The following is a 144,179-nucleotide window of genomic DNA, read 5'->3' as shown; positions in this document are numbered from 1 at the left end:
TTGAATTAAACAAACAAACTCAGGATCCAGAAAGATGGGAAGTTCTCATGCATATAGGGATGGAATGGGCATTGATGGCCTGAATCTAATGCCATTGTCAGGTTCCACCATGGATGTGGCAACACCCGGTTCCCGGGCTTCTGAGGGGATAGGCTCCGAGATGTCCAGGTTCAGAGCAGGCTACCATACAGTGGAAGGAGGTGAGGGGTATAAATCACCTTTGCACCCTCTCAGCCACTTCTTGGCCCATTTTGCCACTTGCCTCACCTCCCTCCTCTGCTCCTTGCTACATATTCTCCTCCTGCTCTCTCTCTTTCTCTCCCTCTTGCTCACCATCTGCTCCTAAAATCTCCACTCTTTCTTCCTCTTCTCTTGCCCTTTTATGGGGCCTTCAGGGGGGTCCCGCCCTATCCCCCAGGCTTTGCCCTGTCCCTGTAGGAGTCCATTCCCTCGGGCTTGATGGGCAGCCACCTCAGCTCTTGGGCTCCCTCCTAGGGTTGCCTGCCCTTTCTTGCCCCACCCAGGTGCCTAGCATCCCATTGGAGGGTGGGGCTGGCCTGCTTCCACCTGCTCCATCTGGCCTGCTGCAGCTTGGGCATCTCCGCTCCTCCTCTGGATGTTGGGATGGGTGGGGCTCTGGAGTCCAATCCTGCAGCAGGACCCAGCTGCTGGGCGGCCCCATCAGAGGCAGCTCGGGCTGCAAGGTTGCCCTTTTCCACCACCCCTCTGGCTTCCATGGCGGTGGCCTCGCTCCGCCCTGCTCAGCCTTGGCGCTGCCCGCTTCTGCCACCCAGCTGGCTTCCCTGGTGGTGTCGGCGTTACTCCATCCCTTTGCCTGGCGGGCCTCCATGGCATTGGTGGCTGACCCGTTGACTCCCGGCTGCCTCCTGTCCCCTTCTCCAGGTAAGTCTGGGGGCTAGGCCTCTGACCCTGGATAGCCGTTACAAAGAGGTAAGGGCACTCACATTTTTGGAAGAGCAGGTGACCATTTCTGACAGTGTCCTCACCAACTGCAGACCCCCAGTTTTGCCCTGATGGTTCTCTGACCCCCAGGAACAAAATTTCAGGGGATGTATTGGGCTGCAGAGGTGAGGGGGAAATCATGGGAAATTGTCAATGCCAACTCTTCTCCCTAAAACATAAGTGTCCTTAACACAGGCAGGGAGAAAAAGGTAGTTTCATATGGGTAGCCATGTTGGTCTGTAGTAGAAAAGCAGGATCTGAGTCCAGTACCACCTTAAAGACCAACTAGATTTCCAGGATATGAGCTTTCAAGAATTAAAGTTTTCCTTTTCTTCACCATAGTTTCCTTCTTGGTTATTTAAGGGACATGTTTTGCAGTTAAAAAGGCAAGTGAGGTCAAGTAGGACCCCTTGCCCCCATCCTCCTCAATAAAAGTAAATATCAGGACTTTTCCTTCAGAGACATTTTAGAGATTATCTTCCCAAATAATCCTGGGGAAAATAGCCTTTGCCAAAAGAATGAAATACCTGGCCACAACGAGGAGGGGGGAGGGAGGAATGCCCCGCGAGCGCAGAGCCCTAAATCAGAAGACTCCAACAGAATTTAGCCTTGAAACCTATTTGGCGTGGCAGGATTCAGGCCTAAAACCAGCTTAGTAAAGAAAATAGCGTTTTGTCACCTTTGGCTCACCATAAACTAGCTCCTACACTTCTCTGAGCCAGAAGAACAGTTTCATATGTTCCAATGGTTTCTACTTACCAAGGGCAGTCTGACTTTTTGATACATTTCAAAAAGTTTCAGCAGAAGGCCTGTTATTTTTGTAAGATTACCCTGTCAATGGAATCATTCATGAGACTCTCAATCAGACCTCCTTACATGTGACAGACTAGCGTGTTTTATGACAAGTGATTTGAAACATGGTCGGATGGATGTCAGTCAACTGAATCAATATCGTGGTGGGATATACTCAGATATGCCATCAGAACTTGTGAAAAATTCACCCACGACAACTATACAGCCCCCTTTAAAATGTAAAGCAAAGCCAAACGGTCTAATCTTCACTTCTGTGATTGTTAAAAATCATCTACATTTTTTTGATGAGCCTCCACGTCCTGAACACTAAACATCAACCATCAGACCAGCATGGACCAGCTCCCTTGCTCCTGAGCTTGGAAGTGCCACTGGGTTGTGCCCTGACAGTCACCTTAGGAACTATACAGCTCCCTGGAGCCTTAAAAATCTGACTTTAGGTTGGTGTGCTTTTTTAGCACAGCTGTCCCTGAGCTGTGATTGGTATCTAGGACTTGGGTGAATATCAGAGCAACCTTTTTGACTTCCATGGGATTTACTTGACTGTTTGCAAAACAAGCTGATTTTGACATAGAAATGGAGGCTCACAAAAATTCATCTCAGCTTGAATTTTCATGTGTTGATATGATTACACAGAAGCTTTTTAGGGTCACTGCTAAAACAGGAGAAGTTCCAGAATTGCAGTGTACAGCATACATTGCATGATAGTTTGCATCAGACCTTGGCAGGGCAGCCAAACGCAGCAGCTGGCAGTGGAGCCCGAGTATTAAGCACAAATTTAGTGTACACCAGCAACCTGTATACATGGGGAGGGAACACTTACCGAGCTCATTATACAGGCACATCTGGAGCTTATGCACAGCACAAAGAGAAGAAAAATCAGGAGATCTAAATAATAAAGCTTCCTTCCAATAATGACGCTTTAGCAAAAGCCTATACTGATATTGCTGCACATGGCAATCGTTTAACAGAAGCAGTCCCATAAAACTACCTGACTTGTTTCAGGCTACACATTTTCATGTTATTTGTGCTTCATTTGTGTCTTGTTTCCCTTGCAGCTCTAATATTCTCATCACCTCTGTACGCTTTGATCAAAGAGGACATGTCACACTCAGCCCTCAGCCACTTGGCAAGTTACTGCCATGACACCCAGAGAAATTCTGAATAATCCTTCGCCTGGGACTTCTGTGTGTGATCAGTAATATGTAGCTGATTACTTTTCAGATCCAGTAATCAGTCATTTAGAAAAGCATACATATTGCTTCCAAGCAAATTTACGAAGCCTATCGAAATGCATTACGGTATTATCTCCAAAATGGCTGATGGTTCTGAGTCAGCTTCCCACCAACCTTTAGTTAATTTGCAAGCCTGCAGTGAACTAGCTCTCTCTCTCTCTCTCTCTCTGAGCTTTATTTGAATCACCATGACACATTCATCTTACTGACAGTCTGATTTCTCACCTCAGATGTAGATAACATTAGGAAAACAAGCACATCAAGAAGTGGCTATTTTTCCAATTTCAAGTCGTAATTGGGCTTATTTATTTCTTTACTTACTTAAGTTTTACACCCATCATATATTCTCAGAGTCTGGGGGCAAACAACCTTTATATTGTTTCCTCGTGCTGAACGTTTCCTGTAAAATGTACACACCTTCCGACATGATTAGTGTGTCTACTGAATGTACACTGTATATAATTGTGCATATGTAAATATATTATGTAACAAACAAATGTATCTTTAACAACAGCAAGAAAATTGAGAGGAACGAAAGCTGTTCGAAGTGTTGTGATAAAAAAAGAAAAAGCAATGAAAAAGCCAAATCTATCTTTCCCTATAGTATACATTAAGAAAATAGGGTGTATATATATCAAGACAATATGACAGGGGCCCCAAAACTTTTTGAGCCTAAGTGCTTCAGACTCACTTAGGATCAATTTGAAGTTCTTTTTTCCATGTTTGGCATCATTCAAGAGATGAACAATCATATAGGGTCTCCATTGTCATTGTAATATGCTAAAATAATATTTTGGCATGTTGGAGGTATTTTATGTATGCTGGATTCTATGTACTCCCTGTTGCAGGAGTCCCCAAAGTGTTCCAGTGGGCACCATGCCACCTGCCAACATCTTTCCTGGTGCCTACCAAGTGATTTTGCCCTGACCTGGATGGCCCAGGTGAGCCTGATCTCATCAGATCTCAGAAGCTAAGCAGGGTCAGCCTTGGTTAATAATTGGATGGGAGACCTCCAATGGAGACCAGGTTATAGAGACAGGCAATGGTGAACCACCTCTGTTCATCTCTTGCCATGAAAATTCCACCAGGTGTCGCCATAAGTCAACCATGACTTGAGGGCATTCTCCACCACCGGGGAGTCCATCTAGAACATATATTGCTAAATATACTGTAATATTGTAATGTTGCTAAATATTACAACTAGGTGTTTTCAAATGGTTTATTTTTTGAAAATGAAAACAGACCAGTTACTCCTTTTCTGTGTTTATCTTTTAAAAAAATGCTTAAGTCTAAACTTCTGCAAGAGACTTCCTTATGGAGTTAGATTTCCACGGCCAACCACAAAGTGAGCTCATCTGTATTTCTTATGCATCACCAAGTTACAACATCTGTACTGACACAATATATTATGGAAGGAGCTACGTTCAGATTTGTTTATTGGTATCCTGCCTTATCCAATGCTCCAGGCAGGTAGAAACAGCATCACATCAATAAAACTGAACATCAGACACATAAAGTAGAACACTAAGAATATTACCTGGTAGGCACAGAGGATCTAGGATCCACATCTCCAGCATGTGTTTCAGGGTGTGGCTTTGTTCTCTAGACTTTTGAAAGATAATATCCTGCCTTTTGCATTGCTATAGCTGTTGTTTGTTTGTTTTTTAATCTCATGACTCCTTTCCAGATCAACATACATTCATTTACTTATTCATCAATCATATTTGTATTCCACCCTTCCTCCAAAGAACACAGGGCGACAAAGAATTTTTTTCAACTTGTTTCATCTTCGTGACCTCAAATGAAGTGTTCTGGTTTGTCAGTGGCCCACTGCAGTGACCAAACCAGCAGGAACCCCCCCCCCCCCGTAGGATGCTGTTTACTAAGCCCCCCAGATTCAGTGATACAGGGCCATAGTTCAGATATAGCAATATGTACGAAGAAGACTGAAGAACTTTTGAAAAAATGTGCTTTTTAAAATGGAACCTTGGGCTGTTTGTACATTTCTGCAGGGCATCTGCCGTGTCCCGGAGTACTCAAATTATCGTGAAGGGTTGGACAGGGGGACAGAGATGTGCAAATGTTTCCATTTTATTTCTTTTTCAGTTTGTTTATATGTTGACAATGCGGCTCTCCCAGCGCGGCTGAACGCCGCTCAAGCTGGGAGCCGTCCTTTGAAGCCCCGCCCGGAGGAAAGGAGACAGTCTCCCTTCCCGGGCATACGGGGCTTTGCTGGGGGGGCGGAGCCAGGAGCTGTTACTGGCTGCTCCGCCCGTTCCCAGCCTTAGTCTTTTCGAGTGCTCGGCCCACCCACCTCACCCTGTGTTAGTGCGGGACTAGCCGGCTGCTGTGTCCAGAGCCAGGTAGGAATTTTTCCCCTTTTTCCCTGATTGGCTGTTGGGAAGGAGGGTTTTTCGCCTACCTTGCACTAATGGCAGTGGTTGAGTCATTATTGGGTTGTCCTGTTTAGTTAATAGTTGGCAGGAGATTTTGGGAATAGGGTGCGGGCCGGTGAGCCCCTCTGGCATTTCCCCATGCGTGGGGTGCAGGGTCTGCCAGGACGGCAGGATGCTTTTGACGGCTCCTTGCTAGGAGGGCAGGCACCTGAGGGGATCCCCAGGAGCAAGGCCCAACCTCATGCTAGATGGCTGGGGCGTAAAGGGTGCTTGAGGGGGGATCCTAGGCCTGGCTGCTGGGTTCCAGCCATTCATGGGATGGCCTATACCCGGGGCAGGGGGGCTCGCCCAGACAGGCAAGGCGGTGGTCAGTGGTATGACCCCAGGGCTTGACCTGTACCGCTGAGATAGCTCTTGCCGTGCATTACGTTTATGGTCATTTAATAAACGGCCCTTTATTCCAAGCCTGTGTCTGTCTCTTCCTTCCGGCTGGGGTTCAATGGATTCAGCTCTTCCTTTCACTGTTCTTTTTTTAATTTCATTTTTTTGTTTGCGCATTTTGGTAGAATTATATGTAATATATAGATCTCTTTCTCTTTCTATACACACACACATCACACATCCATGAGAATGAGACTGTGAATCTAAATACTAAGGACACTAGAGAAAGGTTGATGGTGAAACCTACCAGGACTGAATGGTTCATTTACTAGTCGAGCTCCTAATCACTTGATGCTTTTGTTCAGAATTGGAATCCAACACATCCTCAAGTAGTCTTGTGCTAGCCCAGTAGTTACTTTACAGGCTTTCCTTCATACATCGCTTTGGATGCTACGTGAGCCCTTGAAGGGAACCAATCAGAGCATGCTATCAGTGAGATGCAGGTTAGAAGTCATGAGGTGGTCTAAGGAACTAACGGTTTCCTGCCCCCCAAATAGCCTCACCTCCCATGAGGTAGTGCAAGAAGGTACACACACAATGCCAGAGTATTTTAATATAAGTTTTTAAATCTGTTTTTAAAGTTGACTATTAATTTATTGTTTTAATGATGATGTGAGCCGCCCTGAGTCCATTCATGGGGAGGGTGGGATAATAATACTAATATAATAACATTTGATTTATATACTGCCCTTCAGGACAACTTAATGCCCACGCAGAGCAGTTTACAAAGTATGTCATTATTATCCCCACAACTAACACCCTGTGAGGTGGGTGGGGCTGAGAGAGCTCCAGAGAGCCATGACTAGCCCAAGGTCACCCAGCTGGCTTCAAGCAGAGGAGCAAGGAATCAAACCAGGCTCTCCAGATTAGAGTCCCGTGCTCTTAACCACTACACCAAACTGGCTCCCAGGGACATAAGTCAAATAAAATAAATAAATAAATATTCTCAACCTGAACAGTTCGCATGCCTTTTCTATTAAAAACAAACCAAAACACGGGGTCATCTGGACATCACAGGCCAAGAACACAATCCCTTCAGCCTTGACTTGCTATTAGTGGAACCAACTGTTGGCGATAAGAATTTGGAAAAATGGGAGGAGAGGAGGATGCTGCGCAGACAGGAATTAATCCACCTCCAGACTTTTCACTTGCCTCTGACATTAGTCAATATTAGTTCAGGCCAGGGCTTTTTTTCTGGGAAAAGAGGTGGTGGAACTCAGTGGGTTGCCCTCGGAGAAAATGGTCACATGGCCGGTGGACCCACCTCCTGATCTCCAGACAGAGGGGAGTTTAGATTGCCCTCCACGCAACAGCATGGAGGGCAATCTAAACTCCCCTCTGTCTGGAGAGCAGGGGGTGGGGCCACCGGCCATGTGACCATTTTCAAGAGGTTCCGGAACTCCGTTCTACCACGTTCCTGATTAAAAAAACCCCTGGTTCAGGCAGACGTAAGGTATAGAGGGACATATGTCTGTTAAGTAACCAATAATGTTTTTTTCAAAAACTTTAGGATTTCTTGTACTCCAAGTGCGGAAGTAGGGGGAGGCAGCTGCAGCAACAACTGGTGTGTGTGTGTGTGTGGGGGGGGTAACCTGCTGGAAATCATTAAGCATGTGTGCATGCACAATAAGCATCCAGCTCAATCAAATACATTTCAACTATCTTGAACACTACGGAACAGTTTGTTAAACACACAACCTGTGAACAGACCACACACCAAATGGACCGGTGATCAAGCATCCCTCCTAAAGTGTACTGCCAATTTATTGATAAACCAATCATGTTGATAATTCGGTCCTCCTGGACGGCAGACCAGGTTGCTAGGGCTGGGGGCCGATTTTGCTCCCCCGGATGAGGAAAAGGCAGCAGTCTCTTCCGGGGCTTCTGGGGATCTGCTTGGGGGATGGAGCCAAAGGCATTTCAGCTGGCTCTGCCTCCCCAGATCACAGTCTCCTCCTTTTACTCAGCCCACCCACCCTCCTTTTGGCGGTGCAGGATTAGTCAGTTGCTGTTTTCCAGGGCCAGGTAGGATTTTTTTCTCCCTTCCCTATTGGCACACAGGGAGAGGAGTTTTTCACCTGCCTTGCACTGCAGGATGGATTAACTGTTACGTTGGCGCTGTAAATAGTTGGTCACTGGCAGGATAGGATGGGAAAATGAGTGGGATGGTGATCCCCTTGGCGTGTCCCCATTGGTGGGAAATTGGGGTCTGTCAGGAGTGGCTGGTAGGCTTCATGGCAGCCAGTTGTGACGGCAGACTGCCTGGTGGAACTCCTGGACAAGTCTGCCCCCCCAACTCTACAGCAGTGGGGGGTTGCAGCTTTAAAGGAGAACCATTTGCCTGGCCGCCGGGTACCAGCCATCCTCTGGAGGGCTCACCGCTAGGGCAGTGGGGGCTCACCCAGGCAGGTCAAAGTTCGTGTGACCCCAGGGCTTGGCTTGTACCACTAGTTAGATCCTTTGCCGTATTCCCAGTTTATGTTGAAATTAATAAAGTGGCCCAAATTTTAAATATTTTTAAATATTTAAGATGTTTTATTGGTTTTAACGATATTGTATTTTATATTATTTTATTAATTGGAATCTGCCCTGAGCCTGCTGGTGAGGGGAGGGCGGAATACAAATTGAATAAAATAAATAAATAAATAAATATATACCCAAGCACTGTGTCTGCATTTTATTTTGACTGGGGGGAGGGGGCAAAAGTAAAATATTTCACATACACACCCCTCAAATCAGTGTCAGGACAATGTCACAAAAACAGAGCATCGCAGGTTTGATTTGCACATAAGAAAAGCAAAGCTGGAACAGGGATTTTTCAGGTCAAAACAGTAAGGAATGAAGAATTACAAAATCATCCTTAGGAACGCTTTTGGGCTGCGCTGGTGGATGGACAGGTCTACTCTCACATGAGGGTGTTGTACACAGTGGTTTTTTGGTGTCCCCTCCAATTCTTTGACTACATTCATATGCACCCATTTCAGAGAAAGCAACTAAGGCTCCAGGCAGTTGTAGTGTGGACTGGAGAGGGAAAGCTGCGGGTGCTTGACCTCCAGGAGCCCTAGAGAAGTTGTTCCAGGTGCCGCTGAAGCATCTGCCGAACCTTTTCAAACATCGTCATTGCTGCAACCAGAGAAGTGGCAGTGAGAGAAGAATGAGGGAGCTGGTTATTTGAGAGGTGGGCCCTGTCAAAGCCTTCCAAGGGAGAGATGTGAGGCAACATCTTCTACTACAGAGAACATGGCTTATGATGAGGTAAGCACTGAGGAACTTCTCGCCTGAAGACCAGGGCTGTGGCCTCTGAGGACTCAGACAGGATTGTGACAGAATTCCGGTCGCCTGTTCCGGGTTCCTTCGAGGAAGGGAAAGATAAATATGTGATAGGTTCACAAAATACAAAAGGTCACTGAACAGATCCTGAGAGGATTATATTATATGAAGAGATGGTACCCAGTGGACCCGTTCTTGCTCCTTCCCCTGCACCAAGTATGGGGGCATTCTTTTGTTCTTTTTTAACTACATGCATTTTGAGTGTTTGTTATGTGTTGTCAATTCATTTCCAAATTATGGTGACCTGATGAATTAACAGCCTCCAGACATCTTTTCATTGGCAGCCTTGCTCCAAACTTGCAAATTGAAGGCCGTGGCTTCCTTTATCGGGTTACTCTGTCTCATGTTGGTTCTTCCTCTTTTCCTACAGCCTTCAACTTTTCCTACCATTACTGTCTTTTCCAGTGGATCTTGTCTCCTCATGATGTGACCAAAGTGCAATAATCTCAGTCTCATCGTTTTAACTTCTAGGGAGAATTCAGGCTTTAGATCTTACCTCACACAAAAGCTAGTGAGCTGAATTCAGAACTGATGCTGACCCAGTCAGCTCTGCAAATTTCTAGGCCCATAAATGTTACAAACCGCTCCCCTGCAGCCATTATCATGCAATTTGAAGATTTTTCATTTACCCCCCCCCAAAAAAAAGTATTACCTCAATAAAGGCACAGACGCTCTTCTGGAGATGTTATCTGCTGTTGCATTCATCCATATTAAAAAGTCAGACGGCAACATCATATTGTTTTACACTTGGATGCATTTTTAAAAGTAGGGGGTTCTTTTTAAAAAACTATAAAAACTGATAATGGTAATCAGCTTATAGCTGCCCATCTGTCTTAGTTTTAATATATGCAGGCCTGTGAACCTCAAAGTGGTTTGCCAGCACAACACTCCCCCCCCTCCAGTTTGTTTCAATGGGGTTTATACTTAAAACAAGCTAGAGCGCACAGTCCCGGTGCTTTGAGGACAGGAGCTGTCAAAGTGTTTTCAGCTAGCAGCAGTGCCTGAGGCAACCTTATATCATCCTGACACAAAGCAACAGGAAATCTTACCTCAGTCAGAGAGACCCTTGGCTTAAAAGCAATGGCATTTTGTTAGAAGCTCCAAGGTGTGATAATTAAAAATATATCAATCGGCTGAATTGTCATTAAAGACAAAACATTATTTGGAGTGATTCTCTGCGCTCTCCTCTGCTTCTCATCTACCCCAGAGGCTTCCTGTTGTTCATGCAGGCTGATCCATTTTTTTTTCAACTTAAGAATTAATATGAGGTTTTCATTCCAGGAACAGCAATTATGTCATTGCTTGATACTGGCTGGGAGGGGGTAGCAGAGCTGCCCAAATTGTATGAATCTTAGCAAACAGTAACTTCCCATATACATTTCAAAAGGAGTCAATTAACATGCAGATTTTTGTCCACAAACTGAATGAGATGAACGCAATCAGACTTTGCTCCCTAGAAATGCTAATTTTACTTTTAATAACAGACTAGAAATTGAAATTTTAATTAAACAATGCTTCTCTCTTTTTTTTCATAGATCCCTTTCTTTTTTTTCCTTTGGAGGGTGTACATATCCAAACATGAAATATAATTAGGACCATTGTAATTAAAGAAATAATTAGACACCGCAGGCTTGTTTCACAGTTGTGGAGGGCAATTCAGGGCTTTTATTGCCATAGTACATTAGCACATTTCCTCCCCCATGCAAACCTGAGTAAACAAAATCACCCACTCTTTTGGCATTCTAAATTAATAAGGTATTTGAAAAGAAAAAGGAACATTTTTTTTATCTTGTAGGGAATTTTTTAAAAAAGATCCCTATACATAAATTAAAGCCCGGGAGTCAGTTCCACTCTTTGAACTCTGTGCAAACACAATGTTTTCATGGGTAGCTTTATTTTAGTTTAATTAAATAAGAGCTTCAGCCCTCTGCAAATAATTGTGTTGTTAATCTCACTACATTACTTCGAATGGAAAGACATGCAAGAGAAAGTGGTCAATGTTAGTCAATTGCCTTGGGGGGAAACACAAACGTACGTAATGGATAATGTGTAAAATAAGACAATTGCAAGGTTTGCCCAGAGGAGGCCAAGTCTATACCTAGAAAACTCCTTTAAAACTTATCTGTATTAAGGATATTATAGATTTTCTCATCCCTGCTACTTAGACCCCCCCAAATCCCCATTTTGCTTTTGTTTCTTTTGGTGTAAATTGAGTGCAGGATTTTTTTTTCATGCCATTGTAAATTTACACTGCATTTCTACCATAAAACATACAGAATTGGGCCCAGGCTAAAATTGTCAATTTCCACTAATGACTCATTCCTGCTGCAGACCTTCCCAATGTCTGTCCTTGGGATTCCCAGTCCCCCAGGAGCAGTGGGGGATGTCCGTGAGCTGTGGTGTGAAGGGAGAGGCAGGAAAGTTCTGTCCCGTCAATAGAAAATTTAATCTGGATCCAGCCCACACATTTTTCAATATCATTTGTGCATCAAAAGATTGATTGATTGATTGATTGATTGATTGATTGATTGATTGGATTTTTAGCCCACCCTCCCTGCAAGCAGGCTCAGGGAGGGTTACAATCATAGAAAAATTACAACAAATAAAACCAGTAAAATACAACTCAGTACTAACATGGATTTCAACATTCCAGGTGGTACACCCTTCCCCCTTTCCCTGCCCACCATACACAAGGGAAGAAAAGGGTGGAGGTGTGGGTTGGTGAACCTCTAACTCCTCCAGCATGGGGAGGCAGATGGACCAGTTGTAGTTTCCACATCAGGCCCAGGGGTAGCCCAGCACAGAGTGAGTTACAGTAATATAGCCTGGAGGTGACCGTTGCATGGATCACTGTAGCCAGGTCCTGGGGCGTCAGGTAGGGGGCAAGTTGCCTGATCTGACGAAGATGGAAAAATGCAGACTTGGCAACCGCCATGACCTGGGCCTCCATCGATAGGGAGGCATCCAGGAGCACACCCAGACTCTTTACCACTGGCGAAGTTGCCAGTGGTGTCCCATCCAGGGCAGGGAGCTGGATCCCAACATCCGGCAGCCCCCGTCCCAGCTTCAGGACCTCCATCTTCACCGGGTTCAATTTCAGCCTGCTCTGTTTCAACCATGCTGTCACAGCCTCCAAAGCTCTGGCCAGATTGTCTGGGGCCATGTCTGGCTGGTCGTCCATCAACAGAAAAAGTTGGGTGTCATCCGCGTATTGATGACAACCCAGCCCAAACCTCCGCACCAACTGGGCGAGGGGGCGCATATAGATGTTAAATAACATTGGGGAGAGTATCGCCCCTTGGGGAACCCCGCATACCAAGGGGTGACGGGGCGATAGATCTCCCCCGAGCGCCACCCTCTGTCCCCGACCCTGGAGAAAGGAGACCAGCCACTGTAAGGCTGTCCCCCTAATCCCCACATCGGCAAGGCAGCTGGCCAACAAATCATAGTCAACCATGTCAAACGCTGCTGTGAGATCGAGTAACACAAGCAGCGCTGACCCGCCTCAATCCAGATGCCTGTGGAGGTCATCTGTGAGGGCAACTAAGGCCGTCTCCGTCCCATGGCTAGGACGGAAGCCAGACTGGAATGGGTCCAGGACTAAAGCATCATTCAGGAATTCCTGCAGTTGAACCGCGACTGCCCGCTCAATCACCTTGCCCAGGAACGGGAAGTTCGACAGTGGGCGGTAACTGGATGGGTCGGTGGGGTCCAGAGATGCTTTTTTCAGGAGAGGCCGCACTACCGCCTCCTTTAACGCTCCTGGAAAGACCCCAGACCTCAGGGAGATGTTAACAATGGCCTCCAAATGGTTCCGTAGCCCCTCCGAGCTGGCCTTCACCAGCCAGGATGGGCAGGGGTCCAGAGGACATGTGGTTGGCCTCATCCCCTGCAGGATCCTGTCAACATCGTCCTGAGAGAGCAGCCTGAAATGGTCTAATACGGACCCAGAAGATGGCCAAGGGGTCTCCAGTTCCCTTACTGTATCAACAGTGGGTGGCAGGCAACGGCGAAGGGACAGGATTTTACCCGCAAAATAGCTCGCAAAAGCCTCGCAGCCAATAGTTGAATTAAGAATTTGGTGGTCTCCCTGAGAGAGGGAGACCAAGAACCGAACTGTTCGAAATAATTGAGCCGGGCGTGAGCTAGCGGACGCAATGGAAGCAGCAAAGAAATCCCTCTTTGCTGCTTTCACTGCCACCTCATAGGCTTTCATAAACGTCCTATAAGATGTTCTTGCCTAATGTTCTAATGTTCTAATTGTACAATATGCATACAGAATACATGAAAAAATGAAATCATGCTCTCAAGTCAGAGTTGACTTATGGCGATCCCTGGTGGGGTTTTCATGGCAAGAGACTAACAGAGGTGGTTTGCCATTGCCTGCCTCTGCAACCCTGGTCTTCGTTGGAGGTCTCCCATCCAATTACTAACCAAGGCCGACCCTGCTTAGCTTCTGAGATCTGATGCTTGTTCATAAAACTGACAATGAAAAACAGAACTAGCATTCTTGACAGAAGTATAAACAGAAATAAAAGAGGGAGCATCCACTCAGCCTTAATTGGCATGAAACTTCTTTCATGGCTCCAGTGCCTCAAATAGGAAATTATTACACTCCGGTGTTGAATTCATGCATAACCTGCTTTTGACTTCCCAAGCCAGTTTGGTGTAGAGGTTAAGCGATACGGGACTTTAATCTGGAGAGCTGGGGTTGATTCCTCCACCTTTTGAAGCCAGCTGGGTGACCTTGGGTCAGTCACAGCTCTCTCAGAGCTCTCTCAGCCCCACCCACCTCACAGGGTGTTAGTTGTGGGGATAATAATAACATACTTTGTAAACTGCTCTGAGTGGGTGATGTTGTCCTGAAGGGCAGTATAAATTGAATATTGTTGTTGTTGTTGGACACCTTGAGTATTTCCACAGTAGAAAGCTAATGCAGATGGCTCCAGAACTGAGAGTAAGACACCCTGGGCTGAGCTTCAAGGCTGAAGGTTTCCTTTGTTGTAGCAAGAATTTTAATTACATCCTAAATAGACCATCACAAGCTGCCCTTAAACAGAGGTAGCTGATTGATACAGCACTAAGCATTTTTGACCTGACTTGTAATAGCTCTCTAGGATCTCAGGCAAAGAGAGGGCTTTCTCAACACCTGTAACCCGAGTTCCTTTAAATAAAAATAACTAGGATTTAATTTGGGACCTTCTATATGCAAAGCTGCAGCTCTGATGTTGCCCCCTCCCCCAGGACTGGCACTAGACAGTTCTTTATCTAAAGGCAAAAGGTTACCCCTGCCTACTACTCAGTTTTAAGACACATAGACAATCTTTCAGGAATCAGCAACATGAAACATCTGCTTCCTCGGCCTTCATGGTATAGTCAGCCCTGAAAATGAGCCTAGAGATATAATGCATAAGGGCAGGGCTTTTTTTCAATGGGAACGAGGTGGAACAGAGTTCCGGCACCTCTTGAAAATGGTCACATGGCTGGTGGCCCCGCCCCCTGACCTCCAGACAGAGGGGAGTTTAGATTGCCCTCCGTGCTGCCGAGCAGCGTGGAGGGCAATCTCAACTCCCCTCTGTCTGGATATCAGGGGGCGGGGCCACCAGCCATGTGACCATTTTCGCCCAGGGAAAAATTCCCCCCTTGTTCCAGCTGACCCAAAGTGACATCATTGTGCGGTCTTGAGTTCCACCACTGAGTTCCACCACCTCTTTTCCCAGAAAAAAAAGCCCTGCATAAGGGAATTTGGAGTATCTTTCAATGCAGCTTTTAAGAGGAAAAAACTTCCAGTTCTATTTCTATGATTCTATAATTCTAATCATTCTGGCAAGGAAGTATAGCAACTCCCTCCCCCTAAGTAATGCAAAAGCAGATTGCTCAGTCACAAAGAGTCATGTGTTAAAATATTCATGCAGTTATGCTGCTCATTTATATTTCACATAGATTGTATAATGTTTGCATACACAGAGAGCTGCAGGAGGGAACTCCAAGGTAGAGGCACTACATCCGCCTCCCCCCTTGAGTTAAGTTGCTTCAGGGAGTGATTTAAATCATTGAAGAGGCCTGGGATAAAACAGTTAAACATCCCTCCCACACAGTCATCCTTTCCCAATTTTCAAAGTTGCTAATTCCCTTCTTTAAATGCGAAAGATCCTATGAATGGAATTTTTATGTCCCAAGTTTCAAGTAAATGTCTGTAGGTATGTTTTCATTTCATTTCTTGATGTGCAGAGCTGGGAAATCTTGAAGTTTTAAAAAAGAAAATTTGCTAGTCCTGCGTAGAGATGGGCACGATCCAAAAAAAATTAACGATCCAGCTGATCGTTGATTGGCGCCGGCGAGGATCCCGAATTAACGATCCACACCGATCATCTCCCGTTCCCGAGCCGTGGATCATGGAGGCCAAAGCAGGCCATGCTGCTATTCCCAGCTATGTGAGAAGGTGGGTGGTGGTGGCCGCCGCCGGGCCTGGCGGGCACGGGGAGGTGGCGACAAGCCACCTCCCCTCAGGTCCCATTCAGCAACACAGGTCTGTGTTTGGCCATCAGAGCTGCCTATCAGGGTTTGCAGGGATGAGATTGGAGTGCCCATGGCTACAGAACACCCCCTTCCCCCTCCCTCCCCTGGGTGTCTTCTCCCAGCTTGTGACTGCTTTGCTGCTCCATGGTTGGAAGGAAGTCCTGCTGATCAAGGAAAGCTGGGCTTCCATTCGGGTTTCCAAGGCGACAGAAGGAGGGAAAACAGAGCTCAGGCTTTCCCCTAGCTCTGTTGCCAGGGGAATAGATTGCTGGTGCCTGAGTGTCTGGATCCCCGATCCGAGCCCGAAAGCAATGATCCAGGCCTCTCCCAATCGCTGGATCATTGGCTGTGGACGATCACGATCCACCGGGTCGCGATCGCCATTATCGTGGGTTTTTGCGAGTGTAATGCGGATCGTGCCCATCTCTAGTCCTGAGCTGTTATAGACGTTTTCCATTAAAGCGGTGTTATCCTGTTTGGTATAGTGGTTAAGAGCGCGGGACTTTAATCTGGAGAACTGGGTTTGATTCATCATCATCGTCATCATCCATGGCTCCAGATGTATCTTATACAGTCATATTTGATGATTTATGTTGTTCTTACTAACTGAGCTTGGAGTGTGATTATTTTGTATATCTGTGTTGATATTTTGTATCTTGGTCATCATAACTCATGTTATTTATTGATCTATTTATTACTGTTTATATATGATATTTATGCTATTTATTTACTGTACTTGTAGCACTTTTGCACAATAGCACCTTTGCAATTTGTGAAATAAGTTTTTTCAAAGTTTGTATTGGTATTCATTATATACCACGGAGGGATTCCCTCTTGGTTTTGAGTTCTAGTTCTGTGGTAGCTTCTTATTGGTTGGATCCTATACTCCTACAAGGCTGGGAAGCAGCGACATAATCACTATGAACCTAACCTGTCAAATGAGGTGAACTTCAAGCTACTAAATGTCCTTCAAGCCCCAAATGATTTGGATGTCACTCATGAAGCAGTCTCTTCTTGCACGATTGTGTGTTTGTAAAGTGCTGTCAAGTTGCAGGTGACTTTTGGTTACCTTATAGGGTTTTCAAGGCACAAGACAGACGTTTGCCTTGCTACTGCTTGCCTCTGCACAGCAGCCCTGGACTTCCTTGGTGGTCTCCTATCCATCTTCCAAGATTGGACGAGATTGGGCTAGCTTGGGCCATCCAGGTCAGGGCTGTTAGGATTGATCAAATGGGTCAAATTTTCTGATAGATTATCAGAACAAAAAGAATCCATTGGATTATGAAACTTCAAACCCATTTTTAAAGAAACCATGAAACTCCTGTGTGCTGAGCTAGACCATAAGTTTATCTAGCTCACCGTTATCTTCTTCGACAGGCAACAGTTCTCCTGCATTCATAAACCTGCCATGGACAGCAGCAGGGCCTGGCTGCTGTGGTTAAATAGTTGAAGGAGAAGGAGAAAAAGCTGCAACTGAATCTTGACAAGGTGGAACTCATGGTGGTTGGGAAGGCTGAGGTCTTGAAGGGATAGGGTTACCAGCCCCCCCCCCCCGTGGGGTTCAACTGGCTGGTGGGGGTGGGGGGCAGGTGTGGAAACATGACAAGAAACCCTGCAGTGCATTCCTGTGCCCTCTGGACCACTTTTATGTTGTGCCAATAATCACGCCATTTCCAGTGCAACGTGTAAGAGATGGGTAACACATGGGGCTGAGTTGGTAAAAATCAGCCCCAAACACTAGAATGAATGTTCCTGTCATGCCCCCCATACCCCCACCCCCTGCTTTCAAGTCCAGGGGACCTGGAACCCTATGGAGAGCACTGTGTTTCCACATTTTATGGGGGTCAACTGACCCTCACTGCCAATTGTTGCCAAGTAGGCCCCCTCCCCTGCTTTGAAGCCTGCTATGAACTGTGCTAAAGTTTCCTGCGTTGCTGTTTTACTGCTACACCAAAGACTGCTTTGCACGTGTGTGTTCTGATACACGTGTCAGTTTCCTGCCTGCGTGTCAATTACCTTGCTGCTGCAATAGACTGTGTAGTTTACTGACTCCATGTTTGGATAACTGCACAAAGGACTCTCTTTCTGGGCAGCCCTGCCCTGACCTGTATCTGGAATTCCCAGTGTGTGTTTGGACTTTCTTACAAATGTGCCCCGTGCCTGCATTGCCATCTGCCACGGACCGTGCCTGTTCCCTGCCTTGGACTGTGTTTTAAAGTGTTGTTCCCCCTGCCTCCATGGAAGCCTGCCTTATATGGGCCCAAGCCACTGCTAGCAGCCGGGCGCCTGCCGGGGAAACCTCCAGCGAGCCTGGCTAGGCGCTCCCTGGTCAGTTCCCGCCTGGAGCCTCCCGCGAGCCGGTCGCCGAGCTTGCCCTCGCTACCGGGCAGCCTGCTATCCAGCCCCAGCTATGCCCAGCCGGCATCCATGTTCTTAGGCAGCCAGAAGACCCTGGGAAGAAGACTGCTTTGAGAAGCCATTTCGGCGAAGTGGGCACACCACGTCCGCAGCGAGAGCCCCTCGCCCCGCTCTGCATATCTTAGGAGCCGCCCCGGAGAAGGAACTAAGTGCCGACTATCCCAAGCACTTAAAGAATGCATCTCAAAGAAACCTCCGCATTCCAAAGCTGATGACATCAGGACAAGCCCTGTCCGCTGGAACATCCTTTCAGCCCACTTGGATTTCCCCCTCCCTCTTTTGTCCCCTCTTCCTGAGGTGTCACTTATCACAATCTGATTACTAAAGTGGCCCATCTAAGCCATTCAGTAGCCCATTAGACCCTTTGTTTTAATCTGTGAGAACCACCAAGTACAGCACCAGCCCCAGGGTATGTTTTGGGGTATTTAAGCTGGTCTCCCAGACCACTCGGGGCCTCGGCCATTCCCTATCCAGACCTCCTTGCTGTCCGTCTGTGGTTCCAGTGCTGGCATTGGGCCACCCTCGCTGCTGCGTCTCTGCTTCGCTCCAGGATTGTGAGTATTTCCCTTATCATCGTTGGGAACCCGCTAATGCGAACGTCTCTGTATTTCCTACGCTATATTTCTTAGACCTTGTATGTTCTTTGTATGATTGTGCAAGCTAGGCTTACGCTACACTCAATACACGTGTTTGGACCTTACTCCTTGTCTGCCTCTTTTTCACTAGAGTGTCTGGGATCGGGACCTCCGTAAACATAGGTTATGATCCTCGCTTAATATTAATAGTTACAGACTGCTACAGCTAATTCCCCATTATAATAAAGAGCAGTTCTGGTAACAGTTTACTGGTGGAGAATGCGGGCATAACCCGGTTCGTGTGAATACACGTGAGTCGACACGCGTGTCTTCAGCGAACTGACTTAGAGGAAAATTTTCCAGACCTCAGTGTAAAGAGCGCAATTTAGCTCAGGGAATTAAAAGTGTGAGTGTGTGTGGCTCTAGCGAGCATTTCTATCTTGTGGGTTGGCTTTTCCCCCATTTCCTCCTTCAGCCAGCTTTGGACTACTTGCCTTTTGTGGTGCACCGCGAGGCCCTCCAGCCGTTATAACCGGTGTACTGTGGGCGAGGACCTCTGAACTGGTGAAGTTCCTGGCCACCTTCCGGGCCGCCTAAACGCGTCTATGTGGGTGGGATCCCAGAAGTAGGCTCTATAGATATATATATCCTGAAGCAGCACATATAAAATTCTCTTCCGCCCTCCCCCGTCTCTCCTAAGTCCGTCCAAACCCCGTTCCTGCCAGCACTTAGGCTTCAATCCCCGCTCCGGAGGAAACGTGAAGGGATCGTTAGTCCGTTTGGTTGTTCAGTCAGTTTAGCTTTGGGAATCTGAAGCCAGGTTCCTGAAGCCCCGCGGCAGCCTGCTGCACCGTGCTTGAGAGTTTTAAGTTAGACTCTTGGGCGCCTTTCCGCTTGCGAGTTTTAAGTCAGACTCGTGGGCACACCTCGCTTGGGAGTCAGTAGGACTCTTGGGCGCACCCCGCTTGAGAGTTAGTAGGACTCTTGAGCGCTTTTTCCGCTTGGGAGTACAGTAAGCTTTACTCCTGGGCACTTTTGCTTGGGGACTTGCAGAGGCAGTCCTTGAGCGCTTTAGTCTTTTGGTCGAGGCTTGGAGACAGTTTAACCGTTTGTCTCTGAGCGCGAGGCCTGGGGACACTTTGAGTTTAGTTCTTGGGCAGAGAGCTTGAGAGCATTTGCAGCTTCTGAGCAGAGGCTTGGGAGCATTTCTGGTTGCCTGAGCAGAGGCTTGGGAGACCCCTTAGTTGCAGTTTCTGAGCAGAGGCTTGGGAACACTTTTTGGTTTTCTGAGCACATAGGCTTGGGAGACCCCTGAGCTTTGGTTTTCCGAGTAGAGGCTTGGGAGACCCCTGAGCTTTAGCTTCTGAGCAGAGGCTTGGAAGCAGCGAGCATTTGTGGTTCTTGGGCTTAGAGAGCTTGAGAACACCCTCTGAGCCAGTAAGCTTTTCCTGGTCCCGTGGCTTGTAGGCAAGCTTAAAACGGGAATAGGAATTTTCCCTTCTCCCCCGGTGGAGAAGAACTGAGTGTAGGACCCTTAAAATACCCTGTTAACCCTAAAAGTAGGACCTTAAAACCCCCTGGTAAAAACCCTTGAGGACCTGAGGGAAGGATAAACCTCCCAAACGGGACATAGAGAGGAAGAAGTTGTTAAAACCCTTGAGCAGCTTTAATCGCCCCACCCCTGGTGTCGCTGATCCACTCTTTAGCCTCCCCCGAGATCAGCCTTAAACTAAAAAGGAAAATGTACCGGGCAAACCCCACCGTGCCCCGCCTGGAGAAGTGGCTAGTTAAGAAGGGAGATTGCCCTTGGGAAGCCGGTTCCTTCAAGGGACCCGACCCGCTCCAGATAGTCAGAAGTGCCTTCCAAGATTTTTGCGAAAAAGAGAAACCTAGGTCCAGTAAGAAGGATAGGTATGGAGCCTGGGCACTTTTCACCGCCCTACAGGACAGCGTGTCCCTAATTAATAAATTACATATAGCGCAGGAAGATAGTGAGCAGGAGGTAGAGAGGCTCAGATTAGCCCAAGACAAAGAAAGGAAGGAGCTAGAGGAGAAAGCCAAACGAGAACAGGACGCCCTGCATCTAGAAATCCAGAGTCTCAGGGCCAAACTAGTCGAACAGGAAAGAGACCATGAGGAAAAAGCAGTTGAGTGGCGCGCTGAACGCGTCAATTTCATATTAGAAAAGCAAGGATTAACTACCGCCCTCCAGGACGCCCAGCACAAGGCTGAGGCGGCCACCGCTCGTGCCGACCTGGCTGAGCATGCAGTAATCGAGGGACAGGAAAGAATTGCTAAGCTAACCCATGCCGCCCAGTTCATGGCAGAGCACAATCACTCCAAGGTAGTTTCTGCAGACCACTCCGCTTGTAAGAGGGAGCTAGAGGCCCTAAAGCAGCACCTGGGAATGCAGCAGGCCGTAATCTCCGCCGTGCATCCCGCAGCCCTCTTGGCCCTCCCCGAAGGTAGTACCGACAACTGGTCACCCCCTTCGCCCCAGTCTGCGGAAGCCCCACAGCCCCTCCACCCAATAGCCACCAAGGAAATTGTATCCATGGACGAGGATGGCAGGAAAACAGACCGGGTCGTTAAGGAAACCCGCAATTGGAGGCCCGATGAGCTCCAAGCCATAGCAGATCGCATGGGACCCCTAAACCGAGACACGGCCATCCAGTGGTTCACCCATGTGACCACCTCCCAGCCCTCCGCTAGTGGTTCCGATGTGGCCCAGCTGGCCCGCCAATGCGCTGCCCCTGAAATAGTCTCGGCCCTGAATGCCTATATCTCTAACCGAAGGTTAGCCACCCGCAGTCAGTACGGAGCAATTAAAGAAATTTGTGCATTCCTGTGGCCCACCAAGAGTTTGAAAGCCCTGTACATCGCAGAGTCTCAAAAACCTGGAGAGGACCCAGAGGCATATTTAGCCAGAAAGCAGCTTCTTGCTGAGCTAGCAGATGAAGTAGATTTAGATGCAAGCGATGTACCCGACTTTGACGAATTAGAATTCAGGAGAGCAGTCTTAGATGGACTCAATAGTACCACCCGCCTAGCCCTGGCAGGAGTGGAGCCCGGGAGCATCTCATGGGGAGACCTGGAAGCTCGCATCAGAAGCATTGCTGGCCTGTTGCGAGAAACCGGCGCCATCCGCCATGTGAAGCCCCCGGCCTCTCGTAGGAAGGAGAGCGAGCCGATAAGTGCAGTCACCTATGCCAATCATGGCCCCCACTCTCAATACCGACCACAGGGACGCAGCCCGTATCCGGAGGCAAGGGGAGGAATCCTGAGGGGAAGGAGCGGCAGCTTTAGCCGGGGAAGGGGACCAAGGGACTACCGTCCGGGAGTCTCCTTTGCGCCCGCCCCGAGTTACAGTTCCTCCTCCTCCCAGCAAGGACCCCACGAGCCCCGACTACAGGATGCACCCATAGCCCCTTCCCACTCGCGAGCATCGCACCCGTACCACCATCAGGTCTACCCGCCTCCAGATCAGTCTAACGCTTGGGGAGCATCGCAGGGCGACCACGAGGGCTACCGGGACCGAGGCAGCACGCCCCAGTCCAGGGACTCCCTCCGTTGGGAACTATGGATGCGCCTCAAAAACATTGGAGCGAACATGGAGCTCTTCGACGGAAAGCCCACGTCCGTTCTAATGAAGGCGATCATGGAGTGGGAAGACCAGCAACAGCCCCCAGTACCTCCGTCGGCGCCCCCTTTGCCGCCAGACCCTCCCTTCTCGAGTCCCCCGATAGCTGCGGTTCGGGAACGCCCGAGCCCCAACAACCCCTTTAGAGGAAGCGCCGCTTCCACCGATCAGGGTGCAGGATCAGAATAGGGTTGCCCCGAGTCCCAGTCTCCCTCCGTGGGCATAGTTGCCAAACTAAAGCCGGACACATGGGGGAGACCGACAGTGAAGGCAGGGATCGGGACTCCCGGGGAAAAGAAGAAGCCTGCCACCCTCCTCATAGATACCGGAGCTTCACTTAATATACTCCGGCCCACCTTAGTCACAAAGGGAACTCAGACCCCCACAACCATGCAGCTCGCCGGTTTTGGAGGCGGCACGCAGGAATCCCCGGTCTGGCAGGATATCCCCCTCTCCGTTGGGAACCTGGCCACCCGGATTTCAGCATGCGCAAACCGGGGAGAAGACGATGGACTTTTGGGCATGCCATTTTTCCGTGCCGAGGGACTGACCATTGACTTAGCAAACGGGCTCCTGTGGCGCATCCCGGGAGGCCCAGACTTTGTTAATGCAGTCCATCGATGCGCAGCCCTCAAGGCCCCCCTTCCTCTCGCCCCCATCACAGGAGACCCCTGGGTTCAGGACTTTCCCGAAGTGTGGGTGACAGACAAGGCCGAGAGTGGGATAGTGAAGGGCGCCTGCGTCCTGATTGAAGGAAAGGACCCCCCTCCCCAAAGACAGTACAAGTACCCAGCAGAAGCTGAGGCAGGGATAGCCAAGACCATAGAAGGACTCCTTGAGTGGGACGTCATACTCCCGATGCAGTCCATCTGCAACGCCCCATTGTGGCCAGTTCTGAAAGCAGATGGAGTGACCTGGAGAATGACGGTCGACTTCCGTGCCCTGAATGCCACCACCCCTCCAGTTGCCCCGGTTGTGGCCAAGTATAATGAGATCCTAACGGCCATTGCCGCTGGGTCCCGGTTCTACTCGGTCATAGACCAGGCCAATGCTTTCCACTCCATCCGGTTGCATGAGTCTTGCTGGTACAAGTTCGCGTTCACTTTCCGCGGCCAGCAATACGCATTCAAGCGGACACCCCAGGGATTCCACTCCAGCCCCAGCATTTGTCATGCCCATGTGGTTCAGATGTGGAAACGCCTCCAACCCTCCTCGAGGCCCCACGTACTGAGCTACATGGATGACATTTTAGTCCACGCCCCCACGGAAGAATTAGCCCGCCAAATCACCAGGGAAGTCCTGGAACTCCTCCACGAGACTGGGTTCAAGGCAAGCAGGGAAAAGGCCCAATTGGTTCAGACCAGCGTCAAGTACCTGGGTCTGACCCTGGGACCCGAGGGTCGCACCCCGGACGCCCAGCGAATGGAGGTCATTTCCAAGCTGCCTGCACCCACCGATGTCCCCTCCCTCAGAGCCCTTCTAGGAACTTTTAACTTTTCCCGAGACTTCATTGAGTCCTTTGCAGACAAAGCTCGCCCCCTTTATGCTCTCCTCAAGAAGAACACTCCCTGGGAGTGGGGACCGGAGCAACAGACAGCCTTAGCCGAGCTAAAGCGTAGCCTGGCCGCGGCCCCGGCCCTAGCCCATCCAGATGTAACTCAGCCATTCTTTATTCAGCTGGCAGTATCAGACAAGAGCATAGGAGCCACGCTCACCCAGCAGCAAGCGGGGACCGCTAGAGTAGTAGCCTATGCCTCTCGCAACCTAACCGCAGTAGAAACTAAGTTCAGCCCATGCGAAAAGACTTGCCTTGCTCTAGTTTGGAGTCTGACCCATTGGGAATTTATCATAGGAGGCTCCCGCACAATAGTTCAAACTACTCACACGCCCCTCAAATATATTCTGTCTGGCAAGATACAAGACGGACAAGTTTCAAACGCCCGCATAGCCCAGTGGACCCTGGCCCTGGTCAACCGCGGAGTAGAATTCAAAAGGGAGACCACTGAGCCACCAGCCCCCTATGGCCTATTGGTAACCGGGACCGAGCACGAGTGCCCCCTGGACCCGCCACCACAGGTTGTCTGGCCAGTCACTTGGGGAGTCCCGCTAGAGGAAGCCCGACAGAACGGCTTCACATGCTGGTTCTGTGACGGCTCCTCCTTTCACGTTGGAGGCTCCCCTCGGACAGGCTACGGCGCCGTGCAAGTGAGCGACGCCCATACTCTCAAAGGTCCAGCCCGCCCCCATTCCAGCCAAGCGGCTGAGGTGCAAGCGCTTCTGGCAGTGCTTGAGTTTGAGCCCCCAGAAAGCCCACTTGCCATTTACACAGACTCGGATTGGACGGCCAAAGCCGCCACGGTCTGGCTCCCGGTGTGGCAGAATCAGGGGTGGAGAGCTAGCGATGGGAAACCCGTAGCCCACCTACAGCTATGGCAGCAGGTAGCAGCACTCCTCCAGTCCCGCTCAGGCCCAACGCAGGTGACCCATGTCAAGGGACACCAGAAGACGAATTCAGAGACCGCTTATTGGAATGACGAGGCAGACCTTGCAGCCAAGGCAGCCGCCACTGAAAATGCTCCCCTGCCGGAATCAGCCACCGATTGTCCCCTCCGCCCTGTCACCACCCGGGCACAAGCCCGCAGCCAAGCTCAGGGAACCGCAGGAACACTAGACCTAGCACAACTGCAGCAATCTGACCCAGAAATAACTGACCTCCTAGCCGCAGGAAGGGATCAGACAGGGAGACTCATGATCAGAGAAGAGGAAGGCATAGTTTGGGCAGTAGATGCAGCCGGCGAACGCCATTGGGTAGTGCCATTGGAAGTTAGGGCTGACTTAATTCAGTTTGTCCACGAGCAGGGACACCGAGGCAAGGATCTGACTCTGGAAAGGGTAAAAGAGGTTGGTTGGTGGCCTGGCATGCGCACCGAAGTAGCGCAATGGGTAGACAACTGTCTGTCCTGCGCTATGGTCAATGCAGACCCCACCGGACCTAGAGCTCCCCTCCAGCATCAGAGAATTGACGGACCCTGGGCCCGCATACAGATTGACTTTATCGGCCCCCTTCCCCCCACTGCTCGCGGCAATCGCTACTGCCTCACTGTCATAGACCCCTTTAGCAAATGGGTCGAAGCGTTTCCGTGCAAGCGCAACAATGCAGCCACCACAGCCAAACTACTGTTCAACAATGTCTTTTCAAGATGGGGCATTGTGCGAGTCATGGACTCCGATTTAGGCTCACACTTTATCGGAGAAGTTACACAGGAGCTTTGTAAAGCACTGGGCATCCAGCAACGGTTCCACATAGCCGGCCACCCTCAGGCTTCAGGCGCCATAGAAAGAACCAACCGGACCCTCAAGGAGGCTCTCCGCAAGATGGTTCGCTCCTCCGGGAGAGACTGGGATGAAAAACTCCCCATAATCCTAATGGCCATTAGAGGCACTACCGCAGTTCACGGGCTCACACCCCATATGGTAATGACAGGGCGAAGAATGCAGCTCCCGGAAGCCTTCTGGCTAGATACGCAGCTCCCTTCCGATATGCAGCCTGTAGTGATTAATGATGCTTGGGTCCAAGACCTGCTCTCATCTATACACGCCGTCCACATGCAAGTAGCCCAGAAGCTGGGCACAGCTCAGAAGGATATGGACCGCAAATTAGGATGGGTCAGGAACCCCAGGCAGTGGGAAGAAGGACAGCTCGTTCTATACAGGAAGTTTTCGCAAAAGGCGCACTCACTAGCAGCCAAATGGCAAGGCCCAGTCCCCATCACAAAAAGAGTCTCCCCAGCTGTCTATCAGGTAGCCATCCAGAGAAAGACAGGAGGAACGTGGCTAAAATACTTTCACGCCTCTCAATTAAAAGAATGGAGAGGGAAGCCGCTGCAAACCGCCCCTCCTGTGTATGACCCTGGGGGAACCGCCACCAGCCCAGCCCCCCTCTGCCCAGTGATTCGCCAGATATCCCTTCACCCTGGGCCAGAGATACCCTGTGTCCCCTTGGATAAGACCTTTGTAGCTTTAGTATAAAAGAAACCGTAGGATATGTAGATGTAAGAGTTTTTCCAATTCTATTCTTTAACTTCACTAGGCGGGCCCCACAGTTGGGACCCTTAGGGAAAGACACGGCAATCAAAGCCAAATAGGACCACCACCGAAAGTGATTCTTAATTGGATTGTAAGCCGCATGTTCGGAAAAAAATTGCACAGGCAAAAGAGATTTGCTGTGTGTGAAAGTGGTTGGAGAGGCTTTAGCCCAGATGTGAATTCATTCTTTCGAACATAGTGGAACCACCAAAAAAGGTGATCCCTGTATTCGAAAATATATCACCCGCCGTGCTGGTGAAGATCCCGCATCTACGTAGATTCGGGGTCTCACCTGCCAGACCCACGCTTTCGCATGATGGTCGGCTTTGGCTTTGAGGGCCGTGCCTCCCCTGGAAAAGGTCCCCCAGATAGCCCAACATCCCTCTTTTATTAATGCTCATATTCGTCATGGTGAGTTGCTATACGGCGCCACCACTTAGTACGCTTTAGTGCAAAAGTAAAAGACCCGCCAGTATTTTGTAAATATGTGACCTCTGGAATATGTTATTGAGGTGCGTTCACTACGCACAAGGGGCAGCGTGCCTCATTTACATAGCCAGGATCCCCCGCGCCAAGATGACCCCCGAATATCCCAGACCCAGTGGCGCCGGCAGATCTCGGCCGCCTCCGCCGCTTTTCGATAAACGCCGCCGAGCGCCCTCGGCTCCACTTCGGCCCTTTCCGCCAGCAGCCGCCCGCCCCACGTAATCTTTTCCCTTGCCCGTACCGTATAAGGGAAAAGAAGGGGGGGAGACATATTGAACTTATAATGAAGCCGTGCCAGGCCTTCCAGGTGAGGGCAACCCGAAAGTACCCCACACCCGTATGCTTCTTGCTCCTTATATTTTTCTTGCTCAGTGTATTTTTCTTTTTGCCCGGTGTACCTTTTTTGAAACCAGAAAATGGGGCCTCCCGAGGGAGTCCCTCCAAAAATTGCTAGTCCTGCAAACATATGACGAAAGCCCATTTTTAGGAAATTAAAACGAGGGCCCCCGTCTGCAGCAACCCTTATAGTTAATGTAAGCCGCTCTCCAGTTTTTTTTCGTTTTAAAACGGCAAGGCCAGGCCGAGCCGGACAGATAGCTCTCAGCCCGCAAAATAAAAGCAGCCCACCGCCGAGCAAGAGGCACCTGAAGGCCACATAGTCTAGGCACCCAGGGACCCCTGGGACAAGTTTGCATAATCCCGCCTAACGCACAGCCGACCCTTGCTCGACGCAAAGACGTCCCCCCTGAAATATGCACGCTTTAGAAAGAAACCTTCGCACAGGAGTTCCCCAGAGCAACAAGCTGGAAGGCTCGCTTAGTGCTCCGGGACTTCTCGTTCGAGCCCCACCTAATAGACAGTGCTGGCAGAAATACGCCCTCCCTTTTCCCTGCTTTACTTCATTTATTTTGCTGCAAGAAACTCAGGGAGCCTGTACTTATATCCGCAGGTCTCCCCAGGATATTTTCGCCTATTTTCACTACAAAAGGAAAAGGAAGGCCAGGAGATGAGGCACCTGGCTACTCTGTGTTTGCTCGTGCTGGCAGGCACCCTAATAGAGGGACGCCCGTCCAAATTAATGCCCTACCCCCACTGGAGATGTATTAATACCCTGGCAGGAAATGAAATGATGGTCTGCAAAGTTGTGCAGCAGAGCAATATGACCACCCCCACGGATCGCACAAACTTCCGCAGTTGTGAAGAACAGTGGATCCGACCCCCAGAGCTTGTTATTTTATGTGTGGGAGTGAAAACCATGTCCCAAGAGCTAGTGTGCTATTCACCTACTGACACAGTGTCACCACTTGCTCCGATTCCATGTATGTTCCTTCCCCGTATCAGGCCTGCCCCCACCGCAGTCCCGGTGGTAGACAAATATACCACCCCTGCCAACTTCGAAACCTCGCCATTTGTCACTGAGGCTTTCGGACCATACTGTGAAGTTATTTTAGTGTCGGCCGCAGTATGGAAGGCAGGAGACCCCTTTAGAATGACCATCCTACTAGGCACTACTACCACTGAATCTGCATCAGTCACTATCACGCCCCCTTCAGGCACAGCTCTCTCCTTTGCTATAGAACGCTGGGAGAACCTGACCTGGATTGTAAAGGAGGAAGACCTAGCCAAACACGGCCCACCCGATTGGATACTGGTTCAGCAGACGCCCGAATGCCAAACCAAGCCCCTAGTAGAGAAATTTCACCGGCTTGGGCTGCTCTTTGTAAATTTGACTCACGAACCAGGCAATTATTCCCTGCTGATCCGGACCCAGGAGACCCACACCATCCAAATTGACCCTTTGATTGCTAGCAATGAACAATTAAGCCAAGGCGGCACGCATATAGTGGGCTCCCATGTTTTGAAGACTGACATTCGAGAGAGAGTTCTAGTCCGCCCGCAAATGTCTTTAAAAGAGATCCGCATAGACTTAGCTGAGCTAAATGTAACCCAGAGGCTGCCGCAGTGCGCTCCCTATCTGGAGGCCGGTAGCAAGGGTTGGAATGCATGGCTACAACTGTGGATCGATCCCTCTCCTTCTCTCTCGCGTGCCAGACGAAGCATTGCCGACTGGACTGCTCCTGCAGCCGGAGGCTTAGCAATCATGGATTCGGTCAACATAGAGACTCTCGCTAATAAGTTTGCCCATGTCACGACTAGCATCTCCGACTTAGGTAAACTGGTGGTGCAGTCCCTAAATTCCATTTCGAATGGGCAACACGAGATCAGCTCAATTTTAGTTAACTGGGAGAGTCAAATTGAAAGAGACTTTTCTCTGCTGCTCAAAGGAACACAGTCTGTGGAACGCAACGTGTCAATAGCCATGGCATGTATGCAAGCCCAACAATTAAATCAGGCTGTGGCCATGGGGCTAATTCGGCAAGCCACGGATGGGCACTTGCCCCTGGAAATTAAAAGATTGATTACGCCCAAATTGTCACCCATAGAACTGGAGCTTGAATCCTGGTGGTCTCTTGTAAATTCCTCATTCTCACCGACCACCCGGGAACTTAAATTATTTTTATTAACGGCCAGTGCGCACGAGTCATTCCATGTGTACCCAGTCGTGCCTCTGGGACTCCAAGTCAGCGACACCGAAGTCCTCTACGCCCGCCACCCCGACCATTGGGCCCGCTTCACCCCGACCGGATGGCAGCTCGTCAGCCTCCAAGGGTGCCAGCATCGAGACCAGACCGGCTTCATCTGCCAGGACCAAGCCTTTGCACCTCATCACCCCTGTGTAGCCCCGCAAGTCGACGCCCTCAATGAGTGCTCTTTTGAGGTCGTCCGGGAGAACAGCTCCGCTGTGGTCTACCTTGGGAAAGGATGTGCCTGCGTGCGAACGGCCTGCGATTTTGTGGTCCTGAACTCGTTCCAGCTGAAGCCCGTGATCCCGGGAGTCAATCGCTGCTTTTGCAACCTGTCTTCGGTGGCAGCCTGCGACTCCACCTACACGGTACCGGTCTGGACCCAAGAAGAGATCCTGGTGGCACCCTCCATCTATCGTTATGTGAAGCCTGTCGCCCTTGGCATCGGTCTGGAACTAATCCACGAGCTCCTGGCCCACCCCCCTCTCCACCGCACCCTCCAGAGCATCCAGAGGGACGGGGACACCACTGCTTTGGTTGTGTCCCACAACGGAAAGGAGATTTTGGATCTTGTCCAGCGGATTAAGACCACCGGCGAGCATTCGTGGTGGGAGACCCTCTTTGGTTGGAGCCCCACTGCCACTGGAATTTACAATTTGGCTTTGCACCCGATCGTTGTGATTTTGGCCTTTCAAGTCTTGTTATGTGCCTCATTACTTTATTTGGGCTGTTGGAGCCGCCGACAGCTCCAGCAACTCCAGCTGTCTTACCGTTTGGATCATTACAACCCCGACCTCCTCTTGCCCTAAAGGTTATTCTTGGCGCCCTCCTTTAACCCTTGTTTGTTTTATTGCTTGTGCTGGTATGAACTATGCTTGTATTTTATTATGTGTACGGATCCTGAACCAGCCCCATGGACGCTCTGCTGCCGGACACCGCTCCGAGGCCCTCTTGTGGACTAGGGGGGGACATATTTCTCTGCCTCCCAGCCCACGGCCTGTCTCCAAACGACCGCCAGCAGCGCCACCTCCATGAGGACTAGAACTGTGTGCCTGGAGCCCTTCTCGCCGCCTGCCGACCCTGCTCTGCGGATTGACGCAGACAGCAAGGGGGGGTGGAAGTGTGTTTTGGAGCACATGAACTAAGCTTGCTTGTTCTTGTAAATATGCAACCCAGTCCAGCAGCTGTACTGCGGACTGAGCCGTCTGTGATCTTTGTTACCCTATGGTTTTATGAATTTCTTTCCATTGCTTTTATGAATTTTAACTCCCATGAATTTAGCCCCGAACTAGTCCCTCCCTCTATCTATTGCAAGTGCGCCCATGAACTTTATCCCGATGAATTTGATTTTAACCTTAGGAATTGCCTTTTTAACCTGACTCCCTCCGCCGAGGTAATTCTAACATATCTATTATTTTATGAATTTGGTTTTAACCGGGACCCCTTCTGAACGGTCCCTTTTAAAGGTTATTTTATTTCTGATTTTAAGCTCGATGAATTTGGTTTTAATCTGACTATATGAGTTGGTCTTTTAATTGCAGAGTGTATTTTTCTGCCCCCATGAGCCCTTCCGCCGCCTACCCCTCATGAATTGTTTCCACGCACTTGCTTTTATTCTTGCTGCTTTTGACTTCATGAACTATTGCTTTTAATCACATATATGTATTTATGATTTTAGCCATTTATGAATTACTCTACCCTTGATGAATTATGCCATGCTTGCACATTTCACTTTACCTTGTATGAATTGCTTTTAATTGTCCCTGCTTTTAATCCTATGTATCTATTTATGATTTTAACTATCCATGAATTGATCCATGTATATTAATTGCTCCTGGTTTTTAATGTTTTTAACCCATCATGAATTCCGTATGAATTACCTTCATCCATGAATTAATCAATGTACACAAATATGAATTATTGCTATTTATATGCATGAATTGATCATTGCTGCCTATTACTATGAATTACTATTGTTATGAATTATTACTATTTATTCTGACGGTTGCACTTAGCACACCCCCTGGTGTGAACCCAGAGACCTGCAGCCCATTGGCTGATCTAAATTGCACTTATTCGGTTAGGTGGTTCTCCAAACTAAATTTTTGAGTGACGCCTCCTCCCCCTTCCCTTCCCACTCCTTCTTCGCTCGAAGCTCGACCACCGGACATTGCCAACCACCTCGCCTTTGAAGTCAAGTTCGGAGACCCGCGCGCCTGACGTCCCGGGGTCTCCGAGGGGGGGAATTGTTGCCAAGTAGGCCCCCTCCCCTGCTTTGAAGCCTGCTATGAACTGTGCTAAAGTTTCCTGCGTTGCTGTTTTACTGCTACACCAAAGACTGCTTTGCACGTGTGTGTTCTGATACACGTGTCAGTTTCCTGCCTGCGTGTCAATTACCTTGCTGCTGCAATAGACTGTGTAGTTTACTGACTCCATGTTTGGATAACTGCACAAAGGACTCTCTTTCTGGGCAGCCCTGCCCTGACCTGTATCTGGAATTCCCAGTGTGTGTTTGGACTTTCTTACAAATGTGCCCCGTGCCTGCATTGCCATCTGCCACGGACCGTGCCTGTTCCCTGCCTTGGACTGTGTTTTAAAGTGTTGTTCCCCCTGCCTCCATGGAAGCCTGCCTTATATGGGCCCAAGCCGCTGCTAGCAGCCGGGCGCCTGCCGGGGAAACCTCCAGCGAGCCTGGCTAGGCGCTCCCTGGTCAGTTCCCGCCTGGAGCCTCCCGCGAGCCGGTCGCCGAGCTTGCCCTCGCTACCGGGCAGCCTGCTATCCAGCCCCAGCTATGCCCAGCCGGCATCCATGTTCTTAGGCAGCCAGAAGACCCTGGGAAGAAGACTGCTTTGAGAAGCCATTTCGGCGAAGTGGGCACACCACGTCCGCAGCGAGAGCCCCTCGCCCCGCTCTGCATATCTTAGGAGCCGCCCCAGAGAAGGAACTAAGTGCCGACCATCCCAAGCACTTAAAGAATGCATCTCAAAGAAACCTCCGCATTCCAAAGCTGATGACATCAGGACAAGCCCTGTCCGCTGGAACATCCTTTCAGCCCACTTGGATTTCCCCCTCCCTCTTTTGTCCCCTCTTCCTGAGGTGTCACTTATCACAATCTGATTACTAAAGTGGCCCATCTAAGCCATTCAGTAGCCCATTAGACCCTTTGTTTTAATCTGTGAGAACCACCAAGTACAGCACCAGCCCCAGGGTATGTTTTGGGGTATTTAAGCTGGTCTCCCAGACCACTCGGGGCCTCGGCCATTCCCTATCCAGACCTCCTTGCTGTCCGTCTGTGGTTCCAGTGCTGGCATTGGGCCACCCTCGCTGCTGCGTCTCTGCTTCGCTCCAGGATTGTGAGTATTTCCCTTATCATCGTTGGGAACCCGCTAATGCGAACGTCTCTGTATTTCCTACGCTATATTTCTTAGACCTTGTATGTTCTTTGTATGATTGTGCAAGCTAGGCTTACGCTACACTCAATACACGTGTTTGGACCTTACTCCTTGTCTGCCTCTTTTTCACTAGAGTGTCTGGGATCGGGACCTCCGTAAACATAGGTTATGATCCTCGCTTAATATTAATAGTTACAGACTGCTACAGCTAATTCCCCATTATAATAAAGAGCAGTTCTGGTAACACTCTGTTAAGAGTCTAGGGGGGGGGGTCTAGGGTGTCATATTGGAGCCAGCATTATTGCTGGAGAAAAGTTAATTCAGTGTCAAAAAATACTTTCTACCATCTTCATTTAGATTGGAAGATGGCTCCCTTCCTTGACCAGGCTGATCTGGCCACATGGATCTATGCCACAGTAACCTTGGATCTAGATTATCATAATGCATTCTAGATGGGTCTGCCCTCAAAGACAATCCAAAAACTTCAGCTGTTACAGAACATTGTGCCTCGATTATAATTGGGAACTAGGTGAAGTATATTATTCCTGTTTTGCACTCACTTCATTGGTTATAAATTATTCCTGGGTTCAGTTCCAGGTGTAACCCCCCGAGTCCCAAGGACCAGGTTCAATATGTTCACCAATTTAAACACAACTATGAAAACATTCCCAAAGTTATTAATACCGGATCAGTAACCAGTGACCCCAGAGTACAGTCCTACTCACAACCCCCTGGTAAAGTGTGAAGACAGTTCTGTAGATTTGGCCAGAGTCTTTGCCTGGAACAGCGTCCCAAATATCTAGCAGACCTTGCCACAACAGCACTCTTCTTGTGAAGATGCTGTCTGAATCCTGGGGCTTGCTTGTTGCCCTAGGAGCAGTTCCCCTTTTCTCCTAGCAAGATGAAGTGGGGCAGCTCTGTGCCAGGGTGCTGGTCTCAAGCAGTCAATGAGTTCAGCTGCCAGCAATTCCTGCTCTTGCTTCTTCAGCTCTTCCCAGCTACTGCAGTTCTTCCAGGGAGAAGAGTTCAGCTCTTCCAGCCAATAGTTTCAGCTCTGTGATGAGCTTAGCTCCAAAGCTTGGAAACAAGCTTTGCCTTCCAAGCAGCAGCAGCAGCTCTTCTTCCTTTTAGTATTTCCAGCTAGCCTAGTCCTGTATAACACCACTCCTCTTAGTCATGGTGACTAGGGGTGTGCAAGCCAAAAATTTTCGGCTATAGCCGAAAGTAGAAAGCCGAAAGAAGATTCTCTATCGTTAAAGCCGAAAGCCGAAACAAGAATCTCTTTCGGCTTTCGGCTTTCGGGATTCTTTCGGCATTATTTCGGCATTCTTTCAGCTTTTTTCTAAGGGAAAATGCCTCCGTCTTCCAGGACGCCTGGAGGAGGCATTTTCCCACCGAATAAGCCCAAAATTGGTGGGAACCTTCCTCTAACCCTTCTCTAACAACCACCCAAGTTTCAGACAGATTGGACTTTGGGGGGCCATGTTATGGCCCCCCAAAGCAGGTCCCCCCATCCTCCCATAAGAAAGCGAAGGAGCAGCATATTGTTAGCATGCTGCTGCTAATCTTTCTTCATTATTTCCTATGGGGAAAAAATGAAGAAGCAGGCTTCCTTTGCCAGGGGTGGCATTTTGCATGCAAAATGCCCCGTCACCCTCAGGGGCCCTTCTCCCACCCCTCCTCCCACCCCCCACCAAGGCTCAGCCTGCTCCCACTTGGGGGGGCCATTTCATGGCCTCCCCAAGTAGGTGCTCTAATCTCTACCGCTGACAGCTGGGGGAGGCTTGTGTTGCCAGGGGTGGCATTTTGCATGCAAAATGCCCCCCAGCCCTCTGGGGCCCTTCTCCCACCCTTCCTCCCACCCCCACCAAGGCTCAGACTGCTCCCACTTGGGGGGGCCATTTCATGGCCTCCCCAAGTAGGTCCTCTCAGCCCCTAAAGTCCACCCCTTACAGCCCCACACAAACCCAATTCCCCCCCAGCTGCCACACACAGACCCAAATCCCCACATTAGCCCCTCACAGACCCAAATCCACCCCCACCTGCCCCACACCCATAACCCCAGGAACAGGCTGGCAAAGGCCAGCCCTCTCCCTTTGTTCCCTATGCTGGGAACTTCTAAACTCTCTTTCCCTGGGCAATTCTGCACAGCCCAGGGGTGCCACAATGGTGGGCACACTTCTGAGTGCCAGCTGGTCCCTGTGAAAGAGCACCTGAACCACAGACACCCTCCCTCAAATTCCCCCACCACCTACAGAGATGGCTGGCCAGCCAGCCCCATTGTTCCCTATGATGGGAACCAACTGCACAACAAAGAATAAAACAAGAACAACACAAAATAAAGTTTTAAAAAAATTATTTTCTCCCTTCCAAAGTACAAGTAGGCAAAGCATTATGACACATTACACCAGCAGTCCCCCACACAGAAAAATTAAAACAAAACTCACTTAACATCAGAGAATCACAAAACACGATTCCTGTCAAAAACACTTTATTTCTTGAACAGCTTTAGGTTACACAGCAGGGGGGAACACCAAAGGGCATGGCAGCACTATCTTACACAAAAATAACACAACTCACTTAACATCAGAGAATCACAAAAGCACAATTCCTGTCAAAAACACTTTATTTCTTGAACAGCTTTAGGCTACACAGCAGGGGGGGAACACCAAAGGGCATGGAAGCAGTATCTTACACAAAAATAACACAACTCACTTCACATTAAAGAATCACCCCAAAAAATTGCTGTCAAAAGCACTTTATTTCTGTAACTGCTTTAGGTTACACAGTAGGAAGGCACCACAGAGCAGGAAAGCAGTGTACTACACAAAAATAACACAACTCACTTCACATCAGAGAATCACACAAACACAATTGCTGTCAAAAACAGTGAAGTGGGTTGTATCATTTTTTGTAGTACATTGCTATCATGCCCTGTTGTGCCCTCCTACTGTGTAACCTAAAGCTGTCCAAGAAATAAAGTGTTTTTGCCAGGAATTGTGTTTTTGTGATTCTCTGATGTTAAGTGAGTTGTGTTATTTTTGTGTAAGATAGTGCTGCCATGCCCTTTGGTGTTCCCCCCTGCTGTGTAACCTAAAGCTGTTCAAGAAATAAAGTGTTTTTGCCAGGAATTGTGTTTTTGTGATTCTCTGATGTTAAGTGAGTTGTGTTATTTTTGTGTAAGATAGTGCTGCCATGCCCTTTGGTGTTCCCCCCTGCTGTGTAACCTAAAGCTGTTCAAGAAATAAAGTGTTTTTGACAGGAATTGTGCTTTGTGATTCTCTGATGTTAAGTGAGTTGTGTTATTTTTCTGTGTGGGAGACTGTTGGTGTAATGTGTCATAATGCTTTGCCTACTTGTACTTTGGAAGGGAGAAAAAAAATTTAAAACTTTATTTTGTGTTGTTCTTGTTTTATTCTTTGTTGTGCAGTTGGTTCCCATCATAGGGAACAATGGGGCTGGCTGGCCAGCCATCTCTGTAGGTGGTGGGGGAATTTGAGGGAGGGTGTCTGTGGTTCAGGTGCTCTTTCACAGGGACCAGCTGGCACTCAGAAGTGTGCCCACCATTGTGGCACCCCTGGGCTGTGCAGAATTGCCCAGGGAAAGAGAGTTTAGAAGTTCCCAGCATAGGGAACAAAGGGAGAGGGCTGGCCTTTGCCAGCCTGTTCCTGGGGTTATGGGTGTGGGGCAGGTGGGGGTGGATTTGGGTCTGTGAGGGGCTAATGTGGGGATTTGGGTCTGTGTGTGGCAGCTGGGGGGCAATTGGGTTTGTGTGGGGCTGTAAGGGGTGGACTTTAGGGGCTGAGAGGACCTACTTGGGGAGGCCATGAAATGCCCCCCCAAGTAGGAGCAGTCTGAGCCTTGGTGGGGGGTGGGAGGAAGGGTGAGAGAAGGGCCCCAGAGGGCTGGGGGGCATTTTGCATGCAAAATGCCACCCCTGGCAAGACAAGCCTTCCCCAGCTGTCAGTGGTAGAGAAAAGAGCACCTACTTGGGGAGGCCATGAAATGGCCCCCCCAAGTGGGAGCAGTCTGAGCCTGGGTGGGGGGTGGGGGGAAGGGTGGGAGAAGGGCCCCTGAGGGCTTGGGGGCATTTTGCATGCAAAATGCCACCCCTGGCAACACAAGCCTCCCCCAGCTGTCAGTGGTAGAGATTAGAGCACCTACTTGGGGAGGCCATGAAATGGCCCCCCCAAGTGGGAGCAGGCTGAGCCTTGGTGGGGGGTGGGAGGAGGGGTGGGAGAAGGGCCCCTGAGGGTGAGGGGGCATTTTGCATGCAAAATGCCACCCCTGGCAAAGGAAGCCTGCCTCTTCATTTTTTCCCCATAGGAAATAATGAAGAAAGATTAGCAGCAGCATGCTAACAATATGCTGTTCCTTCGCTTTCTTATGGGGGGACCTGCTTTGGGGGGCCATAACATGGCCCCCCAAAGTCCAATCTGTCTGAAACTTGGGTGGTTGTTAGAGAAGGGTTAGAGGAAGGTTCCCACCAATTTTGGGCTTATTCGGTGGGAAAATGCCTCCCCCAGACGTCCGGGAAGACGGAGGCATTTTCCCATTGAAAAGCCGAAAGAAAGCCGAAAGAATCCCGAAACGTTTCGGCTTTTTTCTTTCGGCTACCCGAAACGTTTCGGCATTCCCCGAAACGTTTCGGCATTCCCCGAAAGAAGCCGAAACACTTTTATTTCGGCATTCTTTCGGCATTCTGAATGCCGAAACGCACATCCCTAATGGTGACCTTTTTTTTATATACATGCCCCATGGGCCTTTGCTAAACATGCAAATTAAACAACCCTAGGTACAGCTCAGTTATCTGTTAGTCTGGTCTATGTATCTGCAATCTATTACTCAGGCCTAGGTCCTAGGCCCCAAACCCTTTTTCCAGTACAGGCTTACACAGGTATCAACAGTCACCTATACCTACATATCTAAAAGCCTGCCTTGCTGATATGCCTCACTGCCATCCATTTGAGCAATGTCTGCTGAAGGTCCAACCCGGTAAATGAGTAAGACCAGCAGCTGCTGATGTCTAAGCATTATTAGTTGTGGCTCCCACTTTGCGAAATGGCCTGCCTGAAGAAGTCAGAAAGGCTCCCACATTATCTACTGCATTGTTTTTTAATTCTGTAGCTCAGTCTTATTACACTGTTTATTATATGTATTATACAAGGGGTTCCCAACCTTTTTAAGCCTGCAGGCACCTTTGTAATTCTGACACGTGGTGGATACAACCACAAAACAGCTGCCACAGGATATGAAGCCAACCACAAAATGGCTGCCATAGGAGGCAGAAACCAACCCAAAATTATCAAAGAATGAGGTCATGCATGACTCCAACAGAAACTCTTCAACATTTCAGGCAGAAGAATTTAACAGGATGCCTTTGAACATGTACATATTGTTTAAAAATATTTTCTGCATACACAAAGCTTGCCTTCAGACACGCAGTGAAGATCCTTACGCTGTGGTGGCAAACGCTGTTGAAGCAACGTTTTCAAATCCTGCACAGCCAATCAAATCTCCAATGGCAAATCAGAAGCCCTGCTGGGCAAAATTCCCACCTGACACTGCCCATTTTCTCAAAACTGTTGGTGGGTACTAGAAAAGGTATTGCTGGGCACCATGGTACCAGTGGGCAGCACGCTGGAGACTCCTGTAGTATACTCGTCCAATTACATTGCTAAATATTGTAAACCACCTTGAGTCTCAGAGAGGAAGGTAGGGAACAATTTGTGCCATAAAAACCTGCCAAAGGCAGAATACTACTAAGCCACTGTAAATCCCCCATTATGTGAGCCGGCTTTTCATGACTGCTAGTATAACTGGTGTTCAGTAAACTGATACAGTTTCTACTTCTAAAGTATCCTCCACCCCCCAAACACACCCCTCATGAGCCTTCATGATAAGGTAGACTAAAAAGTGAAAGAGTAACTTTGGAACATAGTATTCATGTGCTACCAATAATGCCTTCCCCTGAATAGGCCGGATCAGTGCAAAAATCCTCCGGCGGTCTTTCTTTTTAGAAAGGGTATTATAGCAAAGTCTTTTAAGCAATGAAATAAAAAAAGCAGTGTCAAGCATATTTTTATAGTATTGCTGGAGAGCTCCTTTTCTCAAACATTTTACAATCTAACAGCTGGGATTAGCTGAAAATAAATCTGTGAACAGAGAAGGCCAAGGTGGGTTTTAAAGCAGCCATAAAAAGCTAAATTTAAATGTAAGTGCCAGGATCTAGAATTTTTGTAGAAACTATTCAAAACAGAAGCGCATCCGTTCCATGTGTGCCATTTCCCATAACTAGTCCTTTGAAAAGTACACGGAATATGCACATGTGCCTCTATGAATCATGGCTTGAATGACTTAAAATCTACCTCTACAAGAAATGTTTTCTTGTCCCCACATAGACAATTCTTTTCTTTCAACGATGCTTCTAAAATTTGCCCTGCCAGATTTCTAAACTATGAATTCCATGATTTTTGTGACCCCTCCCCCCCAAATAATGGAATTCATAGTTTAGAGATCAGAACTGATGAAGCATTTGTACTATTTTTTGCATAAATATACACATTACAGTACTTCTTGTGTATCAATAAATCAGCATTATTTATTACATGTATGATGATGGAGATTGTCATCAAGCCATAATAATTCACTTATGGCAACCCTAGCTGGGGTTTTCAAGGCAAGAGACTAACAGAGGTGGATTGCCATTGCCTGCCTCTGAAACCCTTTTAAGGTCTCCCATCCAATTGCTAAACAAAACTGACCCTGCTTAGCTTCTGAGATCTGACAAGATAGAGCTTGCCTGAGCTATCCAGGTCAGGGCATTATATGTATAAATATCATATAATGTACATGTAAATGTGTACACAATGCCACTCAATTTACAAAGCCAACAGAAGCAGAGAGCTGAGGCTATTGGCTGTTTCCACATGTCTTACTTGCCTGCGGAACATGGCACGAAAGACACAGAAGACAGCGTCTTCTTGTGCAAAATCACGCCAGGAAGATGCTGTTATCTGGGAGTTTTGCACGATGTTCCGCAGGGAAGTAAGACATGTGGAAATGGCCATTGATAGAAATATAAACACATATCAAATTAAAATGAACTAAGGAACATTTGCTCACACCAAATAGAAAAATAGTAGTCCAGGAGCACCTTTAAGACTAACCAACCTTATTGCAGCATAAGCTTTCGAGAGCCACAACTCTTGAAAGCTTATGCTACAATAAAGTTGGTTAGTCTTAAAGGTGCTACTGGACTCTGAACGATTTTGCAACTACAGACTAACACAGCTAACTCCTCTCGATTTATGCCCAAACAGAAAGGAAACTCGGATTTCAGCACTAATTACTTTAAAGGGAACTTTTTGAGGGTCATTACAAAGTTCTCCTGAGAAACTTGGAGAGAAGATGAGATATGCCCTGACCTAGACAGTCCAGGTGAGCCTGATCTCATCAGATCTCAGAAGCTAAGCAGGGTCGGCCTTGGTTAGTAATTGGATGGGAGACCTCCAACGAAGATGAGGGTTGCAGAGGCAGGCAATGGCAAACCACCTCTGTTAGTCTCTTGCCATGAAAATCCCACCAGGGGTTGCCATAAGTCAACTCTGACTTGAGGGCACTCTTCTCCACCACCACCACGGAACACTTGTAGCATTGCTCTGGGTGATTCTTCATAATCCCCCTCATTTCCATCTGAGAACAGCCATGTAATATGCTTCCTGCAACAATCCCTATTCAAACAACAACCTCCAAAAAACATACAAAACCGCTTTGTAAAATTTGGATCCATGTAATATCACAACAAGCTCCTTTTCACTGCAACATGCAAGTGTTGGGAGGATCTGTTGAGCCTCTCTACGCATTATTGCTTTCCACATCAAAAGTATTCCCCGGCCATTACTGTGGAGAATTCTAAAGCCCAGCCCAAACACAGTCCGAGAAAGCTGGAATGGATCACAGGCAAAACAAGACCCCCTGGCAGACTTTCTCTATCCGTGTAATTAATTCCTCTTTTCTTATTTCTCCATCTGCAGCTAATTGTCTATAGAGACTTTGCTCTGAAAGGAATAATTAGAGAAGAAATGATAAGACATAGCGGCAAGGGCTGACAAAGGTGGCTAACTTGCTATATTTGTATACACATATTTGTATGCACACACACACACACACACAAACACATCCAAGCTTTCCTTGCTTGTCTTATATGTGAGCTTCAGTATTTTTAAGAGCCACAGCTTGGCTAATTGGTTTTGAAGTGGCAAACATGCAGAGAAGCGGGAGCCCTGGGCCAACTTTCTTTACTGGGTTATTTCTGGTTACCTTCTTTCTTCCTTGATTTCTAAGGGAAGGGCACAGAGAAAGGGGAAACAGGGCTCTTGCTTATTTATGTATCTGCAAACATTTCCCTCCAGCTTTCTCTGACTTGAGCAGTGCAATCCTAAACGGAGTCACTCCCTTCTAAGTTCATTGAAGTCAACACGCTTTGAAGGCTACATCTCTGTTTAGGACTGCACTGTAAGGGACTTCCAGAATTCTCAAAACCTTGTACCTGGATTGGCTAATTTTGATATTGAGGCTCCCTGCTAACTATTAATTTGTGGATGGCTTTAACCCCTTCAGCAACAGAAAGCCGGAGAACATACCACTTAATCATTCCAGCGTGCTCATTTTAGATATGATATATATCTAGATCTGTCCTGACCTGGATAGCCTAGGACAACCTAATGTCTTCAGATCTCAGAAGCTAAGCAAGGTTGGCTTTGATTAGTAATTGGATGGGAGACCTCCAATGAAGATCAGGGTTGCAGAAGCAGGCAATGGCAAACCACCTCTGTTAGAGCCAAACTACAAGTGACTTCTTTCACATGGCGAACACTTGATTGTTTTCGCAGTTTTCCTGGGAACTGAAGTCCGAGTGTTCTTCCCTTTTGCAAATCACTCCTCTAGTCACAAGCCTGCTGGACAAGAGGGCTCTCAACGATCATTTGGGGGCAGGCAGCTGCTACTTTCTCCCTGGGCGTCCTGTTCCCGGGGAGCTTCACCGACATGGCGGCTTTCTCCAGAGCAGCAGGCTTGTGACTGGAGGAACGATTTGCAAAAGCTGCTGCTGCCGCCGGCTTTCTCTGGCTCTTCAGGCAGCAATTCTAACAGAGAGGGGAAGGACACTCAGACTTCAGTTCCCAGGAAAACTTGCAAAAACAATCAAGTTTTCTCCACGTGAAAAAAGTCACTTGTAGCTTGGCTCTTAGTCTCTTGCCTTGAAAACCTCGCTCGGAGTTGCCAAGTCAATTATTACTTGAGGGCACTCTCCCCCACCATATCTGTATAAATCACATACACATACACACAGACTCTTTTCTGCTCCTTTCTACTTTTTTCTTGCATTCCTGTGATGATACACATCTGCTGCCATCAATATGCGAATTAGCACATCAGTGTTTGGGGTGAAAAATAAAAAAATGTCAAGGCAATAAGAGTGTTTTTTGAAAGCAAGCCAGTTTGTCAGTAAATTACAAGCTTCATTAACATAAAACTCTAACAAATAGGACCCACAACTCATTAACGGGAGGCACAATATGACTGCAGAAATATTCATCTCCCCGAAGAGCACTTATCTATAGGGGGAAATAGATAAAAGTTTTGCTGAGAGTTGCCAGTAAATGACAACATTAACTTTATTTATTAACAAATGCCACAAATATTTGGAAATATACATGCCTGTCCCCACCATGCACTTTAGATTAAGCACAGCGCCATATTTTTATACGGGAGCTACATCACTTTAAACTCCCCACATTGCCCCATTATATTTAACAACTGCAGCAAGAAGACCATTTGCTATGACTTGTAATTTTCCAAATAATCTTTTCCCGGCTCGATGTTGTTTCCTGGAGAGGAATAGAAACATAAGGCAACCTAAATGTGACCCCAGTTACCACATTGTCAGTTAGACCAATTCTTAGTAAAGATTACAAATACAGAAATATCCATTTCTGCTACACAAGAAAATTCATCTGAATGACCTTGGGGATATTAAAGATTTAGGTATCAGAAATCCTTGATAAGTGGGAATCATGTAGGATTTAAGGCTACAGTGAAAAGTTGAACAGTTTCTCTTTGGAGGACCAAAATGTACTGGAGGGGGAGGTATTGCCTTTGAGAAGCCCCTATAACATTTACCTTCCCAAAGGTTATTCGCTATTTGCTTTGTCTCTCTTTTCCGGCTTCAGCACCAACATGCTTCAGATAGGGCTTCATTCTCTGTCTGAGAGCAATCTTAGACAATCAGGGATCACAGAGTGAATGAGATGATGTTAAGCAGTTACACAGCCAATTTGATTGGTCATTTGACTGCATCCCTGAGGTTAAACGCAGCCTTCTGGAAAGTAAAGGCCCGGATTGGTCACATGGGTGATCCCAAACAATTATCCCTCATTCTGTTTCTTCTTGACCAAACTGACAATTTGTGGGTAGGGTACATTCTGTTGAAAACACCTCCTCTTCCAGCTTAAACCTAATAGGCATTTATAATTAAAACACTGAATTTAGATCATTTAGAACATTAAATGACAATGGCTGGGATTCTGTGAATTCTGTAGAAATTAAGGGGAAAGCATTTGCAAACAAGTTGTGACAAAAAGGAAGCATTACCAGTTTAGGAGGAGGTCATTCCTTTGTTGGAGAAGCCTTGAAGGGCCTTTAGAAGAGATTATTAGTTTAGAACTGGCACTCTCTACCTCAGTGTATGGGGCTATCCACATCTGGGGGGGGGTCAATTAATTGACATATATAAGAAAGGTGATATAGACTTCAAAATGAGTCATGCTCTTCAATTTAGTTAGCTATTTTGATCACTTGTACGAATGTTTGGCCCGTATTCCACTTCTGTGTTATGCCTAGCCAACTCTGACGTTGTTTTTATGTTGGCCCTTGTGTTAGTTTAGTACTGCTTTTATTGGCCGAAACAGCCAATATTATTTTACTGTTCAAGTTAAACTTTCTTTGGTTCGGTTGCTTTAATTTGTTTTGGTTTGTTTTATGTCGCAAGCTGCCTCAAGCAGCTCATTTGAGAGGCAGCATGCAGAGCTCCCTCCCCGCCCCCATAAAAGTAACATCACTTAACGTAATGTTCAAAGTAGGGATGTGTATTTCAGAATTCCCGAGCTGAAAATATACGTGAAAATTGCCGTTTCAGATTGTTACCCTAATTATCCAGAATGGTTACACAAATCCAGGATTTATAAGCATTATGATAAAGATCACCTCCCCCCCTCCCCTGCAAAATCTGCATAGTTTTTTGTGTTCAGGTGCTTATCGTCACCACCAGCAGCAAGTGTCTTGTTTTCTTTGATATTCAAAAATTCTTAAGCAATGACTCAGTGTAGGCAAATCCTGGGTAGCGTAAGCCTGAAGAGCTGCGGTTTTGGCTCACTTCTTTTCTCCCTCCTTTCTGGGGGTGGAGCCCTTTCTTCCTCTGCAAGGCCGGGGGGGGTGCTCCTTGTTCAGGGCTGTTAGTATTTAACCCATTGGTCCAATTTGTTTGAACTTGGAGGGAGGTAGAAAGGGACCACCCCCCTGCAATTTTGTTGTCAACTGGTTGAAAAAACAGCCATCCCACCCCACCTCCCCTATGTCCCCAATGGGGAATAATGGAACTTGAATAATTCTGGAATCCTGGAAAAATCCAAACTTGAATCCTGACACAGTATCGGGAGACTGAATACCATTGAATACTGGTATTTATGCCCCTTGGGCTATCTAATTTTTTTTTTGGGGGGGGGGAGGAATCATGTACACCACATCAGTAATATCCCTCTATATCTGGGATCTGAGAACTTTTGTATTCAAAGAGCCAAACTGAGTCAAAATTTAGAGCAAGCGGTCAACAAAGAGTCTAAGAAAGTCTATTTGCATAAGCGAACATTCTAGCAGCATCTAAAGAAGTGAGCTGTGGCTCATGAAAGCTCATACTCTACCACAGATTTTGTTAGTCTTATAGGTGCTAATGGATTCTTGCTCTTTTTTACTGCTACAGACAGACCAACATGGCTACCTATCTTGATCTATCTGTATAGCTGAAAATATACAATTTTTCATTACTGATAATTGACATGTTAATAATATATTAATTTTCTGCAGCCCAGACTCTGGAATGTTGCAAGCCCCTTATTAGGAAGTATATGTACTGGTTGCAGACTGTAACAATAAACTTGACTTGACTTGACTTATTAGGAAGTACATACATGAGGTCTCACAATAAGTAATCAATATATACAGGAAAACCTTGCATGATTGTTTTAGCATACTGGCATAAATCTGTTCATTGTTTGTGCTTGGGCAACAAGCAACTGTTCACTTCTACCATTTCTCTTTCTGCAAAGCATCTCTAAGAAGCCATTTCATGCCATCGTTTAACTTAAAAAACTTCCTTTGATTTTTTAAAGAGCCATATATAGTTCTGTGTAAAACCACATTCAGTTATGGAGCTTATATACCACTCTTCTAGACAGTGCCCATTCAGAGCAGTGAACAAAGTCAGTATTGTTATTATCCCCACAGTACAGCTGGGGAGCTGGGGTTGAGAGGAGTGGTTTACCCAAGACCGGTTGCTGAGCTCATGGCAGTGGTGGGATTTGAACCAGCAGACAGCTGTCTCGCAGTCCAATCACATAGCAGCTGAAGATGAAGGTCTATGAGGTTGCCTAAGGCTACTTGCAGTGCAATCCTAAGAAGAGTGGTAAGCTGCAGTACTGCAGCCCAAGCTCTGCTCATGACCTGAGTTCGATCCTGGCGGAAGCTGAGTTCAGGTAGCTGGCAAGAATGTTGGGACTAACCCACGGGAAGCATTCAACAATATCAATCATCCACTTAAATAATTTTTTATAAATTTTCAGTTTTTAAAGTGCAAGTGCTATAAACAAGGTTAGCGCAATACATTAAGTGTAATAAATATAATAAGTAGCTAACTCTTCATAAAAGCAATATAGCAGCAACGATTCATGTACAGTTTAAATACATTCTACTGGAACAACCGGGAACTATAAGGTTAATGTCCATGTCCTGTCTCCGTTGTCGTTCCTTCCAACAATTATCTTAAGATGTCTCCTCCAGATGGTGGAAAAGCCTCAAGGTTGAGACTGGCAAGGTGAACCTTTTCACCCTTTTGAGAAAGCTTTTGTGAAATCTGTGCTTCAGCCGGCCCCAGATAGGGTGAAAAGGTTCGCCTTGCCAGTCTCAACCTTGCGGCTTTTCCACCATCTGGAGGAGACATCTTAAGATAATTGTTGGAAGGAACGACAACGGAGACAGGACATGGACATTAACCTTATAGTTCCCGGTTGTTCCAGTAGAATGTATTTAAACTGTACATGAATCGTTGCTGCTATATTGCTTTTATGAAGAGTTAGCTACTTATTATATTTATTACACTTAATGTATTGCACTAACCTTGTTTATAGCACTTGCACTTTAAAAACTGAAAATTTATAAAAAATTATTTAAGTGGATGATTGATGTTGTTGAATGCTTCCCGTGGGTTAGTCCCAACATTCTTGCCAATTTCTAAGGAAGCAGCCATTCGTTGATTGCAGGGTTCAGGTAGCTGGCTCAAGGTTGACTCAGCCTTCCATCCTTCCAAGGTTGGTAAAATGAGTATCCAGTTTCCTGGAGGTAAAGTGTAGATGGCTGGGGAAGGCAATGGCAAACCACCCCGTAACAAAAGTCTGCCAAGAAAATGTTGTGATGCAATGTCCCCCCATGGGTCAGTAATGACTCGGTGCTTGCACAGGGGACTACCTTTATCTTTTTCTTAGACTGGAATAACTGTTTTTAGGATTGCACTATTAGTCAAGTTTGTGGTGATGGTGGGGAGATTTGAACCAACTGAACTGAATTACAGTTCTCTTTGCTTGCACATCTTTCTTTTCTTCCCCTTATGCTCTTTCTCAGAGTCTCTCCTTTAAAGAAGATTCTCTAACTGGCTATTTCCGAGAATCGACTGGATTTTCTAACAAAAAATAAATCTCTATCCTCCACTCTCAGGGATGGTGGTCAATATTAAGATGAGATAAGGTATTAATATGAACACAAATTTAAAAATGTAAGCTATTTTAGAAGCTTATTAAAGATAACCCCTCTCATGCTTAGCAAAGAGAAGAAAGTCTATATCCCTGCCTGTGATAATAGTGCCATTGGTTATATTCTTTAAATAATGATACCTTGGAGGAATTTCTTTTCATTTTCCTGAGCTCGCTTTGCACAGAGTGTTGGAGTCTGGCTTCCCGGGCAAAGCATATCAAAGCAATTTTGCAAGTTAAAAAGGAAAAGTTCTATAAAACTAATTACATGTACTTAACCAAAAAGAATATGAAATTCATGTAGCAGAACCAAAAGAAGAAGGGTTGGGAATAATTGTGCGGACATTATCAGAAGGGAGCGATTATATATTTTCAGGTGTTAAAAACACAGCCCATCATAAACTGTCATATCCTGGGGGGAAATCCTATATATAATTTGTGAGAAAGCCGTATAATAAAAGTATGGGGGTAACAGCATGTTCTGAGAAAGGACACAAGGTCAATATTTGTAGCAGAGTGGAAACTAGAATCTGGAAAAGTTGAGGCTGATTACTGACGAGAGACTGCGGTGATGGTTTACGAAGGCTAGACATCAACCCTAAGGAGGTAGAACGTCAAGGACCTTGTCCCCAAGCCACTTAGGCCCTTAAAGAGCCTACCTGGCCCTTGGGATTGTATCCAGAATTTAACCTTTGAATCGTGTTCAGAAAGAGATGAACATCTAGTGCAGATGTTTCTATACAGGGCTGATAGATCCCTATATGTTGGGTACTGTCTGCTGATGTAGACATGCACCTACTAGGGAGTTTCCATGTTGCTAAACATGCCACATAAATTCATTATGCTTTGTTTCAGAAAGATTTCATCTCTGTGCTCAGCTTTATGCTGGCATTTCAAGTTTTCTGCTACCTAACCAGATCCTATTTATCTTCTTTCACTGAATGTCTTAACTGTTGTTCATTAGTGTACGTTGCTTGGTGAATGTCCTTGCTGTAGATTATATTCTGTTTTCACTTGCGGTATGTGATTCGCCTTGGATCTCAGTGAGAAAGGTGAGTGGTGAATAAATACATAAATAAATAAATAAATATAAATATTCAGCCTTCAACCGTAACTTATTACCAGCAATCCCTTAGCATTAACAGCAACCTTGAGCTAAGAGGAAAGGTGGGGTATAAATAAACAAAAAAAACCCCCATATTGGACCAATTGAAGTTTCTGAACAGTCTTCAAAGGCAGCTCCATGTGAAGTTCGTTGCAGTAATCTACCTGGGATGTGATCGGAGAATGGATCACCATGAACTGAGGACACTTTTTGAGAAATGACCATACATGGTACATGAGCCAAAGCTGATAGAAGGAGCCATGCTCTGCAAAGGCAACTTGAGCCTCCACTTGTAAGCCAGGATCCATCAGCATCACAAAGCTATGAACTTGCTCCTTCTGGAGGATTGAAACCGTCCCCCAGGGCAGGCTGAATTCTCAGCCCTTGAGCAGCTTCTTCATTGGCCAACAGGATCTTGATTTTGTCTGGACTGAACTTCAGTTTATTGGCCCTCCTCGATCTAGTTATATTTGACATTTACAAAGAGCTGCACAAAGCTTTCCAAGCTGTAGCCTGAATGGTCCAGGCTAGCCTGATCTCATTAGATCTCAGAAGCTAAGCAGGGTTGGCCTGAGTTAATATTTAGATGGGAGACCACCAAGGAAGTACAGGGTTGCTACACAAAGGTAGAAATGGCAAGCCACGTCTGTTTGTCTCTTGCCCTTATGACAGGGTTGTCGTAAGTTGGCTGCAACTTGAAGGTGTTTCACATGCATGTGCGTGCACATTCCTCAAAAACAGCCACCAAAAGAAAAGGAACATGGAGATGAATGCCTATCTGCTAATCTTCCATCATTAGCTACGTTCCACAGATTATAGAGCAATTATTGTGGCTTCTTCATGAGAAATATCATATCCAGCCACAGAACTTCTTCAGCTTTTTTTCCATGTAGGGTTCTGAATTCCTGTTTATGTCTTTATTTGTTCCTCCCACTTATTGAGATGCAGTCATTGCCCCCCCCCCCGCCAGTCGAAATAAAAGGCAGACACAAAGCTTGGGTATAAAATTGGCCCACTTTATTAATTTCAACATAAACTGTCAATACGGCAAGGGAGCTAAGTAACTAGCGGTACAGGTCAAGCCCTGGGGTCACCCATGACCTCTGCCTTGACCTGTCTGGGTGAGCCCCCACTGTTGCGAGGGTGATCCATACGGTGCATGGCTGGGACCTGACCAGCCAGGCAAACGGTTCCCCCTCCAAGCCTGCAGCACCTTGCCATACAGCAGAAGGGCCTTGTACAGGGGAGCCACATGGCAGTCTGCCCTCACAACTGGCTGCCGTGGAGCCACACCAGTCGCTCCTGACAGACCCCAATTCCCCACCAATGGGGATGTGCCAAGGGGGTCACCATCCCACTCATTTTCCCATCCTAACCTGACACCACTAGGGCCAAGCCTCTTCTTAGGCCCTTACACCCCACAGGTGGCTTATGGCCAACCTGAGCCCTTGCCGTAAATCATCCAGGAATATGTCATAGCCAGCAACCGATCGGTAGACCCCATCACCACTGTAGAGGTTGGCGAATTCAGTAAGCTGGGGAGCAACCAATAAGGCCCCAGCCCACACCAAAAGCCAAAGTCATTACTGTCCAACAGAATGACCAAAACAGGAGGCGAAGGTCCGCACCTACCCTCGAGGCATCAGGCCACTACTTGCATGGATGGTGCAAGCCTGCATGAGCCTGTAAGGAAAGGGCCGTGCCCTGTAATTCAAGGTTAACACCCTCCAGGCGAATGACCAGTGAGGCGGAAGTCCGCACCTCCCCTCAAAGCATCAGGCCACTACTTTCCTGGGTGGTGCAAGCCTCCGTGAGCCTGTAAGGAAAGTGAGCCAAGGTCATCACCCCCCAGGTGTATGACCAGGATTTCAGGCGAAGGTCCGCACCTACCCTCGAGGCATCAGGCCACTACTTGCATGGATGGTGCAAGCCTGCATGAGCCTGTAAGGAAAGGGGACATGTCCTGTGAGACGACATGAGGTGGAGGACCACAACTAGAGATGGGCACGATCTGAATTACGATTTCAAACCACCACCACCACCCCTGATTTTGGCGTTTTCGCCATCGTGAGTCAGCTAATCGGTTCTGCCCATGGCAACCGATCCAGCCGTCGGGAGTTTGCTAGTTCGGGACTTGATTGGATGGGTCAGTTTCAGTTTGCAATTGCAGACTTTCTGGCGCTAGTAATGAATTCCCCGGGCAACAGAGTCAGGGAAATGAGCTGTGTTTGCCCTCCTTCTGTCGCTTTCGAAACACGAATGGAAGCCCAGCTTTCCTTGATTATCAGGCTTCCTTCCAAACACGGAGCAGCAACCCAGGGGAGGGAGGGGAAAGGGGGTGGGCACAAAGGAAAGGCAAAAGGCAGCGCGGGAAGCTGGGAGGCCACCTGCGCTGTTCGCCTTTCCCCAGCACAAGGGGCGTGTGGGCAAGCCAGCCGCCCCTTGTCATGGGGAAAGGCAAAAGGCAGCACGGGAGGCTGAGAGGCCACCTGCGCCATTAGTCTTTCCCCAGGACAAGGGGCTCATGGGCAAGCCAGCCACCCCTTGTCCTGGGGAAAGGCAAAAGGCAGCACGGGAGGCTGAGAGGCCACCTGCGCCATTAGTCTTTCCCCAGGACAAGGGGCTCATGGGCAAGCCAGCCGCCCCTTGTCCTGGGGAAAGGCAAAAGGCAGCACGGGAGGCTGAGAGGCCACCTGCGCCATTTGTCTTTCCCCAGCACAAGGGGCGTGTGGGCAAGCCAGCCGCCCCTTGTCCTGGGGAAAGGCAAAAGGCAGTGCTGGAGGCTGGGAGGCTGCCTGCGCTGTTCACCTTTCCCCAGGACAAGGGGCGCGCGGACAAGCCGGCCGCCCCTTGTCTTGCGGGGCAGGTGAATGGCACGGGTAGCCTCCGAGCCACTCATGCTGCTGCCAGCTCCGCAGTGCACCGGGACGAATGGCTTGCGGCATGGGCAGGAGCGACTCAGAAGCGCGCACGCGCAACAGCCTGACTTCAGTTGCTCTGGGCACTGGCCTCCCCGATTCCCGATTTCGGACCGGAAACGAGACTTGATCGGTTAGAACCAGGAACCTGCTTTCGGCGGCAGCCCAGATCCACGATCGCCTTAATCGGGATTTATTTTTGGATCGTGCCCATGTCTAACCACAACTTCCCTTGAGTCATTAATCTCACTACCGGCTGGAGTGCAGCAAGTCCGTGTAAGCCTATAGAAAATGGGCATGCCATGACCCTGCAGTCAGCCAGGTGACCCCCCCTCTTGCCACCTAAACTGAAGCACAGGAGCATAAATGGTCTGCATAACTCTTTTTGTGGGGGGGGGACTTGAGAACATGTACTGCCCCTTGAATTGTCACACCAAATGTGAACAATGTGGCAGACAAACTCCCTTACCACAAAACATTACCATTAAAATCTGGAAACCAAGAAGCATCAGAGCTAACCTGAAAATACTGCCTCTAAGAGCAGGTCCTCCGTCCAAAAGGCAAGTCCATTGAAGCAGTTGGGAAACTTAACTCATCCTACACTGCCAAATCCTCCCTGATACCCCTACAAAACTTAAGCCTGTGATGAAGAACCTATGGCCTCAAGTAGGGGTCCCAAGAAACTCTCTATCCGGTGCCATCACTCTATATGCAAAATTAACCCTCGCAATGGCCAGAACCTGCAAAGTCCTCACTTGCAAAAAGGGCTGAGGTGCTCAATGGCCACTAAATGACAGAGCACTCCCTTAGAAGATCCCTGACTGTAAGATATTGCCCTTATGATATTGCCCTATGAAGGGAAACCCAATGACACAAAATCTCTGAGATGGTGAGTGAAAGGCAGGCTCAATGTCACATTTTGCCATTTAATTGCAGACTCCACATCACCAAGCCACCTTGACTGCTGGTCAAAGGACCTATATGTGGAAAAAGAGAGGCATCCGAAAGGGGTGGGGGCAGCACCCTGCCCTCAGCACACTCCCTTGCTATTTTGTATCAGGAGCCTGAACAGGGATCCAACATCCATATGAAACCCACTAGCAAATAAAAGGGGATCCTGGTGCCTGGAATGTGCAGCCAGCAACCACTAAGAACCTTCAGATTTATGGGAATGGTCCCCTCTCCAGTTTGTTGTTGTTGGGATCAATGCTCAGATTCCCACCAGGCCTACTTCCATGCCCCTGATGTTTGCAAGCCATGAAGGTGTGTGTGTGGGGGGGTGGGGGTGGGGGGGGAACCTCAGATTGGGCATTCCTGGCCAGATCTACAGAATTTCCTAGCACTACCCCTTGTGAGGTGAACTCCCAACAAAGCATCCAGGGTTGAACGGACTACACCACCGGAGACACAGATACTAGGAACAACAGCAGCCCTATGAATGAAATGACTGCTGTCAAAGCGATCCCTGTGTTGGTATTCAAGAGACATCACCTGCAGCCCAAGCTGCTAGTGTATCCTATCCCAGGGTAAGCCAGGCTTGAGGTCGGCCCCCATGCACTGAATTCCTCATCACACTGCAACCCTGCAGCGCTAGCTAAGTCATTACGCCCTTTGTATTATATCCAGGTACTGAACAAAAAGGGGGGGCATCGAGCCCATTAAGGCCTAACCCTTGACTCATTGCCCTGTCACAGTGACTAAAGCCAACCATGTGTGTGGATTGGCAAACTGCCTGCTTCATGGCTGCAGCCACGAAGGCCACTATCCCAACTAGCTTAGGCCCCAAGATGTGCTAGCCTGGTTTCTGCCTGAGTGTAAAGCACGAAAGGTGTAGGAACAGAGGCTGAACCCAGGGCCCCCACAGCCATGCATCTGCCCGCTGTGTTTTAGTGTGCTTATCATCACGCTATAGGGCAGGCCTCTTCAGGCCAGCATGGATGATCTGATGCCACATACGCGTCAGCTCCATCTGCCACTGGGGCTATGCCCCCACCGCCTTCACTTCTGAATCTCATCCAGCATACACCCTCCTTCTGCTGGCTCCACAGCAAGCATCTGGGTCCATCACTGCACCTTCCACCTTCGGCATGTGCTCATGCTCGCCTATGGCAGAAGGTCCTTCTAGAGCAGAATAAAATCTTGTTAACACTTCCCACAGAGGACATAGCAGCTGACCTGATCCTGGCCTTGAGACCCCTTTGGACTGTACATGAGCTGCAATGCAATCCAGTATATCACATCTACTAGATAGGGTTGCCAGCTTCAAATTGTAAAATTCCTGGAGACTTTGGGGGGGGGGGGGGCTGGAGAGGGTGTGGCCCTAGGTGGGGAGAGACCTCAGCAGGGCATAATGCCACAGAGTTCACCCTCCAAAGCAGCCATTCTCCCCAGGGGAAGTGACCCCAACGGCCTGGAGATCAGTTGTAATTCCGGGTGATCTCCTGCCACTACCTGGAGTTGGCAACTCTACCACCAAAGGACTCATCCTATCAGAGGAGGACAGCACTGGCACAGCACTTTCAGGGGCCTGCTTCTTTGCTGGTTGTTTGCCTTTGGGCTTTCTTTGGGCTTTCTTGGGTGGCATGGTTCAACTGGGTTCAGAAGTGAAATGGCCACCTATGGGGTGACCCACAAAATGGCTGTCCACCACACAAGATGGCTGCTGCTCAATAAGATGCCCTAGACAAAGATGGCTGCCCCGGCCTCACATAATGGCCATTGATGACACCTCTGTAGTTGCCCTAATAAAAGATGGCCACCACCCCACACTATCAGTTCTAGCCTCCCTCAAGTAACAAGGCCTGCTAAGACTAGAAGGCCTGTCATCCTATCTACATGAGCCTATCCCAAGCCCTCAAAGTGTAAACGGGGGTGGGGGTGGGTGGGAGAGAAAATCTCAGACAGGGAGGAGGGGGCAACTAGCATCCACCCTGTTAAGCCCCTAGCAATAGTATATGAAGCAATCTGCCCCTCCGATGGCTGCAATTCACCCCTGTGGCCTACAGCAAAGCATATTGCTGCTGCTACTGGAAGAACCCCGTACCAACAGAGTAAAAAAGGGGGAAGGAGAGGAGCCTAGTAGGCCAGAGGCCTACAGGGGCTGGGCCTCACCCTGCTTTAGCCCTCCTGACTGATAGACAACAAACCCCAAATGTAAATAAGGGGGGGGGGAATCTCTGCCAAACCACTGAGCCTGGTGCTGAGCCCTGGCTCTCCTCCTGGAGTTGAAGGTAGGAAGCAGGGGAATAGCACAGCTTCTCCAACATAGCTCCTGCTGCCTAGACCTGAGGCCTTCAATAAAACCAGCCTCAGAGGAGCTCAGCTTGAGTGTGCTCAGCTCAGGCTGAGCAACAAAGACAACTGAGTGCTGGGGAAGGGCAGAGCAGGCAAATATGCCTTTGGCTCCGCCCATCCAGCAAAGCCCTCGGATGCCCAGGAAATGCCCAGCTGCCTTTCCTTCTTCCGGGGCTGCAAACACGGCCCCTGTCCAAGCTGCGGTGCTGCTGTCCGGGTGGGCTCAATTTTCTTGCAGTCACAATATTTTAATCATCGTTTCAAATACCACTTTCCTTTGCAGGAGTTGATGGAGGCCTGTATTCTTTGCCTATCTCCAAACTGCCTGAGTCCACAAGTTGGCAAGTCCCAGGGTTTTATTGGAGGGCATGCAATATGGAAACCTTGCTGAAGTAAAGTATCTGCTTGCCTAGGCACTCCCTGGAAACTCTACGTATGCCTCCTTGAAATCCATGGTGTGAGTATATATAAGAATGTCATTTTTTCTTGTTGTATGGCCCCATCTGCTGCTAGAGTTACCATCTCTGGGTTAGAAAATTCCTGGAGATTTAGAGGTGGAGCCTGTGGAGGGTGTGGTTTGGGGAGGGGAGGGACCACAGAGGAGTATAATGCTGTAGCTATCACCCTCCAAAGCAGCCATTTTCTTCGAAGGAACAGACCTCTGTAATCGGGTGCTCCCCAGGACCCACCTGGACGTTGGCAAACACATCTGCTGCTCTGAGTGCATGAGTAAGTACCCTTGGAAATAAATACTTGACTGAAATGGTACATGAAAAATAAAGTCCTATGTTATCATTGCATTTGTATGCCTCAGTGCAAGGCTCTTGAAAGTTGAAAATTCTGTAGAAAGATGATAAGATTTTAAAACTGTATCCCTAACAGGTGTAATTTCAAACCACAAGCCTAGTTGCAATATCCATGGAACAACAGATTCCACACACACCCCATCACCAAAAAGACAATTTACTGGTCTGTTTTGGCTTCTCATTAGAAGCAGAAAATCAGACCTTCTGAGGAAACTCTTCAAGTTAAGTGAAGGTAATTCTTTGTGGCATCACTTGATGATGGTGACAGAATTAAATTCTTTTCCTGCATGAAAAATACTGAACTACAGTTTCTCTATGTAGTTCACTCATGTGTAATGTCTATGTGCGTTCTTTAAATAGAGGTGATGGCTAGGTCTCCATCAATGGAGGAGACATCCTACTGAATGAAGCAGTAGGAGAAACGTCCAAGAGAGGCTGAACAAATCTCTGAAACAACTGAAGAGCAGAAGAAGGAAACCTTCCTATTATATTTTATCCCAGCCTTCCTACAAGCTGGTTCCTGTGGTTCCCCTTCCTACATGTTTTGTATGTCATAACCATCCTGTGAGACAAGTTAGTCTGAGGGGCAAGCTACAAGTGATGAATGACACTTGAACGGCAAGTGAACAGACTCACGTGCATTCCTCCCTGTTCATTTGTGCTCTACTTGATCATCAAGTGGAGCGCAAGTGAACAGGGAAGAATGCACGTGAGTCTGTTCACTTGCCGTTCAAGTGCCATTCATCACTTGTAGCTTGGCTCTGAGAGAGAATGATTGGCCTCGTGAGCTTCATAGTGGATTAGAAATTTGATCCTAAGCCATCACTCTAACCATTATACAACACTGGTTCAGAGAGTCAAACTAGACAAGATGTTGGCAGACTGAAGATGAGATCCTTCTAGCATTATAAAGAAATGCTAATAGAAGTCATGTAGGAAGGAGGGAAGTGGGATAAACTCCCACATGAGTTTGCCAGTTTAGAAACTGGGAGTGGGGCAGGAATTGACAAAACATGAGATTCTCGTCTTTCTCCCTTTGAGGCTGCCAGGGCTCAGTTTCAATCAGCAAAATTATATGGGCAGGAAGAACCTCCTCCCCCTCTATCAATGTTCTCCCTACACTGTTAGAATTTTTTGAATGCTGGGAGGATTTGATTCCAGGTGCCCCAGCTTCTTATCTATTTTGACCCTGTGTTTCCTTAGCACCTTTCTGGATGCCATTTTCTCGCACCAAAATTCCTTTCTTCTCTAAAACAATCCTGAAAGGGATGACGCAAATGAAGCTTTCCCCTGATGAGTGATTCGATTTAGGGGGAAAGCCCCCCCCCTTCCCCCTGCAATTCTTTGTAGGTTTCAGCATGTACAAATCTCATTCGAAAAACGTCTCTTAATGAAAGTAGTTGCCAAAGGCATCTATTTCCTCTGTTGGGATTTAATCATAAAAGAATTTATTGGTACCTTAATTATTCTTCTGTGCTCTCTTACTCTGAACCTAAAACTTCATGTGAAAACAACTTTCCAGTAGAATCAATCCCCCCTACGTAAAAGATTCTGTGTAATTCCACTTGCACCCTGTACAATAATGCATTTAGTTTATTATGACCATTACTAGAATCAAAATACAAAGAAATGCTATCTTTATTACTGTCTGTGACACGTAAAAAATAAGTTTGCCAGGACTGAAAAACATGCTTCTGCTTTCATTCTACTTCCTGAAAATCAGCTGCACAATCAGTCTTCTTGGTGAAGAATTGCATGCAAGATGCACATTTTCTTGCTCACCTTATGCTGCCCCAAGAAAACATATTTATCTTTTTTGTCCTACTTTGTAATTGCTGGGAATTTACAAACGTGCCTTGTTGAGTTTCTTTTTATATCTCTGTCAACAGTTTTGATCCTCCTCAGCTTTTCACTGTTGGGTTTGTAGCATCATCTATATCTCATATACATTGTTGTAGATGCACTATTGAAATGGTATGTACACCTGCAACATACATCATCTGTACTTAAAATATATGCGTGATACTGTTGTACTGATGCATAAATGACACTGAAAGGGAACTATGTTTTAAGAAAAACATTCAGTGACAGGAAATGGAAAATGATACTCAAATAAAAAATCATGCATTCATTTTGTACAATGGACAGGTGACAAAGAGGGATTTGCAGTTCAAAACTTTGCAGTTCACAACATAGATGAGAAATTCACAACCTTGCCTACTAATAATTTATGGTTAGAGTAGTAGTTCTTAGAAATGCTTCCTCTAGGTGTTGTGTTTCTCTCCTCCTCCCCACACATTCATCATCTCCACAGTCTGGGGTTATTATTAATTTTAACCTTTGGCTTTGAAATTTCCCTCATTGCTAGCAGAGTCCAAGATTTTCTCTGCAGACCTCATGCTAATGGTAAGAGCGCTAAAATATGTATTGATTCCCCCTTCTATTACAATGACAGTCAAAATCATTTCCAGACTCAAGTAAGTTATTCCTTTGTCCCTTGGAATTGTACAGTTCAAATCAATGGCACAAGCTCTCGCAGGCCACGTTCATTCAGCTGGGATTTCCCCCCCAGCATATCTCACCTGTGTTTGCTCATCAGGTCCCAGGAAGACAGAAACAGGTCTTGCTTCTTGCACACATTATGAACTGAATAAAGCAAACAATACTGAGACTCCAATTGGTGCAAAATGCTGCAGCGCAACTGCTATCAAGAGCAAGCAGGAGCATGAATATCACCCCTATTCTGCAGTCACTCCATTGGCTGCCTATCAGCTCCTATGCTCAGTTCAAGGTATTGGTTACCACATACAAAGCTCTTCATGGCCTTGACCCAGCAGACCTTTGGGACCCCCTCCCTCCCCATGGCAGCTTCGCTCATCTGAACAGGGTCTCCTGCAGGTGCCACCCTGCACATGGGAGAAATCAACAGCAAGCCCATACATGGGCTTTCTCTGTGGTGGCCCCCACCCTGTGGAATGGCCTGCCTGGGGAGGTCAGGAAAGCCTCCACTCGCCTGGCTTTCTGCAAATGATGCAAAACTGAATTATTCAAAAAGGGGCTCTCAGATGCTTCACTAATGAGTTAAGGACCATAGACTTCACCACTATATTGCCTTACATACTACCTGTTGTCTTAAATATGTGCTCCTATGAGCTACTTGTGCTTCATGTTGTCTAATGTCAACCTTCAAATTGCTTATGTTCTGTTTCAGCATTTCTTTAACCCTCCATTGGATTCTTACCAATGCTATGTTTTTGTAAAATTGTGTTTATTTACCCTATGACATTGGTTATGCAAATGTCTTGAAATGGACTCACTTATCTCATATTTTGTAGTTTGCCTTGAGTCTCAGTGAGAAAGGTGACCTACTAATGACATCATTATTGTTAATATTATTAATAATAATATTAATAATAATAATAATAGTTTGGACACAAATCGATTTAGAAAAATTGGATCAAAAAACATGAAAACTAATGAACATGCATCACTCTTTACACCCGAAAAGTGGTGTTGACAGGCTATATTTATCATGAAAAATTGGTGGAAGAGGACTGTTACAAGTACATCAGGTAGTGGAAGAAGAAAAGAGAGGCCTGAATGATTACATCAGGAGAAGTACAGAAAAATTACTTTAGGCTGTGAAAACAGAGAACATATTAAAAATAACTGAAACAAAGGCTGAATACAAGAAGAAAAAGTTTGAGAATAGATTAAATGGCTGGAAGAACAAATCCTTACATGGGCAACATCTAAAAAATATTTAAGGAAAAAGTGACAACAGCCTAACTTGGGCATGGTTGAAGATGGGTACAATCAAGAAAGAAACTGAAGGTCTGATCGTCGCAGCACAAGAACAAGCATTGCAAACAAATGTTATGAAAGCCAAAATTCAGGAAATCAGTAAAAACCCAAAATGTCGACTTTGCCAAGAAAAATATGAAACTCTGTCCCACTTTATTTGTGAATGCATCAAAAGTTCACAGACGGACTACAAAACTAGACATGACAGGGTTGCAAAGATGATTCATTGGTCATTGAGTAAAAAGTATAATCTGCCAGTATCAAAGAATTCATCGGAACATGAATCTCTGCAGCGGCTCAGGAGTCAATTGTATTGGCATAAGACCTGCATGCCCCAGCTTCGTTAAGCAGCAAGGGAAACGGATTAGTTTGATTAAAAGAGGCAGCGATTACAACCCAAGAAAAGACGTTTAAGAAGGTAAAGATTGCTATCTCTCAAACCGGGACAGATTTAAGCAAGTAATAAAGTTTAAAACTGGACTTAAAAACTGCAACAGACTGATTAAGTGAAGGGGAAGATTCCGGCAAGGGAAAATCTAAAAAGCGACATTTTAAACAGTAGTTAAGGCGGAAAATTGGATTTTGTTTACATACCTGAGGTGGGAAGAGATACTGGACTGTGGGAAAGCTTGAATATCGCGAGAACTGCTGCAAACATTAAAGAAACAGGAAGTACGTCAGGACCATAAAGAGACTGGCAAGAGGCGCTCTGCGTTAATACAGGAAGTGGAAGTTCGCCATTTCGGAGAAGGGCAAAGTTTTGGCTTCAAGGAAACAGGAAGTAGGACATCTTGGAAGAAGGTAAGGGCGTTTGCTTCAAGTTAAAACCATAGAGAAAAAACACCCGACATTTTGGACTGAGCAAAACAACTTTTAACAAAAACTGAGTAAATTGGGACTTTTTAAAGCAATTGGAAGTAATAAATCAGCGCCACGGATTTAAGGAAAAGGGCAGACTCGTGGGAGCGTGGTAAATCTAGCCCCATGATGTCGAAGAAGGAGTGGCAAGCTGCGATGGAGAATCTGGATAAAAAAGTTTCTGAAGTTACAGAAGGCAATAAAGAGCTCAAAGGTATGATACAGGAGATGGCAAAAGACTTTAGAGACTTTAAAGAGACACTTAAATCGGAAATGGCAGAGCTGGTAAAAGACGTATCAGATACGCAGCAGAGAGTGAAGGTAGTAGAAAACACGATGGATCTGCAGAGGACAGAGATGAGAGGACTGAAAGCGAGAGTGACCATCGCGGAAAGTAAACAAATGGAAAAACAGCTAAGATTTCGTTCGATCCCGGAAACAGAGGAAAAGACCACTTGAGAGCAGATTACAGAAATTTTGGCAGAGTACCTGGGGAAGGAGGAAGAGGAAATTGCAGCTCTCCTAGACGTGGTGTACAGAATTAATTCAAAATTTGCATCTCAGAGAAAGTTACCAAGGGATATGATTGTGCAATTTACGACAAGAAATACAAGAGAACTAATTGTGACCAAACAGTTTCAGGATCCACTAGAAGTTGATGGAAAGGCGGTAAGAATTATGAAGGAACTGCCCATATCGGTGTTGTTGGAAAGAAAGAAATACAGAGAGCTAGTCCAGATGTTAAAAGAAATGAAAGTAAAATACTGATGGGAAATACCAGAGGGACTGACATTTGAGTTTGGTGGAGTAAGAAAGAGCATCAGATCTGGCCAGGAAATGGAGGATTTTATTAGTAAAAATGAAAAGGACTTACCAAAACCCACAAAACCTTGTTCATGGAGTGTAAAATTATATCTTGGAATGTAAATGGACTAAACTCACCTTGTAAACGTAAGGTTATTTTCCACTGGCTTGTAAAACAGAAATGTAAAATTGTATGCCTACAAGAGACACATATTAGAAAGCAAGATGTAAAATATTTGAAAATGGCAAAACTTGGAAAAGAATTTATAGCTGCCTCCAAACAGAAAAAGAGGGGTGTTGTGTTGTATATAAAGGAGGAACTACAGCCTAAAGTGGTGTTCAGTGATGTTGAAGCTCGATATTTGGCGGTGGAAATAATTTGGAATTCAAAAAAGACATTGGTGATTGGAATTTATGCGCCTAATGGTGCAAAAGAAATGTTTTTTACGGACTTACAAAAACAGTTAGATGAACTGTCTTATGACCAAATAATATTGGCAGGCGATTTTAATGGAGTTACAAACTTGGAGGAAGACAAGAAATCTAAGACTACACACAAAAAAAGAGGACTATTACCAAAGTCATTTTTTGTAATCATGAAACAGGAAAGTTTAGAGGATGTATGGAGGTGACAGTATCCCAAGAATAGACAATATACATATTACTCTGCAAGACACTCTACACTATCAAGAATTGATATGATCTGGGCCTCCAAAGAACTGTCGCTCTGGACTAAAGAGGTGGAAATAATGCCAAAGGTAGGCTCAGATCATAATCCAATTGTGTGGAAATTTGGTAAGAATACTAAAAGAAGAGGATGGAGAATAAATGAAGACCTGTTACAAACGGAAGAGAATATTGTGTTGCTGCGAAGAGAGACCAAGTTCTTTTTGCAATACAATTTGAATAAAGAAGTATCGACAAATAAGATTTGGGACACATATAAGGCCGTGATCAGAGGGATACTAATGGACTTGAATGCGAGAGACAGGAGGAAAAAGGAGGAGAAAAGACAAGAAATTATGGAAAAAATTAAAGCCAAAGAGATTCAGCTCAAAAAGAGACCAGGCAAAAAGAAAATATATCAGGATATAAAAATATTGCAAGAACAGTTATCGGCAATGAACAATAAAGAATTGGAGTGGAATTTAAAGAGGATGAATCAGAGGTCGTTTGAAGGTGCAAATAAACCTGGGAAATATTTGGCATGGCAACTAAAAAAGAGGAAGGAGAAGAAAATTATCAGTACAATACGAGAAGATGATAAGCTATTAAGTGATCAAGTCGCCATTAGTAGAGCCTTTTTTAAATTTTATGCAAAATTATACCAAAAAAAAGAGGTGAACAAAGATTCAATAGTGGAATATTTAGATAAGATGAAACTTCCGACACTCTCTGAAGAATGGAAAGAGAAATTGAATAAGGAAGTGACAGAAGAAGAAATAAAAGAAGCTATTCAATCAATGAAATTGGGGAAGGCGCCAGGCCGGGATGGACTAATGGCAAAATTTTATAAAATAATGGGCCAAGAATTGGCACCTCTCCTGAAAGAGGTGATGAATGGTGCTATGCAGGATCAAGAGATTCCTGATTCTTGGAAGGAGGCTAACATATCATTGATTCCAAAAGAAGGACAAGATTTGACTAATGTTAAAAATTATAGACCAATTTCATTGTTGAACAATGATTATAAAATATTTGCAAAGGTGTTGGCGAAAAGAATTAAAGGATGGATGTCGGAATTCATTGCAGATGAACAAGCAGGATTTTTACCTAATAGACAAATTAAAGACAATCTGAGAACAGTAATAAATGCTATTGAATATTATGATAAGCATTGTGATAAGGAGGTTGGTTTCTTTTTCGTAGATGCAGAAAAAGCATTTGACAATTTGAACTGGGACTTTATGTTCGCCACCATGGAAAAGCTGCAAATGGGAGAAAAGTTCATACAAGCAGTTAAAGGAATTTATAAAGACCAAAGTGCAGCGATTGTAGTGAATGACGATTTGACAAAAAAACTGAAAATAAGCAAAGGCACAAGGCAAGGCTGCCCATTGTCTCCATTGCTGTTCATATTGATTTTGGAGATATTGATGATTCAGATACGAGAGGACGACACAATCCGAGGTATAAAGATAAGAGAGTTTACCTACAAGGTCAGAGCATTTGCGGATGACATAATGTTGATTGTAGAGGATCCAATTGACAGTATGCCAAAGGTAATAAAGAAGATAAAGGAATTTGGAGATCTGGCTGGTTTTTTTGTAAATAAAAAGAAGTCGAAGATACTATGCAAAAATATGACCAAACAGAAACAACAACTGATGGAATTAACGGACTGCGAGGTAACAAACAAAGTAAAATATTTGGGAATTGAACTAACCGCAAAAAATATAGACTTATTTAAGAACAACTATGAGAAACTGTGGATACAAATAGAGAGAGATTTGATAAAGTGGAACAAGTTGAATTTATCATGGCTGGGCAGAATCGCGACAATAAAAATGAATGTTCTACCTCGTGTGATGTTTCTGTTACAAACAATTCCGATTATTCGAGACTCTAAACAATTTGAAAAATGGCAAAGAAAAATTTCGAATTTTGTGTGGGCAGGCAAGAAACCACGTGTTAAAATGAAAGTGTTACAGGATGCGAAAGAAAGAGGTGGCTTGCAACTGCCCAACTTAAGACTGTATTATGAAGCAATTTGTTTGACATGGATAAAGGACTGGATAACGTTGAAAAATCGCAACCTTCTGGCATTGGAAGGTTATAAGAAAATATTTGGATGGCATGCATACTTATGGTACGATAAAATAAAAGCGGACTCTCTGTTTCTGCATCACTATATTAGAAGAAGCCTCTTCACAATGTGGAAGAAATATAAGATGTATCTGGAAGATCAAATCCCCTCTTGGGTGGTCCCGTATGAAGTAAGAGACCTCAGAACTGTCGAGAACGAACAGCAACGTTTAAGTTATAAGGAGATAACACAAATACAATATTCAACATTAAGAATAAAGTCACAAGAAGAATTGTCTCCTTGCTATAGTTGGTTTCAATACAGACAGATAAGGGATCTTTATAAATCGGACTGTTCAAGGGGAGGAATAAGAATGGAAAATACAGAATTGGAAGAAGTAATGCTACAAGAAGGCAAGAAACAAATCTCAAAGATCTATAAGATACTTCTAAAATGGTACACTGAGGATGAAACAGTGAAAGTACAGATGGTGAAGTGGGCAATAAATTTTCATAAAGAAATAGCAATGGAGGCATGGGTGCACTTGTGGAAGAATACAATTAAGATTACAACGTGTACGAATATTAAAGAAAATGTATACAAGATGATATACAGATGGTACCTAACACCCAAGAAAATTGCACTGGGGAACGCTAAAATGTCAGATAAGTGCTGGAAATGCAAAAAGCACGAAGGATCATTATACCATATGTGGTGGACTTGTGAAGTAGTGAAGCAATACTGGGGAGATATAATAGAAGTAATTAATGAGGTGTTACAAACCCAAATAAATAAGAATCCAGAACTGCTGCTACTAAATTTGGGAATGGAGAATGTTCCAGTGCAAAATAGAACATTGTTATTTTATATGACAGCTGCAGCAAGATTACTGTATGCGCAGAAATGGAAAGTGCAAGAAGTACCTACTGTAGAGGAATGGATTTACAAATTGCTGTACATGGCAGAGATGGATAAAATGACAAGAAAACTTAAAGACCTAGATCCGGGACAGTATTTGGTGGACTGGGCGAAACTGAAACAATTTTTGGAAAAAAAATGGGATGTGAAAGGAGAACTGTGGCAGTTTGAGAACTTTTGAAATAAGACATTTTAAACAGAAGAGAGAAGTGACTTTACCATTAAGAATTTATATCTATTTTAATCTAAGCTTGGATTATAATATAGCAGAAGAGGGATGAAATTTAGAACTGATTTTTTAAAGAATAAGATAGGGAGGTTATGATAAGTAATACCTTTATCAGAGTATATGAATAAGGGAATAGTTAAACAAATATACTGATGGGGCATACTATATATACTATTATGTTGGTAGATTAGATTGTATATTATATAATGAATGTGCAGTATGGTGCTGTGTGCGGTGCCACATTGGTGGCAGGGTGCACAGTAGGGGTGTTAATACATATTATAATGACAATAGTATATTTGATAGAATATATGTTTAAAAGAAATAGAATATGTTTAAACTAAGACTTTTGTTATATATTATATTATATTATATTATATTATATTATATTATATTATATTATATTATATTATATTATATTATATTATATTATATTATATTATATTATATTATATCTTACTGGTCTATATTGAGGGGTATAAGATTTATATTATATTGATAGTATAATTGATAGATGTATATTATACTGATAGAATATTTGATAGTATAATTGATAGAAGCATGCTATATTGATAGGATATTTGATATATATGATAGAATACCTGGAAAAAAAATTAGAATGTGCTTAGACTAAGGGAATTATCAAGTAATAAGAGGGGGTAAGGGTTGGAAAGCTGTTGGAAGTCGATAGAGAGGGGGGAGGAAAAGGGTGGGGGATAGGGTTAATTAGATATTGAGGGAATGTATGTATTGAATTTGAAAAGTATACTCACCAATAAAATTTTTCTAAATAAGGAACATGAGGTGGAAAAGGTGTTAGAAAATGATCAAGTCAAGATCTTGTGGGATTTTAGAATACAAACTGATCCACACCTTGAACACACAATACACCAGACATAACAGCTGTGGAAAATAGAAAAGTTTGGATAATAGACATTGCAATTCCAGGGGATTCCAGAGTCGAAGGAAAAGAACAAGACCAAGAAAAAATGATTAGATGTAGATATCTGGCAATAGAAACCACCCGACTATGGATAAAGAATACAACAGTAGTCCCCATTGTCACCGGGGCACTGGGAACTATTTCAAAAATTTTTGCAACTTATATGGAAAAACTGCAGCTTTCTGACATAACACCTACAGAACTGCAAAAGACGGCGTTACTTGGAACAGCATTACATCAATACCTGGCTGATACTTAGGTCTCTGGTGGAAACTTGTATCAGCTCAGCAAGGCCAATCAATGATAATGTGAACTTTATTTATTGATTGCATTACATGTAATCTGAAGAATAATAACTGATTATTATTATTATTAATAACAGATCATTATTATTATAATTATTCAGATTACATGTAACACAATAATTATTTTCAGATTACAACGTTGTTGTTGTTGTTGTTGTTATTTGGGGTGGGGAGGAGCCCCCAAAAAACCCAAAGACTAGTGGTACATAAAAGGTGTTGAATTATTGATCCATGAACTTTCTTGTCATAACGCTCTTGGTCAGATGAACGCACTACCTGATTCAGACCATCGGTCTATCAAGCTCAGTATTGTCTACTCTGACTGGCAGCTGCTCTCCAGGGTTTCAGGCAGAAGTCTCACACGTCACCTACTACCTGATTCCGGGGATCAAATCTGGGACCTTCTACATGCAAAGGAGATGCTCTGCCAGCGAGACATGTGGCACCATAAAGTGCTGCCCTCAACTGGCAGAATTTGAAATGTGTTGTATGTATGGACGTACATGTACAAATAAAAGGGAAGGGATATTACAAAGCGAGACCAGAAGGCCCAGCAATCCAAAAGAATAAAAGGGGTAGAAAATCTCTGAATGGCAGAAAAAAAAGAGGTTCTGAGTATTGGAGTCTAAGAATGATATTAAAATGTACGGAGAGAATTATTGAAGGTACACACAATACAAAATTGCAAAAATGTAAAAAAAAATACTGTAATTACAAAATTACAAAAACATCATTTACTGCAATATGCATATGTTCTAAAGAATGGACAAGCTACTGTTTACATACCCGGCTTCCAGAGTACAAGTGCAAGGTCATTCATGACCAAGGAAGAATGAGGCCATGACATTTATTCTTTGAAGTTACATCATACTGCATACCACTTATCAGCTTCTGCATTTTTGTCTTCAAAATTACTTGCACAAGGTTGCTCATGACAAATGAAGATTTGTACATCGAAATAGGAATGTAGCCGGCATCCTGTCTTTGTTGTGTATTGTTGCTTTCCCATTCTTTATGTCTATTGCAGTCGTAGTGGAGAGTGCCCTCAAGTCATAGCTGATTTATGGCAACCCCTGGCAGGGTTTTCATGGCAAGAGACTAACAGAGGTGGTTTGCCATTGCTTGTCTCTGCAACCCTGGTCTTCGTTGGAGGTCTACCATCCAATTACGAACCAAGGTCGACCCTACTTAGCTTCTAAGTTCTGACGAGATCAGGCTCACCTGGACTATCCAGGTCAGGGCATGCCTATTGCAGTAAATGCTGTTTTATAATTTTGTAATTATATTTTTTTACGTTTGTAATTTAGTATTATATGTACCTTTAATGATTCTCTTCATACATCATTCTTAGACCTTTAGTACTCAGTACCTCCTTTTCCCCAGCAATCCAAAACACAGATATGTGTCCCGTTTCTCAGTGTTTTTACATAAACACACCTCAGAGGCTGATGGAGCCACATGGACTCCAAGTAGTCCACACAGAATTTCTGGCAAACATGGCGGGTGCTCTTGTCAAACCCTTAGGACAGAGAATGGAAAGTAAGCGTACTCAGGCAGTCAATAGGTCTGCTTCCTGCCCCTTTGGCTGCTCTGTATAATACAAGATCAGTGGTGACGAGACAAGTAGGTGGAGCACAGGTGGAGGCAGGCTCCAGGCAAATCTGGTGAGAACATATCGTTGGGCCCGCATGAAGGAAGCAAAGGTGGTGAGGCCTTCACATGTCTCTGCCGTTATTGCATCTGCAGGTAGTTATCCAGCAGACCCGTCCCAAGGAGGAGTGGGGGGTCTTGGAATTGTCTCCGTGTGATGTACCCTCAGGATTTTTGGTAGCTTGCTGTAACAAATATGTGAGCATTTTGCTGATAAAATTCCTTACATCCATGCTGACTCAGATGCCGCAGCCTAATGGGACTCAGAGCAGTGCATCAGAAAGGTCACCATCAGGGCGTGACTTGGATGGCCTTCTATTAGGGTTTCCCTATTTTATCTGTTATTAAGATCTTGCTGCCTCTGGAGATCCCATTTAGAGATCATGCCCCAAAGATGCTGACTGGCTCACTCCTTTGTGCACTTACTAAAGCCAGCGACCACCGCCACGTTCTTGTCACAGCAGATTCTGTAAGTTAATTATTCTGTGACGAAGGTCTTTCTTTTGCCTGTGCTGAATCCACTTTCAATTAATTCCGTTAGCAGAGTCCCTGAGTTTAAGTATTATGAGAATGAGAGAGAATCGGAAATCAATACAATATTCCTAATTTTATGTGACCTCGGGGTCAATTTAAATGTGCAGGTTTTTAAAGCATTGGATCTGGGTTCCCCAGACCCATCTCGGGTTCCTTACAGCCCAACAGCAGCTACAGAGAATTGCTGTTAAAAAACAAAGGAGAGTACAAATGGCCTCTGAATGCCACCAAAGGAGAAGGAATAGCTCCTGCTTCCCCCCTCAAGCCATTTTCCAAAATGGAGTGTTCTGAGCGCATGGAGCAGTAGAAACAGAGAAATATCTCCCCCTCCCCCATGCTATTTTGTCATGGGGAAATGATTTGGGGGTTTGGCGGGAGCTCTTCCTTTCCCTGTGATGGTGTTTTGAGTTCATTTAGGCTCTTCCTTGTGCGCTTTTTGAGCTGATCTTGTTGGCCAGTATAAGGATGCCAGCCGGTGGCTATTACCCAGACTGAGACAGGGGGTAGAGACATGCCAACATGACAATATCACACAGCTTAAGATGCAGTGAAAACTCTATGGTTTTACCAGAGAGTCTCTGCTGAATCCTCAAGCAGCGTGACATCACTTCCAGGTTTAACCAAGTCACAACCAACTTATGCTGATTTCAAGAAAAGGGGCTTTCAAAGCAAGTGAGAAGCAGAGGTGGTTTGCCATTGCCTTCCTCTGCAGAGTCTTCCTTGGTCGCCCCCATCCAAGCACCAACCCTGCTTAGCTTCTGAGATTTGATGACATCAGGCTATATTATACCGCCTTCCTTCCCAGGTCTTTTCTTAGGCCTTTATAAAGCAGAAAAAAATTAACGGATGGTATATCCATCAACAGAAGAGCCCTGTGGCACAGAGTGGTAAGCTGCAGTACTGCAGCCCAATCTTTGCTCACGGCCTGAGTTCGATCCCACCGGAAGCCGGGTTCAGACAACCAGCTCAAGGTTGACTCAGCCTTCCATCCTTCCAAGGTTGGTAAAATGAGTACCCAGTTTCCTGGGGGTAAAGTGCAGATGACTGGGGAAGGCAATGGCAAACCATCCCATAACCAAAGTCTGCCAAGAAAATGTCGTAATGCGATGCCTCCCCATGGGTCAGTAATGACTCAATGCTTACGCAGGGGACTACTTGTACCTTTATATCCATCAACATGATAAAAATGTCTTCCATGTTCAGAATACTAGATGCTGGGCAGGTGACATCAGAAGGAAGCCCAGGAGTGGGGGATATGGCTGCCACTGTGCATGGAATGCTGGTGGACTTTGGGCTTGCTACTGTAGGGTTCCTCTAATCAGTAGAAGCAGAACTGTAGTGAAAAGGGTAATATGCGTTGATGGCTTCTGGTAAGAATATATATATATACAGGGCTTTTTCTCAGCAGGAACGCGGTGGAACGGAGTTCTGGAACCTCTTGAAAATGGTCACATGGCTGGTGGCCCCGCCCCCTGATCTTCAGACAGAGGGGAGTTGAGATTGCCCTCCGCGCCGCTGAGCGGCGCAGAGGGCAATCTTAACTCCCCTCTGTCTGGAGATCAGGGGGCGGGGCCACCAGCCATGTGACCATTTTCTCTGAGGGCAACCCACTGAGTTCCACCACCTCTTTTCCCAGAAAAAAAGCCCTGTGTGTGTATATGTGTGTATATGTTCTTTCTAGAAAGACATATCATGGACTTTTTTATGAGGATGTTTTTTTGCTTAAAACGATGATTCCAGGATGCTGCATCCTTATGAAACTCTGTATTAGGACCTCTGATCTGAGCTAATAAAAAGTTAACTTCTTAGGCGATTTTTTGGGGTGGGTGGGGGGATAACTGCATTTTAGTATCTTCAAGCATTTTATGGCATTGCACTTGTCATTAGAAAGCTTGATGACATTCTTCTAGCTTCAGCAAACAGAAAACATCATGAATAACAAGCACTTATATCGGCAGTTGCAAACTTCGCAGAGACTCAGCAAAGCACATAACTAGGCTGAGTAAATAATTGATTTTCATCCATAAAGTTATTGTTTGTTTAAATATCGTAATCCACATGGTAAATTTGATGGCAAACGCTAAATATTTCAAAGCCATTTCATCAAAGCAACCTATCACAGGAGAGTTTCTCTCTTCCAATGCTTGTTCTTCATTAGCACTTAATTAGAATTTGCTGCCCTCCCCCACGCCACCTCCTTAGGCTGGGCGAATTAAAAGCTAATGTTTCATAAGAAACAAAAGTTGGACCGGGGAACCCTTTGTAATCCTGCAGAAGAAACATTAATTTCCTTGTGCATTCACATTAGCTTAATATCCAGGTGTGGATACACTGATGCATAAGGCTCGAAAAAGAACATCAAGCCATATGTTAGACTTTAGCATGGCATCTGGTCAAGACATTTAAGATGATTTTAAGCCCTTTTTTTTGCTTGCTTGCATTTTTGACAGTCTAGTTACCAGCTTCACACTAATTTCAATTAGGTGCCATTTCTATTTGGGGTGTGCTTTGAGGGAGGGGGGCATGGGATAAATTAGTAGCTGGCTAAGAAACTCATAACTGAAAACAGATGATATGTATTTAGAAACAAGTGTGCTTTTATTAATGTCCCTAGTGTGGATGGTTTTATTTTTCTTATTAAGAATTAAAGGCTTAGCTCCAAAAAAGCATTAGTTTAAAATTTTGTGCCAATTCTTGTTCTCCTGTGCCACATTTCCCCCATGTTATTTCTGTGTCAGTTACATATAATTGGCATACAACTGTTGCATGTGTCTTAAGGCAACAAACAAATTGGAAACACCAGGGAGAAGGAAAGGACATATGAAAACAAAAATAATGCAAGACAGGCATATTTGTATGTCCCAAGATCCAGGCTACTGGGGCACACAGCAGAAAGCTGCATGTTGGTAGCCAAGGTGCATCTGGCCAAAATCTAGTTCCCATTTCCTCCCTACACCCACTTAAAAGGCTATTTCAGCTGTTAAGTAGACACAGCAATTGTCTGTTAAGTGGATATCCAACTAGAGATGGGCATGAACTGAAATACAAACCAAAGTTTGTCACGAACCGGGCCGGTACGTGGTTTGCGAACCGTCAGTTTGTCAGATCCCATTTCTGATGAACCGCCACGAACTTTAGGCTGGTCCGTTTGGTTCATTTTTCGGTTTGTCACTGCAGACAGCCTGGCGCCCATCAATCACTTTCCTAGACCATGGGGGGAGGGGCTTTCTGCAGACCTTCTGCTGCCCCAGAAGTGACATTTTCATGGTTCGTGAACTGGGGCAAGTTTGCGAAAGTTCACGGTTTGTGAAATGCAATGAACCACGAACCGCACGGTTTGGTATTTTCCTGGTTCATGCTCATCTCTATTTCTAACTGCAATCAAGGAGTTCTGCATATATGCAATGGATACTAGAGGAGGGAGCATTTCATGTTCCCAGTAGAGCACATATATGCAGAATCCTGTTCCTTTCTGACCGTGGTGTTAATGATGATGGTGGCCTACAATATCAGTTAATAAGGTAGATGTTTGCATAAAGCTGTTATTCATCTTCCCTCTAAGTAACCCAAGTGTCCCATAGGCAGTATGGCATCCTGGGTCCTGTCCCCTCTGGTTTGCACTTCCTAGTCTGATACCACCATTGTTGGAATTTGGGTTGGAAAAATCTACTCATTTGGACTTATTACTCAAAAACATTGCCTGTTTTACATTTGTCCTATAGTTTTGCCATGGCACCTGTTTCATTCCACACCATTCTGAAGATCACTGTAAACTTTATTGTTATTGTTGCTGTTGTTGATATTAATGATTTTTAGCCATGTTTTTCTTCCCAGTGGGGATCGTTTCTCACGCCTCCCTTCATTTTATTCTCGCAACAACAATTATAGTGAGAGAGTGACGGGCCCAAGTAACCCAATGAGCTTCCAGTACAAACTGGGAATTCAAACTAGGGTCTCTCAGATCCGAGAGTGATGCTCTAAACACCACAACACCCCAGCACCCATTTATTCCCTACACCCCACTTAAAAGGCAATTTCAGTTCTCAGAATAGTCACACTGACTATTAGTTAGGTTGAGTGCCTATTGCGCCTGTGGGCAACTGGCAATATATTTTGCATGCCTTTTATATGTGTGTGTTGCAGTCAGTCCTTCCATAATGATACTATATATCCAAATGCAAATACATATCTGCAATACACCAATGGTCAATGGGTAAAAGAATATACATGCAGTGCCGTTTTCAGCTTGGACAGCTTGGATCAAGATGGAATATTCTGCAGAGAATTCCTATCAGGAGGAATTTGTAAATATCTGTGGCGGAACTTTTCTTGAAGACAAGCAGCAGAGCCTTGGTTTCCCTGAACCTGCAGCAAGCATTTAGGTATCTAGTGTATGCTGTTTTTCTGCACCAATGCCCCCCTCCCCCAAAGAGTTAAAAACAGTGGGGTGCACCCAACCAATAGCATGAGGAACTCTAGTTTCCTGCCTTCACCTCCCTCTGCTCCACTTGAAGTGCTATCCTAAGGTTATGGGAATCCCCAGGAACAGTGTTGGGCAGGATGGAGAGGGGACTGGAAAAAATTGTTCCCCTCCACCACCAGAAATATCCTTCCATTGAATGAAAATGATTAATGGATACATTCCAAAATAGTTAGGAAACAAATCACAACAGCAGTATGAAAAGCAGTAGAAAACCCCCAAACAGCACAAAATGATCCCGCGCATGCATGCATGTGCGTATTGTGAAGGATCAAAGGCTTGAACAAACAAGGATGACAACAGATGTTTGGGAAACAGTTCCACAAAGGGGGAACCACCAGAAAGAGGTCAGCCGAGGGCATGCCGTGTGTCATAAGGAGCCATTATTTCATATTTCCCTTCTTCTCTCCCCCAGGGTCCAAGGAGGGCTGTAAGATCCCAGTTTATCTTGTTTAAAAATGCTGGTGAGCCTGAGAGACCATTATTTTTTCCAAAGCCATTAAACAGAAAGCTGAACCTTGGCCTAGGGTTGCCAGTGCTGGGTTGGGAAATTCCTGGAGATTTGGAGCCTGGGGAATGAGGGGTTTGGAGAAGGGAGGGAGCTCAGCGGGTTATAGTGCCACAGAGTCCACCCTCCAAAGCAGTTCCAAGGGAACTGATCTCTGTAGTCTAGAGTCCAGGCATAATTCCGGGAGATCTCCAGGCCCCTCCTGCAGGTTGGCAATCCTACCTGAATCCCCTGTGTCAAAAGCTGGATCCTTTCTACCAGTTTGGTCAACTGGGCAGTTCTAACCCCTGGGGTAAAATAATCCCCTACAAGTCCAATTGGCCGAATGTCTCAAGTGCAGAAAGAGACTTTCCTGCCAGTTGTGAACACACAGATAATTTTAACCAGCCGACCTGACAGTAGCAAGGCAGTAATGCTACATAATTTAACAAGGAATTAGAAATGTTCCTTCTGGGAGGATTTTATTATTATTTTAATTTTGAATCTCATCAGCACATTTCTTCCTCCTCACATCCTGAATTATAGTCAGCCCATAAAAGTGGTAACTTGCAAGATGTTTATTTGGACACGGTGGAGAAACAAATTATTAGTGAAATTCCTTAATGCAACAAATCACCCAGCCAATCTATCAGAGAAGAACCACTGAAAGGGAAAGAATGCTCCCTCCTTTTTCACAGGTGATCAAAATATCCCCTCTCCCCACAGTTATTTCTGCTGAAGAACTAAAAACCTACACCCAATTAAACCAGTGTCTGAAAGATGAAATACTGATTATATTTTAGTGATCAGAAGAGAGGGCAAGCCATTATTAAGGGATACTCATAAGGTGATAAAATGGAAATATCAGGGGGGAATGTACATTTTAAACTGGGAAGCTATGCAACAGAAACAAGTTTTGGACTCCTGGATATATCTCTGTTATGAGTAGGGTTGCCAGCCTCCAGGTGGTGGCTAGAGATCTCCCAGAACTACAACTGATCTCTAAGTGACAGAGATAAGTTCCCCTGGAGAAAATGGCTGCTTTGGAAGATGCATTATACCCTGCTGTGTCTCCTCCTCTCTCCAAACCCCACCCTTTCCAGGTGCCACCCCCCAAATCTACAGGAATTTCCCATTCTGGCCTTGGCAACCGTATGAGCCTAGGCCTAGTGGCTCTGGGGAAGCCTGCAGTAAAGTTACTTCAGGGCCTACATTTCCCAGGTTCCCTTTGGACCCTGTGACTGGGTAAGAGGTGATTTGGAAGGAAAAATTGCACCAATAGAAAAGTAGGGGGGTGGTGCCTGAAAGAAGGGATAAAAGGCCTTGCTACAGTGGAAGGGGGTTCACTGCTAGGGAGCAGGGCCAAGGAGAGGCTGCTGCAGTCGAGTGATCCCTCACCCAGAAGGGGTGAGACAGTTGGAAGCCAGCCGCCAAGAGACGGTTGAGAATAGTCTAGTTAGACGTGTTAGGGTGTTTTAGTTTGTTTGTTCACCAACCTTTACTCTTCTCTTTGTTTTACAAAGTTTTGAGCACCGGTTATTAATAAACCTTTTAAATAAAGTTCTTTATTATTCTGCCTGGGTCCTCTCTCCTCATTTGGTCACTTAATAAATCAAACCTACTGGGAAAGAGAAAACAAAAAAGGGTCAGTTGGGTGCTCTGGGCCCTTCTGAGGAAACCTGTTCCAGGGTGGCGGCAGCCTACAGAGAGTTTCCCTGGGCCCCAGCCTGTTGTGACAATCCCATAATTCCTTTTATTCTTGTCTTTCCTGATATGCAACATTTCTCCCCCCAACTGGACTTTGATCTAGCTCAAATATTTTATTTCAATTATTTACAGAATTTATATCCTGCCTTTTTGCCCAATGAAGGCTACTGAACCAAAAATAGCATAGTGGATGCTCTAGATTTTTTTTTAAAGCCTCTATGGTACAACCATAGACTTTTGGTAAATTCTAGAGCATCTAATGTCATCACTTCTGGTTTTCACCGGAAGTGACATCAGTACACTGGCATTCTGGCACGTGCTCCATTTTCACTCCTCATTTCTTCTCACTGGTATGTGATGAGCCAAGTGGACAAAAACTAGGGCCGTTTTCACACTGTCTATAAATAGCGCGAGACTCACGGAAGGCTGCCGGCTTCCTCCCGCGATTTTTAACACCATCTGATTACAAAACGTCATAAATCACTGTTTGTGGCGTTTTGTAAACAGATGGTGTCAAAAATCGCACGAGAAAGCCAGCAGCCTTCCGTGAGTCTCGCGCTATTTATAGACAGTGTGAAAATGGCCTAGGTAAAAATGAGAAGTGACTAGGGGTGTGCAAAGGCACAGTGGTTCGGCTTTCCCGATTCGAGTATACCTGAATTGAGAAGCCGGTTTGGGAACAGCTATATCTGAATCGGCAAGCCGATTCGGGTATAGAGATTCAGGGATCGATTCGCTTGATTCGGGGGTTCGGGTAAGCTTTTCAAGGGGAAAAAGCCTCCCCAGGCTTCTCTGAATCCTGGGGGAGGCATTTTCCCACCGAATAAAGCCACAATTGGTGGGGGCTTTCCTCTACCTCCCCTCTAACAACCCCCCAAGTTTCAGACCGATTGGACTTTGGGCCATATTATGGCCCCCCAAACCAGGTCCCCCTATCCTCGCTTAAAAAAGAGCAGAGCTTTAGCTTGCTGCTGCTGATCTCTAGCTCCTAAGTTGTGCTTGCTGCTGCTGATCATCATTATTTCCTATGGGGAAAAAATGAAGATGCAGCCATGCAGGCTTGTCTTGCCAGGGGTGGCATTTTGCATGCAAGCCCCCCAACCCTCAGGGGCTATTCTCCCACCTTTCCTCCCACCCCTCACCAAGGCTCAGCTTGCTCCCACTTGGGGGGGGGGGCGTTTCATGGCCTCCCCAAGTAGGTGACCTTTACCCGAATCAAGCCGAATCAGGGTTGATTCGGGTTTGATTCGGGTTTCATTAACCCGAACTGCACATCCCTAGAAGTGACATAGTGGACTCTAAAAACTTTTTAAAGAACTGTATAGTAAAAGCATAGACTTTGTACATTCTAGAACATCTAACATCATCATTTCTGTTTTTTACCAGAAGTGACATCAGCATGCTGGTGCAATGCTGGTGCGCCAGGTTCCATTCCCAATTCTCCCTGTGGTAGGGTTGCCAGAAATCCAGTTTTGAACTGGACAGACGAGGTTCTGTGCTTCCTGTCTGGGAAAGAAGTTGAGGAAAAAACGAACACACAAATGTCCAGTATGCTCTAATTAAGTGTTCCAATAAACAAACAGTTCCAAAGGGAGAGAGTTGGGGGTGGAGGGAGAGCTCATGGGTGAGCAAACTGTAGCTGGCACAAGCATTTCCGTCATCCCCACCTGGGAGGAGGAAGAGATGATGCTCCCCCCCCCCTCGAGTGACAGAGTGGTTTCTCCCCCTCCATGAAAAGGGTGGGTGTAGTTTTTCTTGTCCATGTGCCTAACCCCCCCCCCTCCCATGCTGGAAAGTGGACAGTTGAGTTTTGCTCATTTGTGTTTTCTTTATTTCCCCTTCTAACTTAGGGAGGTGCTTTGCCTACCCTGCCTCACCTACCCCCTCCAAGCTGGCTGCCTCTTCTGGCCCCCATCTGAAGAAAAAAAAAAACAGGCAGCTCCTCTCTGTCTCTGAGAGTCTCTCTACACAAGATGCCTTCATGTGTATTCATCAAGTATAAGGAGATGCAATTTTAGCTGGGAAGTGTAGTTTAAAAAGACATTGCCTGTGGCGATCGCTCCTCAGAGGGTTTTTTAATTTCATCTTCGCCTCCCCAAAGGCTCAGTCAATTTCAGCTCTCCAGAATAAAACTGTTTGAGATCACAACCAGAAGGCAGTGAGGAATGGAAATGGGCTGGAGCTGCCTTCCAGAGCCAGGCTTGGACCTGGAGAGCTTATAATAGACTGAAGTTTCCCTTCTGGCATTTCACAGCCCCTTCACACAGTTCCAGTGTATAGCAAAGCCTTTGACCTGCTGCCAGCTCTGTCTTTTTAAACTCCTCTTCCTGGCTAACAGTGCATCTCCCGACACATGTTCTTCATGTCAGAAGTCTCATGTAGAGAGACTCTTAGTGAGAGGCAGCTGCCAAAAATAAAGAGGGGGGGCACAGTCCAAGCAAGTGTATGACGAAAAACTGAAATTCCCATTGTGCCCTATAACCGTCTGCCTGACCACAGTGACTTTTCTGGCTGACTAGAGGGCAGAGTCGAGGGTGGGAGTTGTTGTCACTGGTCCAAAATCAGTGTAGTAGTTCCTAAAATCACTTCAGAGGGTATTTTGCCCTGGAGAACTGGTCTTTACCATTCCTCCCTTTGCCAGTCAAGGGCAGTAGCTTCCCCCTAAAGGTCCTGTTGCCCTAATGCCAGAGGCAATTGGGGGGATGAAGAGGGGCTTGCTTTGGCTTTTGTGTCTTAATAGTGTAAACATTTATTAACTTCATTTATGTTTGGTGTAGTGGTTAAAAATGGCAGGACTCTAATCTGGAAAACCAGGTTTGATTCCCCACTCCTCCACTTGAAGCTGGCTGGGTGACCCTGGATCACTCACAGCTCTCTCAGAGCTCTCTCAGCCCCACCCACCTCACAGGGTGATTGTCTTGAGGATAATAATAACACGCTTTGTAAACCACCCTGAGTGGGCATTAAGTTGTCCTGAAGGGCGGCATGTAAATTATTACATTATTATGACCTGGATAGCCCAGGTGAGCCTGATCTCGTCAGATCTCAGAAGCTAAGCAGGGTCGGCCTTAGTTAGTAATTGGATGGGAGACCTCCAACGAAGACCAGGGTTGCAGAGGCAGGCAATGGCAATCCACCTCTGATAGTTTCTTGTTGTGAAAACCCCACCAGGGGTCAACATAAGTCAACTCTGAGGGCACCACACACACATTATATACCACAGATTTCTCCCTAATGGAGACACAAAGTGGCTAATCCATTTTATCCTTACCCAGCTCCATAGTTAGGCTGTTTCTTGTGTTCTATGCATGTTTTGTTGCCGCCTTCCTTTAACTGTTTTCTAGATGGTGAATGCCGTGGGAGATTTCCATGGCACTTGCCCATCAGCTACACAGCTACAGAAAGCATAGAACATTATTCCTGCTGATGCCTCTTAGTCCAACCAGCTCAGTATAGTTAATTAAAACCAGTTTGAATTCCATGGAGTCCATATTCGTGGGGCCAGAACACCAGAACTGAATGGTGGTCTGGACTGTTGCTGGAATATCTGACAATTAATACTCTGGCAATGTTATTTCGTTTGGAAACAGCAGTGCCAGAGAACATGGTACATGATCCCCCTCCATGCCTCATGTACTGAGCTGGACAGCAGGAGAAGTTGCATAGCACTAGCCAGACAGCGCCTGCTTGCTTTAAAAAAGAACTGCATTCCCTCCATCCCAAAAGCTGCAGCCTGCCCAGAATAAGAGGGAAAAATACTTGCCTTCTTCAGCTCACCCTCTCCTTTGTATTTTAAATCAATGATTGTTATTTTCTCTTAAACAAGGTAAAGCAAAACACCAAATCAGACAAATTCATTTCATGCTTCGTGGGAAAATCAATGGCTCCATTTAGAGATTTCCCTTGGTTGGTTCCTTTCTTGTTTTGGAAATGCCCAGCTTGAATCTCAAGCCTCCTCAATTCCAAATCAGCTACAGGGTCTTCTAATATTAATTTCTGGATTGGAACCGGTGGAGTTTGTTGATGCATTAATTCCTTCAGTTTCTTTGCAAACACACCCTTTTCTACAGTACAAATGAGCATGTGATAAAACACTGCAAAAAAGCATTTGTGATTGTAAATGTATAATGTATAATTACATATTTTTGTGATTGTGATTGTGATTGTGATTTGTTGATGCAAAAGTGCGCTGGTCTTCTGACAAAAAATCACACAAGAGCCCCATTCTGTTGGAAATCAAGTCTAGTTCACAAATGCAGGAGAAAGAGGTGGAAATTAGTTGACAAAGGGAGCGATCCCAAGTAGGTTGATTAAGAAATCTCATTTTCTTCAATGTGGCTTACTCCTAGGAAAGTGGTCTTCGGATGGCAGCCACAGTCTTGAAGTGGAAGAATGGAGTCAGCCGCTCCAGATGGCAGGCGGTAGTTTTCAACTTCGGAATAAAAATCCTTTAAGTAGAGATCTAGCACAGTAAGGAGAAAGGTCCTGTGCTGGTTTTTTATTTGCAGGTAGTTTTTAAACATAGAGGAGCATTCCAACATGTGATCCTCTACCTGAATTCTGAATTCCACCATTGCAGCATTCTACCACCTCTTTTCCATCACATTCTTCCGCATACGAGAACCAGGTCCTAGAACAGTCACAGAGGCATAATGTAATCACACACAAGTGATCAACCCAAACCCAGGTCAGCTTGTAATCTATGTAAACTGAGAGTGTGACTACAAGTGACTTTCTTCACGTGGAGAACACTAGATTTTTCTCGCAAGGTTAGCTGGAAAGTGAAGTCCGAGCGGTCCTTCCCCTCTCTGTTAGAATTGCTGCCTGAAGAGCCACAAGAGGGCTTCGTTTGGGGGCGGGCAGCTGCTACTTTCTCCCAGGGCGTCCTGCAGGCTGCCTGCTCCCAGGGAGCTGCTCTGGAAGTGGCCGCGTCAGTGAAGCTTCAGCCGCAGCGACAGTGGAAGGATCTGCTGCAGATTTTTCCGCTGTCGCTGCGGCTGAAGCTTCACCAATGCAGCCGCTTTCTCCAGAGCAGCTCCCCGGGAGCAGGCAGCCTGCAGGACGCCCTGGGAGAAAGTAGCAGCTGCCCACCCCCATATGAAGCCCTCTTGTGGCTCTTCAGGCAGCGATTCTAACAGAGAGGGGAAGGACCACTCGGACTTCACTTCCCAGGTAAACTTGTGAGAAAAATCTAGTGTTCTGCACATGAAGAAAGTCACTTGTAGTCACACTCTGAGTCCCTTGTCTATCCATGGTAGCCACTTCAGAATGGCAGTTACTTTGAGTAATGCATGAGAAGCAACGAACAGAAAAACCATATTTCACAGAACCTAAAAGGTTCTTTTGCAGTGATGCTATCTGACTTTTCTCCATTTCAGCCTTAACCTCAGCACAACATAGTCTATGTTAACTTTTCTTCCTTGTTAAGTCCTTTCAGGTCAGGGACCCTATCCTTTTAGCAAGTTACAGTCCATGAGTCGCTACAGTACTCAATAAATTATTAAGGGCTATGAATAAATCATGAGCAACTAATGAGCCTCATTAGTGATTCTAAGTGATGCGAGGACCGATTTTGCCCTCTCAAGTCGTCTACTGCCTGCATTCACTACAACGCTCCCCTCGGCGACCCTGGCAGCTTCCTACAATGGTGCAGACGACTTTGATGTTAACTTTCAAATACTATTTCAGACATGATTTTTACAAAAAAGTCTAGGTGCACGTTAAAACAGCAGTCTGAAGATTCTGTAAATAAAGTTGGTGAGTAGTTTTGATCTTCAAAGAGGAAAATGAACTTGAGGGAGGCTGGAGTCAGGAAAGATCCTCTGGATCAGCCCTTGCTTCTTCCACGGTGTGAATCATTGCTATGTGCTAAATTCACCCCAGACCAACTTCTGGCAATTCTCAACAGAAATCGAAGAGCCCTTTTAAAGAGTTGATCCAAATCCCACAGGCTTGCTTTTTGCTATGACTTAATAGGATCTCATGCAGAGAATGAGACAGCAGTCAGTAACCATTTGATTGCGCAGTATTACAAGACATGGGCCGTTTCCAGACGGCTCCCCGCTGCTCAGAAGAAGCCGGAAGATCACGAAAAAAACGCGGAAGATCACGTTTTCTCGCGTGAGATTTGCACGACATCATGTGACGTCACGCAAATCTCGTGCGAGAAAATGCGATCTTCCGTGTTTTTTTCATGATCTTCCAGCTTCTTCCGAGCAGCGGGGAGCCGTCTGGAAACGGCCATGTTTACATTTGAGATTTACATACCACTTGGCTTGTAACCTTTCTACCCTAAGAGATGTGGGAAGTCAATTGGATGCTTCACTGATGTGGCAAATTCGCAGCATTCATGAATTCCCCGAATATCTGCAAGTTATCTGATTTGTTATTCCAGAATGGATTTCTTATCCATTACTATTTAATCTTGGAATTTTATATAATGGTAGTTTTTAGTTTCTTCATGGTATTTGTGTTCCTTCAAATTGCCAAAGTGTACTTTAATATTCATAAAACACTGCAGAGAAGTGATGTCTCCATAGATGTAGTAAAATTCTTTTGTGTGGTGTTTCACCAAAGCACAGGAGTGAAAGTACACACAGATATTAACCCCCCCACCCAAAGAATCTTGATGCAGACCTGTATATGACCACATTAAGTCTGCCCCCCAATTTTACCTAACAACAACAACAGCAACAATAACAACAACAGCAACAACAACAACTTTCGATTTATATCCTACCCTTCAGGACTACTGAATGCCCACTCAGAGCGGTTTACAAAGTATGTTACTATTATCCTCACAACAAAACACCCTGTGAGGTGGGTGGGGCTGAGAGAGCTCCAGAGAGCTGTGACTAACCCAAGGTCCCCCAGCTGGCTTCAAGTGGAGGAGTGGGGAATCAAACCCGGTTCTCCAGAGTCCCACGCTCTTAACCACTACACCAAACTGGCTAATGCGTATCATTGATACAGAGAAGAGGAAATGTTGAAATTAACATTAACATTAACTAGAACATGACTAGCTGGAAACTAGGACTTACCCAAATGACATCAGTTGATGGTACAACATCCCTTCCAACTGCATATCTGTATAACAGGAAATGACATCACTGCATCACAGGATGCTCTAGGATCTTTTTGAAACACTATGGAAAAACTATAAAGTTTTTGGTAAGTCCTACAGCCTCCCCTGCATTGGTGACATCACTTCTGGTTTTGTAGATGGAATTATCATTGTGGCATCGATGGATGCCATTTCCTCCCCCTATTTCTTTTCTGCCATCCTATGGAGCAGAGGAGGGGAACCAATGCAACTGGCAGGAGCTTGCCTACCAAAATGGGCAACCTGGCCTCTCTAATTATTTGCCATTTTCAGTTTCTCATCTGCACGATGGGCATGATCATTACAATGCTATTATGTAGCTGAAGGTGCTCAGATCTGCCATGCTGGCCATAAGCAGGTAAGACTAAAGAGTTGGGCATATGTTGTTACTAGGGAGGGAGGGATGAATAGACCCTTTGTGTGTTACATGTTTATTTTTGTACCTTGGCATTGTGAGTCTTTTCGTTTTGCCCAGTTTTGATGTCGGTATTTCAAGTCCATTTTTTTCGTTTAAGCCATTTACATGCTGTTTTACATCATTTGTATGCAATTCGTGCCAAAAAATATTTAAAATGTATATTTTAATGGGGAATTTCAATGTAAGTAAACAGAAAACGGCAGAAAATAGTTGAAGTGGCAAGTAAGAGAAATTTGAAATCATGATTACCTAGTTGTTACTCAGACTTACCACTCCCCAGTCATGGCAGGGGATCCGCCATCACCAGGGCATGTCCGGGGGGGGGGGGCATGTCCCACTGTTGCTCAGAGGGCTGGCAGGGGAAAATGGCATGAAATGGGGGGAAATGTCAGCAGTATCTTGACACACTAACATTACTCCCCATGTACTTGGAAGTGACGTCAGCATGTCACTGGGGGAACTGGGGATGCTCTGGTATTTAAGCAAAGCTCTATGATTAAACCATAGAGTTTAGCCCAAATACCACAGTATCCCTGGTGTCCCCCGGCAATGCACTGACATCGCTTCCAGGTATATGGGAGTGATGTTAGCATGTCACTAGCAATGTGATGATGCTGCCATAAAGCCACCTCACCCCCCGTGACCTGGTACCCGCCCAGCCACTGCCAGCTGTCAGGGTGCAACCCCACCAGGCAAAATCCCAGCTGGACCTGGATAGGTCTTTTCAGGTTAGGGGAAACATTCTAAAGCTTGTTTATAAGGTCAACTGAGCTCTTTCAGTAACACAATGCAGTCATTAAAACAAATGGTATGGCTGGTTAACAAGTTTTTCAACATCCAGGATTCTCATCTCAATGACTACTTTAAAAATACCCACTGTTTCAGTAATACATACGTTTCCCTCAACAATAAAAAAAAATGTGAAGAAATATGAGGAACAGTCTGGCTCCACAGCCAAGAGTGAAACAAAGTCAGGGGAAACCAATGGTCCATTTGATAGGCGGTGTCACCTGAGAGCCTGCAAACAAATCTAGAAACGTTCTGGCTTTTTATCCTTTCAGTTCCTCAGATAAAGCAACACACTGACCCTGGGAATCCCAGTTCTAGCATGGCAGCCCTCAACGAGCACACAACGCTTCGGCAAAACAATTGTATACAATCTCCTACTTGGGTAAACCACTTTTGACTCTTGTGCTTGAGCAGGAATGGAAATCCCTCATTTTTTATCGTTCAGCAAGAATGGATTAAGGATTTATTCCCTTAGTTTAGTTACAGTCATCATCATGTGAACAGATTCATGTTGTGCTGTTTATTATTTATCGTTCTCATTATATTCTTTGTCAGAAGACTGGGGCATAGGAATCTTAATGCCTCATATATTCCACAAAGATAATAGGACACTCTACTACTTTGACCTTTTCACTGTCCCATACTTTGATTCATTAGCCATTTCCTTTTCTCCCCTGTTTAACAGCCTCCGTAACCTGGGAAGAGGAGGTGTAGCAGACAGCCAATCAAAATGCAGAATATTGAAAAGGTTAAAGTCTGTGTTTATAAATCTAGTCTGAGTTTATAGTCTTTCCCCAGATATTTTAAAGCATTAAAACCATGTTTTATGCTTGCAGGCAAAGACTGCAACATGAATGTCAAACTAGTGCAAACAATACACCCAGCTCATTAGAAGTTTAGGGGTGGGGCGGCACTGGCACCAAGAAGATATATGAAACCAAACCTGCATGGCTCTTGTCATATTAAATCATTTTTAAAGGACACCTGATACTAAGGGTCCTGTTCACACAACCCTCTGAGCCTACAGCATACATATTTATTAACAATATTTATATACCTGCTTTTTTCCATCACTTAAAACAATAAATAGAGCTACTCAACACATGCCAAATGCCCTCCTGAACAACACAGTTTTGCTGGTGCTAATAACTGCAAGCAAGCTGGGTGTCTGTTTCACCTTTTCGGGCAGGCTATTCCAGGGCAGTCAGCAAACAGGGCAGGCAAAAATGCTCAGGTCCAGACAGCAACAGAGTTACCAACCTCCAGGCAGGTCCTGGAGTTCTAGAATTACATCTGATCTCCAGACTATAAAGATCTCCTGGAAAAAATGGCAGCATTAGAGGACAAACTCTATGCTCTACAAAAGATACTAGGTGAAACCCCTCCCAAAGCTGCCCACAAAGCTCTAGGAATTTCCCCAGGGTGAAGTAAGAATGTACCCAGCTAGAGGTGAGACAGCCAAAAAACCCCCAAAAGCCCCTGTTGGAGAAAACAAAGCTTCTGCATGGGTACATACTGGGAGAGGCAGTCCTTCAAGTATGTGGCTTCCAGTTTATAAAGGGCTTTAAAGATAAACCACCAACTAGATCTGAGAACAAAAGGGTAAGCTGTGAAGGGAGCTTTTAATAGGCACGATGGGCTCCTCTTCCCCAGCATTCTGCACCTGTTGAAGTTTCCAAGGGCAGCCCCAACAAGAGTCCAGTACAATTATGGAGCCTCAAGGTTACTGGGCCTGTGTCTAAAGATAATAGGCAAGCTTCTATGCCATCTGCAGCTGATGAAACACACTCTTGGCTAGACGCCAAAGTTCTTCACAGAGTCCTTTAAGGAGTACTGTATCCTATGTACAGTTGGATGCAAAACTCTCTCCAAGGCAGCACTGTTACTGACCAGCATCACCTATAGCCTGACCTAGCTGATATACTTATCACATTCCGGTGGTGCTGTGATGTCTGGCAAGAGCACAGCGTCGATTGTTGCAAACATTCATCTACATTGCTTAGTATAAAGGTGTTCTTTTTAAACTTTTCCCGAAGCTCCCATAATCTAGAAGTCATTGCAAGCTTTACACAGAAAGTTGAAGCACTAGCACTAGCAAGATCAAGTAAAATCACCAAAAAATTATTGTCTGAGGAGGCAATCTAACTTCTCAATATGCCAAGTGCACTTGGTGAGCTTTCTGCATGAACAATTATGTTGAGAAAATAGAAACCTCCCCATGATAGCTGCAGTCTTGTTTGGTTTCCACTTCAGCTTTTTCTCTCTTGGCCACTTGACCAGCACCTTAAAGCACCATCCTAGGACAGAGATGACAACATCTGGTGGTCATCTGGGTGTCATCAGCGCATTGATGAACTCCAACCCCAAAGCTCCAGAGTCTAGATGATCTCATTAACAGGCCTAACACTAATGTTAGACAACATAGGTGGAAACATCGACACCTATGGTATTCACCGTACCAAACACCATGACTTCAACTCCATATTACCTATAGCCACTTTTTAAGTTCACTTTGGTGAAAAGGATTTGAAACTGTTCAACACTGTCTTACTGTCTCCTACATCAATCTCTTAACGGTATGGCATGACCCACTGTGACAAAAGCAGTAGATAAATAACAACCACCACCACCACCACGATAACTAGAAGAAGGTGGAGTGAAAATTGGTGGGAGGAACATTAACAATTTGAGATATGCAGATGACACCACATTACTAGCAGAAAATATTGAAGACTTGAAACGACTACTGATGAAGGTTAAAGGAGAAAGCGCCAAAGCAGGATTACAACTGAATATCAAGAAGACAAAAGTAATGACTACCGAGGAATTACACAATTTTAAAGTTGACAATGAGGAAATTGAAGTTGTTCAAGATTTTCTGTTCCTTGGCTCAATCATCAACCAACAAAGGGACTGCAATGAAGAAATCGGAAGAAGATTGAAACTTGGAAGAGCAGCTGTGAGGGAGCTAGATAAGATCCTTAAAGATAAAGATGTCTTTCTGGGAACCAAGATCAAGATAATCCAAACCATGGTATTCTTGTATTGTCGAAGGCTTTCACGGCCGGAGAATGATGGTTGTTGTGGGTTTTCCGGGCTGTATTGCCGTGGTGTTGGCATTGTAGTTCCTGACGTTTCGCCAGCAGCTGTGGCTGGCATCTTCAGAGGTGTAGCACCAAAAGACAGAGATCTCTCAGTGTCACTGTGACACTGAGAGATCTCTGTCTTCTCGTGCTACACCTCTGAAGATGCCAGCCACAGCTGCTGGCGAAATGTCAGGAACTACAATGCCAAGACCACGGCAATACAGCCCGGAAGACCCACAACAACTATGGTATTCTTCATTGCCATGTGTGGATGTGAAAGTAAAGAAAACTGACAGGAAGAAAATGGATTCATTTGAAATGTGGTGCTGGAGGAGTTTTGCGGTACCATGGACAGCCAAAAGACAAATAAGTGGGTACTAGATCAAATCAAGCCTGAATTCTCCTTAGAAGCTAAAATGACAAGACTAAAGCTATTGTGCTTTGGTCACATCATGAGAAGACAAAATTCTTTAGAAAAGTCAGTAATGCTAGGAAAAGTGGAAGGCAGCAGGAAAAGAGGAAAACGTAAAACAAGATGGCTTGACTCAATAAATGAAGCTACACCCTCCAGTTTGCAGGATCTGAGCAAGTCTGTTAAAGATAGAACGTTTTGGAGGACTTTCATTCATAGGGTCGCCATAGGTCAGAGACGACTTGACGGCAGATAATACATACAATAATAACTGCACTTATACCACTCTTCTAGACAGATTAGTGCTCCACCCAGAGTAGTGAACAAATTATTATCCCCACAATACAGCTGGGGAGCTGGGGCTGAGAGGAGAGGCTTACCCAAGGCCCACCTACTGAGCTCATGGCAGCTGTGGCAAACCAGTAGAGTGCTTAGACATGGACATGAATTGAAATACGAAGCTTCGTCATGAAATGGGCCATTTCGTGTATCGTGAAATCGTGTTTTGTGGGGCTGCATCTTTCACGAAATTCACGACTTTTTGGCCTGTTTCGTTAGCTTCATGAACAATTCATAATTTCAGACAGGCTGGCGCTGATCCATTCATACCCGAGGCAACAGTGGGCTCAGACCTTTGTTGCCATTGGAAACCCCAGTCATAGCCCACTTATCCTTGATAGGAACTCTCCTAGCCATCTGGAGAGCTTCCATTCTGCCCTATACAGCCAGGAGCAGGGAGTTAATCCCCTAGGCAACCAAAGAGGTGGGCATTCTGTAGCCACGGGCACACCAATCTCACCCCTCCCTCTTAGGCAAGTCTGTCAGCCAATGACAGACCTCCTGTTCTGCTCTATGTCATCATTTTTTATAAATGGCAAGTCTCTGCCTCGTGCTTTTCAGTCTCAGTAGACAGAAGGAGAAGGAGGACCTGTTGCTGGGACTGGAGTGTGAGAGAGTGTGGATTGGAATTGTGCTTATCTCTATAAACAGCTACAGGTTTGTTTTTAAACTTTTGGACCTTCAGTTCAGCTCCTCTTTACCTTACCTTACTTTACCTTACCTTAAACTATTACCTCAGAAGGGGTCTGGTCACAACAAACTCTCTCCTTTCCCTGCCCCTAGAGCTTCAGGTGTTCTCTTCTTTACCAGGCTTTTACCTCGAAAACACCTCCCTCTTTTTCTTCGTGTGCGTGATCCGTATATTGCTGCCTCCTTGACTCCTTCAAAACGTTTTTGCTGCCACCAAAGGCTTTTTGCCCTAGATTCTCGAAAGCTTATACCCTGGAAAGATTGTTGGTCTTACAGGTGCTAGTGGATTAGAATCTTGCTCTTTGATGACTTCCCACCTGAAACTGTTATCATCTAGTAGGTACGTTGAAAAATCACTCTGAATAACAATGTACACCCAACCAGACTCATGCACCATAGTGGCATGATGAAGCCAAACACATAATTTTCTTTCAGCATGGGAGGCTTATTGCTCACACATAATAACTGACTGACACAATGAAAAAGTATTAGTTTGTGATGGAAAGCTACTAATCAACGGATGATTACAACACTAAAAAGAAGCTGTGCTTCTTGACTGCTTTTTCTAAAGAGCAAGCCCAAATGGTTTTAGGAAAAAACAGTATGCAAATTATTTTAGAAAATGATTGGAGGTTTTTTCCTTAGTATTTGACTTCAGTAAAATTTAATAACCCATCAGCCCTTCCTCTACCAGAATAACATCTATAGAATAAATGTTAATGGATCTTAGGTACCAATCATAGAATAGTATGTGAAGTCGGTCTGCCTTGAACCAGGGGCCTCTGTGAAATTGCCAGTTCAATCCTAAACAGAGTTATGCCATTCTGAGCCCATTGAAATCAGTGGCCTCAGACTGGAGTAACTCTGCTTAGGATCACATGGTACATCTTTATGCTATTGGTTTTGAAGTGAAAAAACTCCATGTTGAGATCCGTAATAGTTGAAAGCACTTGTCTCAATGATGTCAAATAGACATTCTATAATCCAACTTGGTTTAGGTACACACCTCCTCTCTCATGGCCAAACTACAAGTGATGCCTGACACAGGTTGGACACTTGTCAGCTTCCCTCAAGTTTTGATAGGAAATGTAGGCATCCTGGTCTTGCTGCTTGGCTCTCCGACTACTGTCCAATGGACTTTTCAACTGACACTTGTCCAACATTCTGCCAAGCTGCCTACATTTCCCATCAAAACTTGAGGGAAGCTGACAAGTGTCCAACCTATGTCATTCATTACTTGTAGTTTGGCCCTCAAACTTTATCTGGAACCTCTGAGAGCCAAGCTACAAGAGAAGAATTGCATGAGGAAGAGAATGTGAAGGGTGTCACGATGTTAGTTGGGTTTTAAAAGAGATCGGACGACTTTGTCAATTTCCCCTCTTTACCTAGCCAGGGAGATGGCTGCTCAGAGGGTTTGTTAATTTCTTCTCTGACTCCCAAAGGCTCGGTCAGTTTCACTTCCCCTTCTAGGAGGCGAAGAGGAAATAAACCTTCTGAGGAGCCATCTTTGCTGGCTTGTAGAGAGGGGAAATTCACAAAGCCTTCTGATCTCTTTTAAAACTCAGCTTCCTTGCTAACATTGCGACTCCCTTCACATGTGCGTCCTCATGTAATTTGTCTCTTGTAGCTTGGCTCTAAGACTAATGCAGCCCAAATTCTATAGCCTTGTTCTATAAGAGGAGATAACATTGTGTCAGGGTTACACCACTTCAGACTGCAGACTAAAGGTTTAAGTGACTCAAACTTCTTTCATATATTCATGTAAAAAATCCTGCACACAGAAAACTAGTTGTAATGGCAGAGGCTAGATTTTCTTGGATATGCTTGTTTTCTCTGTGCAGGAATTTTTTGATGTTATTTGGAGTAAACTTCAGTCATTTGAACTTTGGTCTGAAGTGGCGGATACTGGTTTACGAACTCAACTAGAAGTAGGCCTAGGTCTTAATAACAACAACAACAACAACATTTGATTTATATACCACCCTTCAAGATGACTTAACACTCACAAAGTATGTCATTATTATCCCTACAACAACAATCACCCTGTGATGTGGATGGGGCTGAGAGAGCTCCTAGAAGCTGTGACTGACTCAAGGTCACCTAGGCTGGAGGGAGAGACTGGGTATGGGGGGTGGCCACTGCTGATGGCATGATGTCACTTCCAGGAAAACTCGGAAGTGATGTCATCCCATTGCCGACAGCATTTAAACTGTTTTTTTCTCCCACTGTCCACTGCAGTGCTGATGGGCAACACCAGCTGGGGGTAGGAGATTTCCCACTACCCAAGTGGGCAAACAGTAACCCTAATTACTACTCTGGAAGCTTATTGTATAGCACTTGTATGTGTGTAATGGCTAAGTGGAGACTTGATCAACGGAAGGGTGATTTTTTTCCTTTAGGCATCCTTCAGGTGCTAATAGGCTTTTCAGGAGTAGTTGCTGTTGGCTCACCTGAGCTCATTTAGGCCTGGGTCCTTTCTTGGTGTCACCACTACTGTGCTGCTGCTCCTATTTCTTGCAACAGCAGAGCTGGGATGGTTGGCTTGGGACTCATTCTTCTCCTCCGACTTCCCTAGCTACTGCACTACACTTTCTCCCTGCCCACAGAAGGCATTGGGCGTATAGCCAGACAGCTGGAAGGCAAGGAGGATGAGCAGTTGTTCATTTTGCAGGCCTCCAGCCTCCAGACAAGACCCCCATCCACTAGACAGAGGGCTGCCAGCTTTGGGTCGAGAAATACCTGTGAGGGTGGAGTTTAGAGAGGAAGCTCTGCAGGGATTCCATAAAGTCCACTCTCCAAAGCTGCCATTTTCTTCTGGGGAACTGATCCCATTTGAAGATCCATTGTAATTCCAGGAGAACTCCAGGCCCCACCCAGTGGTTAGAAGCCCTAACTAGATGGGGGAAAGCTATGACTTCTCATCCTCCTTATCACTTTCCCAAGTATGGCCAACACTAATTCTCAGCCTTCCCCTCTTTCCCTTCTATTCCTAGACTGACCATATTTCCCTTGCTCTGTATCAAAGGATTCCTGGTAGAGAATAAATATGGTTTAACGTGACTGACATCCTTTTACTTAGCAGCCACCACGGATCTAATGTCTTACAAAAAGTAAAACCAACAAACTTTGGTACGTGCTTCTTTTTCTTCCCCAAAGTGAAGCAACGTGGCACCCGGGTCTTTAAATGTAAATCCATTGAGCGATTTTGATCAGTTCACATCTCAAGTGAAGGAGCTTATTTAACAGGTTCCTTAGAAAGCGTCTCTTGGGTTTTGCTGCAGGCAGGAAGTTGTGCATAATTAGCACTTTTATGTGGCATTAACAAACAATCTTGTTAGTTCATTACTTTTTAATATTTGCATCAGTTTCCAGAAAGCAGATTAAGACCAACTGTAATTTCCATATGTGGGATTCACTGACTATAAAGCTCAAGGAATGTTCACTTTAATCAAAAACACTATAATGTTTTCAATATTTTTTTAAATAACATCTCTGCAAATTTATTCTATGCAAATGAAATGTGAATACAAATCACAGATGAACTTTGTTCTTTTCTCAGAAGCCATGGAAGCGTCTAAAGAGCTGGATCAGAACAAGAGCGGCATTGCATTAGGTAGCTGTCAAGATTAGGCATGAGACCGAGTTTCAAAAGCTGTTCAGTTCAAATACCCCTGTTCCCATTTTGTGTTTCCCGTGTGAGAAGGGAACATGTGTGTCATTATTGTCACACTACTTTTTCTCTGCTTAATATGAATTTTCCTCATTCAAATGAACACATTTTCAGCATTATGTTTGTATCAGCTGCATATAAATGGTGACAAAGAAAGGAAAAGATCATCAAGAAGAGTAAAAAAAGAAAAAAAGTGAACCAAATGCAATGACAGCACAAGATATAAAAGCAGCAGCAACAATGAAAATAGTCGTATTGGATCATCCCTACTTCACATAGCTATGATCAAACACACCCACACATATAGAAACCAATCATGCAATGCTCCCGGTGTTTTATCTAGAGCTCTAGTATTGTGTGATAAACTACAAATATTGCAGTAGATCCAGGACTGCATTCACACACTGCTCTTCGTTTATTGTTGCACTCTGAGGCTTGGTTTCCCATGTAAAGGAGTGCGTTACATCAATCTGCAGTAAAGCATTGCATGACTGGTTTCTATATGTGTGGGTGTGTTTGATCATAAATTGTTTACAATTAGCCACCGAGGAAAGCCTTAGGGCCGAAACACATCTGGTCGGTTTTTACTGTACCTTGGTCTATTTGAGTTGGCCATTGCACTGTACCATCATCTGTATCTTGAGATGTTTTAGCAAGTTTTAGTATGTATATGTAGCCTGCCATTCAGGCCTTATGTTTTAAACTTGTTTTTAATCTATATTGGTGCACATCTATAGTAAATACTCTCTATGCAAATGAGGACACTCGGGCCCGCCAGGATCTGGTATCATTTCGGCGGGCCTGCAAGACGGAGATGTTCCACCAGGCTTACGGTTGAGGCCAGCGCCAGGACCATCACTCAGCCTCCCAGCGGTCTCCGGTATTCAAGTACAGCTCGTGTGTCTGTCTGTCTCCTCTTTGTATGCTGGGGGCAGGAATGTGTAGCCAATCATCGGAGGTTTTTGTATATATATGATTTTAATTGCTGGATTTTATTGTAGAATCTGCTGTGTAATATATAGAATCTGCTATGTTATATATATATATATATATATATATATAATATATATATTTAGGTTGTTACTTATATATATATATATATATTTAGGTTGTTACTTAACCCCTCCACTTTGTCCCCCTTTTAACGAGCTAGGTACAGGTTCCCCAGATCCAACTTGGGTTCTCTGCAGCCACACAGCAGCTGTGGGGAGTGGCTGTTAAAAAAATTAAGGAGAGCCCAAACAGCCTCATAACACCACTGTGGTGAGGGGGGAGCACTCCCCCTCCCCCCTCAAGCCATTTTCCAGAATAGCAGTGGAAAGTCTCTGTTTTTCCTGAGATGTATTCTGTGCATGCGGGGCAGTAAAAACAGGAAAATATCCTCCCCCTTGCTATTTTGACACGAGGGAACAGCTTGGGGAGAAGCAGGAATCCTTCCTCCTCCCACCACGGCATTCTGAGGCCTTTGGGGTTGTCTTTTATTTCTTAACAGCCATCTCCCACAGCTTCTGTGTGGCTGTGGGGAACCCAAGCTGGGTCTGGGGAACCTGGGCTGAACTCTTTAAAAACCTGCACATCGAGTTTGACCCTGACTGCAATCCTATGAACACTTTCTTGGGAGTAACCTCATTGAATAGACTTTAGTAGGATTAGGATGGCTCTGAAAAAATAGTAAATGGAAGAGCCATGGAGCTGAATTCTACAACTGCTGAGTTAATGCTGAAAAATCCTGGAGGAACCAGCCCAGAATATGTGGATGCCGTCTTGGTAGCCATCTCTCTCCATTTCCAAGTGCTGTTGTTGAGGCCCGGAGAAAGAGGGCAGGAAGCAGACAGATAGCTTTCCATTGCGTCTGGAACCATCTTCCAAAATGACAATCTCTTCCACAAGGAAGATTTAATATATAATTTAATTGAAATGTATACCAGATTTGATTCTAATGAAGTCCATGTTTGATTTTATTCCATTTTTCTGTCAATCAAATAAATATAGTGTGCCAGCTGTCTGGCTTGATTTTTGATTTATCAGAGTACATTACTGCATGTGTGTCCAGTGTTCTCTGTGAAGCACCAACTTGCCAGCCGTTTGGGTGACTTTGTTGAGTCAGGCGAACAGTCCCAACTTTGCTTTTTGAAAAGCAAGTTGGAATTCTTGCTAGGAAAGACCCTTTCCACTTAGGGAATAGTAGTCTCTTTTCCCTTCTATATGTTATCAAACTTGCTATGCTGTTCTGTGCTTCTGTAATGCCAAAGCTTGACTAATATAATGCACGCTACATGGGGCTCTCCTTGTCCTACCTTTATCTGGTGCTGTCAGGCGCACATATGCAACCTGTGCTAGTTATGCCGTTTATGCATTTATTCCCAAGCACGATGGTTTCCATGGCAGAGTGAGGAATCGAACCTGGGTCGCCCAGATCCTATTCCATCACTCTAGCCGCTACACAATGTTGGCTCAGCCTAACTATTATTGAATTGTTGCTTATTGTTCATCTGCTTTGAGGGCAGAAAAAGTGGTCCAGAAATATTTTGCACAAACTGATGAGTAATCAGAGATAGCCAGCCAACTATTGAAAAGACATGGATGCTGTTTTTTTTTTTCATTTCAAGGGACCAAAAAAAGAAAGAAAATAAAAAAGAAAGAAAATAAACATGTATTATGTTGATTCCACACTCACTTTCACAGATGAGCTACATTTTTCAAAGTCCTACTAATGGTTCATTCATTTATTCACGTAAAATTCCATCTTAGGGTCCCCTTATGCCTGCTTGGACAAGATCTCCTGCTTCCAGTGGACCTTTGCTGTTAGGAGAAATCATTGTTTTTAAAAGTCAGGGCTAGTCTGCTGCCATTTTCTGGGTTTTCCCTGGGAGCGATGTCACACATTTCTAGGAACTGCCTAAAATTTATGGTAAAACCTAGAGAGGTGTGATGTACCTTGTGAGTTTTCCCAGAAGTGATACAATGCCCCCCTCTCAGTTTCCTGCTAGTTGCCCAGCTGTGCCTGGCACTCCTATTCCAGCTCAAGGTGGTACAAAAATCTAAGTCCCTGCTAAGCAAAGTCATTTATAAATTAACCTAATTCCAATATAAGCAGCTCCCTCGAGCCAGAGCATATAGAAAGATCTTACAAGGAAAGAGTGCTCTGACTTGAACTTTGGCAGAAAGTTTCTGGGGGAAAGGAAGTCCACTGCTGAGAAGCTCTCATTGATTGAACTGAGCACAAAGAGGGAAACATTTTCTGTAGTTCTAAGCCACTGTGATGGGGAAGGAATTAGCTGGGCTAGGTGTGTTGGGCCCAAACTGTTCAGGTTCTTCTAAGTTAAAACTTGGGCCTTGCGGCAGCTGCTGTAATGTTCTCTTAATGACCCTTTACCACTGGGTTGATAAACTCTGCCCAATACGAAACTTTCAAGAACCTGAAAGGCCATCCTTGAAGCATATCACAATTTTTTTTTGAAGTTAAAAAAACCAAAAAATAATTGCTGCTGGTCTGAATCAGAGAAAGGGCATGTAGGCTTTGATGGTGGTTTTTGTGAAAGTTAGAAAAAGTGGAGTTGAAATACAGAATGGAATCATCATTCTTCATTGATATTTAAGAGAAGGCAGGAAGAATTCTTGGTGAGCCTGTTTATTTTTATTTTTATTATAGTTTTATTTATTATTCATTGGGGCTTTTTTTCTGGGAAAAGAGGCGGTGGAACTCAGTGGGTTGCCCTGGAGAAAATGGTCACATGGCTGGTGGCCCCGCCCCCTGATCTCCAGACAGAGGGGAGTTGAGATGGCCCTCCGTGCCGTTGAGTGGCATGGAAGGCAATCTCAACTCCCCTCTGGCTGGAGATCAGGGGGCGGGGCCACCAGCCATGTGACCATTTTCAAGAGGTTCCGGAACTCCATTCCACCGCATTCCAGCTGAAAAAAAGCCCTGTTATTCATTATATATCATTTATTATAAGATTAGGCTTCATTTAATCTTTTACTTAGGTTAATGTAAAACGATATAAATGTTTAGAAAATTAAATTTCAATTTTTTACATTTTAATTAAAAGATGTTATACTTGTAATCAAACAGACCACAGAATTACTGACTCTGCATGTTTCTAGTTCTTCTTTGCTGTTTGTGGCACAGCACAGATGTCTGGATTATATTAATCTATGAGGACCAAACTTTTTTCTGAGTTAGAATTCCACTTCTGAGAGGAGATCTAGTATTGTGCGGCAGGCAGAATGTCAGATTAGGATCAGGGAGGCTTGCATTCAAATATCTAAACAGTTGTGAAGCTTACAGGCTGAGCTTGGGCCAGGCATGCCAGCTGCTTTCTCTCAGGGCACAACTAGATGATACCACACCCTAGGGACAACCTGTGAACATGGCCACAATTTTACCTCAGGAATTTTCCTGCTTTAAAAAAAATGCCTTGGAGTCCTCATGACCCTGCTTTGGACTGCTGCATACAGGGCGGAGAGGTTCCTTTCTCTCCTCCTCCCTCCCCAGTGCTGTTTTTCAAGAGCCCAAAGGCCCCAAGAGTGAGACGGAAGAGGAAGGGAGGAAGGAGATAGGAGCCCCTCTTCCTTCCCCTCGTGCCTGATTCCCAAGAAGGATCAGGTCCCAGAGGCTGCAGCATTCCCAGATTGCCCCAGTTGTCCCCTCAGCCTAATCTATCACACAGGTTTATTGAAGATTAAATGGAGGAGAAGAGAACCCTGTTTGTCATTCAGAACTCTACAAGGGGATAAAAGAATGAAAGGTGGACCCTGATGGATCAGATGAATGGCCCGTCTAATCTGACATCCTGTTTCCCCGAGTGGACAGCCACTAGGTTTTCCAGGTCCCCTGGGGCTGAAAGTAGGGAATGGAGTGGACATTGGGGGACACCCTGGCAGGGCCTGACCTCCTGTGTACCCATGCTCCAGAATGGTCTTGCATTGCATTGGGAATGACATCATTTCTGGCATGATCTGGAAGCAATGTTTCATTCCAGGGCCAATTCAGTAAAAATCATTCCCAAATATAGTGTTTGGGGATGATTTTTACTGAATCATCCCCTGGCATAACCCATCACTTCTGCGTCCCACCAGGAATGATGTCATTCTCAGTGTGATGCGGGAACAAGCTTTGGAGTTTCCAGCCTCATTCCAGTTCCCCCCTCCTCTCCGTGCTAGCCAGGTGAGAGGTTGTGAGGGGCAGAGGCGGGGACCGGATGGTGGTGGTTACCTTACCAGCCAGCTTTCCTTGGAAGGCCCACAAGCAGATCATGAAGCCAAACCATCTTGTTGTTATTGCCTCTTCAGCAACTGGCAAGCAAAGGTACAAGCTAATGGTAATTGGTGGACCAATCCTCATAAAATCATCCAAGCTGGTGGCTACCACTATATTATATAGTATAAATCTGGAAAAGATTACGGACATTGTCAATCAAAATGACTGAAGAGCTGGAGCTCAATGAGTCTGGGCCTGCTTTAGTTTAGAAAAAGGCCGCTGGCTATCATGGGGACTAGATTCAAACTTATAAAAGTATGTCAGAGTGGATAGAGAGAACTTTTCCTCTGGCTTCCAGAACATGGGAGCCAACAGACAAAAAGAAGTATTCCTTCACACTGCCCATAATTAACTATAAGCTCCTAATCAAGAACATATGGAAAAATGCAGGGCTTTTTTTCCTGGGAAAAGAGGTGGTGGAACTCAGTGGGTTGCCCTCGAAGAAAATGGTCACATGGCTGGTGGCCCCGCCCCCTGATCTCCAGACAGAGGGGAGTTTAGATTGCCTTCCATACTGCTCAGTAGCATGGAGGGCAATCTAAACTCCCCTCTGTCTGGAGATCAGGGGGCGGGGCCACCAGCCATGTGACCATTTTCAAGAGGTTCCGGAACTCGGTTCCACTGCGTTCCAGCTGAAAAAAAGCCCTGGAAAAATTAAAACGTGGACCACCAATTCCCAACAAGTCCTGCAAACCGATTGTGGAAGTTGAGGACTTGTACAGGAACATGATCATAATCTTCAAACACACATCCTGCAGTTCTTTATGAAGGTAAAATTCAACTTTGGAGCAAGTGAATTCTCATTACAGATTGAAGTTAGGACCATTTCACAAAATATCTTCAGGTCTTGAAACATTTTCTCTGCTTGAAAGAAAGGGTGAGCTAGCTTTTACCAAATTCTGATTTCAGAGAAATGGAGATCAGAGATATGATTATAATTGGAGCAGAAACTGCAAAATGGGATTTAAAACTTTGGAAGCCGCCATTTCCAAATCTTTAAAAATAACTCATTAGACTTGGACATAATGTCATTAGGTAAAAGTCTTTGGGGGAAAGATAAGTATTATAACAATAACCTTAATATCCTGTGCAACACACAATGGAAAATTTCAAATCGTTTTGAATATTTTTTCCCCCGTAACCATTCACATCAACTGCAGGTCAAAAACTAATTAAAAACAATAAAACACTCTCTCTTTCTTCCCTTCCTTACCCAGCCACTTTGGCTATCTTCTGCTCCGTTTACTTTCTTTATTTATAATACTAATAAAATAAAAAGTATGATAGCAATACAAAAATTTAATTAACGAATTAATTATGTTCAGCAAGAATTAACTCAAAAGGCTTCTCTTAAGTAACCATATTAGCACTGGACTAATGCCAGGTCTTTACCTTCTTGAGCTAACAAGCTAAACCTTGGTTGTTTCTGGCATTTCACCAGTTGATTCTTTTCCAGACATTCAGTATTTATAAAAGAAAGTGATTCAGCCCAGATGGTTGACTAGGTTGTATAGACTCAGGCAGAGAGCCATCCATGCCTGGACTCTCACTAGCTGCAAATGATGATCACCTCAAATGCTTCCCCTAGCTATTCCAGAGCATCTAACATAGTACTAGTAGAAATGAAACCTTCAGCATCATTTATTTACATGCAAAACATTACAGACAGACAACTTTCCCCCCACCCCCACCCCCACCCCCGGGCTTTTCAGCTGCGTTATCTAGTGGGCATGAACCAAAACACATACCGTAGAGAGTTGCACTTTGAAAATGATTAAGAACAATTTATTTAATGGTGTGCATAAAGCAAGCCATTGTTCCTGGGGTTTTGGTGTCCCAAGGACTTCTGGTAAGGCCATGTTACTCCTTAGAGGCTCTCTCAGCCCCATATTGCTGCCTCACAGAGAAGGATCATATAATGAACAAGAAGGTAGACCTCTAAATAGGAAGAGGTTATCAGTGCCTTCACTTTTAACTAGTGAACCACCCACTAACAACAGGTGAAGTACATTGGAGTTATATCATTATTAACAATTAGGGTTGTTCAGTGGGATTCTCTTAATTCCTCTTTGTGGAAATTCTCCTTGAAATCCAACGATCCGTTTCAGACTTTCTATTCCTCTTTTTAGAAATTTGAGTCAGTTTTGAATCAATTCCTCTTTCATGAAGAGGAAGATTCAATTTAGATCTCTAAAAAGTAATGTGTTAAATTATTTATATACTGTGAGCATAGGTGAAAAATTAAGAACAAGGTGAGCCATTAAACACAATCCAAGCCTTGTCTGGACATATCCTTGGCCATTTCCGCACGACTCACCTTCATCTGGAACAGGCTGCAACGTCGCGAAAAACCCACGTGAGAAAATGCTATCTTCCATGTTTTTTTCCACAATGTTGCGCCCCGTTCCGGATGAAGGTGAGTAGTATGGAAACGGCCCTTGTTGCATTAGACTGCTTTTCACCCTTTGTATCATATTACAGTGGCACAGCAGGCAGGAATCCAATGATGAGTAAATATACACTAGGTAAAGGTGTATAAAGTCCCCTGTGCAACCACCAAGTCATTACTTACCCATGGTCATAGAATCATAGAATCATAGAGTTGGAAGGGGCCATACAGACCATCTAGTCCAACCCCCTGCCCAGTGCAGGATCAGCCTAAAGCATCTCTGACAAGTATTCATCCAGCCTCTTCTTGAAAACTGCCAGTGAGGGGGAGCTCACCACCTCCCTAGGCAGCTGATTCCACTTTTGAACTACTCTGACCATGAAAAAGTTTTTCCTAATATCCAGTCGGTACCTTCGTGCATGTAGTTTTAGCCCATTGCTTCACGTCCTACCCTCTGCTGCCAACTGGAACAGCTCCCTGCCCTCCTCCAAATGACAGCCTTTCAAATATTTAAAGAGAGCAATCATGTCCCCCCTCAACCTCCTCTTCTCCAAACTAAACATTCCCAAGGCCCTCAGCCTTTCCTCGTAGGGCTCAGTCTCCAGACCCCTGATCATCCTTGTCGCTCTCCTCTGCACCCTCTCAATTTTGGCCACATCCTTTTTGAAGTGAGGCCTCCAGAACTGCACACAATACTCCAGGTGTGGCCTGACCAAGGCAGTATAGAGAGGAGCTATGACCTCCTGCGATTTCGATGCTATGGCCCCTTTGATACAACCCAGGATTGAATTAGCCTTTTTTGCCACCGCATCACACTGACTGCTCATATTCAGTTTACAGTCCACTCTTACCCCAAGATCCCTTTCACATATATTACTGCCCAGAAAGAACTGTATCCCCCATCCAGTATTTGTGCTTCCCATTTTTGTGGCCCAGATGTAATACTGTGCACTTGTCTTTGTTGAATTGCATCCTATTCACAGCTGCCCACTTCTCCAGAGTATTCAGGTCTTGTTGAATTTTAATTCTCTCTTCTTGGGTGTTTGCTACCCCTCTCAATTTGGTATCGTCAGTAAATTTAATGAGCAGCCCTTCCACTCCTTCATCCAGATCATTGATAAAAATATTGAAAAGTACCGGGCCCAAAACCGAGCCCTGCAGCACCCCATTGGACACCTCCCTTCAATCTGATGAAACGCCGCTGACCACCACTCTTTGAGTGCGGTCCTCCAACCAGTTCCCTATCCACCGAACTGTCCTATAGTCTACTCCACAGTCTTCCAGTTTGCCCATCAGAATGTCATGGGGGACCTTATCAAAAGCTTTACTGAAATCCAGATAAACCACGTCAACAGAGTTCCCCCGATCCAGTAAGCTGGTCACTCGATCAAAGAAGGAAAACAGGTTGGTCTGGCAGGATCTGTTAGGAACAAAACCATGCTGACTTCCCCGGATCACTGAGCGGTCCTTCAGATGCTTACAGATTGATCCCTTTAAAATCTGTTCTAGTATCTTCCCAGCAACAGAGGTCAGACTGACTGGCCTGTAGTTTCCCGGGTCATCCTTCCTCCCTGGTGGGGGGAGTCACATCACAACGTTTTCTTGGCAGACTTTTTGTTATGGGGTGGTTTGCCATTGCCTTCCCCTGTCATCTACACTTTACCCCCAGGAAACTGGGTACTCATTTTACTGACCTTGGAAGGATGGAAGGCTGAGTCAACCTTGAGTATGCTCAGGTCGTGAGCAGAGCTTGGGCTGCAGTACTGCAATTACATTGACTTCATTCAGAGGCTAGTAAGATCTACAAAATAGCTGAGGAAACTCTTGTCTACAGGGTATCATCTTGGTCAGGCACTTTCTGTAGGAACATGCTATTACAGATTTGAACAATGCACATTTGTAAATATAATGAATGCCCCAAATCCAAATCATGTATTTTCTAATATTCAGGAGCAATCAGAAATCTCCAGATCTAGAAACTATGGTTTCATTTTCCAAGTGTGCCTCAGCAAATATGTGTCCAGTTTAATTTTCTGTGGGAGATTGATTTAGAAGCTATGTCCCTGATGTCATCCAAATGAAATAGTTAGTGGGTGGCTGGGTGTTAGTCATGTGCTCACTGGAAGTGATGTCATTATATTGCCACCATGCTGGAAGTGCTCTGAGACCAGGGCTTCATTGCTGACATGATGTTGTTGTTTTGTGATGCAAAGGAGATTATGTCATTATGTGACCGGCAAGGGCCCACAGCCCCTGATGTCACCAGCAAGGGTCCCGGAAACTGGCGAGTATACCCATTTTTACTCTATTTTCCCTCTCCCAGCCAGGCGAGCAGTGGCAAGAGGCCATGGGAGACTGGCAACCCCATCCTATTTTCTGCCCATCATTGCATAATCTCACTGACTGCGGGAAGGCTTTCAGGTGAAGGTGGCATCTTCTTTTAAATACAGTGAAAGGGTGTGATTCAGGAGAGAGAATTCTGCTCTTACTTCACTGTTGGACACACATTTTCTCCTGGCCAGGTTGATAGTAGATTGGCCAGGTTGGGAGAAAAATGTTAAAATGAACCATTCAATGAAGTGAACGTGAAAGGTCACAGCAGTTCATTCTCTCAGATTTACTTTCCATTTTTGAGTATCTTGGGGAAGGAAGGCACACACCACTTCACTGCTGCTTGCTCCCAGTAACAAATAAGACTTTGTATTGTCGAAGGCTTTCACGGCCGGAGAACGATGGTTGTTGGGGGTTTTCCGGGCTGTATTGCCGTGGTCTTGGCATTGTAGTTCCTGACGTTTCGCCAGCAGCTGTGGCTGGCATCTTCAGAGGTGTAGCACCAAAAGAGGTGCTACACCTCTGAAGATGCCAGCCACAGCTGCTGGCGAAACGTCAGGAACTACAATGCCAAGACCACGGCAATACAGCCCGGAAAACCCCCAACAACCATCAAATAAGACTTTATTTGCCTATATGGGCTCAGACGCCCTGAGCCCGTTTGTGGGGAGGGCGGGGTATAAATCAAATCAAATAAAATAAATAATAATAAATAGAACTTGGAGATGTTCTCTTATTTGCTCGCAATTTGAGAGTGAGGATCCTTTGAGTGAGAAATGCAGTCCCAGATCATTTTATGGGGAGGGGTACTTAGAAATACATTTCCCATTGAAACAATACGGGATTGATTTTTCTAATACAACTACATTGAAATTTGATGTTAATAGATTCAGCTCAAGTTTTTAAAATGACCTGAATAAAAAACACTTTAAAAAAACCTATTCAGTAAGACTGGTAGATAAGTAGCTGTTTGTATGATTGTTACTAATGTTTCACAAGGAATAATGAAGTTTCCTCTGGCTAGCGGAAGAAAGAAAGATCTTGGAGCTGAAAAAATTACCAGTTACCATGTACAATATGAGGCATTAAAGTCTGACTTTCACATCCGACAACTCCACACTGAAAGAGTTACATTCTTCTGTTTATCCATTTTTCAGTGTGTTAGAGAATAAACGATTGAAGTGGCTTGCATTTTTTTTTTCTGGGGCTCAGAGCTAATTCACATAATTTGAATGATTGCATTTGCTGGCAGGAACACTTGTTTGAGACAGGTCTTCTTCAAGCAAACATCTTGACTATAATAAGTGCAGCATAATCATACAAACATATATTAACATATCATTTGCACTTAGATGAATCCAAGATATCCTCCCTCCCCCCATCTTTGCCTCTGGGACCAAAAGTGAATCATGAAAGTTCTGCCACTCTGCTTTTGGAGCGCCTCTAATTGTCACGCTGATGAAAAACCCTCCAATTTGCCATCCGGATACTTATAGCTTCTTTGACTAGCACTGTAGGCTGCAGAACTTTATGAATGACACAGTTTGGAGGAGGGGGTGTAAGAGAAATGTCTAAGCAGCATGCTCCTGAACCCAGGAAGATGATGCTTTGGAAAGCCAGTTATCAAATGGCAATAAATACTGCCAACACACTCTTGCCTTGGTGTCCTGGGCTCTGGGGCCGCCTCGTAGCCAGGACCATGCGGGCCAGAAACAGGCGCGATGAAGTCAACTGTACAGCAATAGAAAAACAAAGTTATATTGGTGGCTGGGTTGGAGTAACCTAAATGTTAGTGAGGAGACCAGCGTTATTCCTTAAAGAAGTGGAGAGCAATATACATCGGTTTCTCCCCTTGCCCCAGTTTCTGTAACAATCTTGTGAGGTAGGTTGGGCTGGGGCACAAGACCATTCAGTGAACTTTATAGCAGAATGGGGGTCGTTCTGGTTTCACACTGTTCAACATTTTTCACTTACATTGGAGGAAACAAATATAAACACTCAGGAACACTCATGGGAGGGAGGCTAAAGGAGCCCTCCAGCTGATTTCCTCAGTGGCCCCTCTCAAATTTGTCCCAGATTGAGAATCATTCCCTTTGACCTTCAGATTTCAGTGCAAACCTCTGAGGCTGTTCCTCCCTATATATCCCACTCAGAACGGCCAAGAAAAGTGGACAAGGGGTATGGGATTCTGGGGGCAAGGATGCCCTGGGGTTTCAAAGAACCAAGGTGCCACTGGGGGATAGCAACAGCGTATCTGTTCTAATGATGCATCCTGTTTGTGTCCTTCTGAATGTGAAGGATAAAAGAGAGTACCTTTGCCCAGGAGCCTATGGTGGCTCTTGGCAGCCCTGGTTCCACTTCTTGGGTATTCTAAGCCCTTCTCATAAGTTACATCCATGCATGCCAGAAGGCTCCTACCCACACGTTCATCCTCCCAATATGCATGGTTGCTATGCAGTCTGAATGGGAGCAACATATGTATTTTGCATTCACAGACAGCTTTGGTATGTGTGATGACATGGATTTTTCAGGGTTCTGGTTTGTGTTACCAAAGATGTCTGCATGCCCCCCTTTTCAGATAATATAGTGACTTCATGGATAATATGCTCTCCCAATACATGCATTTGCTGGGATCCTAGCACAATGGATGTAATGTCTGAAAAGGGCATTAGTGCTGTAGATGTTGAGCAAGAGTGACAGAGAGAGAGATTGTGTCATGAGAACTGCTGCCAACTTTATCTATTTATATATAAAGATGTCAGATTACTGATGAAGTGCTGTCAGGGAATATTTAGTTTCCATAAAAGAATACAGCATTATTCCCTGAGTCCATTTTTCAAGAGTCACTCATTCCCTTGTCCTGCAAGGTAACATTTAGTTTTATCAAAGCTCCTGAAACTGATCCGAGAATGTGGATTTCATGAAACGATTCATGTGCCGACTCTTCAGCCTACACGGTCTTTGTTCTTTTATGAAGTTCATTCTTGATAGCTAGTTAAGAACTCGAGGAAGGTACTGCTTCGCCATTTAAAGTATATTTAGAACCCAAAGAAGCCCACTCATGAGGCTGCTGATATACACCATCCATTCAGCCTATTCATTGGGCCTGTTTAATAGTGAATGGGGAGTTCCTCTATGGAACTATGTGAACAATCATCCTACCAATCTGTGGACCAATAGCGAGAAGATAAACGTATATGTCACTAATGTAAATGAGGTAAAAGGAGTCACCGCCAGCTTGATTTTTTTCAAAGAAAATAAGAATGCAAAGAGGATATAGAGAATTTCTGTCAGATCTTGTTGAAGTAATTAAAAGCTGAGAATAGATGGAAACTCTGTCAGATCGTAGTTGGTAACAGGGCTGGGAGGTGGACTATAGAAGCCTGGCCCAATCAGGGTCATTACTTGCCTGAATTTTTAGCTTTCACTAAAAATGACAAAAAATAGGATTCTACCCCCACTCCCCTTACGTGTGGAATTACAAGATAAGTCACGGAGGTAGTTTTCTACTGAATTGTCGAAACCGAAATAACTGACTACCACTTTCCAGTGTTCTGGCCATGGAATTCAAAAGGCATGGTGATACTTAACAAGCATTAGGCCTGTTTTTTTAACATTTGGAACAGTTCTATTTTGCTGCTTTAAATGTATTAATCAATCGGGCATTTTTTATTCTCTCTTTCACACACACACACACGTCACATGTTCATACCATTAGGTCCCTTAAAAAGCCAGGAGATATGAGAAAGTCTATCTATGGCTGTGAACAATTTTTGTTCATAACTCCTCTTTACTATTGCCCATATAATTTTGACCGTGAGCACCAAAGAGTAGCTGAATATATTTTTTTAAACTCTTTATTTTTGAATTTTTTTGTTTAACAGAATTAAACACAACAATCCACAGTGAGCTAACAATACTTATCTAAGTACAACATAGAGACCAATCAGGTTAAACATAAATAATTAACAATAAATATATTACAGCAATCTTAACAGAATTTAAACATGTTTTTGGCCTTTCTGTCCAATCTAATTCAGTATTATATCCCCTAAATTTAAAGCAAGAAGATATTAAATATATCAAACTTTCGGCGTAAGATCATGGGGGTTCCTATATGCTGCCTTATGCTTAGAGTGCGGTCAGAATCTGTTGGTCACCAAGGCATGGCTTCACACTATTAAATATTGATTGAAACTCCATTTTAATTCTGATCTCCCCAATTATACGTACCATTTATTATCTGAATTTGCCAACTCTAGTTGGTCAGCCTGTATTGAAGTTAAAATAAGTTCCTTGAACTTATCTATAGAATCTTTATCCCTGCTATGTGAGTCTGAGGCCTTCTCCAAAATAAAATCCAGTCTTTTGGGATTAGAGTTACAAACTCTCTATAGTTCTGCTAATAGAACTTGCTCTCCCCTAAACTTGTGGATTTTCCCTAATGTAAGTTTCCCAGCAGTATACCTTTACCAACTCCTGGCTCCCAATCTACGTAGAGCCTTTTCTCTGGCCAGATTTAATGTTCTTCCTTCAGCCATTTTATCTGGCAGATTTCATGGGATTCCTTCTTATAGCAGGTGTTGTCCTTGTTTGATGGACTGTGTTGAAACTGTCTCCCATGTTCTTCTCCAGTGCTCTTTTTATCTGGCGCCACGCCGGGATCTTCTACATCCTATATTAGCCCAACTTTCAGAGTTTTCTGATGATTTTAAGGTTCAGTGCCTGCTTGACAACCCAGATAGGGAAATAACTGAAATAGTAGCAAAGTTTCTCTACAGTGCCATGGCTGTACACCCTGACAAGTAATATTCTGTACTGGTTTTGCTGCACTGTTGTCCTGCTCCTATCTGTATTTTAATCTCATTTTGTATGGAGTCTCTGTATTTAAAATTTTATGTTTTATATATGCCAATAAAAGCTTGCTTGACTGAAATATATCAAACATACCCACAAGTATAAATGGGTCAAAAATATTGGATCTATCTAGGAATCAAGATTCCTCTTAAACTAAGTGAAATTTGGAACCAGAATTTTGAAGAATTATATTCCTTTATATCTAAAACGTTGGCAGGTTGGAGAAAAATTAATCTAACCTGGCTGGAAAAAATTAATCTGATAAAATCCATAATCCTCCCCCAAATTTTATTTTATTTTAGAGCCTTGCCCATATTAATTAGGCTTAAGTAGGGGTGTGCAAGCCAAAAATTTTCGGCTATAGCCGAAAGTAGAAAGCCGAAAGAAGATTCTCTATCGTTAAAGCCGAAAGCCGAAACAAGAATCTCTTTCGGCTTTCGGCTTTCGGGATTCTTTCGGCATTATTTCGGCATTCTTTCGGCTTTTTTCTAAGGGAAAATGCCTCCGTCTTCCAGGACGCCTGGAGGAGGCATTTTCCCACCGAATAAGCCCAAAATTGGTGGGGACCTTCCTCTAACCCTTCTCTATCAACCACCCAAGTTTCAGACAGATTGGACTTTGGGGGGCCATGTTATGGCCCCCCAAAGCAGGTCCCCCCATCCTCCCATAAGAAAGCGAAGGAGCAGCATATTGTTAGCATGCTGCTGCTAATCTTTCTTCATTATTTCCTATGGGGAAAAAATGAAGAGGCAGGCTTCCTTTGCCAGGGGTGGCATTTTGCATGCAAAATGCCCCCCAGCCCTCAGGGGCCCTTCTCCCACCCCTCCTCCCACCCCCCACCAAGGCTCAGCCTGCTCCCACTTGGGGGGGCCATTTCATGGCCTCCCCAAGTAGGTGCTCTAATCTCTACCACTGACAGCTGGGGGAGGCTTGTGTTGCCAGGGGTGGCATTTTGCATGCAAAATGCCCCCCAACCCTCTGGGGCCCTTCTCCCACCCCTCCTCCCACCCCCCACCAAGGCTCAGCCTGCTCCCACTTGGGGGGGGGCATTTCATGGCCTCCCCAAGTAGGTGCTGTTTTCTCTACCACTGACAGCTGGGGAAGGCTTGTCTTGCCAGGGGTGGCATTTTGCATGCAAAATGCCCCCCAGCCCTCTGGGGCCCTTCTCCCACCCTTCCTCCCACCCCCACCAAGGCTCAGACTGCTCCCACTTGGGGGGGGGCATTTCATGGCCTCCCCAAGTAGGTCCTCTCAGCCCCTAAAGTCCACCCCTTACAGCCCCACACAAACCCAATTCCCCCCCAGCTGCCACACACAGACCCAAATCCCCACATTAGCCCCTCACAGACCCAAATCCACCCCCACCTGCCCCACACCCATAACCCCAGGAACAGGCTGGCAAAGGCCAGCCCTCTCCCTTTGTTCCCTATGCTGGGAACTTCTAAACTCTCTTTCCCTGGGCAATTCTACACAGCCCAGGGGTGCCACAATGGCGGGCACACTTCTGAGTGCCAGCTGGTCCCTGTGAAAGAGCACCTGAACCACAGACACCCTCCCTCAAATTCCCCCACCACCTACAGAGATGGCTGGCCAGCCAGCCCCATTGTTCCCTATGATGGGAACCAACTGCACAACAAAGAATAAAACAAGAACAACACAAAATAAAGTTTTAAAAAAATTATATTCTCCCTTCCAAAGTACAAGTAGGCAAAGCATTATGACACATTACACCAGCAGTCCCCCACACAGAAAAATTAAAACAAAACTCACTTAACATCAGAGAATCACAAAGCATGATTCCTGTCAAAAACACTTTATTTCTTGAACAGCTTTAGGTTACACAGCAGGGGGGCACAACAGGGCATGATAGCAATGTACTACAAAAAATAATACAACCCACTTCACCGTTTTTGACAGCAATTGTGTTTGTGTGATTCTCTGATGTGAAGTGAGTTGTGTTATTTTTGTGTAGTACACTGCTTTCCTGCTCTGTGGTGCCTTCCTACTGTGTAACCTAAAGCAGTTACAGAAATAAAGTGCTTTTGACAGCAATTTTTTGGGGTGATTCTTTAATGTGAAGTGAGTTGTGTTATTTTTGTGTAAGATAGTGCTGCCATGCCCTTTGGTGTTCCCCCCTGCTGTGTAACCTAAAGCTGTTCAAGAAATAAAGTGTTTTTGACAGGAATCGTGCTTTGTGATTCTCTGATGTTAAGTGAGTTGTGTTATTTTTCTGTGTGGGGGACTGCTGGTGTAATGTGTCATAATGCTTTGCCTACTTGTACTTTGGAAGGGAGAAAAAAAAATTTAAAACTTTATTTTGTGTTGTTCTTGTTTTATTCTTTGTTGTGCAGTTGGTTCCCATCATAGGGAACAATGGGGCTGGCTGGCCAGCCATCTCTGTAGGTGGTGGGGGAATTTGAGGGAGGGTGTCTGTGGTTCAGGTGCTCTTTCACAGGGACCAGCTGGCACTCAGAAGTGTGCCCACCATTGTGGCACCCCTGGGCTGTGCAGAATTGCCCAGGGAAAGAGAGTTTAGAAGTTCCCAGCATAGGGAACAAAGGGAGAGGGCTGGCCTTTGCCAGCCTGTTCCTGGGGTTATGGGTGTGGGGCAGGTGGGGGTGGATTTGGGTCTGTGAGGGGCTAATGTGGGGATTTGGGTCTGTGTGTGGCAGCTGGGGGGGAATTGGGTTTGTGTGGGGCTGTAAGGGGTGGACTTTAGGGGCTGAGAGGACCTACTTGGGGAGGCCATGAAATGCCCCCCCCAAGTAGGAGCAGTCTGAGCCTTGGTGGGGGGTGGGAGGAAGTGTGAGAGAAGGGCCCCAGAGGGCTGGGGGGCATTTTGCATGCAAAATGCCACCCCTGGCAAGACAAGCCTTCCCCAGCTGTCAGTGGTAGAGAAAAGAGCACCTACTTGGGGAGGCCATGAAATGGCCCCCCCCAAGTGGGAGCAGTCTGAGCCTGGGTGGGGGTGGGGGGGAAGGGTGGGAGAAGGGCCCCTGAGGGCTTGGGGGCATTTTGCATGCAAAATGCCACCCCTGGCAACACAAGCCTCCCCCAGCTGTCAGTGGTAGAGATTAGAGCACCTACTTGGGGAGGCCATGAAATGGCCCCCCAAGTGGGAGCAGGCTGAGCCTTGGTGGGGGGTGGGAGGAGGGGTGGGAGAAGGGCCCCTGAGGGTGAGGGGGCATTTTGCATGCAAAATGCCACCCCTGGCAAAGGAAGCCTGCTTCTTCATTTTTTCCCCATAGGAAATAATGAAGAAGATTAGCAGCAGCATGCTAACAATATGCTGCTCCTTCGCTTTCTTATGGGAGGATGGGGGGACCTGATTTGGGGGGCCATAACATGGCCCCCCAAAGTCCAATCTGTCTGAAACTTGGGTGGTTGTCAGAGAAGGGTTAGAGGAAGGTCCCCACCAATTTTGGGCTTATTCGGTGGGAAAATGCCTCCCCCAGACGTCCGGGAAGATGGAGGCATTTTCCCATTGAAAAGTCGAAAGAAAGCCGAAAGAATCCCGAAACGTTTCGGCTTTTTTCTTTCGGCTACCCGAAACGTTTCGGCATTCCCCGAAACGTTTCGGCATTCCCCGAAAGAAGCCGAAACACTTTTGTTTCGGCATTCTTTCGGCATTCTGAATGCCGAAACGCACATCCCTAGGCTTAAGATCTTGGAAACATGGCAAAAGTTATTAAATTCTTTTATTTGGGACAGGAAAAAACCAAGGATTAGACATTTTGTCATGTGCAGTCAGATTACGCAAGGAGGACTAGGCATGCCCAATGTCAAATTATACTATGACGCAACACACCTTACATATTTATCACTCATGTTTAATCATAAATTTCATTCGGACTGGAAAACTATAGAATACCATTTTACGTTTCCTGAATATAGTTTTTTAATAAAATTAGAGAAGAATGCCAATGTATGGCACTCTGAGTCAAGTGAAGTCAAGTTAGCCTTTATTGGCATATAAGGGTTAGGGTTAGGGTTATCCTGATCCGGGATCCCATTCCCCCAGAGGGGGTGGGGATCCCCCACTTTCACCCTCTGCCCCCCATCTCCATGTACCAGGCCAGTGGGAGAGGAAGGCAGGGAACAGGCATCCCGGGTGTGTTACCTTTTGAACCTCCTCAAGCCTCGTGTGCCAGTTTCTGATAAAGGGAAGCGCAAACCCCTGATCTGTCCCCTACTAAGACTTGGCTGGGTAACCATTTTTAATAATCCTTAAGGGTGGGACAAGAAGGAAAGTTGAAGCTTAACATCAACCACGCTACCAGAGGTTTCCCAGCCCAGTACAAAGCTTCATAGGCTTAAAGAGGAGAAGTTTTACCTCAGGGTAGGGGAAGGTCAGACTAAGCCTGAGTTGGGCATGGGTTTGTGGCACTCAGCTTGCCAACATATGGAAATTAAAAGAAGTCTTAAAATGGTGTACTTGGTTTAGCATGATGGCTAAGTGACAAGAGTCTCTGCTTTGCATTCAAAAAGTTCTGGATTTAATCCACAGCTTTACCAATTAAAAGCACCAAGCAGTGGGTAATGTGAAAGATCTCCATCTGGAGAGCCACTGCAATCTGAGTAGACCTTGGTGGACCAATGACCTGACTTAATAGAAGGCTTCATGAACTCCTGCATACATGCAACTCCATCTCTAAAAGTTCTTGCTTCCTTTCTTTTGGCCTCTGCTTTCCTGTAAGAAATATTTTGGTCTCTTGCCCTTCTGATATCAATGTTTCTGGGCAATCCCATTAACTATTGTGGCCTTTGGGTCCCCCATTGTGCTATACATTCTCTTCTTCACTTGAATCTACCAGTAATCCATCTTGGCAACTGATTTTACTCTTCCCCTACGAGAGCTGGGGACAGAGACATGAGAGAGTGAGACATCAGTGATGACACTGACATCATTAGACACTTCTGGAAACAACCCAAAAGTGACAAAGAGTAGCTCTAGGAATCACTGGAAACTCTATGGTAAAACCACAGAGTTTCAGGAGATTCCTAGAGCCACCCTTTTCACTTCCAGGTTGTATCTGGAAATGGCATTATTGTTGTTATTTATTTACTTACATTTGTATTCCACTCTTCCTGAGAACCAGGCTCAGAGCATATAGGAAGATCAGCAATGTCACAGGTTCAAAGCGGCAGGCAACAAGGCTTACCAGTGGGAGCCAGCAATAGTGTGTGGCATGGTAAACTTAATCCTGTCCCAGCTTGCCTCGGCTCTCCCAGAGTGGAGAGACCTTTGCCATGGCTCAGAAATCACTGGATGCCACTGAATCACAGCAATTGTGCCAAGACAGCAAGACTGCTCTGTACAAGCACACATGGTACTGAGTTTTCTTTTTATCCATCAGATAGATTGGCATGAAGAAGTCAGAAATAGTATATTTCCTGAAATGAGAAAATAGGTAGGGTTACATCCCATAAGACACTGTATCCGCCAGGAATCTACACTAGTTATTAACTTAACGGCCCAATGGATGCAATCTTTTCTTCATATACATGAGGCTGATAGAGCGCTTATCTGAAAAGTAAAGAATTCTGAAAAGGAAAGTAGCTGAGGAATGATGACATTTGCACATAGTTCAGTTCATCCTGTTACTGCTTTCAAAACTGAATATATGGAATTGAGTATATATTCATCTCTGTGAACTGACAGGAACTTATGATAGGAAGTTGATTAATAATTTTTAATAAAACAGCAGAGCTGAAACCTAAAGGAATATTCTGAGATATATTCCCCTTCACAGTGAATTAAGTTTTTTTTTTCCTAAAAAAAAAAATGACGGCAAAGAAACATTATATACTTTTAAATCGGTAGCTCAAACTGTGCAGGGATTTATAACGGATACAAAATCCTGTTCAATCCTGAACCCAATTACATGCATGTAAGCCCTATGAAAATCAACAGGACTGAAAAGAAGGAGATGATGTGCGTGATCATGTGTTTGTAGGGATGCAGAACAATTTTGTATATTTGCTAACATGGCTCGGACTTGGATTACTGAAGCAGGTGCTTCTAAAATCGGCTTGCCAATCTCCAGGTAGAGGCTGGAGTTCTCCCAGAATTACACCTGATCTTCAAACTACAGAGATCTATTCCCTTGGAGAATTTGGCAGCTTTGGAGGGCAGACTGAGCGGCATTACATCCATGCTGAGCTGCCTCCTCACCCCAAACTCAACTCTCCCCAGGCTCAGAGTTAAACCACATGGGACAAATTACATGAGGATGCTCAAGTGAAGGAAGACGCAATGTTAGCCGGAAGCATAGTTTGAATTTCACCTCTCTCTACAGAGCCAGCAAAGATCGCTTTGCCAGAGCCTTCAGAAAGGCAAAGAGGAAATTAACAAACCCTCTGAAAAGTGATCTTTGCTGGCTCTGTAGAGAGAGGTGAAATTCAAACTATGATTCCTGACTAACATTAAAGGTGCTTGCCACAAACCCATGTCCAACTCAGGCTTAGGCTGACCTTCCCCTACCCTGAGGTAAAACTTCTCCTCTTTAAGCCTATGAAGCTGTATACTGGGCTGGGAAGCCTCTGGTAGCGTGGTTGAGGTTAAGCTTCAACTTTCCTTCTTGTCCCACCCTTAAGAAATATTAAGAATGGTTACCCAGCCAAGTCTTAGTAGGGGACAGATCAGGGGTTTGCGCTTCCCTTTAGCAGAAACTGGCACACGAGGCTTGGGGAGGTTCAAAAAGGTAACAAAAGGTTTATTTACAGAAGGTTAAAGTCAAAAGGCAGGTAGGCAGGTGTTTGATCGGAAGAAACAGAAAGGTTTTTGTATAAGAACTTCACTGGTGTGAGGCACAAAACACTTAGTATAATACTAGGTTGCTGGCTTCTTTCAGAGGTTGACACTGCTTCACAGATGTTACACTTTATATACTCAATCACAAACACAGCACGACTTCCCTCCTCTCCAGACCTTGGGGTGCTCTACTGAGACAAACCCTAGATACTGGGCAGGCGTTATAGTTATGAGCTTTAACCCTGTTCCTGGCACTGAAGGGGAGACTCCTCTCTACCCACTTCCTTGGCCCTCTATAATTCCCAGATCGCTCAAGTCTAAGCAGGAGTTAGTGCTGGTTTTCCCCACTTTAGTCCGAGGACTAACAGTGCTTCACAAACATTGTTTCCTCTCACAGAGGATTCTCTGGCTGACCCTCTCTGGTCCAAAGCCAGGCTCCAACCCCCTTTCACTCTCTTGTTTACTCTCCCACTCCAACCACCAGCTTCCCCAACATTCCACTCCCCACTGCCATTTCAGGCTAGCCCCATGGCGGGGGGAAGGAAACATGTCAATCATAGCTCACTGACTGGAAATATCAGCATCTGAAGCTGAGTCCGTCACAGTGCTACTGGCCTCTTTTCTGTTTTGCTGACTAACATTACATCTCGCTTCACTTGAGCATCCTTGTGTAATTCGTCTTGTGTGGTTTAGCTCTCAGTCCTCAAATCTCTAGGAATTTCCTTACTCAGAGTTGGCAACCTTATAGCAAACCGAAGGATGAAATTATAGTCTTGCCATGTATGGTCATGCTGCTTTCCCTCCTAAATTAAGTTTATTAGAAAGAATCCCATGCACTGAAGCGTCCGAGCACGTTATCCCACTTAGGTGGAAGAGAGGAGGAAGTGCAGGATGGGGGGATGGGGGCAGGGGACAGAGAAACTAAGATCTAGTTGGGAGGTTCTATCTGAATCTAAAACCAATGGGGTAGTCCAGATGTCTGAGCAGAAGTGAATCCAACAAGAAGGAACGTCACATGTCATGAAGGGAACTCTACAGTTCACAAGCCAAAGGTGGTGCCCTGAACCTTATCTCCCAGTTCTCAGTTTTATTTGGTTCCATTGATGAGAAGAATTTCAACTTGACAATCTATTGTACTTTTAGAATTTTTTAAAGCAGTCAACAAATATGTAGACTATTTTTTATCTGGCACATCAGCTGGTTGGTTGTTCTTTTGATTTGGCTGATAACCAGAACAATGACAAATATTTGTTAAGCTGCTGTAAATTAGGAAATATGTGTCTTGGGTACAAAACTAGTATAGCGTAAGCATAAAGTACATGACTAGAATTGGGTAGAACAACTTATCTTGTAGTTAATGGACAAGACCTTAAGGAGAGAAGGATTTAGGATTCTCAGTACTGTCTTGGCAAATACCAGGAGCTCTGGGGGGTGATATCTGTGGAATGCAGGGTTTATGGAGTTTATAGAGGATGTGGTGGCCCTCTAGGCTGCCTCTATTAGTCTCTCTGGAGAGGGGGGAAAAGGTGTACATAAAGTAAATAAGTACATACATTCAAAAACAAAATTCTTCTTGCCAGGTCTGATGGGAATGTAAGTTTTCTCAGCCTTCTAAAGTCAAACAGTACACTCCATCATTCTTTTTTATCTCATGCTTCCCTGGCAAAGTCAGTCTCCACACCCATCCTCAACTGAGGGCCAAGCTACAAGTGACGAATTACACTTGAATGGCAAGTGAACAGACTCACGTGTATTCCTCCCTGTTCACTTGCGCTCCACTTGTACTCCACTCTCTCACTACGTGAGTCTGTTCACTTGCCATTCGAGTGTAATTCGTCACTTGTAGCTTGGCCCTAAGTCTAGTTGTTCTTACATCATCTACCCATTCTCACAACTGCTTGACCAATATCTGCTTGCACCCACTAAACAGAGATGCAGTTTGATGGATGATATTTATGGCTCAGCAATGAGCAACGGGAATTGGTACAGGAAGTTGCTGCTCTATTTTCTGTTGAGGAAGTTGGCTGTTTTGAGTATTTTTGTTGTGATGTATTTTACAGTTGCACTGTAATCTATAAGCTGCTTCAAGTGTATGGAGGACATGGGGTATGCATTTTTAAAATAATAACGATCATAATGCTTTTTACGTCTATCTGTCTACAAAATACTGAATGCTTATGAAGGTGAACTGTAGTGTGTTTTTTGAAGCTGGAGTTTAGCATTGTAGGAGTAATAGCTGTCTAATGGCTGCTCCCTTGGCATCCTTCTTTGTAAACTGAGCATTCTTTCACTTTTTTGCTTCATCTGAGGTGTACTTTTCTTTTTATCTTCTCTCCCACACTTCTTTCTTTTAATCTTCCCACCCCCTCTTTCATTTTGTCCTTTCCAATTGTTTTGTTTTTTTCTTCTGGAATTTCCTGATACTTTGTTGTGTATCTGGATACATGGGGAATGGTTGAAGGCTGAAATGACTCCCATATTCATAGCTTTTTAAAAAAAATCCAAGGACCTTCTATGGGAGATTTTAAATGGAAAGGGTGATGCTGAACAATAAGCAAAGAGGAAGGCTGGGATTTTAAGAAAGATTAAAATAAAATGGCAAGCTAGTTTATTGATTGGCATGCATACATTAAATTAAGGACATTCAATCTGAATAATTATATCCTTCTATTTTAGCTTGCTTCAGGACTAACACACAGGCTGGAACTGCAATACCTCCATTTTTTTGCAAGATGGATAATCTGGGAACTGTGTTGGCCCATTAAGGTATATAAATACACACCTGATCATGTATTGAATTCTGCACATGGCAAGTAGGCAGGCCCCACCTCAGGACTCACTTATGCAATCCTACAGAGTCTGTAGTCAAGCTGGAACGTGAACGGACTCAAAAAGTTTCAATGAAGGCCACTTTTAGGTCATGTAGATGGCCAAGAAACTTTTAACAAAAACCTAAAAAGGAATACACAGATGGGGAACAATAAGCTACGATTTAATTTAATTTCTCCTGGCTGTATGCTATGTTATCCACACAGAGCTTCCTGGATGGTTTACAATGCCTGGAAACATTATTCCTTTTGGAAATAATAGTAATTGCATTTTTTCTGTTGTAAAACACATTAATTCTATCCTTTTATCACAAAATGGCACAATTAAACTTGTGTCACTGCTGCCGAGAAATGTTTGAAAGCCTTCCAAAGAGCTGCACATCTCTTCCTTGCTTTAAAAATATGGTGCTGAACAGCCTCCACCAAACCTAGTTGTTTGTGAGGTGTGATGGGGGAGGGAGATGAGGCATAGTATCTCTTGGTGCAGGTCACATGCAGGCAAGGAGAAACCAATCAGGCAAAAATTACTGGCCAGGTTTGAAGCCAAGGTGGAGTTTCCCAAATGACAGCGGCTGTAAACTGCCTTGCACACCCCCAACCTTAAATATGCAAGTAGCATAGGCTGCAGATCAGCTAGCTGAACAAACTACGCAAACCACAAACAATAGCATCAGTCTAATAGATGCACATCACAATGCATACAATGAAGTGAGCTCTGACTCAGGAACAGACATGGGCAGAAATTAAAAAAACCCAAACCATGAGGTTCGTGGTTCATTTATTTTCACGGAACACAGGACATGAAACACGAACTTTAATGGACTTCGGCTGGTTCATGAACTGGTTCGCGGTTCGTAAATGCCCAGGGTGGCCCTCTTCATGCTCAGGTGGGGAGAGTGGGTGATGGACTCAGGGCAAAGCAGGACAGGGTCACAAAATAAGGCCCCCACACTGAGACCAGGGGATTATGGCCCTCTCATCTCATGCATGGGGGCCGTGAAGACTGTGGCTGCCGACAAAACCCACTGTCCGGCCATGGTGGGCAGATGGCAACGACGCAGACCCCTCTCCACCCTGGTAAGGCCACCACATGGAGACCAACAGGAACCTACAGAATCCACCTTCCAGAAGTGGTGGACGAAACAGATAGACAAAATAAGGAGCAACACAGCTGAACAAGCCGCTCCCCCCGGCAAGAGACCGACTGGGACAGCCAAAACCATCCATCGAAGGGAGGGACAGATGGACAGATATACTAACGCCTATCCCATGACCCACCTGCCAGCCATGGCGGCAAGGTCAGAGCCCCCTTTCCCCCAGCACAGAGGAGACAGTCAGTCCCGATAGGGACTGGGACCGTGGAAGGATGTGGTCACAGACATGATCCACCTGCCGGCCGTGGCAGCAAGGACAGAATGCCTTCCAACCTAGGTAGGGGGGAGGAATACACCAGATACCACGAGAGGGACCCTTCCACCATCCTGCACAAGTACATGTGCAACAGTGTCCCTTGTACCAAGCATTGGCTATGTGATCCACCTGCTGGCCATGGCGGCGAGGATGGAATGCCTTCCCACCTAGGTATCAATCAACACTTTATTGCTTCAGCACATCCATAGCAAATAACAAGAAAAGTACAATATTATTAATAAAAATGACTACATCATAAAATTTAAACTGAAATTGACAAAACATCAAGATCTTTAAATCCATAAAAACCATAACAGCATGTAGTATAGTATAATACTACTAAAGGGAACTTATTAATACCTTCAAGTAAATTAAAACTTATGGTTGTTGTGGGTTTTCTGGGCTGTATTGCCCGGAAAACCCACTGAGATCTCTGTCTTTTGGTGCTACACCTCTGAAGATGCCAGCCACAGCTGCTGGCGAAACATCAGGAACTACAATGCCAAGACCACGGCAATACAGCCCGGAAAACCCACAACAACCATCGTTCTCCGGCCGTGAAAGCCTTCGACAATACAATTAAAACTTACTTCCATAGTCTTAACTGTATTTTGTTTACCGATGTTACAAACTTTGCCACTTGCATTGTAACCCACCTAGGTAGGGTGGAGGATTACACTAGGTACCATGAGAGGGGACCCTTCCACCATTCTGCACAACTGCATGTGCCGCAGTGTCTCTTGTACCAAGCATCGGTGACGTGACCCACCTGCTGACCATGGTGGTGAGGACGGAACCCCTTCCCCCCATTAAGGGATGAGAGACAAAGTACCAGGGATAGGGACGGAGACCGCAATCCCCGATGCGTGGGACGGAGACAGCAATCCCCGATGCATGGGAGCATCGGTGACGTGACCCACCTGCCGACCATGGTGGTGAGGACGGAACCCCTTCCCCCCATCAAGGGATGAGAGACAAAGTACCAGGTATAGGGATGGAGACAGCAATCCCCAATGCGTTGGAGCCTTATCAGACAACTCTCCAACTCTCCTAAGCTGGCAGGAGAGTTGGGCATAATAAGGGACAGTAGCCTCTAAGCATCAGGCCCCTGCTGGAACAGCACCGTGTCACACAGGGGTCATTCAGAAAGATCTGGAAGTACTGCCAGAGTAGGAGACTGGAAAAGGGGAACGGTAGTTGAAGGGAGATCTGAGGATTACTGGCTGTGCTGTGGAGTTGGGGCTGGAAGACGGAGAGAGTACTTGACTGCAGGCAGGGACAGGCACAGAAGGAGGAGATGTTGGGGGGGCAGGTTGCTCCAAACCCATGTAAATCCTCTTGAGATTCCTAGAACACCACCCCACCACACGCAGAGACCTGACCTGATCAACCAGAACAGGTGAACAAAATAACAGACTTAAAAAGGAAAGAAGAAGGAGACCCCTCAGCCGAGGTGGCCACTGAACTTGGCCCCAGAGCTGGGCAGTGGCCCTGAGACCAGGGGGGTAGAGTCCTACCACCCCACAGAGAGGCCTGACTTGACCTTTGTGGGCAGGACAGGTGCACAGAATAAAAAAAAGTGCTGAATAATAAACTCAAAAAGAAAGGTGACCCCTCAGCCGAGGTGGCCACTGAGCTTGGCCCCAGAGCCGGGCAGTGGCCCTGAGACCAGGGGGGTAGAGCCCTACCACCCCACACAGACACCACCTGACCTAACCTTTGCAGGCAGGACTGTGGTGCACAAAATATAAAACCCAGGAATAAAGAAAAATAAAGAAAGAAAATCTCAGGAAAAAAAGGGTAGGCCTCAGTCAGGCTAGGCCCCAGGCAGAGCCAAGTGGCCCAGGCCCTGGCTAGGGAACTGGGGTGGGGTGGAGGAAAAGGCACCCGTCCCAGCAATGCCAAGAGTCGAACTGGAGAGGCTTTTCAGTCTCTCTTCTCTACAAACCAGCCAGCAGCAGCCAAGCTTCCACTTTCCTTCTCTCTCCCTCCAATGCCAGCAGCAACAGTCCTCCTACGCTCCCACTGTCTGTGCTGAAACTGAAAGCAGGAGACAGAGAGCAGTGCCTTATGTAACAAACACTGTGATAGAGCAGAACAGGAGCTCTCTGGGTGGCAGTCAGAGCTGCCCAACAGGGTTTGGAGGGATGAGAGTGGAGTTCCCATGGCTACAAGGCTCTTCCTCCCTCCCTGGTTCTTGGCTCCCATATAACAGACTGGGAGCTCCTATCAAGGTAAGGTGGGCTAAGATTGGGGTTTCCACGACAACTAAAGGCCTGCAGACATTCCAGGCCTCCGTTGCCTAGGAATTAATTGAGAGGCACCAGGGCTCACAAATCGCTCACGGAACACACAGAACTGGCTTAAAAAGTTGTAGTGGTTCATTAACACACAGTCCCACTGAATGTGTGTTAACAAACCACGAATCGGCCAGTTCCGTGCGTTTTTTTGGTTCGTAATTCGATTCGTGCCCACCTCTACTCAGGAAAGCTGGAATAATTTTTTTTAAAATTGTATTGGATGGTTAACATAACATATATAATGTTATTACATCTTACTTACTAATTATCCCCTATAGATATAGTATGTTCCCCACCCCCTCCCCACCCCCTTTCCTCTGTTGACTTCCAACAGCACTGCAACCCCCCGTTTCTTGTTACAAATACTATCTCTTAATTGTCATTTTAAACTTAATGGGAAAGATTTACATTATATCTTATCTTACTTAATAACACTCAAAAGACCATAACTGTCCTTTAACATCCCATCTTTTTTCTAAGTATTTTTTCAATTTCCCCCAGTCCTCAAAAAATTCCTTCGGATCTTGCTCTCTCAGTTTCCTTGTTAATTTGTCCATTTCCGCCATATATAGCACTCTTTGTATCCACTCTTCAGTTTTCAGTATTTCTTCTTTCTTCCAATATTGTGCATACAAAGTTCTTGCCACCGTTATCATATAGTACAGTATTACTCTGTCCCTTCTATCCATGTCCTCTAAATGCAAAGATAACAATAACATTTCTGGATTCTTAACTACATTATTTTGGAGTATTAAAGACATTTCAGTACATATTTTAGTCCAATAGTCTCTAGCCTTATCACAAGTCCACCACATATGAAATAGAGAGCCTTCATGCTCTTTACATTTCCAGCACTTGTTGGATAGCTGCTTATTAGCAATGGCTAACTTTTTCGGTGTTAAATACCATCTATATATCATTTTATAGCCATTCTCTTTGATACTGGTACAAGTTGAAATTTTTAAAGTATTTTTCCACAACTGTTCCCATGCAGCTGGAATAAATTTTGATAGTTTTTAAGATGTCACAGTTGTATTTTGCTGCTCTAGACGAACAAGGTTACCCATCCGGAATTAACAGATTTGTTGCAGCATAGCTAATTGCTGAAATAATAATTGCTGAATTAGGATTTAACAATATATTTAATTATATTGACCAGGGTTTACACAAACGCTGTTACGGTTGTTTTAAATAGTTGATGTCCTGAGGTTGTCCTATGTCCAGTTTTAACTTGAGCAATCCAGTATTTGTGTTTGCTGATGAGGAAATAAATGGATGGGGGGGGGGAAAGACACACAAATATCTGGTATTTTCTAATTAAGAGGTCCAAGAAATAGGCAGTTGAGCGGGAGCACAAGGGTTAAAATAGAAAGGAAGTGAGAAAATAAAGCAGCAAAATAAGAAATCAAACCCTAGGGCTTGGTTGTAGGGTTGCCAGCCTCCAGGTGGGGGCTGGAGATCACCTAGAATTACAACTGCTCTCCATCCAACAGACATCAGTTCCCCTGGAGAAAACAGCAGATTTGGAGGGTGGACTATATGCCATTATACCTTGCAGAGTACTATTCCTTCCCCGAACCCGGCTTTCTCCAGATATCACCCCCAAGTCTCCAGGTATTTCCCAAGCTTGAGTTGGCAACCGTACTTGGTTGTGGAGGGTGGGCTGGTGGAAGGCAAACTGTAACTGGTGCTGATGTTTCCATCATCATCCCCTGGAAGTAGGGTTGCGAGGTCCACTTACCTCCCAGCAAGAGGGGGGGGGACCTGGCACTCCCCTTTGTGCTGCCCTGAAAACACTCCTCACACGTGCGCTTTGTAGCAGGACAATCTGGGCCCCAAATAGGTCTGATTTGGCCCATTTGGGGCCCAAATTTGTCTACTGTGAAGCATGGGAGTGCTGCCCAGGGAGCACATTTGGAAGGCCTGGTTCCCCCACCTTCCCCCCTGCCAGTCCGGTGACTAGTGGCAGGACTTGGGATGGGTGGGTGGAACAGGGGATCCTCTGCCCCCTCTGGTAGACCTGGGATCTATTTCTTCTCCCTTTCCATTTCTCACTCAGAGAAGAGTTTTGCCTGCCCTGCCTCATCCATCCTCTCCAAGATGGCTGCCTCTTCTGGCTCTCATCTGGGAAAAAGAGAGCTTCTTTCTTTCTCTCTCAATAGGAGGTAGCTGGCTGCAGGCTTGATGAAGAATTTAAACATGCATTGTGCCCTATAATTAGGAATCCCAGGTCCCCTGGTGGACTCAAAGTCTTCCCCAATCCACATTATCCTCATACCTATCCTATAAGGTAGGTTAAAATCATCGAGTTTGATTTTTGTCCAGGCCTCAGAATCACTAAACCAACCCTGTCTGGTGGGAGATCTACCTGCCAATGTTAGTGAGGCATGAAATGCACACAACAGCAGTGGCACTTTGTGGCCTACTTCTATGGACCAAGCTACAAATGACGAATTACACTTCAACGGCAAGTGAACAGACTCATGTGTATTCCTTCCTGTTCACTTGCGTTCCACTTGCACTCCACTTGATCACATAGTGTTCACTACTGTTCACCACAGTACTGTTCACTACACTACACAGATCACGTACTGTTCACTACATTGTTCACTACAGGGAGTGTACACTCCCTGTTCGCTTGAGCTCCACTTGCACTCCACTCAATCACGTAGTGATCAAGTGGAGTGCAAGTGGAGTGCAAGTGAACAGGGAGGGATACATGTGAGTCTGTTCACTTGCCGTTCAAGTGTAATTCGTCACTTGTAGCTCAGCCCTATCTCTGTCTCCTGCTCAGTGGACCACCTTGCCAAGCCAAGTGTGCCCAGTATTTTTGTTGAACCCATCTGGCAATCCTACTTAGCACATAAATATCACAAACGATACCTTTTGCATTCAGTGGTGTTTTAATACCAGTGTTCCCAAGCTTCTCCATGTGTGCAGCTATATCTGCTGAGAATTCAGTTCTCAATGCACCTGGATAAACAGGTTCTATCCATAAAAGATTAAGGTACAATAAATCTGTTAATCTTTATGGTGACACAAGATTCATTTTTGGTTTTGCTACAATAGACTAATATAGCTACTCCTGTAGGATTTGTCGCTGGAATTAATGATTCAGTTTTTGCTAAGTTTCCATTAGAAATTATCCCAGGAGGTTTTTTTTCTCTTTCTTTCTTTTCAGGATAAGGGCTGATGCCTAGAAGAGAAATACCTCTGGGAATACACAAGGGGGAAAGTGTGATATGAAACAAGGTAAGCCATACCTTTTTACCTAAGCCATATAAAAATATGCCTCCTTGCTTTGTGTTTTTCTGCATCATTGTACTGAAACAGCTAGGCTAAGATCTTATCGATAGATATAATTTGGAGGAATAACAGATTTTCCCCACCTTACTTTGGGATAGAAGGAACGTTCACCCCCTGTGGTGCTTTTGTTATAGATGTGGACAGTTGCCTTTTCCTGACAACCAGCAGATTCTGCATTCATACTCATTACAAAGCAGATGGAAATTATTCATTTACAAGAAACACATCAAATTAAAGACAGCAACTCTATTCCCTTAAGATTCTTTTTCTTTAATATAAAAAAGAGAGGCAGCAGGCTGGACTAGTGCCATTGCTGCCAAGATGTCTCTCCGGTTGCATTTTAACCTGACAAAATAAGGGCACAGCTTGTCCTCTTTCATCCCCTGTGGCCTGGTTGGAGGAAGGCAACAGATGTTTGGTCACCACCGATAGTCACATGTTCCTGTTTCATTTGGGGTAGGTGGGTAACATATTTCATAAACAAGCTAATGAGGCGATCGGAAGCCAAACATATTGGGTTCCTTTGGGCTGACATCTCTCTACTGGTATCATTTACCCTTCACTGTTAATTAAATGAAAACAAGTGACAATGACTTGCTGTGTGCTACAATACGATTTGAAATAAGAAATGGAGGAATTGTCAGATGAAAATCATTTCCATTTTAATTGGGGTGCATGAATGCAAGAGATGAACCTGAACATTGGCAATGCAAACTGAAAAACCAAAGTAGAAAGATGTATCTTGGTTCATATTCTCATTGCTGTCTGACTAGGTTTTGGGTTCAACCCAGGCTTCAGTGATACACTTTCGTAGCATCATAAACTCTGATTCCATCCAAATAGACCAGGGGGTCCCTAACCTTCTCTAGCCTGTGGGCACCTTTGGACTTCTGACATAAGACGGTGGGTGCAACCACAAAAAAGCTGCTGCAGGAGGCGGAGCCACCCTCAAAATGGATGCCATAGGAGGCAAAGCCAAACACAAAATGGCTGCCTGAGGAGATGGAGCCGACCACAAAATGTCAGAGAATGAGGTTATGTATAATTCTAATGGTAACTCTTCAATATTTCAGGCAGAAGCTCTGTTGAACAGAATGCCTTTTGACATGAAAATGTTGTTTAAAAATATGTTCTTGCATACACACAGCTTTCCTTCAGTCATGTAGCTAAGATCCTTGGGGTGGGGAGGGGGGGCAGCTGCTGCTGAAGCAACTTTTTAAACAATCTATACAGCCAATCAGATTCCAATGGCCAATCAGAAGCCCTTTTGAGCAAAAGCGCTACCTGGCACCACCCACTCTAAGAACACTTGTCAGGCACCAGGAAAGGTATTGGCAGGCACCATGGTGCCCATAGACATCACACTGCGGATTCCTGAATTAGACCAACAGATACTTCTGAAATGGTTATCAAATTTCTGCCAGAATTTTAATTATATGGCCTTGTTTCCAAAATGGAATTAATACATTGGGATTTTCTCAATGTTCCATTTTTATTTCCATATTTTGTACTGGACATGAGCAGTTTGTGGCAGCCGTCAGCACATAGGTGCATTATCCTAACACATTTTTTTTTAAAAGCAATCTTCTTGTGCAGCTTTTTAGCAATATAGAGGAGCACAACTCCATGTTAGTAAAACACTGTATAAAAACTTTAAAATTGCATGTTTTGGCTGTTTCATCAATATGTATGTGAACACTGGAAAGAAACGAACACATTATGCATATTCTAATTCCAAAATTATATTTAGAACTTCTCCTTATTAAATAAGAATTTAGAGGAAGTGGAAGTCAAGGCAAAACAAATGCCCAGAGCAGTAAAAAAGCAAAAACAAGAGAATTCCACTCCTTTCTAGCAACTAGCCCTGCCATGTTTCCACAAGGTATGAGTATATGATGCTCAGCCCCTACACAGAGCTTTTCCCATGTCGACACAGGCACAGAGTATGGGTTGAATTGAGCCAGTTTTTTAAACTCAATCTCACCTAATTCCCCTCCTTACTACAGACCCTGTCCCCTATGTTTTTTGTCCCCTGATCCCCAGCATAGCCTTTTTGTCCCCTGATCCCCAGCATAGCCTTTTCGGTGGTCAAAGGGGGTTCCCTCCTTTTTTCACCAGAAGAAAAACTAGTTGGATTAACTTCATGTATACCATCTATAGAACAAAGAAGAATGAATGACTCAAGTAAATGAACCAGTCCAATCCACAACCAGCAGTTCAAAAACCAGCAGGGGGACATTTTAACCTTTCAGGACATTCAGTTGCTGACCTAAAAGTAGCAGTTACCATGCAGAAGAATTTCAAAGGGAGATTAGAAAGAGAGACTGCTGAATTGCAACTGATAACAAAACTCAAGGCAATACATCCACCTGGAATGAATCGAGACCTAAGCTTCCTGTCTCATTACCAATGCTGATTTCTCCACACCCACTACCCCTTGCATGGCCTGCCCTATCCAATCATGCCTGCTATTTTCATTCACTGGCTGTTGGATTTGGCTTTTGTAATCACTCCACTCTCCAAGATATAAGGACAGACTCACATTCTAGCTGTATCTGAAGAAGTGAATAATTTAAAGTGCACTTTCTGTGTATGATATGAATTCACTGGAGCTTTGTGGCGCAAAGTAGCACATGGGCAATAAAGGGGTTAACAATGTAGTTGGACCTGTACAGTATGGGAGTTGTAGGCAGTAAGGATTCTGGGAGCTGTAGTAAACCACTGTGCAGCTTTCTGTAATGGCCAGTCCCAGGGACGTAAAGGGAGATAGTTCTTTCAGCACAGTCTGATTTTCTCCCTACTAAATGCAGCAAATGGCGCCGAATGAGGAGCTGCTTTTAAAAATGTATTTTTAGTTTTCTTAAAAATACACAGGTCAGTTGTGCTCTTCTTTTTTCCCCCTTTCCTCTATTCACTTTCTTGAATTCTGGTACACTAGCAAATAGGCTTTCCTGCTGGGTGTTCTTGAGTTCTTTATATTTTGCCCAAGTAATTGCATGTTTGTGTGACATTTTTACTGTACTTCCTTTACTCTTTACCTGTGTTGGTAGATTTGTAATGACTCATTTCTCATATGTGCACCAAGTGAAATTGCAAGTGCAGACTTGAAAATTCATTGCGGTTTTATTTCTTGTTTAAATTTAGGTTTCATTGAGGGACATTGAATTTTATTTTGTGGATAGTTCCAGTTGCATTACATTTGCCTTTTAAAAAAAACAATCTGTGCATGGTGTTTATTTCATTTCCATGATCAGTCATTTTGCATACTCCTTGTGCACCATGTTTTTGCACATTGAAAATGTTAACATACATGTTTTTAAGGCAAGAGATGTGGTTTGCCATTGCCTGCCTATGAGAAACAACCCTGGAGGGATCACCTACTTAGCTTCCGAGATCTAAGATCAGGGTAGCCTGAGAGCAGAACCACAAGTGACAAAAGGCACAGATTGGACACTTGTCTGCTTCCCTCAAGTTTTGATGGGAAATGTAGGCATCCTGGTCTTGCAGCTTCGCTCTCCGACTGCTGTCCAATGGACTTTTCAACTGTCACTTGTCCAACATTCCGCCAAGCTGCCTACATTTCCCATCAAAACTTGAGGGAAGCTGACAAGTGTCCAATCTGTGCCTTTTGTCACTTGTGGTTCTGCTCTGAGTTGTCCTGGTCTGGGCTCAGGTGGTATACTGCCCCAGTTAACTCTTATGGTCTCAAGCCTATGCTTGGTCTCACCTTGCTCATTCCTGATTTAGATTGGGGTTGTGCAGGGAGAGGAAAGAGCCCAGTTTTGAGCCCAGTTTGCTTTTGCTAATTGAAGCTGTGTTCCCTGTGCTGTGGTAGCATTTAAAAAGAAAGAGATGCTTCATTTTCCCTTTAAAATGCTTAATACAATACAAGAAGCCCAGTTACAAGAAGTGTGAATAAACCTTTCATCCACACATTTCTCTAATCATTTTTAAAGTCCCTAACACTCTCTAACAGTTGCCACTTCATGTGGCAGTGAATTCCATATATTACAGATGCACTCTTTTAATATCCAGAGGAGTTAGCCGTGTTAGTCACTAGTTGAAAAGTAGTAAAAAGTCCAGTAGCACCTTTAAGACTAACCAACTTTATTGAGGCATAAGCTTTTAAGAACCACATACATAAGTAAGTGTCATCAAAATATCGATGGCACCCAATACCAGTGCCTCAGACAATCTAATTCAAAAATCTTTTATTCAAATGGAGTCTGGTTTTGTAAAAGGTGTGCTCAAAACTTGCAAGTTGCTGCTCACAAAGTAGATTTCTGGCTCATAACACTGCACCACTTAGAGGGAACATTGATGCCAGGTGAGGGGTGGGGAGGCGAGTAGGCCCAAATCACTGGAGTGCTCCTGGGGGTGGCTCCGCCCTGCATAATGACAACACTTCCAGGGAGTGACATTATCACATGGTCCCAGGGGTGTGCGCACGCTTTGCACGCATGCATATGATCCCAGTGATTTCCTCCACTTCTTTTCCCAGAAAAAAGCCCTGAAAATATTTATATGCCGATTTTTCTCTCAGGCATGCCAGGCAATTTTACAACAATGGAAAAATGATATAAAATAGTTTGACAAAACAAATACTAAACTTGTTTTTTAAAAAACTTAAAAACAATTTTAGGCTCCAACCAGCTGGGTGTACTCCTCCTTTACCCAGGCTAAATAATCTTAGTTCCAGATCTAGGATTCCATATGTTTCCAAGCCAAGGTGGTGAATTAATATTCCGTTCTTGTTTTGCACGGTTTTTGTTTAGAATCAAAGGCAGAAGGACAGCAAGTGAAAAGGCTAGGAGAAAGAAAAAGGAAAGTCCTTGCATCGTGGACCCATCTGCAGGCATGTTCATTGCTCTGTTTCGAAGAGCAATGAACAATCACACCTCTGTGTTTCTGGATCAGTACTCATAAATCTCTCCAGAGGAAGTATGAGGGGCAGTATGTTCAATTAGACTTACCGCTAAGTAAATATGCATAGGTTTGTAGAATTACAGTGTAATCTTCAGCACGTTTACTCAGAAGTAAGTCCCACTGAGTTCAATGAGAGACTTGCTCCTTAGCAAAGAAGACTGCAGACTGTTTCTTTTCATGTGAAACATCAATTCCAAAAGGAAAGTCAAGGAAATAGGAAGAGGTCAGTAGGCGGTTGAATTCCACATGTAACTGACTAGACACGTTTACCCTCCTAGAGAATACATCTCACTTTTATGTTCCTGCATACACAATAAAATGAAATTATTTATTCCACAGCCAGTCAGTTCAGAACTACAAATTTATGCAGAAGGTCAGGAATAGGGGCAGACTGATTATTGTAGTCAGATGAATTCATGTCAGTTCCAAGAACTTGTTTATTTAAACCAATATATAAAAGTTTGTCAGAATGTGGTATATTTTTTTTCTTAAAGGAAACTAAGACGGCTGTTATGTTTCAGAAGGTCTGCTTCTCCTGCAAAATATATGGGAGTGTTACAAGCAATCAATTGGAAAACTTTTGTTTTATTTAAAGAATGCAAGCATCAAAAGCTCAATAAAGAAAGCAAAGGAGACAAAGAAGAGAAATAAGAAAGTTGGGGACTGTTTTGGCAGACATTAACACACAAGCCCTTCAAAGGAAAGCAAGTTGGATCCAGAGAGTCTCTGCCTTTGTTATTTCCTGTTCAAGATCTCTCTGTGGCCTCTTGGAAAGAGCTTCTACTCAACAAGTAGAAATTATAAGGGTTACAGAAAAGCATCTTGGGTAGTTGCTCCAGAACCTGTCCCCCAAATAGGATCATACTTTCTAATCAAGTTCTTCATCACTCAGTGTCTTTCTACACAATACTTTTGACACATAGTCTTCGTGTGACGAGAGACGTAATGTTAGCTGGGAAGTGTAGTTTTAAATGACAGAGCAGGCAGAGATCACTCCAGAGGGGACAGATTCTCTCACAGCCTTCGGCCACCTCTGGCATCTCCCCTTTAGGAGCCTTTCCCTTCCAAGGCTCGGTTAATTTAAAGTTTTAAGCAGTGAGGGCAGCAGGGTAAAAGCTCTGGAAGGGGAGACTGTCTCGCACACCAGAGGCGGCAGAGGGTTGTGAAAAAATCGATCCCCTACAGAGTGATCTCCGCCGGCTCTGTCTTTCAAAACTACGCCTCCTGGCTAACATTGGATCTCCCAACACTTGACGAACACATGCCCAGGTGTCTTGTTTAGAGAGACTCATAGTCAGAAGCCCATCTCCCCTTCTTACAGCCAGCCATGCCATGAGCTAGACTCCCCCCAAAAGAAGATGCTGGAGAGACAATGAAGTCCAATGGTAGGATTTCTTTCTGACAACAAGCCCTGCTGTTTACCTTATCTGAGAAAAGATGAGAGCAATTATCTCATGAGAGGCATCATTTGAAGAACGACTTTTTAAACCATGTTTTGAGGATAAACCAAGAAACATCAAACATGCATTTATTTACAAATATAATATTCAGGGCTTTTTTCCAGCAGGAATGTGGTGGAATGGAGTTCCAGCACCTCTTGAAAATGGTCACATGGCTGATCTCTAGACAGAGGGGAGTTTAGATCGCCCTCTGCTCCGCTGGTGTGGAGGGTGATCTAAAGTCCTCTCTGTCTGGAGATCAGGAGGCGGGGCCACTGGCCATGTGACCATTTTCACTGAGGGCAATTTAAACTTTAAAAAACTCCCCCCTTGTTCTAGCTAACCCAAAGTGACGGCATTGTGCGGTCCTGAGTTCCACCACCTCTTTTCCCAGAAAAAAAGCCCTGATAATATTTGACCTGCTAATGCTATCCATCACCTACATTTTAAGCCCTTCCTTCTTCCAAGGAGCTCAGAGTGGAATATATGGTTCTCCTTTCCTCATTTTATCTTCACAACACCCTTATGAGGTAGGTTAGGCTGAGTGACTATGCCTGGCCCCAGGTCACCTAGCAAGTACTCATTGCAGTGGGAGGCGGGATCTGAACTCGTGAGCCATATTTTACTGTATATCTGTTCATTACTCATGCTGGCTTGAGGAAATGCCATGAACTGGTGGAAGGCTGCACTGTTCCAGAGGACTTCAACGGTCTTTCTTCCCACGTGGCTCTTGAATGCCTGCCGGAGGAGATAAGCGGGCCCTGCCTTGGGATTCACTGTTGCCTGCAGTCTCTATCTTTGTGGAAGGCAGATAAAGAAGTGTTTAAGCAGGGGCATATGAAGACAAGGTATCCAAATGGAACGCTGAACTGAGCCCTTCTACAGACCTTCCTCCGTAGGTTAGGCATTCCCATGTTTAACTGAGAGTCTCTCTACGCAAGACACTTTGGCACACGTTCCTCAAGTGTAGGGAGATGCAATGTTAGCTGGGAAGCATAGTTTTAAAAGACAGAGCCCACAGAAATCGCTCCTCAGAGGGTTTGTTAATTTCATCTTTGTCTCCCAAAGGCACTGTCAATTTCACCGCTCCAGTCTAAAACTGTGTTGGATCACAACCTGAGGGCAACGAGGAATGGAAATGGGCTGGAGCTGCCTTCCAGAGCCGGGCTTGGACCTGGAGAGGTTATAATGGGCTGAAGTTTCCCTTCTGGCATTTCACAGCCCCTTCACACAGCTCCAGCGTACAGCAAAGCCTTTGCCCTGCCTCTGGTTCTGTCTTTTCAAACTACCCTTCCCGACTACCATTGCATCTCCTAACATGTGTTCTTCACATGTCAGATGTCTCGTGTAGAGAGAGACTCTAAGAGTCAGCCTTTTTCATAATACTTGAAATGATGACGGAACCACGAGAGGTCTTTTTGCCCTGATGCCTTGACTGTAGTGCTGCAGAACTCATTGAGATCTTGGTCCGCTGCAACCCGAAAGGCATTCACAGCCAGCGATGCTTCCAAGATTCTCCTTATCTAAATTTCTTTCCATGATTTGGAGAATCCTGTTTCCAAAGAACAACTGATGTGTTATTAACCATCAGTTGTTTCATTTTTTTAATTTCCAAATTTTGTGCACTTTGTTTTGGATTTTAGTTCCTTCAGTTCTTATGCATTTATCTCCTTTATGCTACTGACGTGCATAAGTGTACATTGATGAAGCACGGCAATTGTACATGAAGATTTGTTGTGTGCGGTATTTTGTCAATGCACTGGTGCCTATCAGTGAAACATTGCACAAAAAGAATCTCAGTGCAATCATATGAACAATAAAGTCAAGGCTACTTTTTTTTTTTTGCAATGTTGCATTCATTAGCAATAAAATGGGAGGAAAAAGCTGGGGCAATCCATAATCAAGTAAAAGAATTTATGTTGCCAAGTCTCATAATGAAACTGCAGTTAAGGAGGCATAGAATGAAACACAGCGCTATTCAAAAAAATTAGAGTAATACTCCCAGTCGTCCTAAACATACATTCACTTTGGTACTACCCTGCAGTAGGAATCATTGTAGGAAGGCTATTTTTAAAAGCCTGTTCCCCAGAAGGCACCTCCCCACCCAATAAGCCACCCAGGAGCCCTCGCCTTTGAAAACTTGTAACTCTGATGTAATAGACGATGGAAAATGCCCACTAGGTTAACTTCCTCATTTTGGAAAGTATATTCCCTGCCATTAAACACAGCTTTAAAACTAGCCGTACGTATAGGGGAAATAAAATGCCAGCCAAGCCCAGGAGAGCCCCAAGGCTCCCATTGCCTTAGATGTCTGGCATTACTTTAACTCCACCTGGCTGTTGCCTCTGAATGATGCACTCCCTTCCCAGCATAGTAAACTAATCAACGGCACCCAGAATGAAAGCAGGTACCTTGCTTTGCCCAGAGAGGCAGGGCATTAATTAGGTCAGTTTTACCACCGCTGAAGCTAGTCCTTTGACTTCTCATTTTAAGTCAATTTCAAGTCTCAGCGGTACCTTGTAGCGCCACCAAGAAACGAATTTTCCCCTAGCAAATTCAAACCTCAGCAGTCCAAGAGACAAAAAGCATTCTTGGGCTCTTTTGCCCAGAAATTGGGATTTGGCGACCCTTGGGACTCAGAGAGTCTCTCCACACAAGACATCCGACACAGGAAGAACACGTGTCGGGAGATGCAATGTTAGGTGGGAAGAGTAGTTTAAAAAGACGGGACTGGTGGAAGGGCAAAGGATTGCTATACACTGGAGCTATGTGAAGGGGCTGTGAAATGCCAGAAGGGGAACTTCAGCCCATTAGAACCTCTCCAGGTCCAAGCCCAGCTCTGGAAGGCAGCTCCAGCCCATTTCCATTCCTCCTTGCCTCCTGGTTGTGATCCCACACAGTTTTAGACTGAAGAGGTGAAATTGACAGAGCCTTCAGGGCAGTGATGATGAAATTAACAAACCCTCTGAGGAGATCTCTGCCATCTCTGTCTTTTTAAAACTACACTTCCCAGCTAATATTCCATCTCCCTGCACTTGATGAACACGTGCGGAGGCGTCTCGTGTAGAGAGACTCTCAGATATCTGCTTGGAACCAGCCGAGGAGTCTGTATCACCTAAGGACTCTCCCCAACCCCTCTTCAAGAAATCCTAGACCCCAGATCCCCTCATTAAACAGGCAAAGTATATTTTACATTTTCCCTTTTATTTCTGATTCAGGCTGCAACACTCTCCCCTCTCCCAAGTACCTTTACATAGAACTAGATTCCGTACTAGCTTCCACGGCTATATGGGATAGTCTGCTGGATGAACTGCTTAGTTTTGAATTGGCTGCATATCTCAATTTTTCTTTATTCTGTCCTTTATGTTTAAAGGACTCCAAAGAAACATGGACTGTACAGGTGCACGTAAGAAGGATCGAACTCATGTACAAGGAGACATTTGTGTAAAAATTCCAATATGCAATAAGCTCTGTAGCCACCAGTCATTGGACAAACTACCAAAATGCACTGAAACAAATAACCCTGTAACTACCTTTACCCTTTCAGATAAATTAATTGCATTTAATTCCCATTACCTTCGGACTGTACAAGTCAAAGTTTTGTGGCACCACCATCTAAATGTTTGATATGAATTTGTCCTTATGCTTTCGCAAGGGCTATACTCACCTCTGTGAAACTTGTTTCAGACTCCATAAATTTGGATGTTAGCGCTTACAAACATTGGCTGGAAAAGTTCTTTGATAAGACATAAAAACAGATGAGAAACATCTTTGTGAACATGGAATCTAATCATTTCGCAGCATACATGGGCCATAAATGTTACCAAATGAGGAAACAGTGTGATTTACACAGACATTCCTTATTATTAAACTATTCTTTGTAAAAATGCACCATATTTTTAGGGAAGCCAGCTATATTACAAAGAAATAACTCAACGAGTGTTATAACAATTTAGTGCGGTATGGTGTTTGCAGCCAAACAACTGGCTTCCCTTCCACCACCCTCTTCTGCCAGTAAAAGCACCGTGAACATTTATTGGAAATCTATATGAGTACTTTGAGACAAAGGGTTGGAAATGACTGAACAGTCACTCATCAAAACCCTAACACAAGGCACGACTTGCTGCACGTCAGACAACCCATGATAACCTATGGTATCTAGAGCATGCACAGTGTATTACTAGCAAAGAGTATGAGCATCTATCTATAAGATGTGGGGGAAAACAAGAAATACCCTCAAGGGTCACCTGATTGGAGGAAAACTATTTCTCACTGCCAGCCTTGTTTAAGGCTCTGGAAGGCCTGTGGGATGAACATTTGTTCAAGCCCCTGCTCCTTCCCACTGCACCCTGGAGTTCCTCCGTTGCTTCTTGTTGAAACCACTATGCTTTTCTTCTGACAGCTCCACATTTAAAAAGTCTTAAAGACATGGCGATCCCTGCCCCTCTGGACAAAGGATGACCATCAATAGAGCAGGCCAGTGCAGTTATCTCTGTCACATTATCAGGCAAGTTTGGAAGGGTAAACCCATCTCGGCTACCATGTTGTGTCCCAGACCCAAGACTCAGTTGCTTGTGTTCAGCCATTGTTCCCGGAATTGGTCTCCTTGTTCCCGGAATTGGTCTCCTTGTGAGTTCGGGGAATTAGCAGCAAGAAGAAGGCTATCTGAGAGGGGTAACAAAGCAGGATACTCCACCAATTTTTACGGGTTCCCCTCCCCAAGGAAATTGGCAAGACGGGTGTTCTTTGAAATAAAGAGTAATTTTTATTTAAAGGGGGAAACTCACATATACAAGAGACAAACAGTTCACACAAGCTCGCCAGAGTCGTAGGAAATTAGCCAGAGGTTGGAATAGAGTAAGAGATTCGGGATATAGTTACCATCGGAGGAGTAGTGTAGTCCATGGAGGAAGAACGCTTTGAACATCCTACGTCTTTGGCCAGAGAGGAAGCCTCAGAGAGAGAGACCCTGAGAGAGCAGTGCTAACATTCAAAGTAGGCACCCACCACACTGCTCAATTTGATTGGGGCAGAGCTAGGGTTCTTATAAGGCTGACTATGCCCTGAGGCTGGAGAGTGACTTCAGCCATTAGGACAAAGACCTTAAAGGTCAGCTCCTGGGAATGACATATTTTTGAGTACCTTGATTGGTGCTGCTGGGGTGTGACAAAGGAATTAGATTGGTTGCTCCTGGTGCCTTACAGAGAAATGGCAGGAGCCAATCACTCCCAGTCACTAGGCTTTTACTCACATTCCATTCATGACTCATTTTCCCAGGTGAGATCCAGCAATGCTTTGCCCAGCCAGCTGGTTCTCTAATGCAAATTAAGGTGGATCAGATTCAAGGGACTTACGATTTTTGTATCATAAGCAGCTATTAAAATGGCCCAATAAATGGATCACAGGGCATACCTCTCGCCATATATGCCCCGGAGGGTGCTTCAATCAGCTGGAAAAAATCTGCTGGTGATCCCTGGCCCCTGGGAGGCTTGCCTGGCCTTGACCAGAGCCAGGGCTTTTTCGGTCCTGGCTCCGACCTGATGGAACACTCTGTCTGTGGAAACTTGGGCCCAACAAGACAACCTTTCGTCAGGCCTGTAAGTCAGAGTGTTCTACTGGGCAGATGGTTGTGGCTGGGGTATAGGTATGCCTCCCTGCCAGCCTCCTGTCTGGGGGTGGGTATGACCCTCTCTGAGCTTTCCATCAGTGAGATTGGTTGCTCTCTCCACCTCCTGTCCTTTGACTGTTAATGGGGCAGGGTATATTTTGGGGACCGTCATGTTGAGTCTTACTATTGCATGGACTGAGTTTTATTATTGTATGAACTGTTTTATGTATGTTTAAATGTATTTATAACTGGTTGTTCTCTGCTCTGAGCTTGCCATGGGGAGAGCAGCCTAAAATCAAATAAAGGAAATTAAGGAAATGAAATACCCAAAGTACAGAAATGACAGAGGTTGCCTTCTTGATTATCAAAAGGGTCTCCAAAGGAAATCTTAGCAGGTTCAACATGCATCTCAAAATTCAGCCTTTGTTGTAGTCCTTGACACCCCTGGGGAAGATATACAGAAGCCTCAGATACTTTCAAAAGGCCCCAGATAACCATTTGACACCTGATTTAATATCAAATAATGTTCTTTGTTCTTGCAAATGCAAGAACAAGCAGGCTGCGTAGTTTCAGAAGATAAAGAAACGTTTGTTTAATGTCACCTGCATGTGTTTGGTGGGTACAAGTTTGTTCCAAGGGGGTAGAAAAGGATGGCTATAAAATGTCCTATAAGTCTTTGCTTTTCATTTTTCAGAACTTATATTCTGGTAATTATTTCTAGGCCTTTGCAGCAACAGAAGGGAGCATATGGCCTAATTAATGCAATTTGATGTACAACGGAATGCAAATTGCCACAGTACACAAAAAATGGGGGACTGTGGGCTATAAACATTGGGATAACTGAGAGCTATTATACCCTTTTGCACTATACAGTTCAATTAATACAGATTATTAACATTCTGTTGGAAAGATGACAGAAAAGCAGGAAAGAAGCTGTGCAAACGTTTAAAGAAACAGCAAAAGAATGCTTGTAATAAGCAGTCCATGAATGCACGGAGGGTAATCAACCTGTGATCTCACAATAACTACCAGAAATGCATCTCCAAGTAGCACAATAAATCCTTCCAGTAGTACAATAGTGTTACAGTGTTAGTACTCTAAATCCTAGAAAAATCTTTGCTTGCCATTCACAATGCCAGATATTTATGGACAGACTGTAGTGGTAGAATTGTGAGGGGCAGAGGGAGAGATGCCCCCAGATCAAGCCCTCTCTTGTAAAGGTGTGCTCTGACTTTTTTTTTTCAAGTTCAGATTCAACTCATTTTGCTCATTAAAGATTTTGTCCTGCTTTTTGTACTACAGTTATGTCACCTGTTGGGAATTATGTCTTCATTCAGGTGACATTTACATTGCTTTCAGTTCCCAACCAAATTGGGATGAAATGCTCAGGGACTCTAAACCTCACCCGAGGGATCATCCCTGTTAAATTGCAGACTTAAAAGAGAAAAGATCGTAGTTTTGCAATTTGTAAAAATCCCCTCTTGCAGCTTGGGGGCGGCGGATATTTTTCTCTGCCCTTTCCTGCTGCCAGGATCCTGATGCAGGCAGGCAGGGTGTGTGTGTGTGTGAGGATGTAATTTTAAACAGAAACAGTGAGGGATATTAAACCCTGAGGAAGGTTCATTCATCCCATCCTGTTTCTTCCAGCTCATGCCCAGCTTAGCCACTTACTGGCATTCATCAAGGAGTTGTTGGACTTGCTTTTGGAAAATCAAATGTTCCAAACAGTGGAGACTAAACACAGCCTTTTCTGCTTTTGCCAGTAGGACCCATTTTTATACTTTAAATAAAAAAACCTCCACCCATTTTACAAATGACGTGGTGGACTTGTACACAATTGGGTCCACCCAGGGATACTTGTAGAGGAGGAGAAGAATCTTCTCTCATAGAAAGATCTTACCTTTCTTTTATCCCACTGATCAGTATATTTTCCCTTTCTGTGTGTGTGTGTGTGTGTGTGTGTAAGCCTCTCACCTGCTATGAAAATGCAGGCCGGCTACCTATGGAGTATGGAATACAGTAAGATTGGCATCTAGATCTTTGGTTGTCTCCTGCCATTTGAATTAGAATTACTGACCTCTAAGTGGGGCCTGGAGTTCTCCTGGAATTACTCTTTATCTCCATACTACAGTCATAATTTCTGCTGGAGGAAATATCTTCAGAGGGCTCACATTATGGCATCACATCTCGGATAAGCTCCCCCCCCCCCGCCGCCCAATTCTGCTCTTCCCAGCCACTGCCCCTAAATCTTCAGGAATTTCCCAACCCCGAGTTGGCAACCCTATAACATGATACAGTAACCCTTCTGGCCTTATGGAACAAGCCTGCAAAGACTTTCACTCTATCCCCAAAGGGGCGAGGCATGGGATGTGCTCCCCAAGGGAGGGAAGGAATGGGGCTTAGGCAAATGAGATCTTTCCTCCCATCCTGCTCCCCCAGCTTGTCCTTTGCCATGCTGTCAGTGGCTACCAAAAAGGCATTTCCTTGCACCTACAATTAGGCTCAGGCTCAATAGATGAAATGGCTTGGCCCCCGAGTGCCCCTGGTCATATAGCATGAGAACCTCCAAGCCAGAAGGCAGCAACACAGCAGTGGTGGGGAAATGCTACACAGAAATGCCCATCAGGGATGACTCTGTGTAGAGCAAAAGAAGTGTTCTGATTAGATGGCATATCTTTCAGGGGTGAGTTGGGGAGGGGTGGTGGCTCAGTGGTAGAGCCTCTGCATGCTTGGCATGCAGAAGTTCCCAGGTTCAATCCCCGGCACCTCCAGTTAAAAGATCTGGCAGTCGGTGATGTGAAAGACCTCTGCATAAGCCCCTGGAGAGCTGCTGCCAGTCTGAGTAGGCAATACCGACTTTGATGGTCCAAGGGTCTGCTTCAGTATAAGACAGCTTCATGTGTTCAGGAATCCCCAACTCCAGCTTGGGATTTTCCTGAAGATTTGGGGCAGCATTTGAAGATGGGAGAGGTGTCTGGAAATGCAGGAAGCATGAGGGCTCCCTCTACCATATGTGGTGGACGTGTGAGGTAGCTAGGCAGTACTGGGGGGAAATAATAAGAGAAATGAGTGAGATTTTACAATTTCAAATTAATAAGAACCCAGAACTCCTGCTACTAAACTTGGGAATGGAGGGAATTCCAGCCCATCATAGGATATTTTACATGACGGCAGCAGCTAGACTTTTGTATGCGCAAAAATGGAAAATACAAGAAGTGCCAACCATTGAAGATTGGATCCACAAATTGCTGTATATGGCAGAAATGGACAAAATGACAAGAAAATTGAGAAACCTGGACTCAGGACAGTTTAACACAGACTGGGAGAAGCTGAAACAATATTTGGAGAAGAAGTGGGAGGTGGGAGGAGAACTGTGGCAGTTTGAGAACTACTGAAGTACAATAAAATGTAGAGGGGGGTGACTTTACCGGGGAGGAGAAGAGGTAAAAGAGAATTTCTAAGCAGTTATGATATTAGATTGATATATATAGAATAATAAATAGAATATTGATAGAAAATAATTAATCATAAGGGTTAACTATAAGGATTGATTAACTAATAATATTTTCTTTTTGATTCCGTACAGTGTACCAAACTGAATATGTTTATTTGAAGTTGTATATGAGTCAAATTGATTGATATCATATATAGACTTATGATTGAAGGGGAATAGAAATACTAATGTAAACAAATATAACTAAAATAGAAAGAAGATAGAATGAATAACATATAGAGTATAAGTTAAACTGGCTGATTTATATGAATGTATGGTTTACATAGTTTATGATATATAGAAATATTTGAAAGTGAAATAATGAAAAATGGGATAAATTGTTTATCCATTATGGAAAAAGGGACTCATAGTCAGGGTACAGAGTATTAAAAATAGTTAAAGAAGTATTGCTTAGAATAAAGGGAGAATATATATTTGTTAGATAGAGGAATATATAAAGAGTAAGGGAAAAGGGATAAAGGGTTGGAAAACTGTTGGAAGTCAACAAAATGGGGGGGGGGAAAGGGAGGGGGTTAGAAATTGGGAAATGGGAATATTGACTGTAATGTGTAAACATTTGATCCTAACCCAATAAAAAATTTTTTCAAAAAAAAAGAAGATGGGAGAGGTGTGATGACTTAGAGTCTGCTCTTTGAACCTTCATTTTCTTCAGGGGAACTGACCTCTGCAGTTGTGAATTCCAGGAGAACACCAAGTCCCACTTTGAGGTTGGTAAACTAATTTCAGACATTTGAACATCTGCTGATATCTGCCGAGTCACTGTCTCCCCTCACAGCCCCTGCCCTACTCTCTTGCCCCCACCAAACTAAAATAAGCATGGAGAAATGGAAACTCAAAGCAGGCTGCAGCCTAAGACAATGTAATACCACCTAGAAATAATGAGAACTGTACTAGTTGCTTTAGATGTGAATGTCAGAGGAACCTTCGTTCAGGTTCGTTACCTTTCTGAGACTTAACAAAGAGTATATTCAGGTAAGATTTTGATTAGTTACCTTCTAAATGCACAACCTGGCCTCTTCACCCTTCCTCTCCATGTCTCAGGACTAATACTTTCTGTTAGAAACGAGCCACAAGAGAGCCAGAGATAGTAGATAGAGTGTCAGGCTGGGATCTGGCAGACCCGGGTTTGAATCCCCACTCTGCCACGGAAGCGCATTGGGTGACCCTGGGCCAATCACACACTCTCAGCCTAACCTACCTCACAGGACTGTTGTAAGGATAAATAGAGGTGAAAAGAATCACGTGAGCCATTTTGGGTCTCCAGTGTAGAGAAAGTGAGGATATGAAAGAAGTAAACAATCAAAAAACAGGAAAGAGCATTCCTGGGATGTACAGAGTTAATAGACTCTGACGTGATTTTCATTGTCTCCTGCCCTGCTTTCACAGGGCAGGAGGTGCATGCATGGAACTACCATCACAGCAACTCTCAATTCAGGCTAAGACAAAGTACATGGACCATACTGACCTCAGTCCCCTGGTGGGAGTGGAGAATCCCCCGCTCCCAGTGCCTGCCCTCTGCCACCTCTTATCTGGCTGGCGGGTGTGTGTGTGTGTGCATAGAATGGGCCCAGGAACTCTGGTGCGCACTCCCACACGCTATAGACCCTTCGTTTTCACGCTGTGAATGGCATCATTCCCAGTGCGTCAATGAAGGGAAGCCGCCCCCCCCCGGGGGTATTTTCCTTAAAATCAGCTGAAATCATGTCGGCATGCTGACATCATTTCCATTAAAAACCAAAAGTGACTTTATGGCATAAGGGGGGCATTGTAGGATTTACCAAAACTCTGTGTTTCTACCCACATTTTTGTCAGTTCTAAAGACGGCCGTCCATGACAGATAGACCCCTCACAGCAAGCACTCCAAAGTGTTCGTTGAAAAGGTCTTTATTCAGAGATCCATTACGTTCATGGGTACATCCATAGATGGGAAAGGTTGGCAGGAATGAGTGTACAAGCAAAGGCACTATTGATATAAGGAGTACTATTCCCCCCTCCCTTGGAGCAGTTTGCATTTAGGCGGGAAAACCTAAGAAGTTGTGTGAGAACACAATAGGCTTAGCCTGGATAGAAACGGCAGAAGATTACAAAGAAAGCAAAGTCTTTCTCTCTCCCCTGGGAAATGGTTACATTGTTGGTTCCAGCTGCAAGGCCAGCACCGCATATTTTCAGAGATAACAGGCTGGGTACTTTCTCTGTGAAATCAGCATTGGTACTTCCGTTTTCAGGCAAGCCAAGAATGGCATGACATGTGGCTACCTTACAAAGCACAAAGTGAGCATGGCATACAATCATACAATAGATCAATACAATCAGCTCAGAGAATACATCAGTGGCATGGGTGTGTGCACACATGACACCATTTCCTTTCAATGGTGCTTCAGTTGTTGGCAAGAAACTAAGGAGTTCACTGGGAGAGGTACAGCTATTGGCCAGTGACCTGTCCTAGTCCAACACTACATGATGCTAGCTTCCACCATAGAAACTCTGACTATGAAAGCTGACCCTCAGAAACATTTGGATAGCCCTTAGTGCCTCACTCCTGACTTCCAATTCCTGGCTCATTTGATTCCAGATACCACATTTTGATCTGTTGCTCTGTGGCTATCCAAACACCACTACAGTCCTTTTGGACAACAGTTGTGGCGCCTGTGCACTCATCAATTCATCCTGCATTATTCTCCATGCTTTTATGTGCATGTACATAAACAAGCTCTTGATTGCAGTATACTCCTAAGAGTGAAGTTTGTCTGGCCTCGACCAGGGCTAGAGCTTTCTTGGCCCTGGCACTGGCCTGGTAGAATGCTCTTCTGGCTGAGATCTGGGCTAGAGATGGGCATGATCTGAATTACGATTTCAAAAATGCCCCAATTTTGGCATTTTCACCATCGTGACTCAGGTGATCGGTTCTGCCCATGGCAACCGATCCAGCCGTCGGGAGTTTGCTAGTTCGGCACTTGATCGGATGGGTCAGTTTCAGTTTGCAATTGCAGACTTTCTGGCGCTAGTAATGAATTCCCGGGGCAACGGAGTCAGGGAAATGAGCTGTGTTTGCCCTCCTTCTGTCGCTTTCGAAACACGAATGGAAGCCCAGCTTTCCTTGATTATCAGGCTTCCTTCCAAACACAGAGCAGCAACCCCGGGGAGGGAGGGGGAAGGGGGTGGGCACAAAGGAAAGGCAAAAGGCAGCGCGGGAGGCTGGGAGGCCGCTCGCACCGTTCACCTTTCCCCAGGACAAGGGGCATGTGGGCAAGCCAGCCGCCCCTTGTCCTGGGGAAAGGCAAAAGGCAGCACGGGAGGCTGAGAGGCCACCTGCACCATTTGTCTTTCCCCAGGACAAGGGGTGCGCGGACAAACCGGCCGCCCCTTGTCTTGCACGGCAGGTGAACGAAGCGGGCAGCCTCCGAGCCACTCACGCTGCTGCCAGCTCCGTAGCGTGCCGGGACGAATGGCTTGCTGCATGGCAGGGGCGACTCAGGATGCGCGCGAAAGCGCAAAAGCCTGACTACGGTTGCTCTGGGTGCTGGCCTCCCCAATTTCCGATTTCCGATTTTGAACCAGAAACGAGACGTGATCGGTTAGAATTGGGAACCTGCGTGTCGCGCACAGGGCTGAACACAACAGGCAGGAGTCTCACTGGTACTGCCAGGAGGTCAGTAGTCCAGAATGCAGCAAACCAGGATCCAGAAGTCAGGCCAAGTGTCAGGACCAAGATGTCAGTCAGAGAGAGGAGCAGGCAGAAGGGAAGTCAGAAGGCAGGCCGAGGTCAGAGTCCAATCAAGAAGCAGAGCAGGGCACAAGGCAAGGCAAGGCAAGGCAAGGCAAGGCAAGGCAAGGCAAGGCAAGGCAAGGCAAGGCAAGGCAAGGCAAGGCAAGGCAAGGCAAGGCAAGGCAAGGCAAGGCAAGGCGTAGAGCTCTAGTATCAGGGAGTGGCGAGCTGAGTTGCTTCCACGCTTGGTTTCCTCGGCGTCTCCCTTTTATGCTGTCCTAATGAGGAACAGCTGTTGCCTCTTTATCTAATAGCCCCAGTCGATGCTGTGCCTGTAAACGAGCACTCCTCCTTCTCTCCAGCAGAGCTGTCTTATCTCTGTTTCCTCCTCTCAGCTGGCTCCAAATGCTCGGGTTTCACTTTCGCCCTGGGGGAGTCTTTGTCTCTTACAGCCTCTGTGGAGGTTTCTGGCTGTTCCTCATCCTCGACAGCCTCTGCAGAGGCTCCTGGCTGTTCTTGCTGAATTCCCTCCGGAGCAGCAGCAGTGGTTTCTGACTGCTCCTCCTCTCCAATAGCTTCTGCAGGGGCTTCTGGCTCCAGAGGAGATCCTGCTGGCCCTTCCTGCTCATCTTCTGAGGAGGACTCTGGGGCAAGGGGTAAGGTGGCCAGCTGAGGCTGAGGCTGAGGCTGACTCATGACACTGCGTTCGGCAGCAGCCCAGATCCACGATTGGCTTGATCGGGATTTATTTTTGGATCGTGCCCTTGTCTAATCTGGGCCCTGTGAGATCTGTTGAAGATCCACAGGGCCCGTAAAATGGAACTGACCCACCAGGCCTTTGGCTCAGGTGATTCGTCCTTCCTGAGTCCTGTCTGCCCATGTCCTGCCACTCCTGCCCTGAATATACTTTTATTTTGCCAGCTGCTTGATGGTTTATTCAGCCTTAAACTGAAACTGATAGCAAACTCCTCTTTATTTTGTGACTGTTGATATTGATGGTTTTACTGTTTAATGTAAATTTGTTTAAAGCAAATTATTTGCATTTTTAGTGTTGTTGTGACTTACCCTGAGCTTGCTTGGGGGGAGGATGAGGCATAAGTCTAATAAATGAAATGAAATGAAAAGAAATGAAGAACTGAAGACTATTCGTTTTCTTAACTGTGGCTAACTCCTGAGTACTTGAAGGTGCAAAGTTACATATGCCCCTGATATTCTCCCTGCTCTTCTAAGCCATATTAAATTTTCCAAATCAGGGCTCATTTTGAGGTGGAATGCACAGGAACGCAGTTCCGGCAATTCTCCAAAGAGGTCACATGTCAAGTGGCTCCACCCACCTGACTCTCGGCCATTTTGGTCCTGTTTCGGCCTGATTGGGGCCAAAATGGCCCAGATCAGGCCTCTGATGGGTAGTGGATCACTCTCCCGCTCATCAGAGGCCCGATCCTGACCATTTTGGGCCCCTATTCAGCCATTTTCAGCCCCTTTTTGCCATTTTGGGCCCAATTTTGGCCCTAAATGACCAGGATTGGGTCCAAAACCTCCAGAATAGGTGATGTCAGGGGGTGTGACATATGCAAACCAGTTATACTAATGACACACTTCTGGTGGTGCAAGAGGTGTGGCATATGCTAATGAGTTGTGCTAATGAGTTGTGCTAATGAGTTCCTCAAGCTCTTTTTCTACGAAATGACCCGTTCCAAATAATTACGTACATAAACAATGTCCTTCAGTGATTTGTGTTCCCCTTTTCAATAATATACATTGCATAACGCATGCAGAATAGTGATATATGCTGGTTTGCATTGAAATTGTCAGATGTTTTCTTGCTTTAGAAAATCAAATGAAATGCTGTTATTTGGTATATTTTCCCAAGCAATGTGCTTTTGTATAAAGAAAGTGACATGAGGTAAAATAAATTAAAAAATGATTCTTACTAAATCACCCCCAAAGTGTTGCAGATTAATTTTTAAGGGGTACAGCTGAGTGATAAACATCATCACGTAATTCATCTGATGACAATAAAAAGAATTTTTGCAAGATTCCAAACAACAAAAGACAAATGTGTACCTCAAAAGCAGATCTGAAGAAATAAAGTCAAATCAGGGGATGGATTAGGCAAACTAAGGAGGCTGCAACGGCAACACTGTCACAAAATCGTCAGGTCTCGTTGACTTCCAAATTCAGAGCCGCTGTGCTCAGTCAGCAGCCATTTAAAAAAGAAGCAGCAATTTTGTTTTTCATGAGCCAAAAACTGTAGGCCGTCTTATCATTGGGGACATCAGCATGTTTTCCTTCATTAAGAGATGCTTCCGAGATTTTCATCTAAATGTCTCCCCAGGATTCGGAATCCCAAATTAATCTTATCTAATTTTGAAATTCAAACTACTACAGTAAGAATCCTCATTATTCTGTTTTTATTACCAGATCTTGGATAGGGCACAATACATGCATTTTGTTACAACTTCTTCTATTCCTGTGTACCTTTTCCCTCCCTTTGTGTTAT

This window comes from Eublepharis macularius, chromosome 13 (assembly GCF_028583425.1).
Source record: "Eublepharis macularius isolate TG4126 chromosome 13, MPM_Emac_v1.0, whole genome shotgun sequence".
Classification (NCBI taxonomy): Eukaryota; Metazoa; Chordata; class Lepidosauria; order Squamata; family Eublepharidae; genus Eublepharis; species Eublepharis macularius.
The sequence above is the reverse complement of the archived record's forward strand: the minus strand, read 5'-3'. Positions refer to the sequence as shown.